Source organism: Mustela putorius, unplaced genomic scaffold (assembly GCF_011764305.1).
Source record: "Mustela putorius furo isolate JIRA1106 unplaced genomic scaffold, ASM1176430v1.1 tig00003834_pilon_pilon_pilon, whole genome shotgun sequence".
Lineage (NCBI taxonomy): Eukaryota > Metazoa > Chordata > Mammalia > Carnivora > Mustelidae > Mustela > Mustela putorius.
In genome coordinates, this window is record NW_025421987.1 from 128,667,744 (window position 1) to 128,811,922 (window position 144,179).

Genomic DNA, 144,179 nt, shown 5'->3' on the forward strand with positions numbered 1-144,179 from the left:
AGTACCAATCAAAGGACCAGACAACAAAAGGACAACTGCTCATGAGCCTATGTGGGACCCTTGCAGTTTGGAAGAGTAGGTGGTGTGCAGATTTTGATGAGGTGTAGGCTTGTGCCACTGAAATGTGAATTATTACTTGTGTTTGGGATCCCCGCTTTACTCATATTGCCATCGGTGGGACAGAGCCACATGCCTTATGAGAGTTTCTCACAGTCCCTGCTTTAAATTAGACTAGGACAGCTGAACTTGTGGGCTTACTGAAGAGGCACTTTTCCCAAGCACCGTCAGTCACTGCTCAGAGATTTAAATTTCACAAATGGAATCTGTGCCCTGTGAACTACTGCCATTTAAGTAGGATATTAATAATTTGTGCCCCTCCACTACCAAGAAGAGTTTTGAGAAATGACTGCTTATGTTGTAAATTTTAGAACATCCTGGGTCAATTCATCTTCTAAAGTTAACTGGTCAAAGCAGCTGCTGTTCACAACATCAAAGGTTAAGTTTTCATAATCCATAATAGACTGGCTCCAACGACAAGTTTCAAGCCTATCTGGTGATGCTTGATTCAGATCTTTTTCTTTCACAAATAGCAATCATTGCTGAATCAGTTCAAGTTAAATAGACTCCTTATGAAGACCAGACTGTCTGAAAAGTGATTTAAGGTTGAGACAGTCCTTGAAGACATACTGATTCTCTGCAAGTGCACTGCATTCTTACCACTAACAAATATCAGAATGTCAGGCATAGTAGAGGTCAACTAGCTCATGTGGATCAAATGTCACCAAGCCACCTGCCATGCTGGTCCCATATTGCATTGGGCTATCTTCTCCAAGACACAGCTTACACGATCATCGATGAATTCCATTAACTGTGTTGCTTCCCAGCACAGACTGTGTTAATTGGCAGGTGCCTTTATAGGTATGGATGGGTGGAAAGTAATGAAACTTGTCTCAGCAATTCTGTTTATTCATAAGTTGTAGAAACTAATCTTCTGAAAATGACTTGTAAGAGAAAATGTTGTATTACTATAGAAGGTAATTTTTTGTGATACTCATCCAGGCATTGCTCATCCAATACTATTGCCAGGTAGTTTAGAATAGAGCCTAACATTTAGCATGACTGGTCAAAAAATTTCCATGAGAAATCCATATAGTATTCTGCAAAACGTGTGCAAGGAAAGAATGGAAGAATTTCTTGGTATAAATTTATCTTGATAACAATTGATATATATTTAACCATCTTCGTAGAGAAAGGATGTAATTCTTGTTAAAACAGTAGTCTCAAGCAAATATTTAGAGTTAACAAAATTTGTCAGTGTGTATGAGGACTGTATTGCACAAGCCAAAACTTTCAGAAAAACTCAGACCCTTAAAAAAGGTCATTCAGAGGCTGGGTCAACTGGGACAGAGGGAAGCAGATGGTTGCTCAATCCTACCAGCTCTCCTTTGAAAAACAACCTTTTGTTTTCCCTTAATTATAAGTTTCTTTGCTTATAAAAATCTGGATGTGATTTCATCCTTTTATGTCATCCAGGCTGGATACATAGCAGGGTGAAAGTGGTGAGTACCCACTTGTAAAAATTTAGACAGGCTTGGGGTGGGATACAGGGATACCTCAGAAACATAAGCTTGTAGGAAACAGAGATATTCAGGGACATATGAGAAGAATGAAGGCTGAGGTAAAGGACAGGACTCTAGGGTAGAGGCTTCCAGGGTGACCAGATTTTGGCAGATGTTATTAGGAGAGTCCCAAACAGCAGAAGCAGTAGGTGGTCCTCTCAGTAGTGCTGAGCCCACTTGGAGATGAGTTCACTAATCAGATTAATGGACCCTGCTGAACCCGCATTGGGCCATCTCATTCCCCTCTGGAATGAGGATATGGTGGGCCTTCAGCAGCTTCAGGCCTTAGGTTAAGAAGACTGAAGATTAGCACCAGGCTTGTAGACAAGAGAAGGTGGGAAGCTGGCCCAACACCATGGGTATGAGAGCAAGGTTGATTCAGGGAGCACTCTGGTGGCCTGAGGACTCATCATAGAAAGTAATAAAATTGTGGCTCAGCAGGAGTCATTCCAACTCCACATATTGGGGCTGGGCTGCTGAGATGGAATTTGCTAAAAGGTATGTCACTGACTTGGTCTGCAACTTGAATGATTCAGGCTTTACATAAGAAGCCCAATTATGGCCCAGATGCACATAGGGATGTCTGGTGAAGCAAGGACAGCACAATATGCTAGCCCTCAGACTTCTCCCTGCCCTGCTCTGCTCCTGCATGCAACCTCAGACACACCCACCTCTTTGTTTTTCCTTTACAAGTTCAACAACTTCCCGCTTCAGGGCCTTTCTACTTGCAATCCCCTCTGCTTGACTACTTTTCTTCCGCACATCCTCTTGGCTCACTCATCTACTCTATTCTGGTTTCAGCTCAAATGAACTTAAGGAAGGTCTTTTTAGACCATTTTTACTAAAATTGCATGTTTCCTTTATCTAGCCTTTTACCCTGGATTTATTTTTTATAACACTTATAATTCCTTGATACTCTATCTTCAATTTATGATATACTGTCTCTCCACTATAATAAAAACAGTATGGAGATAGTACTAACTGTGCCGTCATATCTCCAATGTGTATAAACAGCTTCTGTACAGAGGAACTCAAGAGATATTTAATGAATGAATGAATGAATGAGCTGTACGTGTGTCTACCATATGGAATGACTGTCAACAGTGCTCACCACCAGCCCACATGTAGCATGGTCAACACAGTTAATGAAGTGAGACTGCCTAAAATTGTCGGTGGTCCTAAGAAAGGACTGCAGGGCTCCAGCAACCTGGTTGCTGAAGTGTTGTGAAGAGAGGCTTTCAGCTCACAGTGAATCTTCCCACTGCCTGGTTCTCTCCCCAGTAGGTTCTCCCCATCTCTTGTGGACAGTGGCAGCCCTGACTGACACCAACACCTCCACAGGAGATGGAGACTGCCAGCTTCCGGGCAAGTCACAACCTTGGAAGCAACCTGGGAACAGGAAACAAATCCCTCTAATTTGTATTCTCAGCAAGATTCAAGATGACATGGCACTGATGAAAAGGGAGAAATTTGAAATCAGATAGATTGCTTTCTGATGAAAACATGAATTCCCTAATTTAGAAAACCATCCTGGACAGCATGAATAACATAGTGGATAAGGCAGAAAAGAGACTCATTGATTTTGAAGGATGGTTTGATAAATTATCTGATTAGTTCAGAAATGAAAAAAGATTTCCTATAAGTGTAAAAAGATTGAGATCATGAGCAAAAGATAAGAGTCATGAAAAATTGATTCAGGAGGTGTTAGAAAAGCCATTTTCCAGAGCTGAAAAGACTAAAATCTTTAGATAAAAATTGGCTTACCAAGTATTGGAGAAATTAATAGAAAGAAAGAATACACACTTAGGAATCCCTTGGGAAAATTTTGTTTTAATTTAAGAATAAAGGGGAAAAATCTTACAAGCAACCATGGAGATAAAACGAACAAAATGATAGAATTCACAGCTCACCTTTTTCCTGAGACTCTAAAGATCGAAGGAAAAGGGGCAATATTATAGATGGCCATTGAACACATTTGAGGCAAGAAAAAGAGAGAAGATCCAAACAAAGTTTCAGGGGGAATACAACAGTTCACGTCTCTTCTTCATTCTGCTTTCCCCCAAAATAGCCCAGTGATCTTAGAAACAAATCACAACAGAGAACCCAGTATGAGGAAAACACAATATGAAAGAAACAAGGTGAGCAGTAATAGAGTTTAAAGTGAAATTATTCTCTAAATAATGAATTTAAACTACAAAAATGACTTTGAATTTAAATTGTTAAATTTTCAATATTATAAGGAAACAATGCTAATATAAAAATAATCATGAAAAGAAAGATATTGACAGGGGCATCTGGGTGGCTCAGTGGGTTAAGCCTCTGCCTTCAGCTCAGGTCATGATCTCAGGGTCCTGGGATTGAGTCCCCTCTCTCTCTGCCTGCCTCTCTGTCTACTTGTGATCTCTCTCTCTGTCAAATAAATAAAATCTTAAAAAGAAAAAGAAAGAGATTGCCAGTTAAACAATTAACTTGGGTTTAAAAACCAAGATTATACCAAAAAACCAAAAACCTTGGGAAGTTGGAGATAGACATGGGTGGGGAAAAAAAGAAAGTGTATTAGGTCACCCATTGTCTGTGCAAAGGGCCAGTAGGTCCTTTCTCATTCTTGACATTGATAAAAGAATACAGGATCAACTATTTTTTGAAATGTAAGGGTAACCATTAACCTAGGAAAAATAGAATTCATAATGTTCAAATCACTTGGGTAAACAAGAACAAACAAACAAGCCACTTGGCAAAAGATGGGAAATAAAGAAGCAAAATGCCTTAAAATTCCAAACAGTTTGCAGAAACTACAATGAAAGCAGTAAGACCACCTATGTCTATCGTGGAAACAAATCAAAACAAAGATCCCCAGATTGGATCTAAATGTGGATTATTCCTAAGAAACACATCTAAGACAATGACAGAGAAACTAAAATGAGTTAGTAAGTAAATAAATAAATAGACAAATAAATGAAGGTGCAAGAATACACCAGGGTATGACACACAAATAAAATCATCTGGTTAAAACACAAGGTAGGGGGATGCCTTGGTGGCTCAGTTGGTTAAGCATCTGTCTTCAGCTCATGTCATGATTTCAGGGTCCTGGGATCGAGTCCCACATTGGGCTCCTTGCTCAGCCAGTAGCCTGCTTCTCTCTTTGCCTGTTGCTCCTCTTGCTTGTGCTCATGCTCTCTCTCTCCCTGTCTCTCTCTCTCTCTCTCTCTCATTTTCTGACAAATAAATAAAATCTCTAAAATATTTTAAAGGGAAGAAAAGCTTGTTCCTTTTATTTTTCCTAAAGATTTTATTTATTTATTTATTTTAGAGGAAAAGGGAGAGAGCACACAATGGCAAGCAGGTAGAGGGGCAGAGAGGGAGAGAGTCCTCAAGCAGACTCTGCACTGTACTTGGAGCCCAACATGGGACTCAGTCTCAGGACCCCGAGATTATGACCTGAGCCAAAACCAAGAGTTGGCCACTTAACTGACTAAGCCATGCAGGCACCTTACCCCATAGTTCATTTTAGCAAAAGCATCACATTTATGTGGAAGAAATGTATTGATGAGCCACTGTCGTGGCGTTGGGAGCCCAAGGGCAAGTTTAGGTCCCAGAATGTGCTCACTAAACTCTTGTGTAGAACCCTGTAGAGGACTTACCTGTGATCCCCAGACACAGGTAGAGAGAGAAGGCAAGGAACCAGCAGGCTGCCAGTGGGCTGTGCTCTGCTCTGTTACCGTCTTCCTGTGCTCCAAGCAAGGTCAGTCCAGGTAGCCAAAAGTCCTGTTGAATGCTGGGTGCCCATGGGCTCTTTCTAGAAATGGGTAAAGGAGCTTGTTTTTATGTCTGAATGGATGAATGGTGAGATACTTAAAGCAAACTCCAGCTGTGAGGGAGACTATTAGCAGGGCCCCGGCATTTGCAGCAACACTGAGGAGGTCTTTGTTGTTCTACAGGGGTACAGGTGTAGAGGTCTGACTCAGATTTCCTAACAGCGGACTTACACCAGTGAATGCACTACCATGGAGATTTGGGGAACCCAAACACCAGACTACAGCAGAAGTTGAGGACTGAATGTAACAAACACAGGCACAAAGCTCAATCATGGCATTCATTCCCAGGGATGGCAGAGTAAAGAGCCACAGATGAAGAGTTTGGGTCCCTGGTAGCTGGGCTGCATACGGAGATCCCCATAAATGAGCGGCAATCAGGTTGGGCCTGTGCCCTCAGTTGAAGTAAATGTGCAGCACCGTGTCAGCGCTTGGCCCAGACCCCTTCAAATCCCTTTCTACCCCTTCTGGGTGCTCCTACCACTTCTATGTCTTCCCTGTGATTCCACTGCCTATAGCGAGAGCCTGCAGTGATTTCCTGAAGTTCCCTTCAGACTGGTAGAGCCCACCCAGTGCACTGGAAAGAAAGGCTAGGAGTTCCGGGGAACTTACTTCTCCATCATGGCCCATAGCCACTGGCTAACGGGTGCAAGAAGATTCAAGTCCATTCCCTTTCAGAGGTGTAACTGTACCTCAGAGCAAAACTTATACTCCAGAATTCCCCTCAGGATCAGGTTAAAAGTATCTTTCATGGGACCTTGCCTGAAATCTCCCTGTGTTTGTCTCCTGACCTTCTGGATATTGCATTGCCTCAACTCTCTTGTCAGATTCTCATCTCAGCATTTACTTCTGGGGAATCCAACTAAAACAGGTGTATCTGCCTCATGCAGATCTGGCTATTCCTACCAACCAACTTCCTCCCTTTGTTTTGGTTTCCTGACAGAAAGCAACCTCATGACTAGTAGACCCTTTTACAGGGAATGAAAGAGTTGGCCCATGAACACCAGCATTAGGATGTCTCTCACCTTAGTACTTTGCCCTCGGAGGATCTGTTAAAGACTGTCCTCATCCATTTTTTTGAAAACCTATAAAGCTACTATTGAAATTTTTAGCTCTTGGAGTCTCTCTTCATTGACACCAGGTTTCTCTTCTTTGAGACAGACAATTCTTTGTTTTGGGGAACTGTGCTATGCATTATAGGATGTTTAGTAGTATCCCTGGTCCTCTACCCACTAGATGACAATAGCATCCCCCTCTCCCCTCAAGCTATAATAACAAAAAATGTCTCAGACATCACCAAATATTACATGGGAGAAAAACTGCCTCTGGATGAGAACTATCCATCTACAAGGGCCCCTGGGGCTGTGGCTGGTGCTACCATCACACTCTTTGGAATGAGAACCCACTTTCCCCTCCTCTTTTGAGGTCAAATTTATTAATGGTGTGAGGTAGGGGTTTTTGCTTTGAAAACACAAGAGACTTCAAAGGCCTAGTCTCTGAGAGAGCACACCAAGCTGGTGTGCTCTATCTCTGACTTCAGTAGCTTTCTCATATATCCTAGACAAGGTTCAAAACCTTTGTAACTGATGCAGAAGGAGCATGCTCTGAATAGAGTCTCCACCATCATTTTCCATTTCTTTGGTAATAGGAAGAGTGATTTACCCTAGGTATTCCATATTGTTGAGGGCCTCCCATTAGGCTGGTGAAAATGGGCTTCTAAGTCTGTAGATAGATCCCCAAATGCACCCACTAGTTTTCTCCCTCAAGGAATGTAACTCCTCCTTGCTAAGGAAGCAGAATTAAGAACAGGATAGAACCTCTTTCATGAGCAAGATTTATAACATGACTGATAGAAAATGTGATCCAAGTCAGTGTAGCTATTTGTGATTTCCATTCCACATGAATCTGTTCAGAATGTTCTGTGTAGGGGTGCCTGAGTGGCTCAGTGGGTTAAGCCTCTGCCTTCAGCTCAGGTCATGATCTCAGGGTCCTGGGATCGAGCCCCATGTCAGGTTCTCCACTCCATGGGGAGCCTGCTTTCCCCCCGGCTCTGCCTGCCTCTCTGCCTACTTGTGATCTCTCTCTCTTTCTCTCCCTCTGTCAAATAAATAAATAAAATCTTAAAAAAAAAAAAAAAGACTGTTCTGTGTAATTCTCCTTGGCCATGAGGGGAATGTAAAAAGCACATGGAGTTTGCTGTTAATGGACTTATTATAGCTGTGTGACTTTGGAGAAGTTTCTTAACCTCTCTGAATCTCATTTTCTTTACCTAACAATGAGTACCTATTCATGAGCATGTTGGTGTTTTACTTTTTAATAAAATGAGATAAAATATGCAAGATCACCTGGTAAAATATGTATCACATAACTGTCAATCAACAGATGGCAATTACTCTGTCTTTTATAATGCTGGCCAAGTTCCTTCATTGATCTGAGCTTTGATTTTTTTCGTTTATAAAGTGAGAATGATAATACAAATTTCACTGGGGTCCTATGGAGATGAAGTAATAATTTAGATAAAAATCTTTTTAGAACTGTAGAGTTCCATAAAATATGATTATATCTACTACATAACCACTATGGATAACACTGGAGCTTATAACATGATGAGCACTGGCAGCTTGCCTGTAAGTTCTGGTGCCAGCAAAGGGTAGAGTTGTGCTCTTTGACCACCTCAGAGCACCTGCTTTTCTCACCTTAATACTAATGCAGGTATTTTCGAGTAAGTACTGGGCCTGAGTGAAGTTTCCAAAGTACCCCACCCTAAATCAAGGGGCCATCCTCTGGTTCAGAATCCTGAAGGGCTTAACTTTTCTGATGGGGAGAAAAGTCCTATAGTGTAAAATATCTTCCTTTGATACTCTGTAAGAGCTAACATTTTTAGAGTATTCACTCTGTGTCAGTCATTGTGTTTCACTAAAGATATTGTGTGAATTATCTTACATGATCTTCACATGATCCCCTAAAGTGAGCACTATTATCCTTAATTTATAGATGAGTTAATTGAGGCTCAGAGTAGTAGCTTAAGTGTGGGAGCTGGAATTCTAATCTAATAGTCTAACTCATACAACTGGCAGCCCTCTAATTTCAAATACTGGGAACACTGTCACTCTAGAGCTTAGATTAAGACTTTGTTGGTGGTGGGGTGGATACAGGGGGGACGACCTCTTTCCCTCAAAATAAAAAATAATATTCTATCAACCAGAGTTATCCCAAGTGAAACATGGCACCTTTAAGTATGAGGGACCCCCTACTATTACAGATATTCAAGAATAGTCTGAACAAATAGCCATCAGAGATATAGAAGGGAGAATTCTATTTGGCTAGGTTTTTTGTTTTTTTTTTTTTTAAAAGATTTAATTTATTTATTTGGCAGAGAGAGATCACAAGTAGGCAGAGAGGCAGGCAGAGAGAGAGGAGGAAGCAGGCTCCCTGCTGAGCAGAGAGCCTGATGTGGGACTCGATCCCAGGACCCTGAGAGCATGACCTGGGCTGAAGGCAGTGGCTTAACCCACTGAGCCACCCAGGCGCCCCTGGCTAGGGTTTTGATTATACAAGAATGTAAATGTGCCAGAAACATCAGGTTTGGGATTCTTGCAAAACACAAAATGTATGTGGCATACAGTCTGTATGGGAATGATATCATAAGTAGGAAGTCAGGTTCTCTTTCAAAAAGAATATGGGATTGATATAAGGGATCATGGGTACAATCAAATCTAATACCAAAAGATCCAAGATAGCTAAGGAAATGGATGGATTAAAGTAGAAAAAATGGGAGCTAAAATGAGCACCAAGAAATTAAAAAGAGCTAGATAAGTCTGAGCAGGCAAGGAGCATTGCCAACCCTAGAGATCAATTTAGATATGTAGGTCTACGTTTACTCTCCAAGGGTGGGCAGGAGTCAGATCCTACTCTGTATGTTAGGCCATGAAATCCAAGCTTCATCTTGCAGGCAAAAAGGAGCCACAGATGGGCTGTAGTTAGGTGGTTTCATGTTGATAAAGTTGGAGGGTGATCAGAGAAGGTCTGATCCTCTGGTCAGACAGTGATGCTTATGATATTGGTCACAGGACTTCTACCCGACATCTCATTGGCCAGTCCGGGCTTGTCATCCAACATGCCACTGATCTGCTTCTGTCAAGTTCATCCATAGGTTTCATCCTGAAAAACTACAGGTAATTTTCTATTTTCATACTACTTTACTTCTCAGCAGCATTTTACACAGTAGCACTCTCCTAAGTTGGCTTCCATGATAGCATGCTCTCCAGGATGCTTTATTTTTATTCTACAATATTTAAAACCCACAAAAAGCATAGAAAGTTTACACACCCATACACCTACTACCAAAATCAAGTAGATGTTTACATACTGCAATTATTAATCCAACTCTATTGCTTCTTGTATCTATATTTTTTCCTTCTGGATTCAATTTTCTTCATCCTAAAGTACATACTTCTTTCTGGTAGAATCCTCTCGATTATGGTCTAAATATGTTATTTTTGTCCCTTTCTTGAATGACATTTAGCTGACTGCAGATTTTAAATTAAGAGTGAATTTTCCCTTAATTATTTCTTTATATAATACCAATCCTCTATTACTGTTGAAGGTCTATTGTAGCAGTAAACCCTCCTCATGGACACTGTTTTAGAAAACAAGCAGCAAGATGACAGACCTAAAACTAAAAACAACTAGTTATAATATAATTAAATGTAATGGCTTAAACCCTCCCATTAAAGGCAGTGATTTTGTTTGGATAAAAAGATGAAGATACAACTAAATTCAGCTTAAAATAAGTGCATTTTAAATATGAAGATACAAACAGATTAAAAATAAAAGAAAGAAAAAATTATATCATGTTAACACTACCTCCCTATCTCCCCTCAGAAAAGATTGGAATGGCTATATTAAATGTTAGAAAAAATCAATTTCAGAACAAAGACTACTTCATAATGATAAAGGAGTCATTCATAAAGGTCATTCACAAACCTAAATGTTCATGAACCTTACAACAGAGCCTCAAATAGAATTTCAAGGATATAAATGATACAATTCACCATTATAGTTGGAGATCTTAATAACTAAATAATTGATATAACAAACAAATAGAAAATTAGTAAGATATAGGAGACTTGAACAACACTACCAATCAGCTTTACCTATTTGACACACTTATAGAACATTCCACTCAACAATGGAATACACTTTTTCAAGTACACACAGAAAATTTATAAGATGGACAATATTCTGGGGGCGTCCAGATGGCTCAGTGGGTTAAGCCTTTGTCTTCGGCTCAGGTCATGATCTCAGGGTCCTGGGATGGAGCCCTGCATTGGGCTCTGTGCTCAGCAGGGTGCCTGCTTTCCCCCACCTCTCTGCCTGCTTCTTGCCTACTTGTGATTTCTCTCTCTCTGGCAAATAAATAAAATAAAAAAAAAAAAGATGGACAATATTCTGGACCATAAAAGAAGTTTCATTAAATTTTAAGAGATCCAAAGCAGATGCAATATTTTCTGATCACATTAAAATTAAATTAGAAATCAATAACAGAAAGATATCTGGAAGATATCTTGGACGATATCTGGAAGATATCTTGGACGATATCTGGAAGATATCTTTGGAAACTAAGTAACACACATCTAAATAACCCATGGGTCAAAGAAGAAGCCAAAAGGGAAATTAGAAAGCATTTTAATTTAATGAAAATGAAAACAATAGCATACCAAAATTTGTGCAAGCCATTAAAGCCATACTTATAAATTTATACACTAAGTGCCTACGTTTGAAAAGAAGAAAGGTTTTAAATTATTGACTTAGCTTCCACATTAAGAAACTAGAAAAATGAGACAACTTGAGACCCAAAATAGGCAGAAGAAAAGATGGAGTGAAAAATCTATGAAGTAGAAAACACCAAAAAATGAAGAAGATCGATTAAACAATAATTAGTTTGAATTACCAATAGTAAGAATGAGGGAGCTGCCATCACTTCATGTTCTACAGTATTAAAACATAATAAATAAATATTATAATTCACTTTATGTTGAGAAGTTTGACAACTTAGATGAGATGAAAGGAACAAAGGATAAAACAACTAAAGCTTGCTCAGGAAGAAATACATATTAACAGCCCTAAATATATTTAAAAAATTAAGTTTATACTTGAAAACATTTCCCTAAAGGAAACTCCTAACCCAGAAGAATTCACTGGGAATTCTATCCCACATATAAGAACAGAATATTACCAATTCTATACAAACTCTTTCAGAAAATTGCAGAGAATGGAATACTTTGCAACTGACTCTACAAAGCCAGCCTTACTCTAAAGCCAAATGAGACAAAAACTTTCAAGAAAATTACAGACCAATATCCCTCATGAACATAGCAGCAAAAACCCTCAAAAGAATACTAACAAGATGAATCTAGCAACATATAAAAAAGATCATCCATCACAAACAAAAGATGTTTCTCCCACTTGTTTTGTCACCCAACACTGTTACTCAACATTTGAAAACCTTAAGGCTACTCCTACACCATACGTACCCTTGAACTTTATTTGTGAAAACCCACCAAGTCTTTCTATGACTTATTACCACCTTTCCTCTTCTTTCTTTGCAGTACTGTTCGGTTATTAGACTTGGACCCTTGGTGTTTGCTGAGGAATCTATCTTGTGTACACCCTTTGGTTTTTTCCAATTCTGGATATCTAAATTCAGAGCCCAAGACCAGTCCCAAATTCAGCCAGCCAGAGTCTCATCCATGTCCAGCCTATTTACAGACAAGAATAAGACCACCTTAATTTACAAATGCAGGGCTTTGATAAACAATATATATAAAACACCTAACACATGGAAGACACCCAAGGAACACCACTTTCCTTTTTCTCTTCTAGGGGAAAGGTCTGGATGAAATCTGAGTGAGGCGAGCTGCCTATTATGTTAGGCTTCCAGCTCTATGTTGCAAATCCAGATGTGGGAAGCCCATTGCTCTTCTTAAACATCCAGCTTGCTGGATAAAGTTGCAAAGTGCTGTTTGGGCTGTGCTGGAAGATGAGGACTATTTTTGGTGGAGAGTAATTTAATCTCATTACCACCAGCAGTCCATTTACGGCTGATGGTTCTGCCATAGATTTCAGACCCTATCAACAAGATAAGGTGCATCATTTCTGGGAGATGTATGATTGCCACTGCAAAATTATTTTTAGGAAGCTGTCTTTTTATTTTGTCCAGAACATTCACCTGAAAATAGCTCTGAACATTGTGGAGGCTGCACCTTGCAGAGTACTGAGCTAAAAGTTCAAGCCTAAAGATTTATGGAGAAGATTTTACCTCTAATTCCAGATTTTGTAATGATACAAAACATGTTGATAATAAATAGCAGCCATAAGAGTCTTGAGAATATGGTACAAATTCAATCCACTCCCTGCCTTTTATCCAGAAAGAATCTAAGTATCCTGTTCCTTGAGGCAGCGGCTATTTCTTCCCCTCTCTGCTAATAGTGGACTTTCAATTGTATTCCACTCACAGGTTGCTTTCCTTTTCTTCCTTGCTGACAGAATCCTAATTTTGTTCAGGCAGCAAATCATGAAAGCCAGTCTTGGCAATCCCAGTCCTTTTTGCCAGTCTAAGGGAGCCAGGAAGCCAGCATGGGAGCCAGGGTTGGCAAAGGAGATGGAAGGAGATGCTTCTAGAGACTTCTGCAAGAATACAGAAGAAGAGCAGTACATGAAGAAAACCCTCCCCTGCCACTTCCTCAGTCTTAATTTTGGAGCAGGATGGGGATTTGATGTTTGAGGGTGCAGCAGCTATCTTGACACCAAACCACAGCCTGGGGAAATGTGAGGCAGAGGGGAAGCATGGGTACTAGGCTTGGACTACCTTCCTTTGGATTTTTGATGGTTAAATAATAAAAGTCCTGGTGGCCTAAACCACTGCAGCCTGGGCTTTTACTATTTGTAGCTAAAACAATTCTGAGATGAACACCTACTGATTTTCCAATATGTGTTCTCTCCATCTTCCTTAGTATGTAAAACAACACCCCTCCCCCACCACTATCACCATTTTCTTCTGGGAATATGGTCACCTGGATTAATGCTCCATTTCCCAGTCTCCATTTTAACTAAGTATGCCCATGTGACCAATGAGATTTTAGCAGATTGTGTCAGATGAGAGCCATTGGAAATCATCCTTAAAAAGAATTGGTTCATAGTATTCCATTGTGTATATATACCACATCTTCTTTATCCACTCATCTGTTGATGGAACTAGAGCGTATCATGCTTAGGGAAATAAGTCAAGTAGAGAAAGACAACTATCATATGATCTCCCTGATATGAGGAAGTGGTGATGCAACATGGGGGCTTAAGTGGGTAGGAGAAGAATCAATGAAACAAGATGGGATTGGGAGGGAGACAAACCATAAGTGACTCTTAATCTCACAAAACAAACTGAGGGTTGCTGGGGGGAGGAGGGTTAGGAGAAGGGGGGTGGGGTTATGGACATTGGGGAGGGTATGTGCTTTGGTGAGTGCTGTGAAGTGTGTAAACCTGGCGATTCACAGACCTGTACCCCCGGGGATAAAAATATATGTTTATAAAAAATAAAAAATTTAAAAAAAAAGAAAAAAAGAAAAAAAAAGAATTGGTTCATATATTTTGCTCCTTTTGCTTCATCCCCATCTTCATGTAGGCACTTGGAATGAGAATGTGATGGTTGGAGCTTTAGCCAGCATCTTGATCTGTGAAGATGAAAGCCTTATCCTAGGGACAAAAAGTGGCAAGGTGAAAGAACCTATGTCTTTGAGGTGTTTGCAGGCAAGAACAGCCCTAGATTTGCCCACCTCCAGACTTTTGTACAAGAGACAAGTCAGTCTCTATCTCATTTAAGCTATTCTCTGTTCATGCAACTGAGTTTAATCCCAGGTGATAAACTAAATGGGCAGCTGCTGGGAATACCCCAGAGCCATTGTACTTCACACCCCAGAGTCTACAGCAGCCCTCTAGTTTCTAGAAGAGAAAGAAGGAATTAACAGTGAATGGCAATTACTCAACTCTTATATTGTAGCACAAAAGTAGCCATAGATAATATGTTAAACAAATGGGTATGGCTGTGTCTCAATAAAACTTTATTTACAGAAACAGTTAAGTTGGTTAGATTGGGCCTGTGGCCAGCTATTTTAGATGCCAACCATTGTGTTAGATACTCATTTGTTAAGCATCTACAATGTGCCTGACATTTGTCCAGATGTTTCAGAACACTGCCCATAATTATTTTGATCAGATTCTGAAAGTCTCATGCATGGGGACACTGATCACTAGAGATAGTAGCCACATAGCCACACTCACAGTCAGTAACAGTGCTAATAACAGTGCTGGGATGTGAACCCAGACCTGGTTTCTAAAATTCATGCCCACTTGAATATATTACTCTCATATTCTTTTCCATGAATGAAATTTCTCTTCTAGTAACTGTGCACTGTACCTGTGAGACTGCTAGTGGGCACACCTGACCACATTTCAGATGCTCCGCAAGGACCAGAACAGTGGGACACACCAGCGAAGCTCATGGAAAGAGACGCAAACATAAACATTGTCTCATTTAACACATTTCCTGCAGACAGAACAGTCAGCTTCAAGTTATGGGTGGGAGAGGAAGGGACAGACAATAGAAGGAAAAAAAGAGAGGCACGAGGCTCTGAGGAATTCCACAGCAGAATAGACTAATTATAGTGCCTCCTCCTGAGAACCCAGTAGGCAGGAAGTTGGAAATTCTAAACCTACCAACAGGGACCTACCATGTGCTGACCCCTATATTAAGGGCTTTCCTTCTGTGGTCTTATTGAATCCCCCCAAAAAGCCCCATGAAGTTGATACCAGGAACCTCCTTAATGGTACCAGAGGCTTAGAGAATTGAGTACATGGCACAAGGCCACCCAGCTTGTGAGCAAAGCTATGAATTAAGTGGGCATCGGTCTCAGTCCTAAGCCCATCCTGTCCCCAGCCCCATGGCTTTCCAGAGCCACTCTTGCAATGGAAGAGCAATAGGGGCTGCTCTGGGAGTGTCTTGTCCCTTTGGCCATACCACTCTGATCAGAGTGTGGGCAAGTCAAGTCCCCTGTTCTCTCTGCTCCTTTTTCTTTGGGCAGAGCAGCGAAATATGCAGAAATGGAGAGAGCAGTGGCTTCAGTGGGAAGGAGCATAAGGTTTAAAACCATGTGTCTAACCAACACACCGTCCTTACGCTCTCCTTCTTGTACTGACTGACTGCAAATCTTGATAGAGTCTGGCTGCCTGCAGACCCCAGAATACCTTCATGATGCCTCTGCAACTGCCTACCACAGTGGGATGGACCTGGGAGCAAACCCAACCACCTCTGTTCTACAGAAGTCTTGGTGAGCAGGGACAGTCCAATACGGCTAGCACCAGAGCCCTGAGGTAGGACAACTTTCTTCTTAGAAGGGCCCTAAGGGATGGGGAGCATTGTCCATGAGGACTAAGGGCTGGAAAGGCAGGGCAGAATTGGGTGAATGTAAGGGGTGGTGTGCCCAGTGTGGCATACATGGATCTTTGTGCCATTTCGGCCCCATCCCCACCCCTCCCTTCTCCATCCTTGACCTTACCTCCTGTAGCCTCCTAACTCTGCAAGAGCTCTCATCTCCTTGATTTTCTTTTCCTGGCTACAGCCTTGCATGTTCAAAGGCCCTTGAGCACTGCTCAACTCCCTCAAAGTTTCTAACTTCATCTAAACATTCACCTTAAATGTTCACTCTCTTTCTTCCAGATGTTAAACAGAGCTATCAGAACCAGGATGTCTTTGGGGATGCAGCAGCTGTTTCTTCAAGTTGCACATTATTTTTGATGGTCACTCATGTACTGCGACTGTGGGGTAAACACCTTTGGTCAGGAGACAGAGGTAGGACCGGGGAGGTTGGAAGTAACCAAGCTGGTGGGAGTTTGCCACGGTGTCTTAGAAACAGTTTGGTTTAAGCCCAGACAACCTGAGTTCAGTGCTGGGATCTGACTGCTTTGAAGTAGGGCATGTCACTCAACCTCGGTGTGCCTCAGTTTCTGCATCTGTAAAGAGTGATAATAATTTCAGGATTGTCAGTAGATTATAGGGAATATGGGGAAGGTGCTTTTCACACTGTAAATAGAATTACAAATGTAGTATGTGATTTCCTGTGCACAACACTTAGCAATTGGGTAATTAGAGTCCTATGTTTCTGTAGCAGTCAATGCTTTTGATGATGAACAGACCAAGGACTAGATTAGACAAGCCCAGGCAGCTGCTAGAGGCTGTGAGGGGCACAGGTTGTAGCAGCTTCTGTTCAAAGACGTCTCGTTTTACTAGGCTTTTGTGTTTTCAAGGAGAAGCGGTCAACTTTTTTTTTCTTTAAATTTCTCTCGATTCACCTAGGGATGCTAATTGGTGTATATTCTGTGTAATGGGAAAATATTAAGATTGTCAAGATGGCAGTAGGGAGAGAGGATGCAGAGAAAAAAGGAGGGAAAACTCACAGTTTATGGAAGTATGAGTACCCACGTCTTGGGTTGTTTTTTTGGTTTTAAACCTAATGAGCAAATAAGAGCCCACTTGAAGTGGTCCTCACCCCAGGATCTTTATGACCTGCTCTTGACTCAAACTGATTTCAGCTGCATGTACTTGTGAGTGTCTGGGAGTCCCTGTGCCCTTTGGCCTGAAAGGGTTGCAGAAGCCTCCAGAAGCCTCCTCCATGTCTGTCTGTGTCGACTATGTTTCTGGGTTTTTTTTTTCAGACTGTTTCCTTTTCACCTCTGTCCTCAGCTGTCTGGGTAGGCCTGACTCATAAGAAACCACAGCCAAGACACCTGGTGGTCTGAGTCATTGGCTATTGGAGCATCTCTTTCTTAAAAAAAAAAAATAAATAAATACAGGCAAAAGTAAGTGCCTAAGTAACTACTGCATTTTGCAGGACATTTCATCTAAGTAGTGCTTTCAATGGTTAGCTCTGGGAATTCCCCACATGTGTCAGATGACTTCTCATTGGCAACTGTGATATAAGCAAATCATTTTGTCTCCCAGCAACAGGCTTCCCTCCTCCCTCCCTTTTCCTTCTGCAAGTAGGTTTGGGTGGAGAAATGAGGACATGGTGTGCTGCCTGGTGCACATGGAGGACAGACCAGTAGACCCAGGAAGGTAGATGGAACAATTTCAAGGGGGAAAAGGAAGCACAGGGCATAGAACTCAGCCTGGAGATGGTCCTGGGCACAGGTGTGAACAGGCCAGGTGAGCTGCTGAGGGGAGACTTCCTAGGCAGGATCAGATGATTCTTTGCCTCCCTCTTTCATGGTCAAGTGACATGCTCCCTTAAGCAGCAGCTTTCCTTTACCCCTGGGACCCGCAGAGGCTGCACAGCTCCTCACAGACCCATCAAAGTACCTTGCAGGAGGAAGTACAGACAAAGGTATGGGTTGGAGATGGAGGAGAGCCATCCTTTTCTTAGGGCCCGTACACCCATAGGGGGCACTAATAACAGTGCCCTTCCATGCCAGTGTTATTGGAACTAGACTCATTAGTGTTCTTTTGATGATCCCTTGGTGGGAGGACACCCCCGTGGGCACAGTGGGGACCAGAAGATGCAGAAGGGAGGCAATATGCTTACAGACAATGGTTTTTGTACCTTGTGACATATCCCCTCAGCCCACTTATGAATTCAACTATAGTTCTGGTGGTAAGCTCAAATGTGGGCTCACTTGAAAATGTCCACCTCAAACATGAGATGAGCCTTCCTGTTTTTCTGCCTCAGAGCCATCTATATCTAAAGCTGGAGACCACTCAACCCTCACACAAGCACAGCATGGAAATGTGGGGAGGTAACACCCCAGGAGTCACCATCAACTAGTGGAGAAGGAGAGCCTCTCATCATTTGGTTGGAACATTCTGGAAGGAATTCTGTACACTTGCCAGATGTCCCAGAATTGAGACCCTGTTGCCCACAAACAACCCTGGTAATACACATAGAGCAGCTTTTCCTCAATCCTGGGCTTGCTCACCGCCTTTCCCTACACCCCTACTTCCTGGGATCTCCTCCCAAATAAACCAGTCCCGTCTCAGGCTCTGCTTCCAGGGGAGTCCAAACTAAGACAGAAATGGCATTAACATCTGAGGATTTGAAATGAAAGGTGCTTAAAGGTCTTGTATCAGCTTCTTGGGAATGCAATCTCTTACATTTTGGTATTGCCATTTATACCTAAACCAGAGAGGAGGAGAGTTCCAAAACCAGCTTTGAAACCCCTCTACACCACAGGAAATTGCTGTTGTCAAGTCAGGCTGTGAAAAAGACTTAGTGACACAGAAAGCTCAGAGGACCTAGTCAGGGGAATTGATGGGGTGACTCAATTTATCATGTGACAAGAAATTCTAGTTTTCCTCAGGAGAAAGCTGCTGGATATTATTATTTTTTCCTCAGTCATATGGTTCCATTTTTTAAAAAAATCCACAGTTCTAGAATGGTGAGTGGCTGAGAAAAGACTGGGGAGAGTAAAGTTGTAATGTGAACCTAAAAACGTTTATAAAAACTTTACATTCATAAAAGCACATTAAATTAAGAAAATAACAGTGGAATTTAAACCTTGAAAATTGAAAATAAAAGTTAATAGTCAATTAATTTTTCATGTCTTTAATTTCAAGATAATGTACTGAGATAATGGGCTGATGTACAAAAGAGAAAGATTATTTGGGGAAGAGGCATTCTTAAGATTCCTTTTATCTTCTGAGTCACTTTTGATCTTTATATACCCTATTGAAATTCTTTCTATTGCAGAAAGTAAATACATCACAGATGGAGAGAGACTCATGTATTTGGTAAGGTGTGGTAACTCCCACCCAAATATTTCTTTTCATTTTACTCTGTTCATTAAAGGGCCAGCTAACATGTTAAGTGTGTTTGTGTGTTAGAGACAGTATTCACATGTTTTGTGAGACATTTACAACACAACAGCTCTGAATATACGTGATATTGTCCAGTTCTTTGAACAAGAAAGCTGTTAGGCATGCACTATGATATGATTCAGTTTTAAAACTTTGAAAGGTTGGGGTGCCTGGGTGGCTCAGTGGGTTAAAGCCTCTGCCTTCAGCTCCGGTCATGATCCCGGGGTCCTGGGATCAAGCCCCGCATCTGGCTCTCTGCTCAGCAGGGAGACTGCTTCCTCCTCTCTCTCTGCCTATGGTGATCTCTGTCTGTCAAATAAATAAATAAAAATCTTAAAAAATTTTTTTTTCAATCAATTTTGTGTTTGAGAAAGTGGTATTTATTCTCAGGGAGAAAATAATTCTTTTCTTTAAGGAAATCCTTTAATGGCTCTTTGGTTATAAATAAGCTCCCTGGCTCTTGTCACAGCAAAAAGAGGGAAGTTACTTTGCTTAGATCGTTTAATATTAAGAGACTTTAAATTTTTCCCTGGTGAGTTCAAGTCAGAAGTTAGAGTGCCAGCAGTAGGATACACCCAAGGCAGGGATGGTCAGTTTTAAGTTGTTTTTTGTCTTGTGCAATAATTTCTCTTTGTTATTCTCAAACCTTCAGTGAATCCCATTACTCACAGAGCACTGTATTAGCAGGGAAATGAAGGAGGAGAAAGCAGCCACGTCAGCGTCTGGGCAAAGTAATGCCAAGAGAACACAATAGCCAGCAGAAGCAGAGAGTAGAGGGTCAGAAGTCAGTAAGACAAAGCTGGAAGCAGTTTAGAGTGAGAAGATGCATCTGTAATTCTCCACCTCTAGAAATATTCAGGAGGCAGCTGAATTTCTTACAGAGTGAGTCTGGATGAGGTTTCAGTTTTCCTTGTTTGTTTGCTTTTTCCTGGAGATAAGAAACAGAGACTTAGTGAGGTGATGAGAGTTACCAAGGGAACATGTGCCAGCTGATTCATTCCCCCCAAAAGGTAAAGAAATAGAGATTTTGTGGGATCTTACTGAGCTCACTCATCTTCTGCATCACCTTAGAGGCCATTAATTTGGGGCCATTTTTTTTTTTTTTATTTTTTATAAACATATATTTTTATCCCCAGGGGTACAGGTCTGTGAATCACCAGGTTTACACACTTCACAGCACTCACCAAAGCACATACCCTCCCCTATGTCCATAATCCCACCCCCTTCTCCCAAAACCCCTCCCCCCGGCAACCCTCAGTTTGTTTTGTGAGATTAAGAGTCACTTATGGTTTGTCTCCCTCCCAATCCCATCTTGTTTCATTTATTCTTCTTCTACCCACTTAAGCCTCCATGTTGCATCACCACTTCCTCATATCAGGGAGATCATATGATAGTTGTCTTTCTCTGCTTGACTTATTTCGCTAAGCATGATACGCTCTAGTTCCATCCATGTTGTCGCAAATGGCAAGATTTCATTTCTTTTGATGGCTGCATAGTATTCCATTGTGTATATATACCACATCTTCTTGATCCATTCATCTGTTGATGGACATCTAGGTTCTTTCCATAGTTTGGCTATTGTGGACATTGCTGCTATAAACATTCGGGTGCATGTGTCCCTTTGGATCACTGCATTTGTATTTTTAGGGTAAATACCCAATAGTGCAATTGCTGGGTCATAGGGCAGTTCTATTTTCAACATTTTGAGGAACCTCCATGCTGTTTTCCAGAGTGGCTGCACCAGCTTGCATTCCCACCAACAGTGTAGGAGGGTTCCCCTTTCTCCGCATCCTCGCCAGCATCTGTCATTTCCTGACTTGTTGATTTTAGCCATTCTGACTGGTGTGAGGTGATATCTCATTGTGGTTTTGATTTGTATTTCCCTGATGCCGAGTGATATGGAGCACTTTTTTCATGTGTCTGTTCGCCATCTGGATGTCTTCTTTGCAGAAATGTCTGTTCATGTCTTCTGCCCATTTCTTGATTGGATTATTTGTTCTTTGGGTGTTGAGTTTGCTAAGTTCTTTATAGATTCTGGACACTAGTCCTTTATCTGATATGTCGTTTGCAAATATCTTCTCCCATTCTGTCAGTTGTCTTTTGATTTTGTTAACTGTTTCCTTTGCTGTGCAAAAGCTTTTGATCTTGATGAAATCCCAGTAGTTCATTTTTTCCCTTGCTTCCCTTGCCTTTTGCGTTGTTCCTAGGAAGATATTGCTGCGGCAGAGGTCGAAGAGGTTGCTGCCCGTGTTCTCCTCAAGGATTTTGATGGATTCCTTTCGTACATTGAGGTCCTTCATCCATTTTGAGTCTATTTTTGTGTGTGGTGTAAGGAAATGGTCCAATTTCATTTTTCTGCATGTGGCTGTCCAATTTTCCCAGCACCATTTATTGAAAAGGCTGTCTTTTTTCCATTGGACATTCTTTCCTGCTTTGTCGAAGATTAGTTGACCATAGATTTGAGGGTCTATTTCTGGGCTCTCTATTCTGTTCCATTGATCTATGTGTCTGTTTTTGTGCCAGTACCATGTTGTCTTGATGATGACAGCTTTGTAATAGAGCTTGAAGTCCGGAATTGTGATGCCACCAACGTTGGCTTTCTTTTTCAATATCCCTTTGGCTATTCGAGGTCTTTTCTGGTTCCATATAAATTTTAGAATTATTTGTTCCATTTCTTTGAAAAAGATGGATGGTACTTTGATAGGAATTGCATTAAATGTGTAGATTGCTTTAGGTAGCATAGACATTTTCACAATATTTATTCTTCCAATCCAGGAGCATGGAACATTTTTCCATTTCTTTGTGTCTTCCTCAATTTCTTTCATGAGTACTTTATAGTTTTCTGAGTATAGATTCTGTGTCTCTTTGGTTAGGTTTATTCCTAGGTATCTTATGGTTTTGGATGCAATTGTAAATGGGATTGACTCCTTAATATCTCTTTCTTCTGTCTTGCTGTTGGTGTAGAGAAATGCAACTGATTTCTGTGCATTGATTTTATATCCTGACACTTTACTGAATTCCTGTATAAGTTCTAGCAGTTTTGGAGTGGAGTCTTTTGGGTTTTCCACATATAGTATCATATCATCTGTGAAGAGTGATAATTTGACTTCTTCTTTGCCGATTTGGATGCCTTTAATTTCCTTTTGTTGTCTGATTGCTGAGGCTAGGACCTCTAGTACGATGTTGAATAGCAGTGGTGATAATGGACATCCCTGCCGTGTTCCTGACCTTAGCGGAAAAGCTTTCAGTTTTTTCTCCATTGAGAATGATATTTGCGGTGGGTTTTTCATAGATGGCTTTGATGATATTGAGGTATGTGCCCTCTATCCCTACACTTTGAAGAGTTTTGATCAGGAAGGGATGTTGTACTTTGTCAAATGCTTTTTCAGCATCTATTGAGAGTATCATATGGTTCTTGTTCTTTCTTTTATTGATGTGTTGTATCACATTGACTGATTTGCGGATGTTGAACCAACCTTGCAGCCCTGGAATAAATCCCACTTGGTCGTGGTGAATAATCTTTTTAATGTACTGTTGAATCCTATTGGCTAGTATTTTGTTGAGTATTTTCGCATCTGTGTTCATCAAGGATATCGGTCTATAGCTCTCTTTTTTGGTGGGATCCTTGTCTGGTTTTGGGATCAAGGTGATGCTGGCCTCATAAAATGAGTTTGGAAGTTTTCCTTCCATTTCTATTTTTTTGGAACAGTTTCAGGAGAATAGGAATTAGTTCTTCTTTCAATGTTTGGTAGAATTCCCCCGGGAAGCCGTCTGGCCCTGGGCTTTTGTTTGTTTGGAGATTTTTAATGACTGTTTCAATCTCCTTACTGGTTATGGGTCTGTTCAGGCTTTCTATTTCTTCCTGGTTCAGTTGTGGTAGTTTATATGTTTCTAGGAATGCATCCATTTCTTCCAGATTGTCAAATTTATTGCCGTAGAGTTGCTCATAGTATGTTCTTATAATAGTTTGTATTTCTTTGGTGTTAGTTGTGATCTCTCCTCTTTCATTCATGATTTTATTTATTTGGGTCCTTTCTCTTTTCTTTTTGATAAGTCGGGCCAGGGGTTTATCAATTTTATTAATTCTTTCAAAGAACCAGCTCCTAGTTTCGTTGATTTGTTCTATTGTTTTTTTTGGTTTCTATTTCATTGATTTCTGCTCTGATCTTTATGATTTCTCTTCTCCTGCTGGGCTTAGGGTTTCTTTCTTGTTCTTTCTCCAGCTCCTTTAGGTGTAGGGTTAGGTTGTGTACCTGAGACCTTTCTTGTTTCTTGAGAAAGGCTTGTACCGCTATATATTTTCCTCTCAGGACTGCCTTTGTTGTGTCCCACAGATTTTGAACCGTTGTATTTTCATTATCATTTGTTTCCATGATTTTTTTCAATTCTTCTTTAATTTCCCGGTTGACCCATTCATTCTTTAGAAGGATACTGTTTAGTCTCCATGTATTTGGGTTCTTTCCAAACTTCCTTTTGTGGTTGAGTTCTAGCTTTAGAGCATTGTGGTCTGAAAATATGCAGGGAATGATCCCAATCTTTTCATACCGGTTGAGTCCTGATTTAGGACCGAGGATGTGATCTATTCTGGAGAATGTTCCATGTGCACTAGAGAAGAATGTGTATTCTGTTGCTTTGGGATGAAATATTCTGAATATATCTGTGATGTCCATCTGGTCCAGTGTGTCATTTAAGGCCTTTATTTCCTTGCTGATCTTTTGCTTGGATGACCTGTCCATTTCAGTGAGGGGAGTGTTAAAGTCCCCTACTATCATTGTATTATTGTTGATGTGTTTCTTTGATTTTGTTATTAATTGGTTTATATAGTTGGCTGCTCCCACATTGGGGGCATAGATATTTAAAATTGTTAAATCTTCTTGTTGGACAGACCCTTTGAGTATGATATAGTGTCCTTCCTCATCTCTTATTATAGTCTTTGGCTTAAAATCTAATTGATCTGATATAAGGATTGCCACTCCTGCTTTCTTCTGATGTCCATTAGCATGGTAAATTCTTTTCCACCCCCTCACTTTAAATCTGGAGGTGTCTTCGGGCTTCAAATGTGTTTCTTGGAGGCAACATATAGATGGGTTTTGTTTTTTTATCCATTCTGATACCCTGTGTCTTTTGACAGGGGCATTTAGCCCATTCACATTCAGGGTAACTATTGAGAGATATGAATTTAGTGCCATTGTATTGCCTGTAAGGTGACTGTTACTGTATATGGTCTCTGTTCCTTTCTGATCTACCACTTGTAGGCTCTCTCTTTGCTTAGAGGACCCCTTTCAATATTTCCTGTAGAGCTGGTTTGGTATTTGCAAATTCTTTCAGTTGCTGTTTGTCCTGGAAGCTTTTAATCTCTCCTTCTATTTTCAATGATAGCCTAGCTGGATATAGTATTCTTGGCTGCATGTTTTTTCTCGTTTAGTGCTCTGAAAATATCATGCCAGCTCTTTCTGGCCTGCCAGGTCTCTGTGGATAAGTCAGCTGCCAATCTAATATTTTTGCCATTGTATGTTACAGACTTCTTTTCCCGGGCTGCTTTCAGGATTTTCTCTTTGTCATTGAGACTTGTAAATTTTACTATTAGGTGACGGGGTGTGGGCCTATTCTTATTGATTTTGAGGGGCATTCTCTGAACCTCCTGAATTTTGATGCTCGTTCCCTTTGCCATATTGGGGAAATTCTCCCCAATAATTCTCTCCAGTATACCTTCTGCTCCCCTCTCACTTTCTTCTTCTTCTGGAATCCCAATTATTCTAATGTTGTTTCGTCTTATGGTGTCACTTATCTCTCGAATTCTCCCCTCGTGGTCCAATAGCTGTTTGTCCCTCTTTTGCTCAGCTTCTTTATTCTCTGTCATTTGGTCTTCTATATCACTAATTCTTTCTTCTGCCTCATTTATCCTAGCAGTGAGAGCCTCCATTTTTGATTGCACCTCATTAATAGCTTTTTTGATTTCACCTTGGTTAGATTTTAGTTCTTTTATTTCTCCAGAAAGGGCTTTTATATCTCTCGAGAGGGTTTCTCTAATATCTTCCATGCCTTTTTCGAGCCTGGCTAGAACCTTGAGAATTGTCATTCTGAACTCTAGATCTGACATATTACCGATGTCTGTATTGATTAGGTCCCTAGCCTTCGGTACTGCCTCTTGTTCTTTTTTTTGTGTTGAATTTTTACGTCTTGTCATTTTGTCCAGATAAGAGTAAATGAAGGGGCAAGTAAAATACTAAAAGGGTGGCAACAACCCCAGGAAAATATGCTTTAGCCAAATTAGAAGAGATCCAAAATCGTGAGTGGGGAGAAAGGGGATAAAAAGAGGTTCAAAAAGGAAGAAAGAAAGAAAAAAACAAAAAAAAAAAAAGAAAAGAAAAAGAAAAAAAAAAGAAAAGAAAAGAAAAGAATTTTTAAAAAAAGAAAACACCTACGAAAAATGTAAAATATATATATATATATATATATAGATAAACTAGTAAAAAATCGTTAAAAAAGAAAAAGGTAACAGTTAAAAAAAAAAAATTTTACCCGAAGGCGAGAAAAAAAAAAATGAAAAAGAAAAAATTAAATTAACTGCAAGACTAAAAAAAAAAATCACAGGAAAAAAGCCATGAGTTCCGTGCTTGGCTTTCTCCTCCTCTGGAATTCTGCTGCTCTCCTTGGTATTGAAACCGCACTCCTTGGTAGGTGAACTTGGTCTCGGCTGGATTTCTTGTTGATCTTCTGGGGGAGGGGCCTTTTGTAGTGATTCTCAAGTGTCTTTGCCCCAGGCGGAATTACACCGCCCTTACCCGGGGCCGGGGTGAGTAATCCGCTCGGGTTTGCTTTCAGGAGCTTTTGTTCCCTGAGCGCTTTCCGTAGAGTTCCAGAGGACGGGAATACAAATGGCGGCCTCCTGGTCTCCGGCCCGGAGGAGCCGAGAGCCCAGGGCCCCACTCCTCAGTGCGCCCTCAGAGAACAGCGCCCAGTTACTCCCGTCTGCCTGACCTCCGGCCGCGCTCCGAGCTCACCGAGCCTGCGTCCGGTTCAAGGTAACACCGAGCTGCGAGCTTACTGTCAGCTCTGTCTCTTATGCAGGCTTTCCCGTTCCAATACCCGCAAGCTCTGCGACACTCAGACACCCCCGATCCTTCTGTGACCCTGCGGGACCTGAGGCCACGCTGACCCTGCGTGGGCTTCGCCCCGGTTTAGCCTCTGGAGCGATGTCCCTCAGCGGAACAGACTTTTAAAAGTCCTGATTTTGTGCGCGGTTGCTCCGCCGCTTGCCGGGAGCCGGCCCCTCCCCCCGGGGTCTATCTTCCCGTCGCTTTGGATTCACTTCTCTGCCGGTCCTACCTTTCAGAAAGTGGTTGTTTTTCTGTTTCCAGAATTGCTGTTCTTCTTCTCTTCGATCTGCTGATGGATTTTCAGGTGTTTGCAATCTTTAGATAAGCTATCTAGCTGATCTCCGGCTAGCTGAAACAGTCTCAGCTTGCTACTTCTCCGCCATCTTCTCCCCCCCTACTTAGATCTTCTTGAATTTATTTCTGGTGTTTGGTATTTTTCTGTAAACAAGTCCCATGTATGTTTTGTTAGATGGACAACTGAGTATTTTCATTTTTTTAAAACTTAAATGGTATTGTTTTTAATTTTAGTTTCTATGTGTTTCTTACTAGCATATAGAAATGCACTTGATTTTTTAAAAAGGTTTTTAGAGATTTATGTTTTTAATTTAACTTTTTAAAAGATTTTATTTATTTGCCAGAGAGAAAGAGAGAGCACAAGCAGGGGAGTAGTAGGCCTAGGGAGAAGCAGGCTCCCCACTGAGCAAGGAGGTTGATGTGGGACTCTATCCCAGGACCAGAGCTGGGAGCATGACCTGAGCTGAAGGCAGATGCTTAACTGACTGAGCCACCCAGGCATCCCCAAATTTCTTTCTTTATTTATTTTAGAGAGCAAAAGACAGTGTGCTCATGAGTCAGGGGAGGGGCAAAAGGAGGGAATCTTTAAGCAGACTCCACACTGAACGTGCAGCCCTCCATAAGACTTGAACTCATGACCCAGGAGATCATGACGTGAGCTGAAACCAGGAGTCAGATCCCCAATCACAAACAGGGCAGAGGGAGAGGAAGAGGGAGAAGCAGGCTCCCTACTGAGAAGGGAGCCCCAGGTGGGGCTGGATCCCAAAACCCTGAGACTGTGATGTGAGCCAAAGGCAGATGCTTAACCGACTCAGTCACCTAGGTGCCCCTTTGTTGGGCATTTTAAAATCATGAACTTAATTTTCATAATTGTTATAACTGTTATGGGCTACTCAAATAATATACTTCGTATGGGATGAGACTGTACTTTTCAAGGAAATTGTTTTTTCATCAAATTGTCAAATTCATGTGTGTAGATGTGTTCATAGTGTTCTCTTGTTATTCTTTTATGTCTCCAGGTTCTACATTAATAGTCCTGTATTTCGTTCCTGTTACTAGTAATTTGCATCTTCCCCCTTTTTTTTCTATGATATTCTTGCTAGAGGTTTATCAGTTTTATTGATCTATTCAAAGAATCAGGTTCCTGTTTTATTGATTTTCTCTAATGTCTTTCTGCTTTTGATTTCATTAATTTCTGCTTTTATTTTTTTTAAAAGATTTTATTTATTTATTTGACAGATAGAGATCACAAGTAGGCAGAGAGGCAGGCAGAGAGAGAGGAAGGGAAGCAGGCTCTCCGCTGAGCAGAGAGCCCCATGTGGGTATTGATCCCAAGACCCTGGGATCATGACCTGAGCTGAAGGCAGAGGCTTAACCCACTGAGCCACCCAGGCGCCCCATGATTTCTGCTTTTAACTTTCTTTTTCCTTCCTTCTGCTACCTTTGGGTTTATTTGCTCTTTTTCATTTCTCCTGGTGGGGATGTAAATTACTGTTTTGAGATTTCTCTTATTTAATGTGAGCATTTACTGCTGTAAATTTCCCTCTCAGTGCAGCTTTAGCTGATAATTTTAATATGTTGTATTTTCATTTTCATTCAGTTCAATGTATTTTAACATTTTTCTTAATATTTACTTTTTGACCCCAAATTGAGGTATGGTCCCTTGAGGTCAGAAAATATAGTCTGTATTATATCTATTTTTAGGAATTTGTTGAGGTTTATTTTTCATTCCTGTGACTTATTTTATAACTGAAGTTTTGTACCTCTTAAACCCCTTCTCCTAGTTTGTTCTTCCCTCCACCACCCTCCTTTCTGGCAAACACCAGTTTGCTCTTTGTATTTATGAGTTTGTTTCTGGATTGTTTGTTTTGTTTTGTTTTTTAGATTCCACATATACATTAAATCATGTGGTATTTGTCTATCTCTATCTGATTTGTTATTTCCCTTAGCATAATCTCCTCTAGGTCTATCCACGCTGTTCCAAATGGGATTACCTTGGGTTTATATTTTTTTTTATGGATCACAGTATGATCTCTTTTGGTATGTTTTCTCTGAGCATAAAATGTGCGTTCTGCCATTGCTGGGTGAAGTGTTTCATGTGTGTCAATTAAATCCAGTTGGCTGATGGTGCTGTTGAGTTCTATATTCTTGCTGATTTTATGTATGGTTTTTAAGGGATGCTGAAGCCTCTGACTAAAACTATGGATTTGTCTATTTCCCTTTTCAGCTCTGTTGGTTTTTGCTTTACATATTTGGTTGCTCCGGTGTTTGAAGCATATACGTTTAGAATTGGTCTCTATTCTTGGTAGCTTGACTTATCATTATGTAATGTTCTTCTCTATCTATAATAATTATCTTTGCTTTTTTAAAGTCTACTTTTTCTGGTAAATTTATATAACAATTCCTGATTTGTTTTTTATTTTGAAAGATTTTATTTGTTTATTTGAGAAAGAAGGAAAGAGAGAGAGAGAGAGAGAGAGAGAGCTAAAGAACACAGGTAGGGCCGGGGCAGAGGGAGAAGCAGACTCTCTACTGAGCAGGGAGCCAGACATGGGGCTCAATCCCAGGACACTGAGATCATGACCTGAGCTCAGGCAGACATCTAGCAGATGAGCCACCCAGGCAACCCGCCATTTTCTTTTGATTAATGTTTGCATGGCATATCTTTTTCCATCTTTTCAACATATCTATACCATCATATTTGAAGTCAGTTTCTTATAGACAGTATATACATATATATTTTTTTAATTTTTAAATTTTTTTTACAAACATATAATGTATTATTAGCCCCAGGGGTACAGGTCTGCAATTCGCCAGGTTTACACACTTCACAGCACTCACATAGCACATACCCTCCCCAAAGTCTATAATCCCACCACTCTCTCCCTACCCCAGCAACCCTCAGTTTGTTTTGTGAGATTAAGAGTCTCTTATGGTTTGTCTTCATCCTGATCCCATCTTGTTTCATTTATTATTTTCCTACCCCCCAAACCCCCCACATTTCATCTCTACTTCCTCATATCAGGGAGATTGTATGATAGTTTAGACAGTATATATTAATTCAACACTTTTTTAAAAGATCTACTCCACCAAATTCTTTTAATTGTTGTGTATGTTCATTTAAATTTTTAAAAGATTTTATTTTCATTTATTTATTTACTTTAGAGAGAGAGAGAGAGAAGAGAAGTAGCAGAGGGGGAAGGAAAGGAGGGGGAAAGAATTTCAAGCAGATGCCACAGCCTGATGCAGGGCTTGATCTTATGACCCTGAGATCATGCCCTGAGATGAAATCAAGAATCAGAAGCTTAACTGACTGAGCCCCCAGGCATCCCTATTCATTTACATTAAAGTAACTATTAATATGTTAGGACTTAAGTCTACCATTTTATTTTTTTTCTGTTTATTCTGTTTTTCTTTTGCTCTGGTTTATTTTTCTTGCCATCCTGAGGGATAATTGAGCATTTCTTTAGCATTCCATTTTGACTTTTCTATAGTGTTTTTGAGTGTATCTCTCTGCATACTTTTTTGGACAATTGCTCTAGGTATTACATTATATATGCATAACTCACATTCTGCTGATGTTGACATTTTGCCGGTTCAAGTGAAGTGTATAAAACGTACTCCTCACTTCATGTCACATTACTCTCTCCCATTTGTATTATAATTTCCTTCAATATTTCATCTGTATATTTTGAGAACTACATTAGATGATGCTATAATTTTTGCTTCAACCATCAAACATAATTTAGAAAGCATAAGAAGAGAAAGGAAGCCTCTTTACCAATATTTTTTCCTTATTATGTTATTCCTTTCCTCCTGATGTTCCAAGATTTCTTCTTTTATTGTTTTCCTCCTTTTTATCGAACTACATTTAGCCATTTTGTTAGAGTAGGTCCACAGGTGACAAATTCTCTTATTAGCTTTCTCTCATCTGAGAATGTCTTGATTTCCCCTTTATTCCTAAAGGCTATTTCCTCTGAATATAAAATTCAGTGGTAGCAGTTCTTTTCTTTCAGCACTTGAAAAATATTGTGCCACTTTCTTCTGACCTCCATGGTTTCTGATGAGAAAGCCACTGTCATTTGAATTGTTTCCCCTCCAGGTAACACCTCATTTCTCTCTGGCTGCTTTCAAGATTTCTTAGTCTTTAGCTTTCAGAAATCTTGGCACAGATTTCTTTGGGTTTATCCCATTAGAGATTTGCTCAGTTTCTTAATTATATAGGTTTATGTCTTTTGCTAAAGTTGGGAAATTTTCAGTTGTTTCATTTTTCAAATACTTTTCCAGCTCCACTCTTTTTCTCCTCTCTTTTTGGGCTCTAACACTGCAAAAGCAAGAACTAGCTTTTTTCCTCATAGTACTACATGTCCCTGAGGCTTTATTCATTTTTTACTAGATTCCCTGGGTTTTCTGTATGAACGATCATGTCATTTGCAAATAAAATGGTTTTACTTCTTTTCTTTCAATATGGATACCTTTTATTTTTTTGTCCATATCTCATTGTCCTGAGTAGAACCTGCAGTACAAAGTTGAGGAATAATGGTAAGAACCACTTGTTCTTGATTTTAGGAGGAAAGCATTCAATCCTTCACTATTAAGTATGTGAGATATGGGTTTTTCATAGATGTCCTTTACCAGGTTAAGAAAGTTTCCTTCTATTCTTTTTTGAGTGTTTTTATCATGAAGGGGTATTGAATTCCTTCAGCTGCTTTTTCTGCATCTGCTGAGATCATCATGTGACTTTTGTCATCAGTCTATTTCTTCTCTATGGTTCAGATTCTTAATTTCTATTGTTTTACCTTTCAGTTTATTGATCCTTTTCTCTATCCTCTCTGTTCTCCTGTTGAACTTACCCACTGAGTTTTTATTCTGGTTATTGTATATTTTAGTTCTCAAATTTTCATTTGGCTCTTTTCTATATCTTCTCTTTGTTAGCTAAGATTTTCTGGGGTTGTTTTTTTTTTTAGATTTTCTAATTTTTAATTTGTTCAAGTATATTCATAATTTCTCACACATGTTTATATTGGCTGTTCTTAAATTTGTGTCAGATAATTCTAACATGTGTCATCTTGGTGTTGGTGTTGGTATTGCATTTGGTATTTGTATATCTTGTGTTGATATTTGTATTCAGTATTTGGTATAATAGTTATCCAAGTTGAGATCTTCCTGTTCCTGGTATGAGAGTTAATTTTCAGTTGAAACCTGGACATTTGGTGTACTGTAATAAGACTCTAGATCTCATTTAAATTATGTATTTTAGAAAGATTCTTCTCACTCTGCTCTCATGGGGAAAGGGGAATATCACTTCATTACTGCCGGTGGGGGTGGAAGTCAAAACAGGAGGAGGGAGGAATCTCTTTTTTGCTTCTGGTCAGGAGTAGGAGTTCGGTCTCAGCACTGGGCCTCTGCTGTTATCCTTAGGGGGACGGGGGTGGCACTTTGTTACTGTCCCCCATCATCTCCCACTGTGCAGGGGTGAACTCATTACTGCTGAGCCGGGGCAGAAGTCCTGACTCTCCACCAGGTTTTTTCTGACACTCCCCAGTGAGGAGGGGGAGGGGCACCTCATTATCGACCAGTGGAAGTGGAAATCTAGGCTTCTCGAATGATCTCCACTGACAGAGAGTGGGGGTGGGCAGTGTCTTTACCTCAGAGATGAAAGTCCCAACTCCCTAACTTCTGTGGCACCACTCTGTCAGGAGGGTTGAAGTGCCTTGTGACAGCCTGGTGAGGGTGGAAATCTAGACTTTCCACTTGGCCTTTGCTAGAAGAGGTGGGGTGATGCTACGGTGCTTTCTGTGATGTTTGACTGGAAGAAGACAGTTCTTGCCTAAAAGTTTTCTGTCTTTAAGACTGTCGCTTTCCTACTCCTTTGGCTGGAAAGAGCAGAATTTTCTTAGGGCTTCTTTTTGTCTGCAACCATTGACATTTCTGAGTTGCTGGCTTCTTTTGTCCCCAGTCTGGGATCTTTGAGGCCAAAGGATACCCAGGGAAACATCACCTTGTCTTTCCTTGAGGTTCCCCAGCCAGGGTCCACATTTCAGAGTCTCCTTATGTTTCTCTTATATGTCATGCCAGAGATTTTAGCTAGACTTAGTAGGAGGATTATAATAGAAAGCTCCATATTTCCAATGTTTCCAGAAACACCTCCCACTTGGATTTTAAAAACTGGCATAGCTAGTTCTCCTGGAACCCTCAAGTAAGCTGCTTCATGGTGCTGGTGTATTCATAGCATGATCAGTGCTTTGGGACGGGGACTTCAAGGGTCTCAGTTTTAATGGAACAATGTGAACAAGCTCGAAGAACTCCATTTACATCCTGTTGCATACTTCCAGTAATTTAATTGTTTGAGGGAGTCTGAAAAATTAGAACACATTTACTAAAAATTTAGGCTGGGTTAACCATTAGAAGTCACCACTGTTGTACAGTTGGTTAACAAAAGTTGATGAATAAGAAAAGAAGTTAAATCAAGATTCAATTCCATTTATCTAATAAACTTGAATATAAAAATGGCCCCAGAAAACAGGAGTCAAGATGGCGGAGAAGTAGCAAGCTGAGACTGCTTCAGCTAGCCGGAGATCAGCTAGATAGCTTATCTAAAGATTGCAAACACCTGAAAATCCATCAGCAGATCGAAGAGAAGAAGAACAGCAATTCTGGAAACAGAAAAACAACCACTTTCTGAAAGGTAGGACCGGCGGAGAAGTGAATCCAAAGCGACGGGAAGATAGACCCCGGGGGGAGGGGCCGGCTCCCGGCAAGCGGCGGAGCAACCGCGCACAAAATCAGGACTTTTAAAAGTCTGTTCCGCTGAGGGACATCGCTCCAGAGGCTAAACCGGGGCGAAGCCCACGCAGGGTCAGCGTGGCCTCAGGTCCCGCAGGGTCACAGAAGGATCGGGGGTGTCTGAGTGTCGCAGAGCTTGCGGGTATTGGAACGGGAAAGCCGGCTACAGAGACAGAGCTGACAGTAAGCTTGCAGCTCGGTGTTACCTTGAACCGGTCGCAGGCTCGGTGAGCTCGGAGCGCGGCCGGAGGTCAGGCAGACGGGAGTAACTGGGTGCTGTTCTCTGAGGGCGCACTGAGGAGTGGGGCCCTGGGCTCTCGGCTCCTCCGGGCCGGAGACCAGGAGGCCGCCATTTGTATTCCCGTCCTCTGGAACTCTACGGAAAGCGCTCAGGGAAGAAAAGCTCCTGAAAGCAAACCCGAGCGGATTACTCACCCCGGCCCCGGGTAAGGGCTGTGTAATTCCGCCTGGGGCAAAGACACTTGAGAATCACTACAACAGGCCCCTCCCCCAGAAGATCAACAAGAAATCCAGCCGAGACCAAGTTCACCTACCAAGGAGTGCGGTTTCAATACCAAGGAGAGCAGCAGAATTCCAGAGGAGGAGAAAGCCAAGCACGGAACTCATGGCTTTTTTCCTGTGATTTTTTTTTTTTAGTCTTGCAGTTAATTTAATTTTTTCTTTTTCATTTTTTTTTTTTTTTTTTTTTTTCTCGCCTTCGGGTAAAATTTTTTTTTTAACTGTTACCTTTTTCTTTTTTAACGATTTTTTACTAGTTTATCTAAATATATATATATATATATATATATATTTTACATTTTTCTTAGGTGTTTTTTTTTTTTAAAAAATTCTTTTTTTTTTTTTTTTTTTTTTTTTTTTTTTTTTTTTTTTTTTTTTTTTTTTTTTTTTTTTTTTCTTTCTTTCTTCCTTTTTGAACCTTTTTTTTTTATCCCCTTTCTCTTTCCCACTCACGATTTTGGATCTCTTCTAATTTGGCTAAAGCATATTTTCCTGGGGTTGTTGCCACCCTTTTAGTATTTTACTTGCCCCTTCATTTACTCTTATCTGGACAAAATGACAAGACGTAAAAATTCAACACAAAAAAAAGAACAAGAGGCAGTACCGAAGGCTAGGGACCTAATAATACATACAGACATCGGTAATATGTCAGATCTAGAGTTCAGAATGACAATTCTCAAGGTTCTAGCCGGGCTCGAAAAAGGCATGGAAGATATTAGAGAAACCATCTCGAGAGATATAAAAGCCCTTTCTGGAGAAATAAAAGAACTAAAATCTAACCAAGGTGAAATCAAAAAAGCTATTAATGAGGTGCAATCAAAAATGGAGGCTCTCACTGCTAGGATAAATGAGGCAGAAGAAAGAATTAGTGATATAGAAGACCAAATGACAGAGAATAAAGAAGCTGAGCAAAAGAGGGACAAACAGCTACTGGACCACGAGGGGAGAATTCGAGAGATAAGTGACACCATAAGACGAAACAACATTAGAATAATTGGGATTCCAGAAGAAGAAGAAAGTGAGAGGGGAGCAGAAGGTATACTGGAGAGAATTATTGGGGAGAATTTCCCCAATATGGCAAAGGGAACGAGCATCAAAATTCAGGAGGTTCAGAGAATGCCCCTCAAAATCAATAAGAATAGGCCCACACCCCCGTCACCTAATAGTAAAATTTACAAGTCTCAATGACAAAGAGAAAATCCTGAAAGCAGCCCGGGAAAAGAAGTCTGTAACATACAATGGCAAAAATATTAGATTGGCAGCTGACTTATCCACAGAGACCTGGCAGGCCAGAAAGAGCTGGCATGATATTTTCAGAGCACTAAACGAGAAAAACATGCAGCCAAGAATACTATATCCAGCTAGGCTATCATTGAAAATAGAAGGAGAGATTAAAAGCTTCCAGGACAAACAACAACTGAAAGAATTTGCAAATACCAAACCAGCTCTACAGGAAATATTGAAAGGGGTCCTCTAAGCAAAGAGAGAGCCTACAAGTGGTAGATCAGAAAGGAACAGAGACCATATACAGTAACAGTCACCTTACAGGCAATACAATGGCACTAAATTCATATCTCTCAATAGTTACCCTGAATGTGAATGGGCTAAATGCCCCTGTCAAAAGACACAGGGTATCAGAATGGATAAAAAAAAAAAACCCATCTATATGTTGCCTCCAAGAAACACATTTGAAGCCCGAAGACACCTCCAGATTTAAAGTGAGGGGGTGGAAAAGAATTTACCATGCTAATGGACATCAGAAGAAAGCAGGAGTGGCAATCCTTATATCAGATCAATTAGATTTTAAGCCAAAGACTATAATAAGAGATGAGGAAGGACACTATATCATACTCAAAGGGTCTGTCCAACAAGAAGATTTAACAATTTTAAATATCTATGCCCCCAATGTGGGAGCAGCCAACTATATAAACCAATTAATAACAAAATCAAAGAAACACATCAACAATAATACAATGATAGTAGGGGACTTTAACACTCCCCTCACTGAAATGGACAGGTCATCCAAGCAAAAGATCAGCAAGGAAATAAAGGCCTTAAATGACACACTGGACCAGATGGACATCACAGATATATTCAGAATATTTCATCCCAAAGCAACAGAATACACATTCTTCTCTAGTGCACATGGAACATTCTCCAGAATAGATCACATCCTCGGGTCCTAAATCAGGACTCAACCGGTATGAAAAGATTGGGATCATTCCCTGCATATTTTCAGACCACAATGCTCTAAAGCTAGAACTCAACCACAAAAGGAAGTTTGGAAAGAACCCAAATACATGGAGACTAAACAGTATCCTTCTAAAGAATGAATGGGTCAACCGGGAAATTAAAGAAGAATTGAAAAAAAATCATGGAAACAAATGATAATGAAAATACAACGGTTCAAAAATCTGTGGGACACAACAAAGGCAGTCCTGAGAGGAAAATATATAGCGGTACAAGCCTTTCTCAAGAAACAAGAAAGGTCTCAGGTACACAACCTAACCCTACACCTAAAGGAGCTGGAGAAAGAACAAGAAAGAAACCCTAAGCCCAGCAGGAGAAGAGAAATCATAAAGATCAGAGCAGAAATCAATGAAATAGAAACCAAAAAAACAATAGAACAAATCAACGAAACTAGGAGCTGGTTCTTTGAAAGAATTAATAAAATTGATAAACCCCTGGCCCGACTTATCAAAAAGAAAAGAGAAAGGACCCAAATAAATAAAATCATGAATGAAAGAGGAGAGATCACAACTAACACCAAAGAAATACAAACTATTATAAGAACATACTATGAGCAACTCTACGGCAATAAATTTGACAATCTGGAAGAAATGGATGCATTCCTAGAAACATATAACCTACCACAACTGAACCAGGAAGAAATAGAAAGCCTGAACAGACCCATAACCAGTAAGGAGATTGAAACAGTCATTAAAAATCTCCAAACAAACAAAAGCCCAGGGCCAGACGGCTTCCCGGGGGAATTCTACCAAACATTTAAAGAAGAACTAATTCCTATTCTCCTGAAACTGTTCCAAAAAATAGAAATGGAAGGAAAACTACCAAACTCATTTTATGAGGCCAGCATCACCTTGATCCCAAAACCAGACAAGGATCCCACCAAAAAAGAGAGCTATAGACCGATATCCTTGATGAACACAGATGCGAAAATACTCAACAAAATACTAGCCAATAGGATTCAACAGTACATTAAAAAGATTATTCACCACGACCAAGTGGGATTTATTCCAGGGCTGCAAGGTTGGTTCAACATCCGCAAATCAGTCAATGTGATACAACACATCAATAAAAGAAAGAACAAGAACCATATGATACTCTCAATAGATGCTGAAAAAGCATTTGACAAAGTACAACATCCCTTCCTGATCAAAACTCTTCAAAGTGTAGGGATAGAGGGCACATACCTCAATATCATCAAAGCCATCTATGAAAAACCCACCGCAAATATCATTCTCAATGGAGAAAAACTGAAAGCTTTTCCGCTAAGGTCAGGAACACGGCAGGGATGTCCATTATCACCACTGCTATTCAACATCGTACTAGAGGTCCTAGCCTCAGCAATCAGACAACAAAAGGAAATTAAAGGCATCCAAATCGGCAAAGAAGAAGTCAAATTATCACTCTTCGCAGATGATATGATACTATATGTGGAAAACCCAAAAGACTCCACTCCAAAACTGCTAGAACTTATACAGGAATTCAGTAAAGTGTCAGGATATAAAATCAATGCACAGAAATCAGTTGCATTTCTCTACACCAACAGCAAGACAGAAGAAAGAGATATTAAGGAGTCAATCCCATTTACAATTGCATCCAAAACCATAAGATACCTAGGAATAAACCTAACCAAAGAGACACAGAATCTATACTCAGAAAACTATAAAGTACTCATGAAAGAAATTGAGGAAGACACAAAGAAATGGAAAAATGTTCCATGCTCCTGGATTGGAAGAATAAATATTGTGAAAATGTCTATGCTACCTAAAGCAATCTACACATTTAATGCAATTCCTATCAAAGTACCATCCATCTTTTTCAAAGAAATGGAACAAATAATTCTAAAATTTATATGGAACCAGAAAAGACCTCGAATAGCCAAAGGGTTATTGAAAAAGAAAGCCAACGTTGGTGGCATCACAATTCCGGACTTCAAGCTCTATTACAAAGCTGTCATCATCAAGACAACATGGTACTGGCACAAAAACAGACACATAGATCAATGGAACAGAATAGAGAGCCCAGAAATAGACCCTCAAATCTATGGTCAACTAATCTTCGACAAAGCAGGAAAGAATGTCCAATGGAAAAAAGACAGCCTTTTCAATAAATGGTGCTGGGAAAATTGGACAGCCACATGCAGAAAAATGAAATTGGACCATTTCCTTACACCACACACAAAAATAGACTCAAAATGGATGAAGGACCTCAATGTACGAAAGGAATCCATCAAAATCCTTGAGGAGAACACGGGCAGCAACCTCTTCGACCTCTGCCGCAGCAATATCTTCCTAGGAACAACGCAAAAGGCAAGGGAAGCAAGGGAAAAAATGAACTACTGGGATTTCATCAAGATCAAAAGCTTTTGCACAGCAAAGGAAACAGTTAACAAAATCAAAAGACAACTGACAGAATGGGAGAAGATATTTGCAAACGACATATCAGATAAAGGACTAGTGTCCAGAATCTATAAAGAACTTAGCAAACTCAACACCCAAAGAACAAATAATCCAATCAAGAAATGGGCAGAAGACATGAACAGACATTTCTGCAAAGAAGACATCCAGATGGCGAACAGACACATGAAAAAGTGCTCCATATCACTCGGCATCAGGGAAATACAAATCAAAACCACAATGAGATATCACCTCACACCAGTCAGAATGGCTAAAATCAACAAGTCAGGAAATGACAGATGCTGGCGAGGATGCGGAGAAAGGGGAACCCTCCTACACTGTTGGTGGGAATGCAAGCTGGTGCAGCCACTCTGGAAAACAGCATGGAGGTTCCTCAAAATGTTGAAAATAGAACTGCCCTATGACCCAGCAATTGCACTATTGGGTATTTACCCTAAAGATACAAATGCAGTGATCCAAAGGGACACATGCACCCGAATGTTTATAGCAGCAATGTCCACAATAGCCAAACTATGGAAAGAACCTAGATGTCCATCAACAGATGAATGGATCAAGAAGATGTGGTATATATACACAATGGAATACTATGCAGCCATCAAAAGAAATGAAATCTTGCCATTTGCGACAACATGGATGGAACTAGAGCGTATCATGCTTAGCGAAATAAGTCAAGCAGAGAAAGACAACTATCATATGATCTCCCTGATATGAGGAGGTGGTGATGCAACATGGAGGCTTAAGTGGGTAGAAGAAGAATAAATGAAACAAGATGGGATTGGGAGGGAGACAAACCATAAGTGACTCTTAATCTCACAAAACAAACTGAGGGTTGCCGGGGGGAGGGGGTTTGGGAGAAGGGGGTGGGATTATGGACATTGGGGAGGGTATGTGCTTTGGTGAGTGCTGTGAAGTGTGTAAACCTGGTGATTCACAGACCTGTACCCCTGGGGATAAAAATATATGTTTATTAAAAAAAAAAAAATCTGTAAAAAAAAAAAAAAAAAAAAGAAGATCTAAGTAAATGAAAAGTCATAGTGTGTTCATTAATTGAGAGGTTCAGCAGAATAAAGATGCCAACATTCCCAAATTGGTATGCAGGCTTAACTACCAAATCCAAGTGAACCTTTTTTCTAGACATTGACAAAATTATTCTAAGCTTTATATGCAAAGGCAAAGGAACCAGACAGTTAAACCAATTTTTTTTCATGTGTTCTGACAAATTCTTTAAAAAAATTTTTTGTATTCAAATTCAACTCAATTAACATATAGTGTATTATTAGCTTCAGGGGTAGAATTTAGTGATTAATCCGTTGCATATAATACCCAGTGTTCTTTCATCAAGCGCCCTCTTTAATGCCTATCACCCAATTACCCCATCCTCTCACTGCCCCCACCCCCCGCCCTCCAGCAACCCTCAGGTTTAAAAAGGAAGAAAAAAGTGGGATGAATCACCCCATCCAGTTTTAAGGCTTATCATATAGGTATAGTTAAGTGCTCAAGACTGTGTGACATTGGTGAAATGATAGATATATGAATGGAATGAGCTAGAGAGGCCAGAAATAACACCATACAAGTAGAAGCAACAGATTTTGGACAAAGGGGCAAAAACAATTCAATGAACAAAAGACAGTCTTTCCAATAAATGGAGCTGTAACAATTGGGTATCCATAGACAAATAACCAAACCAAAACAACAAATATAAACCTTAGACTTAAACACTTCACTTTATGTAAAAATTAACTGAAAATCAATTATATATTTAAATGTAAATAAAATGTAAATCCATAAACTTTAAGAAGGTAATATAAGAAAAAGTCTTTAGGACCCAGCTATTGGTGAAGACTTCTCAGACATGACACCAATTAGTGCTCCATAAAAGAAAAAAAAACCCAACAAATTAGACTTTATCAAAATTAAAAATATTATAAAATATTCCATTAAGAAGAAAAGACAAGCGACCAAGTGGGAGAAAATATTTGCAACCACATAGCTGACATAAGACTCATAGCTAGAATACATGAAGAGTCCTCTCATGTCAACAGTAAAAAAAAAAAATCTTAATTAAATGGACGAAAGCAAGATACCTCTATGGCTCAGTGGGTTAAGAGTCTGCCTTCGGCTCAGTACATGATCCCAGGGTCCTGGGATCAAGTTCTGCCCCCATCAAACTCCTTGCTCCAGCAGGGAGCCTGCTCTCCCTCTGCCTGCTATTCCTCCTGTTTTTCTTCTCTCTTTCTGCCTGACAAATAAATAAAATAAATCTTAAAAAAATAAAATGGGCAAAAGACACAAGGTATTTCATCAAAGAGGCAAATCAACACAAGAAAAGTGTTCAACATCACTAACTGTTAGGGAAATGCATTTTAAGAACATGACGATTTATCACTACACAGAAATTGAGCTAGGTAAACCAAAAAATGGTGATAATACCAGATGTCAGCAAAGATGTGGAGACACTGGATCTCATACATAGCCCCTGGGAATGGAAAATGATACTGTCACTCGGGAAAATAGTTTGAAAGTGTCTTAAAAAACTAAACATGCACTTAGCAGAAATTGCACTTCCAGAGAAATGATAGCTTATGTCTACACAAAATCCTCTACAAGATAGTTCATAACATAGCTATTTATTTGTAATAGGTAAAAATGAGAAATAACCAAAATGCCCCTCAGTGAGGGAGCGGTTAACTCTGGTAAACAACCACCACAGACCCATCATCAATAAAAAGGGATAAAATATTAATACACACAGCAAGCAGGGCAAATCTCGAGAGCATTATGCAAATGGAAAAGGCCAACCTCAAAATATTATATATTGTATGACTCCATTTATGTATTATTCCCTAATGACAAAATTAGAGAGAGAGAAAACAGATTAGTGGTTTCCAGGGGTAAGGATGGTGGAAGGTATGGTGGGGGTGACTACACAGGGCAGTAGGATGGTGATCTTCGCAGGGAATGGAGCATTTCTGTATCTTGATTGTGGCTGTGCTTACAGAAATTTACATGGGTGATGAAAGGACATAAGACTATACATATACATTGTACCAATGTCAGTTTCCTGGTTTGGACATTGTACTACAATTATTAAGATGTAGCCCTTGGGGGAAACCGGTAAAGGGTACGCAGCACCTCTCCCTACTACCTCTGCAACTTCCTGTAAAACCATAATTATTTCATTAAAAAGTTTAAAAAACATCATTCAAACTTAAGTCTACAAGAAACCAAAAGGGTTGGTATTCTTAGCCTCTGTGCTTTGTTTGCAACATCTCTCCTTCATTGTGGATTGAAGTGTGGCGCCTTGCGCAAGTGTCAGGGACTCAAGATTAAATGGATGCTTTGTTTGTATTCCTAAGGCTCCAAGCAGCTTTGAAGTGTTTGGTCCCCAGTGGGGTCCGAAGTTCAGCATACACAATGCCACACCTGTCTGGACACCCAGGGGCAGACTGGATGACCTCTTGGGGACCCTCTTGTTGAGGAAATTCCTCATGTAGGAGAAGAACAATTTCCAGTAGAACAAGAAACAAGAAAAGTGAAGGCGTGACAGCAGCTTCTTTGAACAACATCTCCCAGTGGAAATAAGCTCTGCTTTCCAGCCTCTGGCCACATTCCACCTTCTACACTCGGAGAATTCTCTCATAGGTGCACCTGGTTCAGATAAGCTTCCCAGAGTTTCTCCAAGCCACACCTTGGTCTGTCACACCCTGTAAACTTGGGAGTTTTGTGGGGCTTTAGGTGAGTAAGTCATCTGTTGGCTGAGCCCTGCTGGCTACAGGGCACACTATACTTTAAACCCTTTAACTGAAAGGGAGAATAAATTAAGAATTGTGTACCTGGGGGGCGCCTGGGTGGCTCAGCTGTTGGGCATCTGCCTTCGGTTCAGGTCATGATCCCAGGGGTCCTGGGATCGAGCCCCGTATCAGGCTTCCTGCTAAGTGGTGAAGCCTCCCTCTCCCACTCCCCCGGCTTGTGTTTCCTCTCTCACTGTGTCTCTCTCTCCCTCTCTGTCAAATAAATAAATAAATCTTAAAAAAAAAATTGTGTACCTGGTGATCTTGCTGTCCACACTCAGTACCCATGCTGGCAGGCTACATGCTAGGCAATGGGATGCAGAAGTGGATAAGGCACTTACTGTCCTGCCTTCATGGAACTGGGTAGGGAAAACAGACAGTAAGCAAATAATCACAGAGAAATATGTAGCACCCCATGCCTTCCGGAAGTTACTGACAAGAGAGGGGTAGCAGAAAAATAAACCATGCAAGTTCCAAAGAGACTGGGAGAAGCTCCTCTGGAGGTGTCCCTTCAGTGGAGAGACCCGTGATGGACTCAGAAGAATGGAACTGTGCTCCAGGTGGAGAACCAATGTGTGACAAAGGGCAAGGAGGAGTTCGAAGCTCTGAAGAACTGGAAGTGGGCTGGTTTGGTTGGAGAAGTGGTTCCTGTGGATTGTGGTGAGACATGTTCATTGCAATGAACAGTGAAGACAACCTGCTACTCTGACGGTCAGTCTGGTAGCAAGTATCTGCTGAGACCCCACCGGCTGAGCTACACTTCTGGTAGGGTGCAGAATAAGGTTTGGGTCTGCTCTTAAGGAATTTCCAAGCCCTACAGGAGAAGGAAAATGGGCTTCAAGGACATGAGTTGTTTTCAATTTACAAAAGGGTGAGTTGGCATTGGCAGTCTGAAAATAACACCAAAAGGTCTGACCAGCCTCTGCAGCTGTTTTACATTACCGGGGTACAAAGGTCTGGCCTTGAATGTCTTATTTTTTTCTCTCCTAATATTCTTGCTTTAAAATGGGGGGGGGACCCAAAAACAACCAAAACAAGAAAAAAAAAAACCAACAACTTAAAAACAGTCTTATTTACTTTATCCAAGATTAAAGAGCTTGAACCGACTTGGACAGTCTAAATGGATTTTTAAGTGCTTTATGGCCAAGTACTCCTAATTGCTAAAATGCTAGACTGTGCTTCCATGACTCTGTGCAGGGCTTGTGTTGATCAGGTTTGCTTATTTACTCTCCTTGTCAGAGGTCAAAAGCTAAATATCAGATTAGAAGATTTTAATTTCTGAAACTGAGGATTGAAGCAAATTCTCCAGAATGTGTCATACTTAAATTTTCTTCCTTGGGTCAGCTAGTCCAAGGCCTAACATCTCTAAATCAACATTCAACCCATGAGAAACCAGTATGGCAGTGAAGGGCAGGAGAGGGAAAGATCATGGTCTCTGTGCTTTGGAAACGTGTAACCACCACAGAGAAGTATAGGGATGGGGCAAATTAGAAACTATAGCCTCTGCTTCGGCTTCCTATCACCCATCTTGGAAGCAGCCTGGGATGGCAGAGACCCAGATTGTGAATGCCAGTCCTCGTGTGGTGGGACTATGTGACTCTGGGTGGGACGCTTTACCTCTGTGAGTCTCAGGTGCCTCACTTGCCTCAATGCTCAGTTACCAACTCTAAATCCCAGCACTGAATGCTCAAGCACTTCGCAAGTTCTCAGGGTCAACAGAGTTCTTGTGAGAGTCCCTTCTCAAGAGAGATGGGTCCCAGATGGCTGGCTCTGTTGGAGGCTAGAATCACCCACCAGATGAGGCAGCCATTCACTCCGACCGTCCAGGCAATGAGTGATTCCTGAGCAATTTCACTGACAGATGATCCAGTGTTCTTTGTTCTCTGGAGAATAGAGCCAAAGCCCATTCTAGGAAACTGTAGGGGACACAAAGGGGCCAAAATTCAAACTAATAAGCAAGGATGATTTTTGTCAGGTAGGTGCAAGGGGTGTGTGTAGTGGGTGGGCAGTCCTTTTGGCCCTTCAGAGGGGATCACAGTCCAGCAAGAAAGCAGACTGCGACTCTAATCAGAATGTGGGGTATGGCGGGGGAGCAAGGCAAGTAGGAGACTCGTTCCAATAACTGGAATGGACAGGAGCTGGCTGAGGATACAGGATACAGTCTGAGCCAGGCCTTGAAGGATGAGTGAACCCAAGAGGATTTGAGAAGAGGGATGGGGGAGAGGACTTTAAGCTGAAGAAGCTGCATTTCCAGGTGTACAAGGTGTGCATACGGATGTTGTATCTGGGGCAGTAAGTTCCATCTGAACAAGCTGTTGAGTACCGTGGGTACCACCCTGAATGAAGTGGGGATTGAACAGCCTGTATTTAGTGTATAGGTGTTTGTTGGACGCTTTTTCATCATCAAGGTAACTCAGCAAAACTGACAGAACATATATTGGTATGGATCTCTTTTCATTTATTTTTTCATTTATTTAAAATGTGGCATGGGATGCTCTTTGAATCTTTGTGTTCAGATCAGCAGAAATCAGGAAAGTTGTCTTTAGTTATGAGTTCAGTTTTTGCCTTGGTTTTCCACCCCAGGGAAATTAAGATTCTTACCACGGATTTTAGTTCTGTATCCTGGATTGCTACTGTTCCTCTTAGCATTTTCATCTTTTCTCTTAATTCTGTGTTTTGAAAGCACTTGCCAAACACATCTTCCACATTATGGATGTGATTTTCTGCATTGTTGGCTCCTAGGGCTGGATTGGGGCTGGGGGCAAGGACCATGAAGGGATAGCAGAGCAGAAATTTTTTTTGTTTGTTTGGTAAGTAAGAATACTGAGATTTATACCAACTCCAACCTCAAAGGTCATTTCTGAACCTCACGAGACAACTTCTCAGGCTTGCTCTCCCGATAATTGATCTTATATTCCACAGTGCTTGATTTTGTCTTTCTGTCCCATTCCTCTAGTCTCCTCAGACCTGAAATCTGGCAGTGGGTTAATAATGACAACTCATAAATTAGTGGTTCTCAACCTTGACCACAAGCTATGTTTACCCTCATCTACCTAGGAAGATTAAAACATGTTGATGTTCATCCCCAACACAGACTTTGTTGGGGTGGGGCCTGAGCCAAGACTATGGAGAGATAGCGTACATGAAACCCAACCCCCTTCCATCCCAGTCACCATTCCCACCAGCAGCATTCCATGCGGGGACCATACCTCCCTACTCACACCAGCACTCCTGTCTCCACTTTTCCACACATCTGCTCTCAAGAAGTCTCCATCTCTCCAAGCAGAATATAATGAAGTAGGGACAACAATTGTTTTAATGACTATGTAGTCTGAGGACTGCATCCCAGTTTCCTGAGCACTTGTGTGGTTTTTAAAAAATTTTCATGTATTTATTTTAGAGAGAGAGAATGGCATGAGAATGGAGAAGTCAGAAGGAGAAGCAGACTTCCCACTGAGCAGGAAGCCCAATGGTGGACTCAATCCTGAGACTCCAGGATCATGACTTTAGCCAAAGACAGTTGCTTAACCAACTGAGCCACCCAGGCACCCAGCACTTGTGTGTGTTTTTTGTTTTGTTTTAATCAGAATCTCAATATGAGAAACACAAATGTGTTTGTTGATTGCATTTCTTGTTGTCTTTTAGTATAGCATTCTGTATTCACAAATGCTCCTCTTTTCTTGCAGATTTACTTGGTCAAAATTGAACAGTTCTGAGTGTGTCAGAGACTTAAAATCCATGCCAGAATCTAAGAGCAATCTAGAGAAGGTCATCATATTCATATTCGACAATGACCATCACCCCTCACAGAATGCCCTAGCTGAAGATTCATGTGAGAAAGATGATTTTACACATAATGATTATGTCTAGTTTCCCAAAATCTTTAGGCTTATAAAAGTTAGACCTTATGCACTCTTCTTACTTTTCAACTATATGGTATCACATTATTTTTGCTTCGTTTCTATTGACTTTTACTCACTCAGTTCAGAAAAGATTTACTGGTCACTAAATCATGCAGGGCACTGTGGGATACCTAGCAGATCAACAGATCTGCAACAAATCAGCAGATCACCTGCTAGTTGATACCTAGCAGTATCAACAATATCTCTGCTTCCAAGGGCTTCCAAATTTCTTTAAGAAGATACATATAGACACAAAGAACAAGTTAAATACACAGATACACTTACTCTACCAGGAGTATTTGGTATGCCTGTGCCCTGGGGAAGCCTGCCCCTCTCTGTGCCATGTCACAACTGTGAATTTTGGCTATGTGAGTATGGGAGGCCTGCAGCTATTGTGGTTAATTTTCTGGGGCTCTGGTCTCCCAGCCACAGTGCCATTCAGGTAGACACCTCTAGAGTAGATTACAGGTAAGGGAGTTGCAGCAGGGCATGCATCTTCAACATTTCTAATGAGGAAATGCTAATGTTTCTTTTCTTCCCCCTTCTTATTAAGAATGTGTGTCTATATTCCGAAGGTTCAATGAAGTCTATTCTAGAAGTCATTGAGCAATCTATTTCTTTTCATCTCCGTGGAGTGTTTGATGATAGAGCCCTCCCTGTCCTCTAGGAAGGGAGAAAATTATTTTTGTTTACTGATGATCTGAGATGTGGTCTTAATAGCTCTTCAAGGTCCACTGTGGAAGTAACAGATGCTGCTGCATATGTGGAGAATAGAGGGCAGAGGATGAACAAAGGAACAGAACTTTAGACATGGGCCTGATGGTGGACAGTTGTCCTCGAAGGAGGAGACCTTCTGGTAGGGAGTCCTTACCAGTCTCCTGCCAACACATCTGTCAACTCTCTGAGTTGAGCAATTTCTCTGATGCCATCTATAGCAACATTTTTCTAGATATGTCTCCTAAGGCAAAGGAAACAAAAGCAAAGATGAACTATTGGGACTGCATCAAAATAAAAAGCTTCTGCACAGCAAGGAAAACAATCAACAAAGCCAAAATACAACCTACTGAATGGGAGAATATGTTTGCAAATGACTTATCTGATAAAGGGTTAGTATCCAAAATATATAAAGAACTTATACAACTCAACACCAAAACCCCACAAATAATCCAATTAAAAAATGGGCAGAAGACATGAACAGACATTTCTCCAAAAAAGACATCCAGATGGCCAACAGAAACATGAAAAGATGTTCAACATCACTGATCATTATGGAAATGCAAATCAAAAATGCAATGAGATATCACCTCAAACTTGTCAGAATGGTTAAAATCAAAACCACAAGGGTTAGAGTGGTTCTGGAGAAAAATGAATACTTGTGCACTTTTGTTGGAATTGCAAACTGATGCAACCACTGGGGAAGACAGTATGAAGATTCCTCAAAAAACTAAAAAATGGACCTACTTTATGATCCAGTAATGACACTACTAGGTATTTAACAAAAATGAAAACAAAATTCTTAACAAAAATGAAAAATCTCTAAGTGATATTTTCTATGAATAAAGCCATTCTTGGACACCTGGGTGACTTAGTCAGTTAAGCATCTGACTCTTGATTTCAGCTCAAGTCATGATCTCAGTGTCATGAGATTGAGCCCCAAGTCTGGCTCTACTTCAGCACAGAGTCTGCTTGAGATTCTTTCTCTCCCTGTCCCTCTACCCCTCCCCTCTATGTGCTAGAGTGCTCTATCTCTCTCTCAAATAAATAAATAAATCTAAAAAAAAAAAAAAAGCCATTCTTGAGGACACTAGAAAACGTAATATTTGGCAGATTTTGTCAGAATCATCAGGTTATCCAACTGATCTACAGGGAAACTCTCTAGTGAACAATCCTGTACATGGATAATCAGACTTTTACTGTTTTATTTCTAAATATAAAGTCAGCAAATGATCACTAGACCTTGCCAGTTGCTACCACCCATTCTCCCTTCTTTGATAAGTAGGTTCTGTTTGGGTAGCCATGTACCTACACTTCCCTTCCCAGACTTCCTGCAGATAGAGTTGGTCATGTGGCACATGCTTAGTAAATGAGATATAACACCATATTTTCCTGCATGGGGTTTCTAAGAAAGATCTTTGAGAGTATACTAAACTATATCCACATTTTGCCGTTTAATTTTTCCTCTGTTCTAACTCTTTCTGGAATGTGGATGTGATGCCCAGGGATGAAGGAGACATCTTGCAGCCTAGTAAGGTAGGGCAAGCAGTTAGAAGGAGGCTGGATGCTTGATCATCTTATGGAGAAGTTACAAGCCCTTAGACTGTCTTGTGAGAGAATAATCCTTATTTAATTAAATGACCACAGGTGGCTTTCTGTTGCTTTCAGTCAAGCCCAATTCTAACTGACTCAACTTGAAGAAAGATACCAAATGAAACCAACAAATAAACAGGAATCTGGAGATCAAAAATAGTGCCAGGAATGGACAAAAACTCCAAAATAATTCAAATAATTATATTACCCCCAGAGGTGCATTCATTTACCAATATCTATAGGGTGCCTTTTAAAAGGCTACTATGAAAAACTGGATAAGAGATAAAATAAAATGTTATAGCTACAAAACAAGAATAGAACACTGTGAAAAGAGATGATAAGAAAAAATAGAATAAAAGATGAGACCTAAAGGATCAGTTTAAGACATTCAGCATCAAAATGATGAGTTCCAGAAAGAGAAAAAATCATTGAAGCTAAAATGTAAAAGAATACTTCAATGAAAATTCTCAAACATGTAAAGACCTGAGTTTCCTTATTTAAAGACTACATGAAGCAAAAGTGAAAAAAGAGCCTACCAAAAGCAAAACATGATTTTTCAGAGCTCTCAAACTCTTCCGGGAAACAAAGTCAGAGAGATTAAAAGTCAGACTGGCATGGGTCTTCTGAAGAGCAACTTTGGGTTTGAGATGTGGGAGGATCACCTTCACGAATCTGAGAGAAAGTAAATCGCCTAGGAGTCTATTGCAAGCCCAAGTCTTATTCAGGTATAAAGGAGAAAATAAATACATGGACTAAAAAACACCCTGCAAATCACACTTTCCTGGGAAACGGCTAATGGATGAGCACCAGCAAATTAAAGGAGTAAACCAAAGAAGAGGAAGGCATAGCATAGGGTCTGAGAAATGTGCTCCAATCCAGAAGAATCTCTGGCTGAAGAATTTGTAGCAGGTCACGGGAGCTGGATTAGAGAACATGGGCTCCAACAGAGAAAGCCAAACAAAGAGAATGAAGGGAACTGTTTACAGGAAGTTTATCTGATACGAAGGAGCACTACAAAAGAAAACACTGCTTGCCTTTTGGTAGATCAGATTCTGTGTTTGGGTAAGATACAGGTCCATAAAAACCAGGCAACCACTAATTTCAGAAAAATGAAAAAAAAATTGTGCAGGGAAAAAATAAAACCTTCTCCTTGCCACCCCAATGAGCATTATTTTTATAGCCACAATATGTAAATACTGACTGCTACCCAACAATACAAAAAATAATTCTATAAACGTTTTTGGAAGGATAGCTGGGAAGTGGGTTTTGGGGGCATCACAATGAAATTTTGGTTCATTTTAACAGGATATTAATAGATAAGTTCTAAAAACTGGGGAATTAGGACATAGGGATATGAAAATATTTAGAAACCTCCAGGCTAATATTGGGAGAAAGCAGTTCAAGATACTGGGAGCAGGCTTGAAGAAGGGTTGGGATTGTGGGGGGCTAGTCTTCTAAATCTTTTGTCACAATGTAATTGTGAGATGATTTGCCCGTGCTACACTTTCTTTTTTTTAAATTATTTTCATTAACATATAATGTATTATTTGCTTCTGAGGTACAGGTCTATGAATCATCAGTCTTACACAATTCACAGCACTCACCATAGCACATACCCTCCCCGATGTCCATAACCAGCCACCCCACCCTTCTCCCCTAACCCCCCAGAAACCCTCTGTTTTGTGAGATTAAGAGTCTTTTACTTTTTTGTCTCCCTCTTCCACTGCTTCAGATGATCCCATCCTCACCTGTTACTGGAATCTTGACTGCAGCTCCAAGTCTTACACAATCTGGCCAGCTTCCTGCAGGTGCTGCCTGAAAGTAGCTGGCCTAGGGCCCATGCGTATCTTCTTTCTTCCCCCTTGGGCTTCTCTGCGAAGCCCCAGGCAAGAGCCACCTCGCTTCTGATGGATGTTCAACCTGGAAATAGAATGGAATTAATACCCGCTGAGTCACATCTTTGACCAACTGCTGGTGGGGGGACGGATGCCGAGCTGCTGGAAGCATCCTTCCCTCTTTCTTCCCATGGGTGGACAGAGCAGAGACATATTCCTGCAGCCGTCCAGGTTACCCCCCTGATAGAAAAACTGGTCACCTGCGGTCATGGCCGAGATCTTTGAACTGCTCTCCTGCCTTCCCTGCCTCACTTCCTGTCACTTATCCCATCCCTGGGGTCAAATCCCCAGTTTGCCTTGGTCTCAGGCTTTCCTTTCCTGCAAACAGCAGTGAGGACAACACTGATTAAAAGCTCTTAAATAAAGCCCAAAAGAAACGAAAATGAATCAAATAGTTAATTTTTAAAAATATATCTATACAGAACATAATAATGTAACAAGGAAATGCAAAGTGTTAATTTGGGTTTTTGAAACCGAAGGTAAATACTTGAAAGGGAAAGCTGATGGTTTGGAATCTATAATTATGGGCAGTCTCAGCAAAATTCAAAGTTGAAGGGGGAAGGAAATAACAAGTAAAGAAATATTCTAATGTTTCCTTCATCATGGGAGCTGAGCTGATAAAATGTCTTGTGGAGACGGAGTGGCCATTATTTAATTTCATGTAGCACTGGAAGATAGAGGATTAAATATGATAATATTTACCCACCATCAGAATGGAACACAGTAACAGCTGTAGGTGAATGGTGGCAAGGGAGATAATATAGGAAAAAAAAAATTTTGGCCAGGCCATATGCAAGGAAAAAAGTAGATAAACCAGGACCAACAATTAATGAGTTAAAAAATATTAAAAAAAAAGAAAAGAACTAAAAATAAATATGTCCCATAAGCCAGTAATCATAAATGGTCTGAATTCTTCCTTTAAAAAAGTAGACCCTTGGGTTAAAAAAACAAAATGAAATTTTCATCTACATGCAGTTTCTAAGAAACATGTCTAAAAATAAATACTAATGAGGAAATGTTTATTTTAATACTCAATGCTATACCAGCAAAATGTGAAACATTGAAAAACAAGAAAGGTAATATTTCAATGTAAAGATAATTCAAGACCTGAACAATTAAGTGAAGAAAAGAATTATATTTTTCTTATTAAAGATACAATCCTTGAGGAAGACAAAACCAGCAAAGACTCTACAAGAATTTTTTTTTCTGCCCTAGAAAGCATGTTTAAAAATCAACACTTACTTGACTTCAAAGAGAACAGACTCTCTCCAATAAGGGGCTTCACTGGTCTCATTTTGGAACCACATTCCTACACCCCTCATAGAAGTCATTTTTGTCCCTTCCCATCTGGTCCTGGGAGGGTGCATGGATCAAGCCTCAGGATGGTAGTGAGCAGGGGCAGAGTTGGGGGTGGAGCAAAGGGAACTAGTGTTATCCAGTGCCTACCATGTGCTGACACACCTGTGTGCCCCCAACCTTTTCTCTATTTTCTCCTTCAGTTCTGAACACAGCCCTATAGAGCCATTGCCAGACATTTTGGGAGTGGTTGCTGGTTATTCTCACCATTCCTCATTCTCACCGTTCCCTGTTTGGACTCAGATCTCCATCAACAGGAGCAAGCAACGTCCCTGCTCTTTGTTGGAAGGATTTGCTGTATCCTCCGCCTCAGATTCAAGATCCCCTTCCCATCTCTGGGTTGCTTTTTATCACCCCCATTGTAAAATAGGAACTACCACACTGACCCACTTCCCAGAAGGGCTGTGAGATGTAAGGACTAATTACAAAGGCTAATAAAATATTTACAGAGCCTATGGCACACTTTGGATGTGCAAGGGCTTACTTAAAAACATTGACAGTGCTGGATAAACACTGCATGGAGCCTAGTGCCACTCTGGAGAAGAGTAAACAACTTGCCAGGGTAATTTCAAGCTCTATTAGATGCTTGCAGCAAATATCACTGTTATCTAAGAGGAGAGAAAATCTGCCACACAGGAAATCTTGACTGAAGGCCACAGCCCAGCCATGCAGAGCAATGTGGTTTGATTAAAATGAGCAGTGACCTTTTGTGCAAGCACTGGTATCTCTGGGCTTTTTCAGAATTTGAGAAGGTAGAACTGAGTCAGTGGTGGACAACCTCGAGTTCAAGCTCCAGGGTCTGGCCTGCTTGGTAAAGAAACCCCACCCACTCCAGGAATCTGAAGCAGAGGCGGCTCTGGGGTGACCAGGCCCCAGAAAGGGAGGACATCTTGGTGAAAAGTGTAGCTGCATTTTGGATCTTAGCAGAGGATGGTAGAAATAGCAAATAGCGTGGCCCATTTATGTAACAAAAAGAAAGCCATTGTATCAGGGGTGCAGACCGGAAGATAGAGCCCATGCCAGGAAGTTGGTGCAGGGGAATAGAGGTAAGAGAAAAAGCTGAAATGATACTGGGGGGACAGTGGGATCATCCTGAGATTGGCAACAGTGGGCAATTGCTATCATCTAGGGCCGGGGGAACGAAGGTGGTGGTGTTGCCGGAGCCCAGATGTGAGCTGCACCCACAAATAAGACGCAGTCACCACCAGAGACATGACTCAAAGCAGAAAAGGCAGGGCAGAAATCCTGGTATGTGGAGTAGGCATGGTGGATACTCTGGCACAGAGCAGAGCAGGGGAGGGCTCTGTGAGCCAAGGCCAGATTCCCAGCACAGAGCAGGGCAATGGAAGGTGGGACCAAGCAAGGTCAGCTAAGCCAGATAGAATGCTAGACTCCCACTGAAGAACAATGGGAAACATTCATTGGTCTTTAAGCCAGGAGTGACTTTCCCCATCAGGCACACTAGATAAACAGCAGATCAGGAGCAGACCTCTGGCCTCCCAACTGCCTGCCTAGCTCACGAGTTGTCACCTGGTGAGCCCCATGCCTGCAGCACCCACTCCTTATGAGAGCAAGTCTGTGGGCCAAGGGATAGGAGTCTGATCACTTAACACAAGTTGTAAACTCCCAAGGCTGGTGGCCTCTGGGAGCAGGTTGAGTGCTCTCTCTTTCTCTCTCTCTCTCGGAATTTGAGTTCTAGCTTTTTACTGCTTCAAAGACCTGGTGCCAGAGGCAATCTAGTTCTAACTGGTTAACCATATTCTCATACCATGTAGGCATAGGAATTCCAGCTCCTAAAAGTCACCTTCACTTCCACCACAAATTGCTCAGCTGACAATAGGGTCAGTGAATGGGGCAATGTGTTAAAAACATCAGAATATGTGGATCAGTTGGGTGATCCCGGGAAGCAATCTAGAAAGTTCCAGACAAGCTATCCTTTCATTTTTCCTCAGTAAGAACAGTGTTTGAAATTGTAAACTGCCTTATGAATCAAATAAGAAGAGGTAAGTTCATGGGGTGTTAATTTAATGGCTCACTTGGGCTTTGACTAATTTTGTTCTGTGACAGCATGATAATTTTAGAAACTTCAAACTGGGAAGTAAAAAGTAATTCATTCCCATTCACTCTGTGTCAACAGAAATGAACTGCTGGGAACTGAGTGTTCCTTTAGGTGGGCAGGGAGATGGGGTTCGGAAACTCTTAGAGCATCAGGGAGATAATTTACAGAAGGTTGTCTGATTTATTGGTGACAGGACTGGAGTCCTGAATCCAGGACTTGGGCCAGAGTTGTGCCTGGGACTTGGGGATACCTAGCTGTTAATAGTGTCCTCCCCTCACCCTCAAATTCTGTTCTGAAGCTCCTTTTCTTTCCAAAGAGCTTCACAAGGATATTTTTTTCTGCTTCCCCATCCCCCCTTGGACACAACACTGGTATTGTTTGTGGTGCTCCAAGAGTTTTGAGATCTGATTCTTAGTCAGGAGAAGCTCATGTGACTCAACCATTTTATCTGAAGGTAAAAAGAGGGAATGGATTTTCCAGTGCCTAGCACAGTGCCTGGTGCACAGGAAGAGATCAACGATGCCCCCTTCTTTCATGGTGGTGTTGTTCATCAGCCATTATGCTGGATAGTCTCTATTTGCTTTTCCCAGCAGGCAGATCCTAATGTCAGGGATCCCTGGCATCCCTGTTTCTGTTTCTGTTTCTCCCTTCTATGGGAGGCACTGGCTGATGTGGTGGCATGTGTGGGAATGCTGGGCTTCTCCTGCAAAGGCTAAAGCTCTTGTGCAGATTTCTTTCTCCCTTTGCCACCTCAGGATTCCATAGTTGCTAGACACAAGTACTTCACCTGCCCCCTTGGCTTCCCACCCTCTCCATATTCTCAGAAATAACCCTTTTTTACATTCTTGTTAACTACCCCATTTGAGTGTGCCCTCCTTTTTTTTTTTTTTTGACTGTTTAACCTAGTAATTGATTAAACTATATTTCAGGGGAGGAGCCAAGATGGCAGAGAAGTAGCAGGCTGAGGCTACATCAGGTAGCAGGAGATCAGCTAGAGAGCTTATCTAAACATTGCAAACACCTACAAATACAACAGGAGATCGAAGAGAAGAAGAACAGCAATTCTAGAAACAGAAAATCAATGACTTTCTGAAAGGGAGGACTGGTGGAGAAGTGAATCCAAAGCAACGGGAAGATAGACCGCCGGGGGGAAGGTCCAGCAAGTGGCGGAGCAACGGAGCACAAAATCGGGACTTTTAAAAGCCTGTTCTGCTGAGGGATGTTGCTCCAGAGGCTAAACTGGGGTGAAGCCCACATGGGGTCAGGGTGGCCCCAGGTCCCTTAAGGCCACAGAAGGATCGGGGGTGTCTGAGTGTTGCAGAGCTTGCAGGTATTAGAATGGGGAAGCTGGCTACAGAGACAGAGCCGAGGAGTGAGCTCTCAGCTCAGGGTTACCTTGAACTGGTTGCAGCCTGGGTGAGCTCGGAGCGCGGCTCGATGCCAGGGAGACGGGAGTTATTGGGTGCTATTCTCTGAGGGCTCAGTGAGGAGTGGGGCCCTGAGCTCCCGGCTCCTCTGGGCCGGAGACTGGGAGGCTGCTATATTCATTCCCATCCTCTGGAACTCTACGGAAAGCGGTCAGGGAACAAAAGCTCCCAAAAGCGAACCCGAGCAGATTACTCAGCCCGGCCCCTGGTAAGGGCAATGCAAAGACACTTGAAAATCACTACAACAGGCCCCAGAAGATCAACAAGAAATCCAGCCAGGACCAAGTTCACCTACCAAGGAGTGCAGGTTCAATACCAAGGAGAGCAGCAGAATTCCAGAGGAGGAGAAAGCAAAGCATAGAACTGATGGCTTTCTCCCCATGATTCATTAGCTTTGCAGTTAATTTAATTTTTTTTTAAATTTTTTTCTTCAGCTAATTTTTTTAACTTTTATCCTTTTATTTTTTTAACTATGTAATATATATATATTTTCTTTTTTATATTTTTTCTTTATTCATTTTCATTTTTTAAACCTCTTTTCATCCCCTTTCTCCACCTCACAATTTAGGGTCTCTTCTGATTTGATTAAAGCGTATTTTCCTGGGGTCTTTGCCACCCTTTTAGTATTTTACTTGCTCCTTCATATCTTATCTGGACAAAATGACAAGGCAGAAAAATTCACCATTAAAAATAGAACAAAAGGTAGTACCAAAGACTAGGGACCTAATCAATACAGACATTGGTAATATGTCAGATCTAGAGTTCAGAATGACGAGTCTCAAAGTTCTAGCCAGGCTCGAAAAAGGCACAGAAGATATTAGAGAAACCCCCTTGGGAGATATAAAAGCCATTTCTGGAGAAATAAAAGAACTAAAATCTAACCAAGTTGAAATAAAAAAAGCTATTAATGAGGTGCAATAAAAAATGGAGGCTCTTATTGCTACGATAAATGAGGCAGAAGAAAGAATTAGTGATATAGAAGACCAAATGACAGAGAATAAAGAAGCTGAGCAAGGGACAAACAGTTACTGGACCACAAGGAGAGAATTCAAGAGATAAGTGACACCATAAGATGAAACAACATTAGAATAATTGGGATTCCAGAAGAAGAAGAAATAGAGGGGGGAGCAGAAAATATATTGGAGAGAATTATTGGAGAGAATTTCCCTAATATGGCAAAGGGAACAAGCATCAAAATCCTGGAGGAGCAGAGAACCCCCCTCAAAATCAACAAGAATAAGTCCACAACCTGTCACCTAATAGTAAAATTTACAAGTCTTAGTGACAAAGAGAAAATCCTGAAAGCAGCCCAGGAAAAGAAGTCTGTAACATACAATGGTAAAAATATTAGATTGGCAGCTGACTTATCCACAGAGACCTGGCAAGCCAGAAAAAACTGGCATGATATTTTCAGAGCACTAAACGAGAAAAACAGGCAGCCAAGAATACTATATCCAGCTGGGCTATCATTGAAAATAGAAGGAGAGATAAAAAGCTTCCAGGACAAACAAAAGCTGAAAGAATTTGCAAACACCAAACCAGCTCTACAGGAAATATTGAAAGGGGTCCTCTAAGCAAAGAGAGAGCCTAAAAGTAGTAGATCAGAAAGGAACAGAAACAATATAAACTAACAGTCACCTTACAGGCAATACCATGGCACTAAATTCATATCTCTCAATAGTTACCCTGAATGTTAATGGGATAAATCCCCCAATCAAAATACACAGGATATCAGAATGGATAAAAAACAAAACCCATCTATATATTGCCTACAAGAAACTCATTTCAGACCCGAAGACACTTCCAGATTATAAAGTGAGGGAGTGGAAAAGAATTTACCATGCTAATGGACATCAGAAGAAAGCAGGAGTGGCAATCCTTATATCAGATCAAATAGATTTTAAGCCAAAGACTATAATAAGAGACAAGGAAGGACACTATATCATGCTCAAAGGATCTGTCCAACAAGAAGATCTAACAATTTTAAATATCTATGCCCCTAACATGGGAGCAGCCAACTATATAAACCAATTAATAACAAAATCAAAGAAACACATCAATAATAATACAATAATAGTAGGGGACTTTAACACTCCCCTCACTGAAATGGACAGATCATCCAAGCAAAAGATCAACAAGAAAATAAAGGCCTTAAATGACACGCTGGACCAGATGGACATCACAGATATATTCAGAACATTTCATCACAAAGAAACAGAATACACATTCTTCTCTAGTGCACATGGAACATTCTGCAGAATAGATCACATCCTGGGTCCTAAATCAGGTCTCAACTGGTATCAAAAGATTGGGATCATTCCCTTCAGACCACAATGCTCTGAAGCTAGAACTCAATCACCAAAGGAAATTTGGAAAGAACCCAAATACATGGGAGACTAAACAGCATCCTTCTAAAGAATGAATGGGTCAACCAGGAATTTAAAGAAGAATTGAAAAAATTCATGGAAACAAATGATAATGAAAACACAATGGTTCAAAATCTTTGGGACACAGCAAAGGCACTCCTGAGGGGAAAATGTATAGCGGTACAAGCCTTTCTCGAGAAACAAGAAAGGTCTCAAGTATACAGCCTAACCCTACACCTAAAGGAGCTGGAGAAAGAACAAGAAAGAAACCCTAAACCCAGCAGGAGAAGAGAAATCATAAAGATCAGAGCAGAAATCAATGAAATAGAAACCAAAAAAAACAATAGAACAAATCTACAAAACTATGAGCTGGTTCTTTGAAATAATTAATAAGATTGATAACCCCCTAGCCAGACTTATCAAAAAGAAAAGAGAAAGGACCCAAATAAACAAAATAATAAATGAAAGAGGAGAGATCACAACTAACACCAAAGAAATACAAACAATTATAAGAACATAATATAAGCAACTCTACACCAAAAAATTTGACAATCTGGAAGAAATGGATGCATTTCTAGAGACATATAAACTACCACAACTGAACCAGGAAGAAATAGAAAACCTGAACAGACCCATAACCAGTAAGGAGATTGAAACAGTCATCAAAAATCTCCAAACAAACAAAAGCCCAGGGTCAGACCGCTTCTTAGGGGAATTTTATCAAACATTTAAAGAAGAACTAATTCCTGTTCTCCTGTAACTGTTCTAAAAAATAGAAATGGAAGGAAAACTTCCAAACTCATTTTATGAGGCCAGCATCACCTTGATCCCAAAACCAGACAAGGATCCTATCAAAAAAGAGAACTACAGACCATTATCCTTGATGAACACAGATGCAAAAATTCTCACCAAAATACTAGCCAATAGGATTCAACAGTACATTAAAAGGATTATTCACCATGACCAAGTGGGATTTATTCCAGGGCTGGTTCAACATCTGCAAATCAATCAATGTGATACAATACATTAATAAAAGAAAGAACAAAAACCATATAATTTTTTCAATAGATGCTGAAAAAGCATTTGACAAAGTACAGCATTGCTTCCTGATCAAAACTCTTCAAAGTGTAGGGATAGAGGGCACATACCTCAATATTATCAGAGCCATCTATGAAAAACCCACTGCAAATATCATTCTCAATGGAGAAAAACTGAAAGCTTTTCCACTAAGGGCAGGAACATGTCAGGGATGTCCATTATCACCACTGCTATTCAACATAGTACTAGAAGTCTTAGCCTCAGCAATCAGACAACAAAAAGAAATTAAAGGAATCCAAATCGGCAAAGAAGTCAAACTATCACTCTTCGCAGATGATATGATACTATATGTGGAAAACCCAAAAGACTCCACTCCAAAACTGCTAGAACTTATACAGGAATTCAGTAAAGTGTGAGGATATAAAATCAATGCACAGAAATCAGTTGCATTTCTCTACACCAACAAGGTAGAAGAAAAATAAATTAAGGAGTCAATCCCCTTTACAATTGCACCCAAATCTATAAGATACCTAGGAATAAACCTAACCAAAGAGACACAGAATCTATACTCAGAAAACTATAAAGTACTCATGAGAGAAATTGAGGAAGACACAAAGAAATGGAAAAAGGTTCCATGCTCCTGGATTGGAAGAACAAATATTGTGAAAATGTCTATGCTACCTAAAGCAATCTACATATTTAATGCAATTCCTGTCAAAATACCATCCATTTTTTTTCAAAGAAATGAAACAAATAACCCTAAAATTTATATGGAACCAGAAAAGACCTCGAATAGCCAAAGGGATATTGAAAAAGAAAGCCAACCAAAGTTGGTGGCATCACAATTCCGGACTTCAAGCTCTATTACAAAGCTGTCATCATCAAGACAGCATGGTATTGGCACAAAAACAGACACATAGATCAAAGGAACACAATAGAGAGTCGAGAAATAGACCCTCGACTCTATGGTCAACTAATTTTTTACAAAGCAGGGAAGAATGTCCAATGGAAAAAAGACAGCCTCTTCAATAAATGGTGTTGGGAAAATTGGACAGCCACATGCAGAAAAATGAAATTGGACCATTTCTTTACACCACACATGAAAATAGACTCAAAATGGATGAAGGACCTCAATGTGTGAAAGGAATCCATCGAAATCCTTGAGGAGAACACAGGCAGCATCCTCTTCGATCTCAGCTGCAGCAACATCTTCCTAGGAACATCGCCAAAGGCAAGGGAAGCAAGGACAAAAATGAACTATTGGAATTTCATCAAGATCAAAAGCTTTTGCAGAGCAAAGGAAACAGTTAACAAAACCAAAAGACAACTGACAGAATGGGAGAAGATATTTGCAAACGACATATCAGATAAAGGGCTAGTGTCCAAAATCTATAAAGAACTAACAAACTCAACACCCAAAGAACAAATAATCCAATCAAGAAATGGGCAGAAGACATGAACAGACATTTCTGTAAAGAAGACATCCAGATGGCCAACAGACACGTGATAAAGTACTCTACATCACTCGGCATCAGGGAAATACAAATCAAAACCACAATGAGATATCACCTCACACCAGTCAGAATGGCTAAAATTAGCAAGTCAGGAAATGACAGATGCTGGCGAGGATGTGGAGAAAGGGGAACCCTCCTACACTGTTGATGGGAATGCAAGCTGGTGCAACCACTGTGGAAAACAGCTTGGAGGTTCCTCTAAATGATGAAAATGGAACTACCCTACGACCCAGCAATTGTACCACTGGGGATTTGCCCTAAAGATACAAACGTAGTGATCCGAAGGGGCACGTGCACCCGAATGTTTATAGCAGCACTGTCTACAATAGCCAAACTATGGAAAGAACCTAGATGTCCATCAACAGATGAATGGATAAAGAAGATGTGGTGTATATATACACACTGGAATACTATGCAGCCATCAAAAGAAATGAAATCTTGCCATTTGCGACGATGTGGATGGAACTAAAGGGTATCATGCTTAGCGAAATAAGTCAAGCAGAGAAAGACAACTATCATATGATCTCCCTGATATGAGGAGGTGGTGATGCAACATGGGGGTAGGTGAAGAATGAATGAAGAATGAATGAGCCAAGATGGGATTGGGAGGGAGACAAACCATAAGTGACTCTTAATCTCACAAAATAAACTGAGGGTTGCTGGAGAAAGGGTGTTTGGGAGAGGGGGTTGGGGTTATGGACATTGGGGAGGGTATGTGCTATGGTGAGTGCTGTGAAGTATGTAAACCTGGTGATTCACAGACATGTACCCCTGGGTTTAAAAATACATTATATATTTATAAAAAATTTTTTAAAAATCTAAAAAAACAAACAAAAAAACTATATTTTATAGGAAAAACCCAGTTTGCAAATTCCCAGGGTCTTTGGTGGCCGCTTTGCCTGGCTGTGGTCTGCTCACATCCATGTCTTTGCTATTTCATCTTTTCAAATTCCTCATCAGAGAGGTTATAGGAGAGGAAGTTGGGAGAGTTTACATCAAGGAGTGTGATTAGACATCTGACTTATGGCCTATGGTACACATTTTCTAGAACATGGCCAACAAAGGATATTCTATCCCACTGTGGCCACAAGTACGGCTCATATACAAATGCTGAGCTCAAGAGTCTCATACATCTCTCCTGTAGCCAGAGAGTATGAAGACAAGTGATAGAACCAGACCATTTACTATGATTTCTGGGAAACTGAGCATTGGATACAAGCACCCAGAGACATGTCGGGCACTTCATTGACACTTGACACCTGTTTGTAAACTAAGAAATGAATTCTGACATATATCCACATTCCCTCTGGAGGGGGCATATGGGGCATATAGTTTCTGATGAAACCATCAGTTTCTTAAGTGTAAAATGTGCCCCGTGTGTGTCCACTCCTATGTATCCAGCCATTCTCTGTAGAATGCAATCCTTAGACCTTTGGTGGCCATTGACAGGAGCATCCAGCTGGGTCTCTGGTCTTCAGCTGTCCTTTCTAAGGGAATATACCATGCATTCTTGGGGTTGGCATTCCACTGCAAACCTCAATTCCAGCTTCTGAATTGACTAAAAGACAAAAGGATGAGAGGACTCAAAATCTGCAGCTACCTCTAGAGCTCTTTCCTGAAGAATGTTGACCAGGAGTTGTCCCCAGGATGACTCTTATTGCAGTAAGAGCCTTTCCCTTGGAGGATGTGTTTCATAATGCTATTTGAGTGTTAGGGAATTACTGAGGAAAGAAGATTTGCTTTAGGTGAAGGATCTTTGGTAATGATGAACTAGCATGTTTTCTGGAGCCAACAGTCTGCAGGAAGCTGCTCAGAAAGTGCATTTGTGCCCTATGCTAATGGAGTTGCTGGTAGAGAAAGAAGAAGGTCCTGGGCCCTTGAGCAAAAGTGGATGTGATCTTTTGCCCTGTGACAATTTTCAGACAAACACTTATAACTACTACAAATTATCCTCATCATCACAATTCCAGCAGATAAATGGGACTTTACCAATGAGTACCTGAAATCTCGCCTGGACTGCCTACCTCATTCAACTGAAGCAGCCATTTCTATGGGTGCTTAGGAACAGGTCTACGAATTTCGGCAGAACAAGCAGGTAAACCAGGGGCCCTAGAAAGCTGAATTTACCCTTGGCCATTTTCCTCTGCTTGCTAGAATCAGCACCAGGACCTTCTAGTTAGGTTGGCACACTTCACTCTGACCAGCTTGATTGGTCTAGAGTCCTATTGTGACAGCGGTTGTTTGTGATGTTCTAGACTTCCTTTTCAGAAGAATGTTGTCTTAGGGTTCTCCAAAGAAACAGAACCAATAGAATATACATGTGGAGTGGGAGGGAAGGAGAGAGGAGAGGTTTATTTTAAGGAATTGTCTCACACAATTATGGGGGCTAGCAAGTCCAAATTTTGTAGGCTATACTGGCAGCCTGCCAATTCAGGCAAGAGTTAATGTTACAGTGTTGAATTCAAAGGCTGGGAACAGGCAATATTTCTATATTGTGCAGTCTTAAGGGGAATGCCTTCTTTCTCAGGGAAACTTAGTCTTCCCTTGTAAGGTCTACAAATAACTGGATAAGCCCACCTACATTAGGGAGGATAGTGTACTTTACTTCAAGTCTACTGATTTAGGGGGTCCTAAGTGGTTCCGTTGGTTACGTTTATGACTCTTGATTTTGGCTCAGGTTGTGATCTCAAGGTTGTGAGATTGAGCCCTGCATTAAACTTTATGCTTGAGATTCTCTTCCTATGTCTATCATCGCCACTCTCTCTCTCTAAAAATAAATAAATCTTTTTAGAAAGATCTATTGATTTAAGTGTTACTCTTTACTCAAAAATCAAATGATTGTTAATGTTAATCACATCTTAAAAAATACCTTCACAGCAACATCTAGACGGGTATTTTACCATACAACTGGGCACCATAGCCCAGCCAAGCTGTTGCATAATATGAACCATATTATCTGACACAAATCTCCCCAAATAGGTGTACGTTCCAACAGATATGTGCCCTTTACAGAGAACAGTCATTCTGAAGAGAGTTGGCAGAAGGAGATATACATGAGCAAATAAGGAGAAATGTGTATGTTCTAGCATGATCTGGATCTTAGTGCCCCATTTTTTCTATTAATCAAAGTCACAGCTCATTGGAACTGTTAAGTGGATGAGTTTCTTGCATGCTAAAACTGGCAGTGCCCCCTGAAGCTCTAGTATCCCTTCTCATTTTGTCCTTGCTCTGCACTCCTGTCCCACATCCCAGAGAGGAGCAGCATAGCAGCTGGGCTGTGTTCCCTAACAGTTGAGGTCACCGTGTGTTAAATCTGGGGCTCACATGTATTATTTTATTTTATTTTTAATTTTTTGGTCCTTCAATCAATGCTCTCTATTAAAATATAATCATATTCTTATTTTACAGATTCATATTAGGCTTTCAATTAAATTAAAGGTGGCCTTTCTTCTCTTCCATCCATGACGAAGAGCAGAGACCCTCTTCCCATGCATATATACACCATAATGTTAAATAAATCACGTTTTCTTTCCCGGGTTATCTTTAACTTTTCTATTTAGAACCAACATATGCAAAATAATTCAGGTTGGCCCACTGCATTCATCTAGGATCTAAATAAATGAACACTGCTTTTTCTGACATTTTTAATGAAGCAGGAAGGCTCTAAATAAAGTCCCATCACATAGGGCAACTGAGAGCATCCAGGTGCCTTAAATCTGGGGCTCACATATATTATTTTATTTTATTTTTTATTTTTTGGTCCTTCAATCAATGCTATTTTATAAAATGTAATTCATATTATTATATTACAGATTCATATTCACTTTTCAATTAAAACAAAGGCCTTGATTCAAAAATGTTAACAAAAGCAGATAGTAGACATTTATACATTGACTCTAATTTGAATAGATTATAGTAGTTTTTGCTTTATAAGATAATATCACAATGTATAATATTAAAATTTAAAGTATTCAATTATGTTATTGTCAAATGCCATCATTTTTTCAATGACAAGCTTCCCTGCATTTTCTTACATTATCTAATTATATGTAAACAGATAACCTAGGTTGAAGTTAAAAATTTTAACTCTTTGCTGATCACTTACCTACAAAATGATGGCAGTTGCTCTTTGTGAAGCAGCAATAGCTATCTATTCAAACCAGGAATTGTGTTGTTTTTAAACAAAATTTATATTAAAATGTACTGGGTGTGGTGAAAAAATAATGAATACTGTTTTTCTGAAAATAAATAAATTAATTTAAAAAAATGTAACAAAAGTACAGAGAATTTCACAGAGCCTGTATGTAACTTGATGAATGTTGATTTTTATTTTAATATTTAATTTTAAGTGACTTCGGGTTGGCAAGTTATTCTAGTGCATTTTTCTGAAACACCAATAGAGTTAGACTATATTTTGCTTATTCAAAAATATAGAATTAGGAGTCTCGAAAATTTCTTTATTTTATGTTACTTGTGCGCCTTAACTTTCAGTTGCTGGGAATTAGAAAATCCTAAAGGACACCCGTCAGCTGCCTAAGATCCCTTACCCTGGACAGTTATGCATCTAAGAAGTGACCTTTTATTGTTTCTCAATTGTTACATGTTTTTTTTTTTTTTCCATTTCTTATAGCGGCTAGCATTAATCTAATGTATAGGTCAAGCCACGGAGTTCTGATTTTACTCTAAAAATTTTATTTTGAATTCTGTTTTGCTCTAAGTGTAGTAGAAAGCCGCTGAAGGATTTTTAAGCAAGGAGATGATATGACCTGATTTTCACCATGATTACTCTGCCTGAACAAATGAGGAGGTCTAAAATTCTATACTAAAGAAGGCAAGAAATGATGATGGCTAAGATTAGCAGTTGCAGTCAAGAGAGAGAAATTTGGGTGTGTGGGATCACCAGGACTCAATGATGGTGGGTGGGAGAGAGAAGGAGAGAGAGATGTTGAACGTCTGTTCTGACTGGAGCATGTGGGTGCTCTGCCGGTGAACTCTGGGAAGAGTCCTGACTGGGATGGGGACAGGGAAGTTCAGAGTGGGTAGAGCAGAAGCAGGGACACTTATTAGCACACCATCTTTGACCATGTTAGTCTTTACTGTGGAGCAAATCTTCATGAGATCCTGTAGTGACATTAGTAGATCAAGTCTATGGTCTGCATGGCATAGGGCATCTTTCCATTCTAAGTAGCAAACTCATTACACCTTTCATTCACTTGTTCATTTAGTCACTCAATTGGGCACTGGGCTGGGGACAAGTCTTGCTCTTGAGGAACTCAGAGTTTTCACATTCTCAGTCTTCAATTATTTATGTAAATCTATCACATGGAATCAGTAGCCAGAAAAAGGTGGCCAAAGAATCTGACAATGATAAAAAAAATTGTTTCTGATACAGAGAGGGTGGTGTGAGGGCCAAAATTGGAAAGAGCAGATCTGAAAGCAGAGAGGGGAAGAAAGGCTGGTTTCCCTTAGAAATTTACAGGGTTTCCACTTATGCAACTTTATGCTATGCTTAAAATATGGGAGAGAGAAATCAAAGCCCAGATGAACAGGGAACCTCCTTCCCAACACACACACAAATATTATAACCAGAACAGCCTTTGACTCAAGGTCCATTCACTCTTCCCTGCACTCCATCATGATGCTTCCTTAGAGTGGGAAAAGTGCTGTTTACAAACTAGGTCAGAGAAAAACAGTAGAATGTGGGGATTGGAAGAGGCTGCAGCAGCAGAGGGACAGAGGGACACCTCTTCACCTGAACAGGTGTTCAAGGCTGACTAACTGTCTAAGATCCTACTGGGTAAGATCCCAGTGACTGGAAGGGATTTGGTTGAGTTCCCAGGACTGAGCCAGAAGGTCACAGCAGGCTGTGTCCTATGGAGCCTGATGGCCAAATTCTGTTTCCAAGTCAGAGAGGAGCGTGTTGGGCTGGAAACAAGGACATGCTGACAAGGTCAAAAGACAAACAGGCAGTAGACGAGTGGTGTGTGGAAGACACATCTGGTTCCCAGATCGCAGGGCCTATGTGGATGTATTATTGGGCCTGTTTAGATATAGTCAGAAGCAATGTCAGAGCTCAGGAGAGATTAGAAAGCTAATTCTGGCATGTCTGTGGTCATGTGTGTGCAAGCGTGTGTTTGTGTGTGTGTGCCCATGAGCATGTGTACATGCTAACACACACACACACATACATGCCCAGGGTGTGTTCAATGCTAGGGTGGGATCGAGGATGGGTAGAATGAAAACAGGGGACTATTGGAAACAGAAAGCAGATATACCACTAAGCTCGCCTGGGAAAGCACTTGTTTCTGCCCCAGCTGGCTCTGCTTCACTAAGTCTTTCTGTTTTGTTCCCAAGATTCATCACATGCAGTTCTTTCTTGCACTAGTCTTACAACTAAGGAGGTATACGGAAGACTTGGGGCTGCTTCCAGCTTTCCCCAAGATAGAAAGGGCCCCTTAAACCTTTGCTAGAAAGAATCAGTGGCAAAAACAGATACTGTGCTAATATCAAACACTTGGATTCTCTTTGTGAAAGGTGGTCTGTTAAATACAAATATGCTTTAATGTTTCCACCTTCTGTAAGACTTTTCATGAATTTATGATTATATATCAGAAAAGTTCTGCTTATATATTCAGTGCCTTGATTTTCAGATTGGAAAAGGGGGGTCTCAGCCCATAATGGATTCCTTAAGGATTATATGCAATTTAACCCAAAGTGCTATGATGTGCCAACCACTTAAAAAATATTCTTTTAATCCTCTAACAACCCCACCAAGTAGGAACTATTATCATCAGATGAGGCCACTGAGGCTCAGTGAGGTCAGATAACTTGCCCAAGGTCACACAACAAGGTGTGGCGCAGGCAGGATCTGAATCCAGGCCACTGGGCTCTAGGGGCCTTGCTCCTAACTGTGCATCTTCTTCCAAGAGCAGGAAGGGCCTCTGCTCTACCTCCTTGTGCTGAATGATTACCAGGCTGTCTTCTGCATTAAATGGGGAGCTCAAAAGCCGAAGCTGTTTCTCATTTCTCCTCATTCCTCCAGCTGGAGGGCACAGGGGCTGGATGGCACATGAAGAAAGTCCACTGAGGCTTATTACCTGCCTGTCATTGGACCTGGGAAGGCCTGCCAAGATGATTTGACACATTCCCTTGCTCCTGGCATCATTGTCTTGGATTCTACACATAGCAACCTTACCCATTCCTCCTCATCCCCATGATGGCTTTTTCTCCATGGTCTAGTCACTTCTACACAAGCTCCCCTGGCAGACCAAGCTCTGGTACATGACCATGGGCATCTGTCCCTTCTGTGCAGGGCCAACAGGAAATGTGCCACATCACTGAACAGTAAACAATTCTGAACTTCAGCCACATTTTATCTGGGCCGGACACCAAAGCAGTCTGTGGTTTCTTGTCACCTCCACAACAAAATTCTCTCTAGTTAAAACAATGATTTATCAAGTGAGCCTGTTGCTGGGTCCACTGTGTTCCTTTTCTTTTGGGGGCTCAATGGGTAAAATCCATTGGTGAGGCAGAATGGCAGATTAGACTTACAGTTTTGGACATAGACACTTCCCTGAAAGAAGCATTCCATGCTGCTTGGGTTTTCTCCAGAATATAGCCCTGAGGCCTAATCTGAATAAGAAAAATAGATCATCTTTTTTATTTCATTAATAAACTTGGAAGAGAAGAGAATTTCATGGTAAGGTCCTAATCACATTTTCAAAATGGCGGACCTTAACCAGCTGAACAGCTGACAGAAAGGAGGAAAAGAGTGAGTGACATTTTTTGACCTCATACTTTGTGCAGACTTTTGCATATGTTTCTTTAAAAGTCATAATAATTTTACGAAGTAATTGTTGCAAGGCACAGTCGGGGGAAGACTGAGATTTGGAGGTTATGTGACCTGCCCAAGGTCACATGGCTAATCGGTCACAGAACTTGAATTTGAACCCAGGTGTGTGTGACCCCAAAATTCATGGTGCTCGTACCACACAGAGCTACCACAGACCTTTACTGAGCCACCTACAAAGAAGGATTTTTCTAGATCGCTGCAATAGATGTCTCTAACCTTTAAAAACAGCACAAGCTTATAAAGAAAATTCTCCTCTTCTGAACACTTCACATTTGTTCCAAGATTTATATGGTAAATAGCATAGTGGTATATCATGTTTTTGAAATATTATATTTTTGAAAAGCTATCCTGACCTGACTTAACAAAAATAAACTGTACTGAGTAAAGGTGAAGAAAGGTAAATGTTCAAACAGTTCCATCCCATGTTTCAGAATTTTTCTTTCTGATCAAAGCTAACAAGCAATGTAGTCAAACAAAGAGACAAAGTTAACTATTAACTTTGGGGTGAAAAGTCAATGTACATTCTTTGTACTACCCTGCCCACACTCCAGCAAATATTAACATATATGGGCAAGAACACTTTCCTGTGACTATACAAGTATGTTGTATACACTTGAGAAACACCTGCAGTGAAGGCGTTGTTCAGGGCTAGGCCCTTCTGTTACAGAGGCCTGGAAAAAGGACCTGCTTAAGGTCACTTGGCCACTTACAACTAGGAGCACAGAGGAGAGTGGACCCTGGCATTCCCACCCTTGTGTGATGGTTGGATAGGTCCATCTTGGTTGCACAGAATGCAGTACACAAAATGACTGCTTCCACTTTTAAAAGAATGATGAGTTCATCATCCTTCTAGATCTAACATCATGCCTGAAATGAAAACCAAATTTTCACAGACCCCTCTGACCTTTCGCCTCCAGTAGTATAATCTGGGTGCCAAATGGTAGATGACCATTGATGTCATTACTTTCTAGGCTTGAGTTTGCAGATGGGTTTTCTACAAGCAGCATGGTGTAGTAGAAAAGGCATGGGGGCACCTGGGTGGCTCAATTGGTTAAGTGTCTGTCTTCAGCTCAGGTCATGATCTCAGGGTCCTGGAATCGAGCCCCACATTGGGATCCCTACTCAGTGGGGAGTCTGCTTCTCTCTCTGCCTGCAGCTCCCCTTGCTCATGCTCTCTCATTCTTGCTCTCTCTCTCTCTCTAATAAATAAATAAATAAATAAAATATTTAAAAAGAAAAGAAAAAGCATGGATTTGTCATCAGTCTGAGCTGAGCCTACAACTTAGCTCTGCCAGCAGGCAGATGAGCAACAGGGTATGTGGCCTCCCCTGCTGGATCTCAGCTTTCTTACTGATAGAATGGAAACAATATTGTGTAATAATCCCCATGTGTTGAATACTGCCCCCTCCGTAATTCACTTCCATTCAGAACCTCAGAATGTGATCTTACTTAGAAATAGGGTCTATGAAAGGCAATTAGTTAACAATCAGGACAAGATCATACTGGATTAAGTTGGACCCTAAGTCCAATAACTGATATTCTGATAAGAGGAGAAGACACAGAGAGACAAAGGTGAAGCCCAGGAGGCAGAGGTTGGTGTTATGTTGTCACAAGCAAAGAAACTCCAGGAGCCACAAGAAGCTCAAAGGGTCAAGGATGGATCATCCCCTAGAACCTGTGGAGGGATCACAGCCCTGCCAACTCCTTGGTTTTGGACTTCTGGCCTCCAAAACCATAAGAGAATAGAATTCCATTATTTGATACCACCAAGTTTGTGATCATTTGTTATGGCAGCTGAAGAAAGCTAATACACTATGCAGAGAAGTCAACAGAGTGCTTATCACATAGAAAATAATTGAAAAATGTCAATAACAGTTATTAGGCACACATCATAGTGTTCAACCAGCAATTTGAGTACTCTGCAGTAGGTGACAGAAGTGTCACAATCCCAAAGTCTAAGTGAGCAAGACTAGAAACACTGCTTTGATTTTTTTAAAGATTATTTATTTATTTATTTGAGAGAGAGAGAGAGAGAGTGCGTGCATGAGTGGGGTGGGGTAGGGCAGAGGGAGAGGGAGAAGCAGACTTCTTACTGAGCAGGGAGTCCGATGCAGAACTCGATCCCAGGACCCTGAGAACATGGCCTGAGCTGAAGGCAGAAGCTTAACTTTCTGAGCCACCCAGGCCTCCTTCGAATCACTGATTTGATTGATTGAGAATCTTCATGTTTTTCTATCCTTTTTTTACCAAACCACTTAAAATAGAAATAATTTTATTTTTGAAACAAGTAAATTTAACCATACAACATAATACTAAACTTTGAAGGAACCCATGACAATGGAAAATTCTAAAGAAATAGATATCTGGGTTCTGTAGCTTAAGCTACCTGGTTTTATTTCTGGTTTTAATTCAGGTTTCCTTATAAAATATCTTTCTTGCCCTGAGAAAAGATAGGATAGTGGATAATACAAGTCAGGGGACTGCCTTCATTAAATGGTTAGAGGAGGAAGAGTCAGGAAAAATCAGAAAAGCAACAAGTAGAAAGATCGTGTTTGAGAAGTTGAGTAGAGCATTTCTAGAAAAGGCCAATAAACAGGCTGCACAGTACAGGGAGGATAAACACAACAAGAGCCATGAAATACAACCACCAATGGTAAATCACAGCCCACCTGGCAGTGTTAGAAAAAGCTGGAATATGTTTCAGAGGCCTCAAAGCCTTAAAGCCTAGAATTTCCCCGGAGTCCAGAGCTTACACTCTGTTTAAAAAAAATCAATGCCATCAATATCAAGTAGGCTTCAGGGTCTGGGGCCCTCAGGGTGATGATATTAGAACTGAGGACCCACCCAATATGAATGAGATAATGGCTGCAGCAGACCTTCTGGGGGAGAGGGGAGTTACCTTGTTCAATAACCCCACCTACTCCCCTGGTCACCTCCCTAACCCTGCCTGTGGAAATGGGCCATGTCTCTACCCGTCTTCACCTTCTTCTGCCCTTATTCTTCAGAGGTCCACATGTAGATGTTTTACCCAAGCTGAATGAATCAGAGTCTCTATCCTGGGAATTTGAAATCTGGAACATACACAAATATGGACTGGCAGTCTTTCATGCAGAGTCACATTAATGGGAGACACTTAGAGAGATAGCCCTGAAACTCCAGACTTACGCTGCTATGTCCTCCACGCAGCTCTGATTCCAGTCTTCATGGAGCTAGGACTTTCCCTGGTTTCTTAGATTCCATGAGCCACTTTAGCATTCTTCCAGTAAGTTCTTTTTTTTTTTTTTAAGATTTTATTTATTTATTTGGCAGACAGAGAGATCACAAGTAGGCAGAGAGAAAGGCAGAGAGGGGGATGCAGGCTCCCCACAGAGCAGAGAGCCCAATGTGGGGCTCGATCCCAGAACCCTGGGATCATGACCTAAGCCGAAGGCAGAGGCTTTAACCCACTAAGCCACCCAGGCGCCCCTCTTCCAGTAAGTTCTTATAATTAACTAATGACTTCATACCACAGGCTCATACCACAGCCTGCAGGTCACACCCAAGGTATGAGTTGTATGGATGGCCTCTCATCACCAGGCAAAGGTTGTACGTGGAGGGAGTGTTGGCAAATAAGCCAGTAAGGAAGTGGGGAGGGTGGGAGTATCTTAGCAGCTGGCCCAGAATTTCAGGTAACACATTAGTGAACATTAATAGTAAAATGAATAGGGTAACATTATCTTAGTAGCTGGAACCAAACTTCTCTTACTTAGAGAACTATCTTTGTTGTTAAAAAACAAAACGAAGTTTTCATAAGGACACGGGGAAAATTTAAAAGCCCGTTGATGTTCAGAGTCTCTGCTAGATAGGTTTGCTGAGGGCAGCGAGCATAACAGAAGGAGAATATTTTTGAGTTCCCACACATTCTTCAAGTTATTTATGGTGGCAAACCATGGGAGGAGGAGACAGAAGGAAGCAATAAGGGGTTTGAATTCTGTGTGAAATGGGGTGAGACCCCCTTCTTGAGATCTGGTCTCCCCAGTCCTTAGTGAAATTCACCAAATACACATAGGCTGGATGTGAACCATTGTTTGTTGTTGGAACGAAACTGAACTTGTGTTTCTCATTGGGATTGACGTGTTATAAAATATCCCATGAAGTTGGAGCATGTGAGGCAGTGGACCTAGAAGCACAGACACTCCCAAGAATTAGAAGTCTGGGAGAGGGTTCTAGGCTCTTTGTGGAGGTAGAATTGGCGTGGAGGAGATAGGAATATCATTTCAAAGTGATTTCCTCAGCCCTCCATGTGTAAAGAGGATCTCGGATGCCAGCTGGGATTCAGGTAACAATGATACCTCTGAGTGAGTGAGTGTTAATCTCATTCCCTGGAGCATGTGGAGCTATTCCTTTGGCTTCCCAGTACCTCATGTACCCTTTTCTGAGAAGAACGTGATGCAGAAATAAAAACCTTACCAAAACAGTGTGTGTGCCTCAAAGCAAAGAAAAGGTAAAACCCTGCACAAATATTTCTCTCAGTGGAAAAAGCAAATGTGATTGAGTGGAATCAGGATGGGAATTTCCTGGCTCTTTCCTCAGCATTTGGTGATAAGCTGGTGAAATGGCTTCTTGTGAACTGCAAGAACAAGCATTGAGATGAAAACCTTTGCCTCTGGCTAGAGGAAAGTGGCTGCTGGAAACTCCTGGAGATGCCTCTAGTGGCCAGTTCACAGCTATCAAGCATAGCTACAGAACACAGTGCTGGGCAGGCTCAGACTCACTTGAGCTGACAGCGTCTTGCCATAGTATAGGCCCTTCCACTTTCTGCCCTAAGGCTTCTGCCAGGCCAGGCTCACTCTCTCTCTGCTTGTGCTTGAGTGTACAGTGAGTCCTGCAGGGGCAACCCCCAATGAGGGGTAAGCTTGTGCCTAAAAGCCTGACTGGATAAATGTCCATCCTTTGGATGGATAGCTCCAGGAGAAATTTTTTATGACTCCTTGGAGGTCCCACTGGAACTGAGCCCAGTTGTGCACAGTGGTGCCTCATTTCTCAATGCCCTTTCTTAGCTCTTCCCTTTCCCCAATCTCAGTCTCCCACTCTCTCCCTTCTGCCTCCTGGGGTCACCTCCCAAATATATATTCTTAAGTTCTTATCTCAGACCCCACTTTCAGAGAAACTCCAGCTAAGATAAAAACATGAAGTCATTTTGATAAGATAGGAAGGAGACAAGTGGATTTTGTTCTGATATCAGAAGAACAATGAAGGTGTCAAATGTTCTGATGTCAAATGAGATTGCCAGTCAGATGTCCCAGAAACCCTAAAAATAGGAGGCCCCAACTTCAGAAGTCCACATTTATCAACAGAGAACTCATACACTCTGAGCTCATGTCAACCCTCTCAGGCACCTGAATGTTTACCCTGTAATTGCTGCCCACCAGTGGGTAGACTTGTTCCTTTGTTTTAGATGGCAAGTGGAACCCTCTCATTCCACTTGTGGCCAACGTTTTGCCCATGAGAAATGCAGTGAGAAGTAAAGGTGTAAGTAATTTTGAAGGGTTTTAAAATGATATAGAGCTCTTAGAATGCAACTGGGAGAAGCCAGCTATCATGTAAGATCTCCAGCTAGTCTGAGACTGCTATGGTGTGGAGAAGCCTAAGCTAGCCTTATGGAAAGATGCTGAGTAGACCCCACTCTTCCAGTTGTCCTAGCTGAGTCTCTGAGCATGTGACTAAGCCATCTTGGATGTAGGATGTAAGCCATGTTGGATGTAGGCCCAGTCAAGTCTTCAGATGACTTCAACTATAGCCACCATGTGATTACAACTGCATGAAAGAGCCCAAGTGAGCACTGCCCAGCTGGTTCCAGCCAATCTGCCCAGTAATGAGAGGTAATGATAAATTATGGCTTCGAGCCACATAAAAAGTGAGTTAATGTTCTTGTTTTGGTTTCGGTTTTGGTCTCTGACTGCCATGAGAACATGCCTTGGCTAGCCTACTGGAGAATGAAAGATAGTTGGTACAAAAGCAAGTTGCACCAGCCAAGATCATTCTGATCAGCCAACAGCCAGTTATCTGTGCAAATGTGGAAGATAGAAAAAGTATCAAATGGAATTTTGAACATGTCCAAAGCATCTCCAAGTTAGAATGTTGAAAGTGTCAGCTGGCTCTTAACTAGCTGTTTATGATAACCTACTGCAAGAAGAAATGGACTCTCTCAAAAGCTTGCAGGCCAACTTTAGAGGGAATATACCAATACTTGATTTGAAAAATAAAAATCTTTTTCATCTCTAGCCTCTTGAGCAAGGAAAAGATCAAATTAAGACATGGCATCAAGGTAATATGAAATCATGGATGCAGTTATGAGATGCTGAAAGAATTAAGATAGTTTCTGATAAGTCCACTCAACTAGACGTGAGGGCTTCCAGGAATTTTAAAGGCATTGGCTTACAGCAAATTACATACCCAAAATAGCAATGATTAAGTCTATAGAGACTCATCTTGAAAAAGATTATGGATATGACCTTGTTTATTCTGATTACTTTGTAAATGAAATAGCACCTGCACACAATATATATTTGTTCAGTGGATGAGTGAATTAATGAATGAACTTGAAGGGAAAAAATTCTAGTATAAACAATACATCTGCTCAGAATCATTCATTCATTCATTTGTTCATTATGCAAATCCATATTGTTTGCCTAATCTGTACCAGACACCATTCAATTTGTTGGGGACACAGCAGGGCACAAAGCTCCTGTCCTCTTGGCACTTACATTCTAAGTAGAAGAAACAGACATACATGTAAACAGTAAAAAATGAAACTTCATAAAGTGGCGAGTGGTATGAAGAAAACAAAGAAAGTGAAGGGGCAAGAAATTGACCAGGTTAGGAAGGTGGTGGTTTGTATTACATAGGCTGGTTAGGAAAGTCCTCTCTGAGGAGGTGACATTTGAGCAGAGCCCTGAATGATGACAGGAGGGAGCTAGGTTCTCAGGAAGGGGAATCAGGAGGGTCATGGAGAATTTACAGATACAGGCAATGGCAGGTCTAAATGCTGAAGTGGGTCCAAGGATGAGTCTTATAGTTTATCTGTTGCAGGGGTAAAGTCAATTCTGGATTATCTATTTTCCAGAAGTTGATGAGGACCGTCCTATTGTTTGAATACTTTGCAATACGTTTCAATACAGTCAGCTTTCCTTTGGTAAGTGATGGTGGCTTCTGGATGTAGAAGAGGAGGAGTCTGGAATAAGGGAGAAATTTATGGGGTAGGGGAACTGAGAAGGATGTTGTGTGTATTTAGGTTTATAATTCCCATATGAGTAGCGGGAGGGTTTTAGCTGGAGGGCTTTTAGATTACACACTTGGTTTGGGATTACTCAAGTTTTAACCTCCTTCCACTAAAGCAAACATTTAAGAGTGGCTGGTTCACATCTTCAGGGATCTGGTCTAAAAGAAGCACCCAGCAGGACTGGCTATGCTTCCCACTTTAAAGATGGGGAACCAAATGCTTCTTTTTAAAAAATTTTTTAATTTAAATTCAATTTATTTTCAGGGGTAAAATTTATAGTGATTCATTAGTTGCATATAACACCCAGTGCTCATTCCATCAAGTGCCCTCATTAACACCCATCACCCAGTTACCACTCCCTCCACCCACCACCCCTCCAGCAACCCTATTTGTTCCGTATAGTTAAGAGTCCCTATGGTTTGTCTCCCTGTCTGTTTTCATCATATTGTATTTTTTCCTTCCCTTCCCCTATGTTCATCTGTTTTGTTTCTTATTCCACATTTGAGTGAAATCATATGGTATTTTTCTTTCTTTGACTTATTTCTCTTAGCACAATACACTCTAGTTCCAGCTATATTGTTGCAAATGGCAAGATTCCATTCTTTTTGATGACTGAGTAATATTCCATTGTATATACAGCATCTTCATTACCCATTCATCTGTCGATGGACATCTAGGCTCATTCCATAGTTCAACTATTGTGGGCATTGCAGCTATAAACATTGGGGAGCCTGTGCCTCTTCAAATCAGTATGTTTGTATCCTTTGGATGAATTTCTAGAAATGCAATTTCTGGGTTGTAGGGTAATTCTATTTTTAACCTTTTGAGGAACCTCCATACTGTTTCCCATGGTGACTTTGCCAGTTTGCATTCCCACAACAGTGTGGTGTGTGTGTAGGGAAGGTGGGTAGTGGATGTTTCAATTAGCATCCTGAGAATAACAAGAGATGTTAGATATAGAATTCAGCCATTGGAGAATCTACTCCGTATGAAAGCCAACCTCCAGGATGGCCCCATTAATATTAATGCCCTCATGTGGCACCTTCTTACTGAATCAGGTCTGGCCTATACGACCAGGAGATTATGGGGAAAGTGATACAGTGTGGCTTTTGAAGATAGGTCACAACATGTATTGCAGCTTCTGCTTTGGGATCATTCACTCTAGGGTAAGCCAGACCCCATCATGTGAGGACTCTTATTCAATCCTGTAGGGAGGCCCTGATGTTAGGGTAGCCAGATTTAACAAATAAAAATATAATTTGGAAGGTGCTTGGGTGAGCCAGTTGGTTAAGCATCTGCCTTCAGTTCAGATCGCAATCCTAGAATCCTGAGATCAAGCCCCATGTTGAGCTCTCTGATCAGCGGGAAGCCTGCTTCTCCCTCTCACTCTGCCTGCCTCTCTCTCTGTCAAATAGATAAATAAAAATCTTAAATATATATTTGTGACATAGTTATACTAAAATTTGTCTTTATTTATTTGAAATTAAAATTTAATGGAGTATCCTGTATTTACCTGGCACCCTACCTGATGGAAATGAATGAAGACTCTCTGGACATCAACAGCCACCCTCCAACTGGCAGCCATGTGAGTGAATCACATGTGATTGAGTGATAAGATCACTCAATCACATATGTTTGATCTTAGATTGATCACATGATCAATCACATGTGAGTGATCTTAGAAGTGGATCCTCCAACCCCAGTCAAGCCTGTGGCTTTTGTAGTCAAGGCTGGAATCTTGACGGCAACTTCTTGAGAGACCTCCAAGTCAGAACCACTCAGCTAAGCCACTCCCAAATTCCTGGTCCACAGAGACTTTAGGAGGAGGGGGACACAAACATTTAGTTGTGGCAGAGCCCTTCCTCAGTGCCAGGGTTAGTCTGTAAAGATGACTAAGGCCGAGTTTCTGGCCTTGAGTTGCTCAGAGTCAGGTGGGGAAGGCAAACACGATTTGTTTATACTATACCATGATAAAGGTACAACAAACAGCCTGCAAGACAGGGTGACTCATTCTGTCAGGGTTATCAGGGAGGTTATCAAAAGACATGAGTGTTGGGGTCAATCATTCAGGAAGTCCTAGATGGGAGAAGGGTGAGGAAACCAGATGTTCCTTCTAGGCAGAGAAAACAGGGAACTATAGGAAGTTACTTTCAGGGAAATAGTGAGGGTATGAACAGGAGCTCCAAAATTGAGGCTGCAATAGGAGGCAGCCCCAGACAGAGTCCAATACTGTTCCTGGAGGGAGAGCAGAGTGGGTAGTCTGTTAGGAGACTGTTGTCCCGGACCAGTACAAGACAGTGGTGTTTTGGGTTTGTGTGGTAACCCTGGGATGGAGAGGAGACATGATAGAACTGACAGGGCTTGTTTGTCTGGTACCTGGTAAGAGCAGCTGCTCAACGGAATTGTTTGTTGAGTGAGTAACTGATGGGTATGTGGGGGCTGACTCAAACAGGACTGTCTGTGTCTTGATTTGGGGGACTATGGCTGGCTATTCCTTAAAATAGGAATTAGAGGTGGATTTTTGCATCATGCATGTGGGACTGTAAACCAAGAAGTTCAAGTAACTGTAATCCTGAGGTTGGAAACCTCTCTTCTATCCAGAAAGCATAATGTGTGACTCTGGCAGTGACCCCAGATGTTTTCCAGGGAATGTGACTGGGATGGTGCATAGGAGCTCTGCAAAGCTTCACCTTCCGAGGGAGGGACAAAACGATGTTTTTTCAGTTCAAATGCTGGGCAGAAAGCCTCCAGATGTCATTAGAGGGCTCAGGGACTTGGTGAGAGAAGGGACAGGGACACTGAGGTTGAATCCACAGTTCTTATCATAGTTGCTTCATTCCTCCTGAGTGTGATTGGTTGTAAGAAGTACATTTCTTTTTCAAAGGGCCAGGTGTGTACGTGTGCATGTGTGAGCACGCAGTTTTGCGTAGAGCAGGGTTTGACACAGAGCGTAACGGGATCTTTGCTTGAGAAGTCTGGTGATGGATTCCGTGCAGAGTGAACCAAGACACAACAGAGAATGAGACAGAGATTTCATGGAGCTATCCTCCAAACAAAAGGAAACTAACACTTATTAGACATTTCCGAGGAGGGTGCCTGGCTGGCTCGTCAGAAGAGTATGCAACTCTTGATCGCTAGGTTGTGAATTTGAGCCCCACGTTGAGGGTAGAGAGTACTAAAAAAAAAAAATAAAAATAATAAATGTAAACAAACAAATAAATAAATAAATAAAATGTGGGAATTAAAAAAAAAACAAAAAACATGTCTTGGAGCTATCCATACATGATCTCATTTAATCTTCATAGTAATTCCCAAGTTAAAGGTGAGTATCTCCATTTCTCAAGGTTACATAAGGTAGAAATGATTGAACCGAAATCTGCAAACCTAGGGTTCCAACTCCATGGTCTCAATGTTGTCATGATTTCCTCAATCTTTTTTTGCTTTTGAAGGTTTTAGAAGTCCCTCCCCTCCTCTTCCATCTGCAGCTAGAGATCTAGGTCTAGGAAGGCCATCTCTTTATGCCTCTGAGCTAACATGGTTGGTCAGGCTGGATCACAAGGGAAGCCAGATGGTTGGAGGGAGGCCCAAGCTGGAGAATTTTAATGCATAAGTCCCTTCCTTTCCCCTCATCAAGGACTCAGGGCAACAGCCTCCTAGAGGTTAGCACCTGGCTTATGGAGATTCTCATGTGTTGGACAACATTGCCTCAGAGTTCAAGAGTTAAAATAACCAGCATTTATTAACCCATTATTATTTGCTAGGTTTTGACAAACAAGAACATCATCCTGCTAGCTTCAAGGTTGTTACCTTTGATCCCTCTATTTGACGAGTCAGGCAACAAGACTGAAAGAGGTGGAATATGCTGTCTCAGAGCCTGCACTGGAACGTACAGCAGCCTGAACCCAGCACCCCAGCTGTTAAGCACTGAGCTCAGCAGCCCCAGAGGGGAAGAGAAATGGGCCATTCTTTCTGGGGCAGAATGATCCCTCCTCGATTCTTTTCTTGGTTTTTCCCAGAAAGGAGCAGACCCAGTGCCCACAAGCAGTGGTGCCAAGTGCTTACAGAGAAACAGCTCCCTGTGAGCACCGGGCTGTGTAACCTCCTGTGGGCCTGGGCTCCTCCTTCTCTGAGCAGTATGGTGGGGTGGGGGGTGACCTCTGCTGGCTGGAAGCTTCTGCAGGGTAGAAGTGGGGGTGGGCAGGAGTACCATGCCTTCCCTCCACCTACCCTTCATGCCAGCTGCCCTGCATCTTTGGGGTACCGGGGGGCTCCTTTGCACATTGGCAGTCATATGGTCCACTGCCATTCCCTTTTCTTCAGATGCATTCACTGAGCTTTGACAGGAGGTGAGAAATCTCAGGGGCCCGGAATGGTGACCAGCTTTCCTAAGGTCACAGAGCATGACCAACAATAATGCCTGGGAGTTTTATACCTCCCTTTCCTGTTTCCAGGTGAACCAATAGCCCTCTCTGTCTTTTTTCTACGGGAGACCATTCACTCCAAGCCACACGGTGCCTTGTTCCCTGGAACAAAACCTCACCCCCTAAATAGCCCTCCTTGTTACCCTGCCCTGTCCTCAAGCTGCTGCAGATTATAAGGCCTAGCAAGTGTTTCTGCTGGGGAATTTTCTAGCCCTTGAGACTGCTGTCCTGACCCTCCTGAAGTTAAGACCCTCTCCCTACCACTTGCACCTGGCCTGGAGTGCATGGTCGCTTCTGCTAGGAAAATGGCTGTGGCTCAGGAGTCTGGGAGTCTGCTCGAGTTTCCCTCCAAGGACACCAGCCTGGCTCCAGCCAAGGGCGGGAACAAAGGCCCAGGTCCACTCTCATTCCACACAAGCCTGAGCCTCAGTGTGAAGCATTAAAAGCCTGAGTCTTTGATGGATTGGAACAGTTCCTCTGTAATCCCAGTCTCTTGGCGCTATTTTTACAATCCTTGCTTCGGATCTCTTCGAGGCCAAGGCTCTCCTGGGAGGTTGCTGAGTCAGAGAGTCCCCAAGGGAATCCAGGGGGAGGCTTGCCAGACAAAGTCACCAGTGAGGCCCTTCCTAATGGGCCCTGTGGTCAACCAGGCCTCCTCTACGCTTCCTGGAGATATGGGGGTTTGTGGGGGGGGGGGCAGCCCTGGGACCTCCCGGGGCCACAATCAAAGACCCTTCAGTGACCCTAGATTCAGCTAACTCTACATGTTGGGGCCTGGAGGGTCTCTTGAGGACCCCAAGCAGCTGGTGTAAAGCCTGGCTTTGACAGGTGAAGCCACTGAGGCCGGGACAGAGCCCAGGTCTCCGCTGGCCAGAGAGACCCTTCCTGCCTCACAGCACCCTGTGCAGGAGGCTCATGGTGGTTCCATACCATCTCCTTCTTCTTTCTCTCAGCTCCAATTTCCCTTGTTTTGTTTTGTTTTGTTTGTTTGTTTGTTTTGGTTTTTTTTTTTTTAATGGTTTTTGTAGAGATTGATGTGGAGTCAAACTCTGTTGGCTACGTTTAGTTTGTGTTTTATTCATGTGGAAAGCTGCCCTGGCTGTGTATTCTGGAGAATTCTGGGCTTGGTCCTGGTAGCAGCTACGTTCTGGACTTCCGAAGGAGTAGGGCCTTGTCCCTCGCACACCAGCATGCAGTAGTGAGTAGGCCTCAGGGTGTTGGCTGAATTTTCTTTGAGGCTCAGCCTCAAAGGTTCATGGGACTAAACCAGGGAGAAGGGATTTAGGATGGTCTCAGAGCAGGGGAGTCCCCAGGCTATGGGGCAGCCATCCCCTCCCATCCCAGAGAACATCATCACTTCTGCCTGCTGTAAGGGGAAGGTTTAAGAGAAGCGAGCCATCAGGTTGGCGTGAACAGCTCACAGATCACAACAGGAAATACATTACATGGTTGGGAACAAATGCTGTGGAAATTTTCTTCACAGAAAAGGGAGGGAGAATGTTACATCCTGCCAGACATTTGTACCAAATGGTTAGATGTGGAAATAATTAGCTAATTTATTTTTCTTTCAAGTTTCAAGTTTTGTATTTGTTTCTTTTCCATTTATTTTAGTGCAATTCTCTTTAGTATAATGGCATGGTATGTATATATAAATGTGTCTGCAAGCCTGCAGACTAGAAGGAGATCCTCACCTCAGTGATTTTTCTTTCATTCTGCAACCAGCAGGCAGCGGAGTGTCCGACCGAGTCTTGTGATTGTTTGGCTTCCCTCCAGAATCTCGTCACAGCCCTCCCTGCCAAGGGAATATGATCCTCATGCTTGGTGGGGGGACCTTTCTCAGACACTTTCTATGCCATTTTCAGCCAAACATATTGAATTTGCACTATTTTTTGCACAATTGCTGTTTCAGTTAGCATCTTCACAAATGGGGTGTGGGGGGAAAAAAGGTTGTTAACTAATTTATTTGTTTATTTTAATTTAACTTACTTATTTCTCTTTTGGTTTGGGTTCTACTGAAAACAGAGCCTGACAACGACCTGTGGAAGGGTGCCTGCAGTTTTTTGCAGGTGATTCCAGGAAATAACATAAGGAAATGGGGGGAGTGAGATAATAGGAAGAAGAAAAGCTAGTAAGTAGTGAGTTCTTTTTTTTTTTAAGATTTTTTTTTATTTATTTGAGAGAAAGAACAAGTGAAGGAAGGACTCAGAGGAAGAGAGAGAAGCAGGCTCCCCACTGAGTAGAGAGCAAGGGCATGATCCTAGGACCCTGAGATCATGACTCGAGCCAAAGGCAGATGCTTAACTGTCAGAACCACAAAGGTACCTCAGTGGTGAGCTCTTAAAGCAAATAAAAGCTGGTTATTTCCATGGGCACCTGAGCACAATTTGGGGGGGAGAGGGAAGGGGTCCCTAAGGAATAGTGTAAAATACACCTCAAAAGAGTCCTCTTAGCCAATAGGAAGCTGAGGCATTTTTGTACTTTCTATCCTCCTTCGATAGAGGGTTTCTCCTGAGGATATCAATCCCCCAACCTTTTGCCTTTTGGGTGGTGCTTGTGTGGACTGAGTAAGCCCTGGTTGCTTTGGAGAAGCTCCGAGGCAAAAAACAAAACAAAACAAAAAAACAACAACCAAAAAAAACAAGTTCAGTGAGTAGGGTTGCTGTTGCACACAAGTATTAGTCCACTGTAGCTACAAGCTAAAGTTGAATAGTGTGAACACAGCTGCTGCAATTCTTCTTATTCAAAAGAAAAATAAAATGGATTTTTGGTGGTGTACAAAAATACCTATAATTCAAAGCATAAAAGATGTGAAGAATTTGGGCAATGATGGGAGGAGAAACAGAACACATTTTCCCTCAGGTGTTCTTAGCAGCCAATGTGAGGAAGGAAACTGATCAGTTATACAATGTCTATGAGTCAAGAAAATCTCAAGCAAAGTGGGTCTTCCTCCACGGACCTTGGAGGAAAGGGAGGGCACACAAAGGTGATGCTGACACCCCAGTGGTGAATGCAGTGGCCTATCTTCTCACTGTATAGTCTAATGGATGAAGAGTCTGCTCTCAAAACAACAAAGAGTATGATATTCTGGGGGCACATTGTTTGGAAAGGATTCTTTCAATTGAGTGACAGGAGCCCAGCTTAAAATTAACCTTAATAGCTAGTGGCATTTGTTGACTTGTGAGCTTTGAAAGTTAGGAGTGGACTGACTTCAGGCAAAGCTGGATCCAGGTGCTCACATTTTCATCATAACTCAGTCTCTGTCTATCAGTTCCTTGGTCTCACTTTCCCTAGTATGGCTTCATTTTCCAGATATTCTCTTTCTGTGGACGGCAAGTTGGTCCTTGGCACTTCCAAGCTTACACGGCCCTTGAGAAGCTCACTCCCCCAGCATCCATATATGAACTCTTGCTAAAGGATTCCAATTGACACTGCTTGAGGCCCAGGCGAGCCCTTTGAACATTTAATAGCCATAAGAGGACTATGATTAGCCTGGCCCTGGGCATGCGTCCTCCTCTGCAGCTGGAAGACAGGCAGGTTTTCGTGATCCTTAGACCCCTCCATCACAATCATGCAGGATGGCAAAAATAAAACTGAGCAGGCCAATGCAGCAAATCTGTGGTACCCATTATAACTTCTCAGAGTCCAGGTTGACTTCCATATTCTAGGGTAAAGAACCATGATATGGTTCTCACCATGCATCATGAGGGGAGATGGTTTTTGAAATGGTCCAGGTGATAGAATAACAAACCTCCTGCTTGCTTATGAAAATGGATGAAATCCCTATCTATTAAGAAGAGGGGTGTAGCAGAGCCATTGGTGCCCCATGTGTAGCCCCTTGATGTTACCATTCCCATCCTTGTTGATAATCCCTGCAATTACTCTGAGGGCTGCCTCTCACCACAGGATTGTGTTTGATGTGTTCATAGGTGGTATAGGTAGTTAATGTCCCCAGGAACAAAAATCAACAAATTGGTAGTTGAAAAATAAATGCCCCATCTCAACAACACCAAAACATGGTCTACACTATCTCTGGGGGACCCTAGTGGATAGAGCCACAGTTGGTTATAGCTGTAATCAATGCTTCCCACATTGGCTTGCTTCCCTTCCCCCTCATCTGATCACCCCAAACTGTGCTTCCTGGGATAACCTCCTACATAAACTATTTGTATTAAAATCCTTGTTTCCAAATCTGCTTCCAGAGGAACCCAACATCAGCATGGGTACTCTTATTTATTCCTCTCATTGCCAGGATCATTAAGAGGTCAAGATGATCCTTCTTAGATTTGGAAATGGCCAGCAGGAGCAGATTCCTGAAGGAGGGAAAGATGGATCACCTTTAGCAAACATACCTCCCATTACAGCTCGAGGTCTTTTTCTGCTCCATGTCCAATTATAGCAGCAAGACTTATTGCTCAGCTTTAAACTGCTATCGGTTATTTTAGAGACAGCACAGCCAAAGAAAGAGTGGAAGCCAGCCCTCAGCAAAGGTTTGCAACCTGGATTCCTAGCCGACAGACCACATCGGCACTCTGTTCCTGAAGGCACTGGGAACGGCGGGTTTGTAATAATTTCCAATGGAGTCCAGACAGGTTACATTACGAGAATGAAGATAACTCCCTTACCTGAAATATATGGATTTATTTCGAGGCATACCTCTGTCTGGTTGAAGTAGGACCTTCATTTAAATGTAAATGTGGGTTTTCAATGTGCTCCTAGAGGAAGGAAAATACTGAAGCTGTTGACATCCAGGACCCTGGGGGAAGGTGCTCTGGGTGGCTCCTGACTTCAGGGGGAGAAGGGGCACAATGGGCAAAAGGTAGAAAAGATCAATAAAAAAGCAATGCAAAGGGAGCAGAGAAACTGAGGACTGGACAACAAGATGAGTTACTGTGGGACAGAGAGGTTGTAGGAGCCTAAGGGGGTTCCCAGGCAGACTAGAATAGCATTGTCTGGTAGAAGGTCCTGTGGTGACAATATTCTCTGTGTTGTTCTGCTCACAAGTGGCTGTGGAGTGCTTAAAATGTGTCATTGATGAACTGAAGTTTTCATGTTATTTAATTATAATTAATTTAAATTGGAACAGCTATAGATGCATAGAGGCCATATTGCACAGCAGAGGACTAGAAGCTTATATAGTTCAGGGAAGGCTTGAAAACAGATTGTTATCCACTCTGAGATAACAGCCCTTGTGATTCTCCATGTAGATGGAAGGGGGCAGATCAGAATTACTTGGAAGGCATTTTCAAACAACACACATGCACTGTTACTCTGATAAGTACCCCATCTCACCACGGGAGGAAGGGCCCGGCACAATTCTGTGGTGAGCTACCATTATCTAAGACAGTCTGTGTCCCTCAAGGTGTGAGAGCAGGAGAAAAAAAAAAAAAAAAAAGGTTGAGAACTCCTAGCCTACTGGGCCAGAAAAATAGATGTTTTCCTACCTGGAAAACTTGTTGTCCGGGTAGGACAGTTGTCCCCCTGGGACCAGGAAGAAGTAATCTTATTTAGAGCTGATCTTGGTCTGCAGGATTCTTAATGATCAATTTCAGTTTTTCTGTAAGACAGATGTGAAGCTGTATGTATTCATCCCATTTACATTGAAGTCCTACTATGTGCTTAGCTCTGTGTTGGCCACATGGCTTATAATGGAAGGGGTGGTGAGGTAGGGAAGCTAGCTCTCTGGCTCTGGCCACACATTCATGAAAGTTTTCAAAATGACATGATTGAATATTATTTACAAATCAAGGAATTCTTCTGGGAATGCACCATCAATTTTGTGTTTATTTCCATGAGTTAACATAATCTGGTAAATATAAACACTGAGGTTTTATCAAAATATTTGTGAACCTCAACTGGATATTTCTTCTTATCTTGGCCAGACTAGGGTGATCGTGGGGGGACTCACTCATATACCTGTGGTCAGCTGGTGGGTTGCTTGGGGCTGACTTTGCTCATCTTGGCTGTTCTCCCTTATATGTCTGGTACCTATGCTGGGAGAGCTGGGTTGACTCTACCTCATGTTGTCTTTCATCCTCCATTTGGCTAGTCTGTACTTGTTCCCATGGCAGAAGCCAAGGGCCCCAGGGAGCAAGCAGAAGCATACAAGGTCTCTTGAAGTCTAGGTTTGAAACTCCCACATATTATTTCTGCCACATTGTGTTAGTCAAAGAAAGTCATTTGGCCAGCTCAGCTTTTAAGAGTGGGGGAGTAATTCCACTTCTTGATTGGAAGAGCAACTAAACCACCCCTGAAAGGGGCGTGGATATGAAGAGGGGAAAAATTGTAGACTTTCTATGCAAGAGTTTATATGAAAGTCTCAGTGGAGCTTATTGAAATGAGAGTTTAAGGTGCTCTGGGGGAGTGGTAATATTTGAAGTTTTCATAAGAAGTTTGCATTCAGAAGAGAGACACATACCTTTGTGCAGAAATGTACATTTTAACTGGGAAGGAAAGCAAGCACATGTGACAAACACATTGTCATTGACCCTACCCTCACTAAGGGAGCACACATGGGAGGTTTTCTTGATAGAAGGGAGGGTTTAAGCTAATCCAGCTTTGCATATCTTCCTGTCTCCTTTTTGAGCACTGGTACAAATTTAGATTTTTGCAAGACAGCTGGCTCTGGTTTAGGTTTTCCTAGACAACTTTGGAATAGAAAGAAATTGATAATATATTTGGAAACTAAAGTCTCCTGAGGTTCTAGAGACTTAGCTTTTGTTAATTTCCTCTTGTTTTAATGACTTTTTCATTGCTCCCATTTGCATCATCATATCTATGTGTTTTTGTTTTTTATTAAATTTTCAGCTCATCAGTGCTCCTTTTTTGTGTATTGATAGGATATACATAAATAAGTTAAAGTAATATTAAGAAAGTTGAGTAGGTATGGTAGAGTAACATAATGGTGGCTACTAAGTTGGAAAGAAGGGCTTATGTTTAATTCAATTAGAAATAGAGAGCTAGGTGTACATAGTAGAAGTGACCCACAGTCAGTGACTTTGATACCCAACACACGGTAGCCCACTGTGACATCCAGTTGCCTTCTCCACTGTGGAGGGGTGATCCCTTGCTCAGTTGGCTCACAGGCACTGTCTCTTCAATTTTTTTTTTTTTTTTTTTTTTTTTTTTTTTTTAATTTTTTATTTTTTATAAACATATATTTTTATCCCCAGGGGTACAGGTCTGTGAATCACCAGGTTTACACACTTCACAGCACTCACCAAATCACATACCCTCCCCAATGTCCATAATCCCACCCCCTTCTCCCAAACCCCCTCCCCCCGGCAACCCTCAGTTTGTTGTGAGATTAAGAGTCACTTATGGTTTGTCTCCCTCCCAATCCCATCTTGTTTCATTTATTCTTCTACCCACTTAAGCCTCCATGTTGCATCACCACTTCCTCATATCAGGGAGATCATATGATAGTTGTCTTTCTCTGCTTGACTTATTTCGCTAAGCATGATACGCTCTAGTTCCATCCATGTTGTTGCAAATGGCAAGATTTCATTTCTTTTGATGGCTGCATAGTATTCCATTGTGTATATATACCACATCTTCTTGATCCATTCATCTGTTGATGGACATCTAGGTTCTTTCCATAGTTTGGCTATTGTGGACATTGCTGCTATAAACATTCGGGTGCATGTGTCCCTTTGGATCACTACATTTGTATCTTTAGGGTAAATACCCAATAGTGCAATTGCTGGGTCATAGGGCAGTTCTATTTTCAACATTTTGAGGAACCTCCATGCTGTTTTCCAGAGTGGCTGCACCAGCTTCAATTTCTTATAGAGGAAAGCGAGAAGTTCTCCTTAGAGTGATGCACCTTAAAGAAAGAGAAGGGAATGGCCCTAGCTGATCTCTGGGCTTTGAATGACATCAACTCTACCCAGATTACTGGGGAAATAGTGGAACCATTTCCTCAGCAAGTTTTAAGGGAATTTGTTTAGACAGATTCAGGAAATACAATTTGATAACTCAGGATTTATCTCATCCTCCACTGTCAAATTGGAATCTTTCCTAGAGCGAGAAACACAGTCAAGAACTGCAGTGTGAGTTGAAATGTATAACTGCACAGGAAGGAATCATGGTTGACAGGGAGCAGGTGCTCTGAGACTGGAGAAAGAAAACAGAAGGCAAAGGGACCCCTTCTCAGTCCCTCTCACATTGTGTTTGGGGTCTGAGCTTACACTGGGTGAGGGAGACTCTCTCTGATATATTCTATGAAAGCATTTTGTTTTTATATCACTGGACCCTTACTTTTAGGTGGGACCCAGCAATAGTAGCATTGTCTGGAAGCTTGTTAGAAGTGCAGACCTTACACCCCATCTTATACCTGCTGAATCAGAATTTACCTTTTAATGAGATGCTCTGGTGATGAGCACACACGTTAAAGTCTGAGAAGCACTGGTCTAAAGAAATCTCTTTGATAATTAGAGACAGAGCCTATTCTAGAATGGGGTTGGCATTGACTTGGGTTTGAAGAATGGCATTGTCAATCACTAGCTCCGTAACCTTGAATATCTTTCTTTGTTCTGGACACTGAAGCAGGCAGGATGCCTTAGCAAGCAAAAAACTAACCCTTCTATTCAAGGAACTTATAATCATGAAGTAAATGGATCATTGGAAGTCATTGCAATAAATTTCATGATAAGAACAAAAATCAAATGCTATGGGAACACAGATAAAAGTTATGTAGCCCATTCTTAAAGGCAGAGATTTAATTTTTCAGTTAAGGAGTATAATAGGGGGTGGCAAGGAGTCATGCCATTTAGCAGTGATTGAAACAGAAGCCACATTGACTGTTGAGGAACAAATGGGAGGTGAGGAAGTGGAAAGCATTTGTAGTCAAGCCTTTTTAAATGTTTGCTCTGAGGATTAGCTAGAGAGAATATGGGTTGTGGGAAGATTATTTTGTTTCACAGAGAAGAAATCTGATGAAAAAGAACCAGGTGGAATGGAGAAGAGATAAGTCAGGGAGGAGATCCCAGAGACTGGAAGAAGAGAGACCCAGAGCCAGAAGTTGGGACTGGTCTCAGGCAGGAGAGGAGTTCCTTCCTTTCAACTAGAAGGAGGGAGAAGAAGGTTAAGAGTGGATGCAGGTATGTTTGTAATTTCAGTAGCAGGAAGTCAAAGGAGAGTCCTTCTCAGATGCATTCCATCTTCTATAAGGAAGAGCAAGTAAGAATATTTGCCAAGAGGGAAGAGGTTTGAGGAGAGTAGAAAGAATTGAAACAGACACTGTGAAAAAGAGACAAGGGCTGTTTTAGGGCACACCAAGGTCCCTCTGGGTCCCTCTGATGATGGAGAACTTGCTGTGCCACCAGTATGAGTAGTGGAATGATTTTCTTTAAAAGTGATTGGCAGCGTAAGTATAGGCCAAGACATTAATACTGGTATAAAGGTTTCTTCTTTTTTTTCCCCCTCAGGTGTGTGAGGCAAAAACAATGATATAGGAGTTGAGGATTTTGGCGGAAAAATCATAGACCATGGCATGAGAGAAATCGGTTATTCTCTTCCCTCCCACATTCCTTCTGGTGGGCATATTGGACTTCATGGGCTGACTTGGCCTCCCAATTGAAATCTGAAGGCCTAACACTCAGTCTGACTCAGAATGTGACTATATTTTGAGATAGGGCCTTTAAAGAGGTAATTAAGTTAAGATGGGGCCACTAGGGTGGGCCCTAATTTAATATGGCAGGTATCCTTATAAGAAGATTAGGACAAACAAACAAACAAAAAGAAGATTAGGATGTAGACGGGACCCCCTGGGTGGCTCAGTCAGTTAAGCATCTGCCTTCAGCTCAGGTCATGATTCCATCCTGGGATCGAGCCCCATGTCAGGCTCCCTGCTTGGTGTGGAGTCTGCTTCTCTCTCTCCTTCTGCTGCTCCCCTGGCTTGTGCTCTCTCTCTCTTTCTCTCTGTCAAATAAGTAAAAATCTTTAAAAAAAGAAGAATAAGATTAGGACACAGACAACACAGACCACGTTAGGACAAAGCAAGAAGGAGGCCATCTGCAAGCCAAGGAAAGAAGCCTCAGAGGAAACCAAACCTGCCAACACTTAGATCAGACTTCCAGCCTCCAGAACTGAAAAAATCAATTTCTGTTGTTTAAGCCACCCAGTCTGTGGTACTTTGTTGTGGCGGTCCAAGTAGACTGATTTCTAGTGGGTGTGTGTTGTGGGATACCTTGGATCATGTAGTCTTACCTTCCTGACTGAACTGTCGGTGGGAGGCAAAGGGGGGCATCTGACTCAACTAATGCCTGGCTGCAGGCCAACTGTCAGGCCATGGCATGCAAGCTGAGTAATCAGAACCTCTACTTTGGGGATTTTATCCAAAAGACATGGACACTGGGGATCCCAATAGACCTAGGGCTGGAATGGCTATTTGGGGGCCATGAACAAGTTGATGAGATGGTAAAAGAAGGTGATCTGCAGACAGAGGAGAAAACAGGTAGGTAGAAAGAAGAAGTGAGAAAACTGTACCTAAGATATGGAGAGAACAGCTCCAGCTCCTAAATCCCCATGGGGCTAGCTTAGTTTCCCATCTTTGGATTCAATAGGACTTCTCCATAACTTTATAATAACCTTCCCTGGAATGAGTATCCACTCCTTAGCTAGACGGAGAGGCAAGAGATGATTTACAGCAAGAAAGTGGAGAAATCAGGGACCTGAAGTTCCTGATGAGGTTGAGGAACAGGAGGAGTGGGTTAACTCAGTGACATGTTCTTTCTATCAAACCTGCCAGCTCTGAGCATCTGTTAATGCACCTTGGCCCATTATCAATCCGATGTGCAATTCCTTACAAAGGTAGCATTTTTTTTTTACAGGACAAATCTTGTATTCTAAAAGAGGCTAATCGGAGAGATATTTTGGAATAAAGAGGTCTCTGGCCTCAAAATCAGGCCAAGACCACAATCCTCCCTTTTTTTGTTTTTGTTTTTTGTTTTTGTTTATGTAGCATTCATGTTATCTGAATTTCCTGGGACCAATAAGCTATTTTCTAGGGAATCTCTCTGGGTCCTCACAGTAACCATAGATAGAGAGCAATCCTACTCAGGTGTTGCTTACATGAAAAGGGCCGCAGCATTACCAGGGGCAACCCAGCTGTACGGCTCCTGTTAAATGCATAGGAGGGCATGGTGGTTGGTCATACCCTAAGGTTGGGTCCTCAGTGTGATGTGCCATCCCCAGACCCATGACACTGGTGCCTGTGTCAGTTTCTTTCATGTATTAATACCTTGTGCTTTATGTTTTATAGCAGTTAAAGACAACTTTGCTGGGTAACCAGATTACAAGCACCTTGAAGACAAGACATCTCTCACTGTCCCTGTGGCTCCTTTGGTGAGATCATAGGACTTTGCTTGGAGCATGTGCTCCATAAATATTTGTTGGCATAAAATGAAATACCCCCATTCCCCACCATTGGCCAGAGAATATATATATGGCTGTCTGACTCCTTACTGGGAACATGACAGTTGTTAGGACGTCATTCTCTTTTCCTTAGTTTGTTCCCTAACCTCTGTTTAATGCATTCCTCTCAGGTTTGGAAGTGATAGTGGCACCCGCAATTTGTTTATCTGCTCTGAAACATGAAGGTACTTTGTGGTTATCAGGCAGTAACTTTGCCATTGTTTTTCTCGGAAATAGTGACAAGAAGTCAGTGATTAACTCTCACTGCTGCCCCAGTATTTCATGATCGATGGTGTGGCTGTTTTTCCTGTCACTATCAAATGTTGCTTGGCATTTCGCTGTGGGAATTATGGGAGCAGGAGGGTGATGAGGGGCACATCTGAGGCTACCTGGATCTATCAATCTGGTTTTCTAGTAGGAAAAGGTTCAGGTTTCATGTTCAGTGAGAGACTACTTCCCCCATGGCCCCTGCCATGTTCAAGTGGCTTCTAAATGCCGGTATGGAATTGAGGGAAGGCAGAGTGAGCCACAGAGGCATACCGTAATAGGATGTTGGCTGATTGGTGACACCGAATTTCTGCTTGGGAAAAAGATTAGCTATAGAAAATGCAATTACCTTTGGGTCCCCTAGTTCTGCAAATTTCTACAAAAACTGGGCTGGTTTGTCTTCATGATAACTATGAAGAAAAGTTTTGCTAGCAAAACAAATAGATGAAACAAAATTGCAGGTAGCATGTCCAGACATCTTAGGGAATCATTTGTCAAGCTCTTTAGCAAAGACTATCTAGAAATAAACAATCAGTTGGAATATTTACTTATTAAAGCAGTTGTTATTCGACTTTCTTTTTTTCTTTTCTTTTCTTTTTTTTTTAGACAGGAAAATTTGTTAAGTCTTAGATGAAGCAGAAGAAAGAGGAGTTCTTTGAGGTGAAGGCAGGCCATGGGACCCTGCAAGCTCAGATGTCTTCTTCCATCCTATCCCTCTTTCATAGCCAGGGTTGGCCCCTCAAGCACCTCTGCAGAGACCTGGGATGCCAGGGAGGCCACTTTAAAAGCCAGCAATTCAAAAGGTAAGACCTATACTTGGAACTGTTTGATAAGCAGTTAGAGGCACTGTGCATACTTTTCAGAAACAAGATTGTGTCTGAACAAAGCATTCTCTAACCACGGCTTTTCTTTCACCAGAGACTTGTTCTCATTCAAATATCTTTTGCAATTAGCCTAAACAATCGTTTGGAGTTCTTCAAATATAACAGGTACGGAGAAGGGGTGGGAAACAGAATAACATGCTGGGCTGCAGGTGATCGCGGGTTCTTGGAAAAGCAGCAAAGTGAGGGATGGTGTTGTCCGGGTCTGTTGTACATGACAGGAAAGGAGGCAGGAAGAGAACAGGGCACAGAGTTAAGAGAATGGTTATTCCCAGGAGACAATGTGGAGACTTATTCAAATGCACTTGGCCCACTGGGAGTATGGGGCAATGTCACCAGGAAAGGCAGCTTCCAGCATGGATATGCCATATGCCTCCTGGAGGCTGTCCAAATTATACGGTCCCAGGGCCAGGGATGGAAATCCATCAGGGAAGTGCCTAGGCCAAGGAGCTATAGCTCAGCAAACCCCATGCTTGGATTAGCCACCTAAGCCCAAGTACTGGGCAGCAAAGCCCAGGGTCCTGGCTAACAAATTAGAAAGGCCAGCAGCATTACCAAGCATCTGTCTATGGTCAAAATCCCTATACCCTCCGAAGATGGCTGACCCTTCCATCCTCACAACGCCACGTGGCCACCATAATTTTCCACTGATCTATCCTGGAAGATTGGTGGTTTAAGTGGCCAAGGATGCTTAAGTGTTTATACTGTTCAACCAATTCTCTAATCCTCTCTGTGTTGGTGTGTCCACTCATTAAGAGCAGGGCATATGCTGTATTCCTTCTGTTTTTCCAGGAAATGTTATACTGGATATTCAATGTGTTTGAGGATGATTGGAAGCGAGTCTGATAAGTAGATAGAGAGAACAACTTAATGATCTCAGTCTTTAGATCGTGATCAGCCTATGGGCCACCTTCAGTACGAACTTGCCCAGCTGCCACCTGTACTGACAACCACCATCCACCTCAACATTTAAGCTCATTATGCTGCTTTGAACTACCCCGCGCTCACCACAAAGTAAGGCAGCAGCAAGTTTTCAAGATTCTTTCTCTGAAAAGCTGCATCTCTCCATCACTTTCTTTTCATTTATTTGGAAACATATTCCAGAAATTTCTGATGTACAACAAATCGAGAGAATAATATGCTGAAATCTCATGGACACATTACTCAGACATCAACACTTATCAGCATTTTGCTAATCTTGTTTCAAATATATCCAATTTTTTTGCTAAGGTGGCTCAAAGCAATACACACACACCCGCACAGAGATAAACACTTTTGTTTTTTAAAGTATCCTTAGTGTATTATCACCAACCCAGAGTATCTAATATCCTGTCTTCGTTCAAATTTTCCAGAGTCTCTCCAAAAACTTTTACAATTGGTTTGATAAAATCAGGATCCAAAATGGACCCACACATGGTTTTTTTAAATATATTTCCTAAATTTCCTTTAATCTATAATAGTTTCTCCTCTCCAGTGTTTTCGAAGTCATTTGCACATTCAAGGAATATATCCTTTGTCCCATAGAATTTCCCATTTTCCGGACTTCTCCCTCATAGTGTTGTTTAGCATGTTCTTCTATCTCCTGAGTTTCCTGCATAGCAGTAGTTATATCCAAATGCTTGATTAAAGCCAGGTTTAACTCTTTCTGCCAAGAATCCTTCTTAGGGAGTATTTTATACTTCTAATTGCATCACATGAGGAAACACATAATGCTCATGGCAACTTCTTAGTGCCCATCCTTATTAAACGCATGCTATTATTTGTTTTATAAAGATTTTTTTTAAAGATTTTATTCATTTATTTGACAGAAAGAGAGAGCACAAGCAGAGGGTGTAGCAGGCAGAGGGAGAAGCAGGCTGAGCAGGAAGCCCGATCCCAGGACCCTAGAACTATGACTTGAGCTGAAGGCAGACATTTAACCAACTGAACCACCCAGGCATGCCTAAAGATTTTATTTTTAAGTAATCTCTACACCAGATGCGGCGCTCCAACCCACATCCTGGAGATCAAGAGGTGCATGCTTTACTGACTTAGCCAGCCAGGTGCCCCTCATTTTTCTTAAACTTAGTATCCTTTTCTTGAATTACAGTTTGATCCCACTGTTAAGGTCTTACCACTGGCTGTACATATTAGCCCGGATCATCAGGAACCACAGAGCACACCCAAGAGGTGAACTCTCTGGAAATCAGCCGGTGTAACAGAGGAGACTATTCCTGAAGTTTCATTTATTGTTCACATTTATCATTATTCCTTGCTGTTGATTTTTAACCCCTCACACAATGATGAAGTTCTGCTTGGAAGGGAATGGTGCATGGCATCGAACCAGGGGCTTGTATTACACACTCATTCTCAGAGCCCCGGGGAATCAGTCATGGTCTTAATAACAAAGCAATCACGGTCACAGATGTAAGCTATTGATAGCAATAAATAATTTGTAACTTTACATGCATCAGTTAACAAAAAGTCCCATTAACATCTAAACAAGCTTGCATAAGTTAACAATAATTACTATCTGCGATAATACTTTGTTATTGTCCTGGAGCTCACAACTTTAGTTTTAGGAACTAGATCCCAAAATGTCCTTCATCCTGCAAAGACTTTTGTTGGTGTCTCCAGAAATTCAGGCAGATATTTGAGGGCTATGGTATCTTAAAGCATAATGTTTCTGCAACCACAAACAACAAGGCAACTGTGAAATTAACCCAGGATCTGCCTGTATTCTTTCTTTCGTACCTAGGAACCAGGGAGGTCATTTTCATTTGTTAGGGAAAGGCAACCGGCCACTCAAATTAAATGGATGCAATTCTCACCACTGGGGCTTAGAATCCACACGTAGCCTCAAATAGTTTATTGTGCAGATGTGGAGACATGATCTGTTTACAAGGAGATAGGTGAACTTTTGAGTTCTACGAAAATTTCCTTGGGAATCTGGGGCCACCAAAGGAAAGGGTCTGTCAGCGCTGGAAGGAAATATTTGACAATCACACCCAGATTAGATTATCTTTGCAGAATAAACTGATGGTGTTTATTGTACTTGTAGAGTCCTACCTAATTTGGACCCTGCCCGAACTTTGCTGTGGTTGAATGCATTCTCAGGTCTGCATTGGGAGGTCGAATCCAGAGCAAAATTCTGGAGGAGAGCCAAGCTATCACAATCAGCTGATTAATCCCCAAGAGGGTTTTCAGGGCCCTTCTCCAGGTCTGGGACCAAGCTACCTTTGAGTCTCTGTTTTTCCACTATCACAGGGAAAACAGCAGCCAACTTTAGAGGGAAAAAAATGATTGGAAAAGCAAAGTGAGAGTATCTACTAGCACATTACTCATAATTCTGTGAGCCTTGCGACTCCCGTCCATCATGGAGAAAAGTTTTATTTACCTTTCCATGATAGGAAAATACTCACCCCCGTGACTTCGCCAGCTCTCCACCTTCCATGCTGCATCGAACCGCCCTGGCAGGAAGTTGCGAGGGAAGGCAGCCATGCACAGTGAACAAATGTCTTTGTGAGAGAGGAAGGCTGTCCTGGGCAGTGGCTAACAGGCCTGCTCAGTGGAATTTTTCTCCCTTTTTAACCAGACTGAGTCTTGCTCCTTTCTGGCAGGCAGTCAGGCCTACTCTTCCAAGTACGCAGGAAAGTTCTGTTTTGACAAGCACACACATTCTTTTTTCAGAAAGCCACAGAGGCGAACGCCTTTGTTGTAGACAGACCAACTCCCTTCCAGTACAGAAGGTGAAACCCTTTCATGAGCCACATAATGGGAGCAGCCGTGGCACGGGCCCACTCAGTCCCCGAAAAGTACATAACTTCCATTATGTGGCTTCCACATACGGAATGTACTTCCCCTCTCGAATCCAAACGCTGGCAGGGCTGTTTGTCCGGCGCTGGGACTGGCAGGGAGCAGGGGTTGGCAGGAGTCATGAGGCATTTTTCTGTGGGCTTTGGTTTCCTGGCCAGTTGAACCTAGTCCAATTATTGTCCCAAGATTCTGCCAGATAAAACAAGGGGAGAGCTTTTCTAATGCCTAGTGACTAAAAGATGGAGGAGAGGAGGCACATGCTGAATGGGGGGTGGGGCTTTCAAGTTCCAGCAAGGGCCATGGCTCAGGAGACCCCTCCCCAGGCAAGGCCTCTGACTCTGCCCTGTGGAATGTGTGCGGTGGCCTCCAGAGACCTTGCCCTTCAGGCAAATGCCTGGCACTCCGGCCTTTCTCACCCTGGCATGGGGCTTCAATCTTAGCACCCTTTGTGATGCAAAGTCAAATTCCCTGGAACATGAGGTTAGCATTTTCAGCAAACTAATCCCTGGTGTTTAGTATTCTGGGCAGAGTGGGCCATGTCCACGAGTGTTCTAGAAAGTTGCTACCTTGAGATGGCATCACGAAGACTAGTAAGATGGGTTCCTGGGTGGCTCAGTCAGTTGAGTGGCTGCCTTTGGTTCAGGTCATGCTCGGATCAAGCCCCTGCATTAGGCTCCCTACTCAGCAGGGAGTCTGCTTCTCCCTCTGCCCCTCCCCCCACTCATTCTCTCTCTCTCTCTCTCTCTCTCTCTCTCTCCTCTCTCTCCCTCTAATAAATAAGTAAAAAATCTTTGAAAAAAAGTGCTGAAAGATACTGTCTGCTTCCAAAGTACCTCCCTGACCTGACCACCCACTGTGTTTGAACTTCCTACAATTAGTGACTAACTGGGAGTCACTAAAGGATCACCTCCAGAAAGTTCTATTTAAAATGCACATATTTAAAAATAAAGTGTACATATTAAACTAATTGTGCCCTAATTAAAATATAATTATAAAATATATGAAGGCTTACCTCTCCTGGAGTTCTAGTGGCTACTCCCTATCCCTCCTTCCTAAGGAATGCTGCAACTTTTTGAGAGGGGAGGCTAAGGACAAGTGTCTGCTCTGGGACCTCCTCTTCTCCTATTGTCCAGTTCCATGTTCATCTCACTTCCTTCAACAGTCCATGAAGAGCTTCCTTCCACATTGGTCTAAATAAACCCACATTGGATTGCCCATTTTCTAGTGTCCGAGCTGAGGTGCTAAATGCAGAAGTTGTTCGATATCTTGTATTCAAAGTATAGAGACCTTCTGTCTTGGTTACAATTCAGCAATTCTATTTCTGCTGCTCTGTTCTTTTGGCATCTCAGTGCGATTGCATAGATCTGTGAAATATTGAAAACTCAGAAGGAGCTCACATCCCCTGAAATATAAGGACTCTGTCATATTGCATCTTGGAAAAGTATCTTTGAAGGCCTCTTATCAAGTGCCTGTGCTCAGCCCTGCAGAGGTGGGGTGGTATGAGAGGGTGAGACCTCCTTGATGATGGGTAGGACAAGGGGTGTCATCCAGCTGCTGGTTGCCAAACAGAGTGTGATGACCCAAGACCATTTCCCCTGTGGTCACTTTAGGTCTCCCACTATGGAATGCCCCTCTGGCTCTGGCAGTTGTCCTCTGACCACAAAATATGGCTTTGCCAATGCTTGATGTTTAATTATCTCAATGTAATTAAGTCTAGGTCACTCATATTGTCTTGCTTTCTCCCAGTTTGTTCAAATCCAACCTGAAAAGGATTGGAGACCCAGGGCTTAAGATCAATTCAGGGAGAAAAAATTCAGGCTTTAAAGCTATTCTTACTGCTAGATTAATGTGAAATTAATTAATTAATTAATAAAACAAAGACACTATATATTGGAAATCTTTAGGTTATCCATTGTATTTTGCCCTTATTTTTTTTTTAACAGTTTTTTTTTTTAAGATTTTATTTATTTATTTGACAGACGGAGATCACAAGTAGGCAGAGAGGCAGGCAGAGAGAGAGGAAGGGAAGCAGGCTTCCCGCTGAGCAGAGAGCCTTTTGTGGGGCTTGATTCCAGGATCCTGGGATCATGACCTGAGCGGAAGGCAGAGGCATTAACCCACTGAGCCACCCAGGCGCCCCGCTCTTATTGTTTTAAATGAAGAATGGGTAGGGAAGGGAGAACGATGGGGCAGGGGAGCAGAGGAAAGGGACAAGAAGGAAAACAGTGCCAGGTTAAGGCCAGAGCTGCTGGAACTCGGGGTCTGGAGGAAGCAGAGTTGGGTGTCTCCTACACTGGCCAGAGTATAGCCAACACTTCTGAGTCCTGGTGGACCACACTGGCAGCTCCAGCCAGTTTCACCCCCGAGACCAGGCTGAAGATACTGCTGGGGAGTGATCAATTTCAAGGCATGGTCACAAGTCCCAGACACAGAAGCACAGACCAAGATGGCAGATAGAGAAAAGGAGTGGGAATAAGACAAGAAGGATCTTGGCAATGGAAATTCTGGAAAGTTTCTGGGAAGCCCCACTTCATCATTTGTTAGCTAGCATGTGGATGGTAAGACGGTGGAACAGACAAGTTAGAAGAAGGGAAAAAACAACCATATTCTCTTCAAGATGTGCACAGACAAGGGTTTTGGGTAATGCTTAAAGAATGAATTAACATTTGTAGACTACTATTTTTAGCCCTTTGCACCTTTACATGTGTGTTTGTGCCACTGTCTTCTGTAGCACTAACATGACTAAGTGGCCCAGACCCATCCCTGAGCCAGATAAAGATAGCAGCTGTGAATGTGACAGGAAATCACCCACTGGCCCACATGCTACATCTGGGGTGCCCATGCTGGGAGCCAAAGGGCTAGTCCCCAACCGGACTCTGTCTTGCTCCTAGAGGCATTTATTTCATTCACTCATTTAGTATTCATTCCTTTATTCAGTAAATGATTATGAAACAATTACTCTACACCTTGCACCATGCTAGGCTTGAGCTATACAGTCATGAACAAGACAGAATTGGTCTCTATCCTCATAGACTTTAGAGTCTGGCAGAGCTTTCAGATAGTAAGGAGGCAAACAAACATAATCTATACGTACATATTCACATGTATTTATGAAAGACTACAATGGCACTGCTCTGTTTTTATTACAATCATTTGGTGGCATTCATCTGAGGCTGTATGTGCTTGAATCCATGGATTCAAATTCAAAGATTCACGGAGAAACCCTCACTATCAGGTGCTGATCACGGGGTGACATATCCCTGGATTGGTACCACTCCAATCTCGCTCTCATCTCCCTGCACAGTATTATTCCTATAAAGAAACAAACAAATACAAGGGCACTTTTAGAAAAGTATGCCCAAATACCATAGTTTCCCACCTCCCCAAAATTAACTCATTTCTTGGTTCTGATGCCTTTTTCTTATGGTTCATAATTCCTTACTTTTGTATCAGTTACCGTGGTTACCATAAGGCTGCATAACAGGTAGTCTCAAAGTCCTAAATAATAAGCATCTATTTAGTTTATGGGTCCATTTGCTGATAATTTAGGCTGAACTGGCCAAGCAGCTCTGGTTTCAGAATTCACTTACGTATCTGGTAATTGTCTGAATATGGGCCATCTTGGCTGGAATGACTGATGATTCAGCTTTGCTCCCATGTTCATGTCCCATCTTCTACAGACTAGTTGGGGCATGTTGTCATTGTGGTGACAGAAGGCAAGAACAGAAATGCAAATGGAAACATGTAAGTGCTCTTTCAAGGATCTGCTTGAGTGTCATCTACTAACATCCCATTGGATAGAGCAAGTCCTGTGGTGGATGCAGAGAGAGTAGGAGGTTATCAGAAGGGGTGCAGAACTAAAGTCATTGATGTGATCACTCTACCACACTTACCATCTTTTATTTTTTATTTATTTATTTATTTATTGCTTTCTGGGTGAATTAAGACAGCTCGTCCATCATTAAGAAGTTTGCTTGATGTAATATTAGAACATCACTGACAATTTTTGTCTTTACATTTTTAAAATGTAAAACAATAAAATTTACTTTTTTGGTGTATTTAGTTCTGTGATTTTTAATGATTGCAGTGACTTGTGTAATCATAAATAAGATACAGAACAGTTCTATCACCTCCCAGAATTTCCTCAGGTCACTATTTTGAGAGCTCATATCTGGATGCAACTTCTCAAACAAAACTGGTAGATTTGTATGAAGAAAATTAAAGCTTTAGCCACACCTCTTGGGTATTTGTAGCCAAACTTTGAGGTGTCACTGAGGAAAATAAAGTAGTTAAAAGAGTTAGCCATCAGATGTAATGCTTGTGAAAACTTTGGTAATAAAATTTAAAAAGCTTCAAGCCAGAAGTATCTGAACTTGAAGAGACCCCTACCTCACCATTATACAAAAATCTAAATTCATGATAGATTGGAGTGAATTTTCAAAGTGGGAAGAGAACAGAGAAAGAGAGAGAGAGAGAAAACAAGAACCCATACCTCGTGCTTAGTCTAGTGCTTTTTCTCTTGCTCAAAGCTTCTCTCGTTTGCCCCTCACCTCCGCTACAAGGTTTATCTTTACTCTTTGACTTCATTTTTCTACCATCTCTGGCTCTGTGACAATGGACTGGTCTGTCAGTGCTCTGTTGTCTTAATTCTACTTGTAGAAGCTGAAAGCATTGTTTTTCCCCGAGAAAGCCTGTTCGGTGCTAATGCATTTGAGGTGCTCCCCCTCGGTTCACAGAGGGAGCAAGGTTTTAGTTCCTAGAAAGTTTAATACACAGTTTGATCTTTGCTGCTCTACTGGACCCCTGAGTTCCCTTTCCTTATCTTATAGCTCTCCCAGCTGCCAGGGAATTTGATCTGGATTTGTCTTATCAGTCCTAGGGCAACAAGCAGGTGATGAATGAGGGGCTGGGGAGGCAGCTGTCTCTTCTTCGAGGCCACTGGCATTTTTGAAAGGGACTGTGTGAATGTGGCAGTTGCTGGAAATGGAGGTAAAACTCACTCCCATGCTTCTTAGTCTAAGGTCTGTAGTAATCTCTTCATCCTCCAACTAATTTAGAGGTGACTCTTTCTTCTTAAGGGTCCTTGGCATTCATGGGGCTTTGAAGTGGCCTGGTCATTGCGGCTCTCTTTCCAGAGACAGAATTTCCCTGGCATGACCTTGATTGATCTTGTAACATTAGCTCACACTTACAGATTGTGTTCAGAGTCTCGAACTGAGTGTGAAATGGTGTCACAGGTTATTCAATCTTACAAAAGAGAAGCCCTGCTGGTACCATGATGGTGCTGTCCCAGGTAACCTAGGTCTTGAGCTTCAGATATGAGATAAAGAATCAAAGTGAAGCTGTTGAGTCATGACATCTGACCCACTTAAACCGGTGATGCTCTTTTCAAGAATCTGTTATGTCCTTTGAGAGGAACCACCTGTGAGTTGTACCTCTTCTTTTTTTTTTTTTTTTTTTTTTTGAGTTGTACCTCTTCTGCCCTTTATTTCTGCTGGAACAAAAATGTAAGCAGGGAAGATGGAATCTAGATTAGTGGACATCCAGACCCAGCTGGACAAAGCCCTGTGATGATGAAGCTACGGGGCTGAGTCTGTAAGCCCCTGTTGCTACCATGTCCTAAATAGAAATGTACCCAGCCCATCTGACTGACACTTCAGCATTCCTGTGCCTTGGGGTATGATGTCACAAAACACGTCAACCTTCATTTAGGGGAGTCATTTCAAGGTTTCCCATCTCGGCTCTCCAGCTCACTTTCCCTCTGCTCCTGTCACGACGATGTCAGCACCCAAATTAGTGCAAGGTCCCAACCCAACAAGCATCAACTGGATTGCCAGCCCAGTGAATGACCCACCCTTGGGACCTGCTGTTATAGCCTTGCCTCAGCTGTCACCTTCCTGTGGCCTTCCACTTTTCCTCGGTGTGAAGAGCTGCCAAAAACAGCAGTCTGCTTCTCCCCGAGGAAGAAGCAGCTGTGTGCAAGGTAAGGTAAACACAGGGCCTAAGAAAGTTTTTCCCTCCCCCCACTCCATTTACATTGTGTCTTATCCTCACTCCAAGCTAAGGACCTCTAAATCCAGCCACAGTACGAATCCAGGAATGGCAGGAAAATGTTCAGCCCAGTAACCACATCCTTTGCAGTACCACAGCCTGCAACAGTGAAGGACATGAAGTTAAATAGAAATGGAATTTGAATGACAAAGTGACATCATGTCCATCTCCCTAATGATGGGACAAGTTGGTCTTCCATCACTGGAAAAGCAAAACTGCCAGGCCTAGATCCGTATTTAAAAGCTATTTTGCATGGTTTTAAGTCGCCAGCTCAGCTCAATATCTAAAACAAAGAGAATGAATTATGGAACAGGACGAAGGGAGCTTGTTAATTTTCCCACTGATGCACTGTGAAATGAAAGCTTTATTCTAAGAATGGTATATCCTCAGGGCTCTCTCTGGAGAGACGCTGACAAATCCAAATGTCCTTACTGTTTCCTTTACCCCCTGCTTTATGGCTTTTCTATACACATTTACAAAATATGTATATTTCATGGTATGTCTTTATCAATAGGATTCAGCGAATTCAAGTCTGTGATTCTCTCTAGGGCTTCTTTGACAATAAAGAGTGCTCGGTGATGTTATTCACACACACACACACACACACACACACACACTTGATTGTGCACAGCCTGTCTATATATATTATAGAAACATCCTTGCAGCCTGCTAGCTATTGTCCATATTAGTGAGCTATATAGCCCATCTCCAATTGGAACCCAATGAAATAATCATGATAATTTTGCCTTCGCGTATCACCTTTCATCAGGGAGGATGAAAGGGCTTCACAAACTCTGGATTCCTCTTTGATCTAGGGCTACTATCTGGTGTACCAATCTCCACTGTGTATTCTGCCCTCGCCCCACAGATGGGCCTCCCATTGACAGTAATTGAACCTCCACATGCAGAGCACCAGCCTGGCCAGAGAGCCTCCTGTCAGCCAGGAGGGGGAGGGCTCCTTCCAGACGGGCTGCTGTTGCTATTCCACATTTGCAACAGGGCACGGATTATAAACAGGGGGAAGTAGGGAAGGAATTCTCAAGCTGCAGCTTTAGCTTTGAGACAGAGGTGCTTAGTGGCAGGTGGAGGAGCATTCTAGGCAGTGGTGAAACAAATATTCAGAAAGTAGGTGTTGCCTAAGGCTCTGCTCTTAGCTTCTCATCCACACCCAGGACTTAAGCTATTAGCTCTATGGGAAGGACTCCAAAATATATATCCCAGGCTCAGACTCTCCCTTGGATCTACCCAGGCATCTCCAGCTGTCTCCTGGGCATTTCCATCCACATATTTCACTGGAACATCAAACTCGACTTCTACCAGATATACCATACGATTCTTTCTCCTTCATTCTCAAATAGCTCCCTTCCCTGACTTTCCTATGTGTGGTGGCTAGAGTCACAGCCATGAGTAAGTTAGTTGAGATCTGTGTTCTCTTGGAGCTTGCATTTGCAAAGGGGGAGAGTGTAATAATGAGGCAATAAAGATAACAGGTGGTTATGGGTCAGGTGGTAATGGTAATGGTAATTTAGGGGTGTAGACTCATTGGACAGAGTGACCAACACTGGCTTCTCTAGAGAGATGATGAGGGAGAAAACAGTCCATGTGAAGGGCAGAGCAAACACTGAGACACCAAGGCAGCAATGAGATCTGGCCATCCATGGAGCCGAAGAGATGCTGGGCTTCTGGAGCATGAAAGAGGGCGAGCAAGAGGAGATGAGCCCGGAGAGGTGGGTAGGGACCAGATGAGGCAAGGTTTGCAGAGTTTGGGTGCAGGGGTGCAGTTTGGACTTTCATCCAAATGCCACTCAAAGTCAGGGGGAGAGTTTTTAGCAGGTGCTGTGGGAGCTGATGCCCATCACTGGCAACAGTCCACTGTGGCTGTGAGTCATTTTGACTGCTTTCTGTATACAACCCTCTTGCTTTCCACATAAGCAGTGTCTAGCAGAGAGTGAGGGCAAAGTTTTGGTCATTCTCCAAGTCCTTGCATTTGCCCTCCAGGGTCCCGGACAGAGTCTTCTGTGTTCAAGAACACTGGCAGCCAAAGGGAAAACAAAGCATCCCTTTTGTGATCACTGGGAAAGCACCAGATACCCCTAAAGCTGTGAACATGGCTTAGGCTTGCAGACCAAAGCCTAGCTTTCTCATATTCTGAGAATCTAAATCTTGGTGTCCACCTGCTCAGGCGTGCCTTTTGGGGGGAGGGGCTAAGAGATGAGTGGTCAGATGGAGATGGTTTGTTGAAGCTCCTCTCAGTTGCTGTGAGTTTCGGCTGCTAAAGGGTCACAGCTGCTTCTCCAGAGAATTGCCTGTAGAGGTTATACACCTCCTCCACCAAGGGCAGCAGGCAGCTTTGACTGGCCGGCATAGGGGTGCAAAAGGCCAGCCCCTTACCTCTGGTGAGACCAGCCTGTTGTACAATTCATGCTCTTGACTTTCCCATGGATCAGGTCAAGCCCAAGCAGTCTCCAGCTGAGACCTCATCCTTGCTCTGTCCTCTTCTCCATCTGGATTCCCTCCCTCATTCTCCTTCCCCTGAGAGAATACCCTCAGCAAACCATGTGCACTCCAACATCTTTTAAGGCTCTGCTTGTGGGGAAGGTAACCTATGACAAATGGAGATACAGCCAGACTTTATAAGGAGGCCTGACTCAAACCCACTGTGAAATTTTTCATTCACTTTCCTCTTTTGGATTCATTCATTTATTCAACAAATACGTTGAAGCATGTTTCCTACACTCTGGCACACAAGTAGACGGCTGAGCACCATCCATGCCCTCAGAAAGCTTACTAACTTGGAGAAAGGCACTTATTAGACCAGTACAAGCATCCACTTGGGTATATTATGTGTTCTTCCTCATTGTAATAGGATTGTTTGCCTCCAAGGTCATATTTCCTAGACAATGGAGGAGTGCAAGTGCCAGGAAGGAGCATGGCCACAAGAACCTTTCTTCTGCTTGGGTTGCTGCTAGGACACAGATGGCATTTCTAATCTCACCGTGTCCCCTGAGATGGAGCCTGCCAGTGAACCCATGCAGTTAAAGGATTGAGAACTCTGCAGGGAGCTCCTTGGTCAGGGTTACACCTCCTTCTGCTAATTATTCTTTTCTTTTGAACTTGCTATTCTTCAGCCTCTTGGGAGAGTCTTGGCTCCTGGGGGATAATGCTGCCTCCTAGAAGAATCTAGTCAGGATTCTAACCACCAGCCCCACAAAATCCTAAAGGGCTTTGGGCCACCCCTTGCTAATGTGAGCTGCGGGCCACTCTGCAGCTCTCATGACTGAAGGTGAAAGTCCCAGCCAACATTGAGCTTACACAGAGGTTGGGTTCTTTCTAGAGGGTCACATTGGTGCGAGAAGTCCTAGAGCTCCAGCTGGCACTATTCATCCTCCATGCCTCAGTTTCCCACCTGGAGAAGGAAGAGGAGAATGGCAGGCTGAGGCTTGTTCAAAACACTCCGAAGGTACAGTCTAGGGAAGATCTGCTGGAATGGCATCCAGACTCCAGAATCCTCTATTAGTGCTTGCTAGTGGAGGGCAAAAGTTGGGGACAGAGCCAGCACTTGGTATATTGCCTCCAAGGCCATATTTCCTAGACAATGGAGGAGTAATGTAATCAGTACATGTGTGTGCACCTCTTGCAGTTACACAGGGCTTCCAACTTGGAAGGTCTGTAGGCTTGATTTAATGCCCTACTCTTGCTATCTCAAATTTCTTAATAATTCTCAAACAATGATCTCTGCCTTTTCATCTTGTCTTGGGCCCCACAAATTATGTAGCCAGTCTTGATTGGGGTCCCACATCAAGAGTTGTTTGGGGTTGCCTGCCAAGAGGTAGAGGGAAAGGTAGACTTTTCCTGGGCTATCTTTCATCTTGGGACGTTGGTGAATCCTACCGGTTCTGCAGCAGATTTTTCCAGTTAGGCAGTGTCTCAGAGAGGGTATATTCACAGTACAAAGCTATCAGACTGTACAAAGGCCAGCATGGTAGACAATTCTGGACCCTGCAAGGGGAAGAATAGAGGAGAAGAAGAGCAAAGAAAAATCCTCCTTGGCTGAGAGCAGAACCAGATCTGTCCTCTCAAATCCCAGCAGATGTTTGGAGCTGTTTTTCTCAGGGAGCTTGTGTGGGCTCCAAGGAGGTTTCCTGCTGATTCTTTAATGGGCATTCCCCTTATCCAGACAGATGTCTCTCTGTTCCAGGAGTTGGTTGGACTCTTTCCACAACCCCCAGAAATCTAGCCTTCCCATCAACTCCTGGGGCCTCTGTAGAGATGAATTCAGGGAAACCCAACCCCCCTCCCCTCTTCTGGAGAGCACACCTGGATCCAGCTCTGCCCCTTCAACCCTGCAGTCATGGACCCCTTTGTCTCTGTCCACATTGCAGGAAGACACTGATCTCTCCTTCCACACTTCTAATGCAGCTTACCCTGTTACAGCTTTCTGATAGTCTGATGAAAACCCCCTCCCTAAATCTGAGGCCAAAGTAGCACCCCATACCATTTCCCCAAGGTGAAGTGAGAAATCCCTTGGCATAACAATTATTTTCTCAGTAAGTAAATACATAAATAACACACACCCTTTCAAAATTCTCCCTCCCTCTCCTCTATCACTACTATTTTTGTATATTTTGTGTACAAAGTATGGTCGAGCAGCTAAGAGAAGATTCAGGAGTCATGAAACCTGTTCTTGACAATTTCCTTTGTAATTTTTACATGAAGGATCTGGCTTTGGAATTTCACACTATTGTGTCTCATTGTCTCAGTGGAAACTTCAATATTAACACCTTGTTATAGGTACAAAACCCTGGATTAAGTGCACAAATTTAATAACATATTATTTACCCAGCTCTGTCAAATTTATGAAGCATCTCACATAACTGGCCCCATTTGGTTCTCCTGACAGCTCTGTGGTAGATATTACTGTGTTCTCACTTTATGGATAAATCTTTTGAGATTCTGTTGGCTGTGTGCTTGCCCCTGTAACTCAGCTCATAAATGAGATGGCCACAGAGGAGACTCCCGCCCAGGTCTCATCACTCCCAACTGCTTGCTCTACCTTGGTATCTCTGCCAAGGAGACAAACATGGCTGCTGTTGACTATGACATAGGTCAGCCTCTAGTTAGCCCTCTGTGAGGTGTGGAGGTAATTAGTACAAAAACACATTGCAAGCTATAAAACAGGACCAAAAGAATGTGTTACTATTTCTGTGGTTATTACTTTTAGCTCCTGGGTCATCTGGGTTGACTCTTCAGGGTGCCCAAGTTCATAATCACCTGCTACGGTCATCCCACTGCTGGACTTTGGATAACCCTGAACACCGTCTACCCTTCTCTTTACCTTATATGTCCTCATTGCTTTGGGTATCTTGAGGGTCAGTTATACCCTTCCTGCCCAAATGAAGTTTACTTTTCCTGCCTCCCTATTCTTCAGGCCTCTACTTATTCTCTCACTAAACTATGTTACCTTCACAAAGGTGAAAAGGTGACACAAGCCCTCAAATGCCATTTTGGTGACCGGTCATCATCCTTTCAGTGGCTGTTCAGAGACCGTATCTCCTGACCTGGCCAAATCCCACCCTTGTCATTCAATCCCAGAGTATCTGACTGGACATTCTGATAAGATGGGCAAGGAGACAGAAGCATGGGATCAAGAAATGGTTGTGGGGCAAGATCTTACATCTTCAGAATCTTCTACCAGGTGAACATCTACACAAAAGACCACCCTGGCCTTGAGTAGGGGCAGCTTTGCCCTTCCTGAGGACATTATGAATAGTCTAGAACTTTATCAAAGGGAAGAGAAACTCAAGTTAAGGGAACATTGGCTAAAACATTAGTATATGCTGTATTTTGTACATGCTAAGCACTTTTGTGCAGAATTTTTTTAAAGATTTATTTATTTTGAGAGAGGAAGAGAGAGAGAGAAAGAGAATGAGTGGGACGAGCAGAGAGAGAGGGAAAGAGAATTTCAGGCCGACTCCAAGTTGACTACAGAGCCAAGGCGAGGCTCAAGTCTCCATCTCATGACACTGAGATCATGATATAAGCCAAAACCAAGAGTCAGACATTTAAACAAATGTGCTACCCAGGCACCCCTGTGCATTATTTTTTATACTAACATATGTTCATAGATCTATGAACCCATGAATAAATATTTCTCATTCAACAAATTAAGAAATTATGCTGTAGGAAGGTAAAGTAACTAACCCAAGTTCCAACCCAGATCTTTCTAAGTTTGAAGATCAAGCTATTAATCATTATGTTGTGTGTGATCTGACCCCTTGGGGACTGTGGAAAGGAATATTGCAGATGTGTCAATGTGGGTAAAGCCATAAGAAAGAATAAAGCACATTTGTTCCAAAGTTCTATCCATGAATATGCCATGAAAACTTGTATGATTCCTCTAGATTCTTTTCTTTTTAAAAAAAATTATTTATTTATTTGAAAGAGAGAGAGAGTGTGTTGATGAGGAGCAGCAGAGGGAGAGGGAGAGAGAATCTGAAGCAGACTCCCCACTGAGCATAGAGCCTGACATGGGGCTTGATCCCAAGATGCCAGATCATGACCTGAGCCAAAATCACAAGTTGGATGCTTAACTAACTGAGTCACATAGGTGCCCCCCTCTAGTCTTTTCTTCCAGAGTGTCCTGAGCAGTCTGCCTTGGATCATAAAGTAAATAATGGCTCTTCATGTGAAGTTTTGCAAGTGAAACATCTTTACAAAAACTCTGGGTGTGTTGCAGAAACATGGTTCTCCAAAAATATGCATTCCTTTAAAATTTCATTCAGAGGGGCAGTCATGAGGCCTGCTCTCCCCATGACCAAATCCACCACATTAAAGCAAATGAAAACCTAACTCAGAGGATTAATATATATTAGCCTTTCTATAACCTTCTATATTACAAAAGTGCTTTGCCCTGCTGTTGTTGGTCTATATAAACTAAGTGTTTCAGTCAGCCAAACCACCAGGAAGAAAGATCTCCCCAGGCTTTGATGGAATTAAGTCATCCATTTTTTTGGCCATTGATAAAGTTTTCATATGAAATTAAAACAAGAGTGCCTACCCTTCCCAACTATGTAAGAAAATAATTGGTTGGCATTTGTTCTCCTTTCTGCAGAGAAAGCATCATTCCCTCCAATTCAGTTGCAAGGTGGCATGTTTGAGAGCTTTGTCCCAAAATGAAAGGTGACCAAAGGAGTAGGTCTTTAGCTTGGGTTATCCCAGTAATAGATCCTGAAATAAGAATTCAAATATAAATGGCTTATTTGGGAGGGGATCCCAGGAAACCAGGCAGGGGAGTGATGAACTGAAAGGGATAAAATATCCATTATCAAACAAGTTACAATTTAGGAGACTAGAGGTTAATCCTGCCTGGGTCCTTTGCGAGTCAATAAAGAGCATGTGTCTTTGGCTGGAGGAGTGAGGAACTGGAGTATTTACACACCATCTCCCATTGCACACTATTTAAGAGCTGCTAAATAAGGAATTCTCCAATGATTCTAGCTTCAGGCAAATTGTCCCCAGGTGCTAGCCCTGAGAAGATGGGCCAACATGCATGGAAGTGGTAAATGCCAAAGCAGGCTTCCTTGTGGGGAAGCAGTGAAGAAGAAGAAGAGAAAAGAGCAGAGGGAGAGCTGACTCATTAGTCACAACATCTGGGACCCACAAAAATAATTTAATTACAGTTTCTTTTAAGATCAGAAGAAAGAAAGGACATAATAATAATGAACATATAATAATCAATCCAGCCTGGATTATACTTAACACTTGTCTTTATACCAGCACAGTCATAAACATAATTTTTAAACATTTTTAATGAAAGAAGGGACCTATAAAGACCCAAAAAAGTCATACTGAATCCCTGAGGAGAAACTTTGGTTATTTGTTTATTTATTTCTGCTTGTTGGCATATTCTTCCATTTTAGATGTCCATTTAGATGATAGTCCATTCATTCACCTACAATTGACACACTTGTCCAAACCATTACCTTGTCCAAAGCCTCTGAATTTGTTTTTGAGAAGCCAGTCTGCCCTACATACCCTTGACCAAGAGGTGGGCACCTAACATAAATCAGACAGTCACTCTTTGGAATTTGAGTCCTGAAAAGAATAATATAAAAACTACATTATTTCCCACTCTACAGATCCCTGGAGTGCCCTAGCTCCTGTCCTTCATAAAACCTGGTTCTTCAGCTATTCCATCCATTCTACAATGTATAGGGTGTATGTGTGGTGTATACGAGATGCACAACTATACATGTATATATACATATGTATAAGAAAAGCATACCATGTTCATAGATTAGAACACTCAATATGTAAAGCCATCCATTCTTGCTGAATTGATACCCCAAACAAAATATGAATAGTTTTTTCTTTCTGTAAAAATTAATGTTCTTTCTAGAATTTCTATTGAAGTGTAAAGAGCAGAGAATAACCAAGACTCTCTTTAAGACGTAGCATAAAGTAAGATGATTCGCTCTACCATCCAACAAGAATTACTAGTATAAAGCTCTAGTAACTGAGATACAATTAACTAAGGTAAAAATCTAGACAAATATAAGAATGATACAGAAGAGAGCCAAGATACACATCTATATGTGTAGAGATACTTGATTTATGACAGAGGTAGCTTTGCAGAAAATTTGAATAAATGGTGCTGGGACAATGAGATAGAAATATATAAATACTGAATCTCTACTTCATACTATAAACAAAAAAATCAGTACCAAGTGGTTTTTAAATCTAAATATGAAAGGCAAAACAGCAAGTTCTTTAAAAGATAACATATGAAAATATCTTCATTATCTTTGAGGAAGGAAATAATACAGAAACATATAGTAATTAATGAAATAGAAAAGTATTAAGATGATAGACTTATGTTAAGTGTTCTTATAAAAAAAAAAGGAAGGAGGAAACCTTTAGAGGTAATTTTTGAGTTTACAGCAGTGTTTATGTTGACAATTTAATGGGTATATACTAATCTTCTCAAGTTTTAAAACTGAAAATCAGGTTGTGGAAAATCTTTGCCTTCCCGGCTCCCTGACCAACCCCTCTTTTGTGAACTTTGCACATTTCTTGGGTTAAACAAGACATAAGAAACACTGATAGGATATTTTAAAAGATTACTAAATTGGACTCAAAATTAAGAACATCGGTTTGTAAAAATTGCCTTTAAGAGCATGAAATTACCTTTAGAGCATGAAAACACAAGCCATTAAGTGGGAGAAAATATTTGGAAGGCATATAACTGACAGATGACTTGTGTGTTGAATATAAAGATTACAAATCAGAAAAAAAAAAGCATACAACCCAATGAAAAAAGTAGACAAGGGTCTTGAACAGATAACTTAGAGAAGAGGATGTCCAAATGGTGGTTAATATATGAAAAGCTGATTAATTTCATTGTACTGAGGGCAGTGTAAATTGCAACCACAATGAAATACTAATGAATATCTCTGATAAGGGAGACCAAGGGTCTTTGAGGTAAAGAGGAAATGTGCTTTTTATTATATACCCTTTTGCATTGAGTTTATGTTTTCCTTGTATTTCTGTAAATTAAAAGAAAGAAATAAAATTACTTTTAAATTAGAGAAGGAAAACAATAAAGCAAAGAACAGAAGTGACAAAACAGACCCTATGTTTTTGTTGTGGATGGGTGACAGGCATTAGCTGCTTGATGTTCTTAAGCTCTGGCTACTACACAAAAATAAATTAATGACTGAGAAATCAATTGATGGAGCAGTCCAACAGGTAATTCAGGCTCCCAGACCACTTTTCTTTCCTAATAGAAGACTGGTTTAATAAGGAAATCTGGTTTACTGTAGATCCCAAAGGGTCATATTGGGCTGAGATGATATCTCACTGACTTGAAATAAAACTCCTTTGAAATAGATTTGTGTTTTAGCTGAAATACTAATTTTTCTATATTGATAGTCCATTTATTCACCTACAATTGACTGTGCCTACCATGTGCCAGACATTTTTCTAGATAATGAGAATATAAAAATGAATGAAGTAAACACATTCTCTGCCCTCTCGAAGCCAACATCCTAGGAGAAACAGAAAATAAACAAATACACAGAATGAGGCCGGAGATAATATATGCTATGAAGAAAAGTAGAGTTAGAAGAGTTGAGGGTGGTGTTATTTCAAATAGGGTGTCCACGGAAAGCTTCTCTTAGGAGACGGTATTTCAGCAGACAGTGGAATGGAATGAGAGAGGGTATCACACATCCTAATCAAAGGGAAGAGCAAGTGCAAGTAGCCTGAGGTGGTTTGCAAATTAATGGACTCTATTTGGGTTATTGTTGTTTCATGGGATTGGGTGTTATTTTCCTGTGCTGTTTCCTTTAAAAAGGTAAAGTTACAAGTGAGTTTAATGTCTGTGGTTTGTCTGGATGCGCTCCTCCAGACAAGCCTGTGCGTGCTAGGCTGGAAGCAGGTGTTGTCAGCAACTGGCTATGAAAGCACAGATTGTCTCTCTTGGTGTCATGGCCATGCTACTCATACCCCAGAAAGGCTGGCTAATGAAGTGTTTTCTTCTGGTATAAAATGAATATCTGAGGATTTTCAGACTAACTCCATAAACTGTCTAACAAAAAGGGTATCGCTAGACACTATCACAAGCTGGAGGTCTTGAGGTCCCTCCCACTTCCCTTCTGGGTGTTCGAAGGGCACATTCTGAGCTTCTTGGCCCCATCCAGGACCCCTTGCTAGCTCTTATTCCTACAGTCTTCCTTTGGGTTCTAACCTACACTCTTGTTTCTTTATACAAAAGCCCTATTTTCCTTTCTTTCATAATTAACTTTGGCTCTTAAAACCCAGAGCTCAAACATTTAGTAACCAAAAAACTGGTTCCCCTTTCCTTGAGGGCAGGGCGGGCTTGCCCTTAAACTCTGCCAGCTAGTGAGGAGACAATCACATTCTGTCCTGGTAGGTGGAAAGTGCCCTCCTTTCCCAAAGTGGATTTTGTCCCACTAATGGGACAAAGGAAAGGGAGGAGGAACAGTTGTCAACAAGCAAAACCAGGTTGAATGGTCTGTTTCTGCTACATTTGCTCCTGCCAGTAATCTGTTTGTGCATCCCAGTGTCCCTAGGACTGACTTCCTTTCATTAGGCAGACACGCCACCTACCACTGTGGGAGTGACTCTCTGGCTTCTCTGGGTGTATGCATTGGCCTGCCTCTAGGTGAATTGCTCACCTCCTTTGTGCTTTGTTTCCAAGGGTGTGATTCCAATACTGTTCTGTGTTTTGTCCACCTCTGGGCCATCCTGTGTGTGCTGTGAGGTTCAAACAACATCATGTCGCCATAAAATGAAATTACAGGGAAGTCTTTGCCTCCCTTGCTCCCTGACCCACCTTCTCTGTAGCTGCCCATCTTCCAGGTCATGCTTGATTTTCCTGCTTCAACCCCTGGGGAGCCCATCATCAGACCCACCTGCTAAGAAAATGCTCCTCAACTCCTCTCTTATGAAATGAGTCACCTATACTTGAACTTTGCCTATATGGGGACAGTTTTCCCATCATCTCACTTAGGAAAAAATAACCAGGTTATTTCTAATCTGAGCCACCTTAGTGTTCCCTCCTCCACTTTTTCCCCATATTCATTGGAAGGTAAGTCTTACAATAGAGATACTTTTCAGTAGCGACCATTCCATTCCTTAGCATACTGTCCTCCATTCTGTACCTCAGTTGGTCCCCTTCTTGAAGCTTCTGGCACCCTATTGTGACACCATAATTTAGTCAGGTCCTTGCTGTGCTGAGCTAACTGGTACTCTTCCTGGAACTTGGCTCTTAGGTCCTTGATCTACCAGCTCACCTTCTTTGCTTATCCTCAATCAAAGACAGTTGGTAACATGGCATCTTTTCTATAGGATTAGACATGTTGTAAAAGCACTACACAAAGTATCTATTGCTTCTTCTGCTCAGGAGAAGGTGTTCCTATCTGTGTACAGAGTGAGAGGAGGGTGGGGCAGGCAATGAAAATGATGACTCTCCATCCTGAGGGCAGAGAAATAGCTACCGTCCAATGATGTTCCTAATCCAGTTTATGACCAGGGCAGTGGGGCTCAATATAGAGAATTCATCCGAACCCTTAAGGATCTGGTAAGATTCGGACTTCAGGGAAACATTGAAGACATACTGAGACATAAAGATTAAGTAACATGACCAAAATTTTACACTGAGTTAAACTCTGTATTATACTGTTTCCATTTAATTCTTTGACATATTTATTTTATATTCTGAATTTGATATACCCTTTTATCATCTGAAGTCCCTAGGAGTCTAAATCTCCTGTTGGTTGATTCTCCTGATTCTGGCTCATGGCATTTTTGTTTCAGTATGTGTTTTGTAATTTGAAATTGTAAGCTAATGTTGGGTGGGCTCTATATGTGGGTAGACAAGTTGAGTGGGAGGAATCTCTCCCAAAGGGTTTTAGTTTTGCTTCTATCCAGATGCCCCAAAGATATTGCCTACCAAGGACCACTTTTTATTAATTTCTCAGTTTGGAGTATCCTGGGATAAGTTTAAATGTGAAACCCATATGACACCACCCTGGACTGCAAATGTCCAAAGAATTATCTTTTTCCATTCAGAGGAAGATTGAAAGAGATTCTAACTTGTCAATCACTTTTCTTTGATAGTGAATAGGCTTTTCTTAGTTCGTTATTTGTATCAGAGTTCTCCAGAGAGACAGAATCATCAGGATGTGTGGGGGGGGGGGGGGGGGGGGGGGGAGATTGATTTTAAAGGATTGTCTCATGAGATTGTTGAGATTTGGTAAGTCCCAAATCTGCAGGGTAGGCCAGCATGCTGGAGACCCAGGGAAGAGTTGCAGTTTGAGTCCAAAGGTGGTCTGCTGGCAGAATTTCTTCTTGCTCAAGGAGGTAAAGCTTTGTTCTTAAGAACTTCACCTGATCAGATGAGGCCCACCCAAACTATGGAAGAAAATCTGCTTGCTACTCAATCACCACTGATTTAATAATCTCATCGGAAAAAACCACATTCACAGAAATATACAGAGTAATATTTAACCAATTATCAGGGCATCATGGCTCAGCCAAGTTGACATAAAATTAACCAGCAAATTATTTAATAAGAATGGGGCATTTGAGTATCCTCATGTTGTGCAAGGGTCTTAGTTCCCACTTTCTGCCTCCGTCTCTTACCCCACATGGAATTAGTCTATTTTTAGGCCCGGGTTTCTGAGTTCCATTTAGGATGACCTAATTCTCAAAACCTGAATTTTCATTTGGAAGTCTATTATTGCTCTCATTAAATTACTCTTCTCACCTGATGTTCTTGAGAAAACCAGCTCTTTAATGATGCGTAGGGACTGTGGTAGTATATTCTCTTGGCCCACAGATTTCAGACCGAGTGATTTGGTAATGGATTTTAGCATCTGCAATTCACACAGTCTTCACTTGATATATTAAAGGAAATTAAAGTTAAAAATGTTGTCAGCTTAGAGAGCAATTATGATCTGAGCCCATTGATTTAGGCATCATGTGAGCTCTGGCTTTATAAAAACATGGCTAGAGATTATTCTAGAACCTACTGCGGACTACAAGTACCCTTATCATTGAAAAGGACTCAATGAAGTCCTTTTCAATGTATTTGTATTTGTACAAATACAAATACAATTCCTTGTAATTGTATTTATACTAATGGTGATAATAGAACTAACATTTATGAAGCACTTACTATATATGCCAGGCACTGTGCTTAGTTTTTTACATGCTATTTCCTTTGAAACCCATGGAACCAGGACCTGCAAGAAGTAGGTATTGTCATTCCCATTTTATAAATGGAAAACAACCAAAGCTTAGAGAGTTTGCCTTAATAGCTAGGTTTGTATTGCAATAATGCTGTATAATGAACAATCCCAAAATCTCAGTGGATGTCAACAGTTAGCATTTATCTGTTATTCATGAGTCTGTAGGACAGCTGCACCTCAGGTAGGCTCAGTTCCAGGCTCCAGGCTTCGAGTTAACTATCCTGTTATCTCAGGACCTCACTTGCAGCCCCAACAGCTTTGTGGAGAAGGTTTTTCCTATGGTGAAGGGTAGAGACTCCAACATGGAGGAAAAAATGGTATATGATGCCTTTTAAGGCCTCAGCTCCAAATTGGCACTCTGTTCCCTCTGCTCACATTTCACTGGCAAGGCAAATCCCACATCTAGGCTCAGAGTCAATGGAAAGGGGAAGTAACCTGCACGACATGGAGAACAAGAATAGAAGAATCATATACAAATAATACTACCTACCAGGTCTGTCACTAAATGACTACCATATAGTCCTCTCTCAGGATGTTTTTGAAAGAATGAATGAACATTTTTATTGATCCTGCTAGTGTTGTAGGGCACATCAATCAAGTTTAGACATACTCTTTGCCCTTTATTCACTTACACTCATCAACGCATTCCCTAGGGCCCAGTCCATTGTAGATGCTCAGGAAATATGTGTTGCATGAATGAATAAGACAACCAAGTAAGAAGTCCATGAGCCTCATGTAAGATGTTTGATATTCCTAAAAGACCTTTGTTTGAGAACTCGGCACAGACATTCTCAACTCTGGATCCAAGTCACCACTTCAGAGAGCCTATAGCAAGACACCTATTGAGTCATGCAAAACTATCCCTGGGGCCCAGGAAATAATGTGGCCTCCTGGGCACTGCCTTATGGTGAGGACATAGGACAACAGGGCTCTCTGTATATCTCCATATACGGGAAGGCAGTTCAGCTGGAAGGTGAGGCATGAATTGCTTTGAGCTAGTGTAAAAGGGACTTGAAGCTCAAACATGGTGATTAATTTATTCACTTCTACTCATACAAGCTACATGTGAAAGGGTAAAAATAATGAATATATCAGCTTAGTGTGGGGGTAGGAAGTGATGATAGAGTGAGTCATGACACAGGACTCATTCACAGAACATGTCTTAAAGCAACAAATGGGGAAGGGGACACTTCTTCCACCAGCACCAAGATTAGATAGAGGATGCCCCCTTTCCACTAAAGACTAGGACACTTATCAATCCATTTGTCTATAATAATGCAAAGGCCAGGTGGCATTTCTGAGCTCCTTGCAGTCCTATTTAGAAAATTAGAGGTGAGGTGAACCTGGATGGCTTAGTCAGTTGAGCATCCAACTCTTGATTTCAACTCAGGTCTTAATCACAGGGTCATGAGTTCAAGCCCAGTGTTTGAATACACACTGGGAAGGAAGCCTACTTAAAAAAAAAATTAGAGGTAAGTCCCCACTCCAACATTTGCACTGATAAGCACAGCACCAAAAAGGTCAAAGATAGCAAGAAATGTAGATACAGAATCAACAAAGATATCTACTGAAAATCCTGGGATAAGAAGTTTGAGGAAAAGAGACTGTAGAATTCTCTTCAGTTAGTATACCAAAAATCAGGATACAGGAAGTGACCAGCCCAGGATCAACCAACTCAGGCCACAAAGAAGGATCCAAAACTTATATATGTATAAGAAGGGAGAAGAAGAGGGGCATGGGTGGCTCATTGGGTTAAGCCTCTGCCTTTGGCTCAGGTCATGATCTCAGGGTCCCGGGATCAAGCCCCGCATCAGGCTCTCTGCTTAGCAGGGAGCCTGTTTCCCCCTCTCTTTCTGGCTGCCTCTCTGCCTACTTATGATCTCTCTAGCTCTGTCAAATAAATAAATAAAATCTTAAAAAAAAAAAAAAGAAGGGAAGAGAAGAGAAATAGCCCAGAGGTTTTTCCCTTCTCTGTCTGCCGATTGCTTCCCAGGTGGCTATTGGAGGACAGATGGGGAGTTGACACCTAATTCACCACAGGTGATGTGTGTTACTTATAGTTTCACCCACATTATGCTGATCATTTGCCTATTTGGCCTTAGATTTAGTCTCTGTCCTTCTTCTCTTCTGCTTTATGTGGCATCAAACCCCTAAAAACTACATGTCCCAGGTTTCCCTGTCCACTAGCCTCCTGTTAGGTTCACCAATGGGAAGACCCCAATGAGAACCTGAGAGCATGTGTGACCATACCTCTCAATGGTTCTAGCTCCCACCAGGCCGCTTCTCCCATGTTTCCAATGCCAAGGTTCAGCTCCACCCAGGCCACTTTGTCTCCTACACTCCAGTAACACCATCTCTGCCCTTTGTCCCTCTAGCCCTAAGAGTGGTCAGATCTATCTAATCTTCAATTTGTACCTCTATCTCTTTTTTAGTTCTTCCAACACCTCTTTAACTAGGTTCCCTTTTAAAATTCCCTCAGTTTAACTATTTGGCTTGGGTTCTGCTTTCTGGACTTCCATGGTTATGGTTATATTTCTTAGAGCCAAACTGAGCATGCATAGAGAGGCCCAAGGTGAGTTACAGAGAAAGGCACAACCCTCAAGAGCCTGGAAGGAAGCACCTCACCATCCAGTCCAGTTGGGCAGGTTATGCCAGCTGTTCTCACAGAGTATGGTGCTTGGTGCTAATGGAAAGCTGCTTACTCTCTGTCCAAGTTAAGGCAGCAATTCGCGGCTGGCTAGCATTTGCTGTTGCCCAGAGCAAGGGAGGGTCCTATAAATATTTCTGGCTGACAACCCCAGCCCAAAGCTCTAGGTCTTTGGGGGCTGGGCTGAAGAAACCCAGCTCTCACCAGCCTTTAACTCTCTGAGCCGCTAGTTTCCACTCTGCAAATTAGGGAACCATGATTAAGTTCATAGGTGGAGTGTCTACGTGAAAAGCTGCGAATGCCACACATCTACATGATATTTAGCTCATGATGGGTACTCAATTAGTCTCTAGCCTTCACACACTTCTATCACATTTTCTCCCATAGGAAGCACTACCCTCTTCCCCTGGGAGTGAACTGCTAGAGTCTGTGCCAGGTAAGCCTCCCTAGGAGCTCCTGGGCTGCTGCAGCACCAACTGTATTTTCTTAGCACCTACCTGATGTGCATGGTCTTATCACAAACTAACAAGCAGTGCTTTCATCTGTTGCTTACTCCTTGGCTATGTATGTGCCCTCTCCCTACCCTGTGGCACTATGCCACTCACCCATGGACAACTACCCTTGTCCCTACCCAATCTGACACCTGAGTGTTCGAGCCCATTCCCGGGCTGAAAAAAACCAGCCCATCTTAACATCTTGAGCTGGGACAATAGTTAACATTCCCATTATTCTCCCAATGAAAGAAAAGAATTTCTGCTCTCCTCTAAATTTGTGCAAGTTGGTGTGAGTTTCAAACTGAGTTGGCTGAATACAGATTTCAAAATCTTTCATCTTTTATCTCAAGTCCAACCCTCAAAGTCCAGTTGAAAAGTCCACATGACATGGTTTGCTTTTCATGACAGAAGGATGTCTTGGAGATATTTGCCTATTGGAGAGAAACGCTCTGAGATCCCAGGAGTTAAACGCTGCCAGCACAGCCAGTCCTCCACTCCTATGTAGCCTTATCCTCCTCTGCCCTTTAACAGTTGATTATATGGAAAGTGGGGGAAGAGAGGAAGATAATACGTTCATCTTTTTGAAATCAGCCTTATTTTGGCTATGAGAACCAAAGACTATGAACATCAGAGCAAGTCCATATTCCAAGCCTTCAATGAACCATGTCCTTTGAACATGAAAGTCCCAACTTCGGCTCCCCAAGGCATGGAATCACTTAAGCAATGGTCACTAGGCCCAGGTCCAGCTGTGAATAAAGGCAGAGATTTCAAGGCTCAAATCTTTATGAGAATGGGACATTAACTGTACCATATATTTCCAAAAATACACTGAAGACTGAAATTGGGAGGAGACCTAGAGGCTTTGGTTTTCTTCCAGATACCATCTGGGGTTGTGTTGAGAGAGCTCTGGCCTCCCATCCTTGTTGTCCACAGTAGAATTTACTGGACAATGTCAGTCTAATAAAAAAAAGAACCCCACCCCTGAGATCTTTTTGCCACTATTTCTCAATTTTTTAAAAAAGTGTTTTGGAAACAAGTGTTTTAGAAGGCTTTATGCATCTACTCAACTGCCTTTGGTTTCCTTTCCTTTCCATCTGGATGAAATAGGCTCCAGGTACAATTTACAGAAGAACAAGACCCATCTGCCTTCTTGCTCCTTCAGTCTTTCCAACATAACTGGAGCTACCATTATCAACTCTAGACAATCCTTTCTGGGTCCTAAGATAGTGGGGTGCTAGGCCAGGTGTTCTGTTCTGTCCACACGAGACTTGTGCTGGTCTTCTATTCATTCCTTGGACCAGGGCATCCCTTTGAGGGTTTTTTTGTTTGTTTGTTTGTTTGTTTGTTTGTTTTTGTTTTGTTTTGTTTTTTTGCTTTGCGTTGCTTTATTTTTGTTTTTGTTCTTTTGTGATTTTTCTTTTCTTTTTTTTTTTTGGAACCAGGCTAGTATTTTATATTCCACTTCTAGCATATTGGCTTTGGCTTTCCTTCTCCCACCTGCCTCAACTCCTACAGGGACTGTCTGATTCTTACCCACCATGGACCACCTTTCTGACACCATCCTACCTTCCCAAATTTCCCCCGTTTGGCCTTTGCCAATATAGCTTGCTATTCTTTCACCCTCTGCTGGGGCACTGTCCTTTTACCTCCTATCCAGGTTCTGTGTTGCATCTTTAGGGACCCTTGTGAATATATTTCTTGTGCCTACAATGTCTCAACAGTCTGCCTTGCCGGCCCCTGAGATCTGATTAGGTAAGAGGCTCTGATTGAGCCTTTATGAATCCACCACAACTAGATATTCTGGATTAAGAAATTCAGATATGGACTGGAATGTTGGCCACTTTTTGATGAAGTTATGATCCTGGGTTGACTGGAAATATCATGGTTACAGAGGACCTAGCAACACCTTTGATCTTCAGAGTGCACTCCATCCAAATCATTTCCTCTTACTTTTCTTATCTGTGAAATAGAGTTAAAGAAAGGAAAAGAGTTAAAGAAAGTGAATCCCTAAAGACCTTCCAACTTCAAATCCTTTGACTCCTGTACACTTTTGTCTGAGTAGTTCTGCTTTGCGTGAGGCACAAGGTCCTTGTGAAACCTATCAGTTTTTGGGTACACTGACATCTTATACTTGGCCTTCATCTAAAATTCGATCACTTCATCATCATCTTTTCCCAAGGCCATTTTATTTTGTGTTGATTTGTTTAGAGTCTCATCAAATCAATTCAACAAATGCTTATTACATGTTGGCACAAAGGAAGAATGACTTTGAGAATGAGATGAAAAACTGACATGCATGTATTTTCCTCCTTAAAGGAGATGAACCACCAAATCTGCCATAACTGCCCCAAAGCAGCCAGAGCTCCCAGATACTCCTATGGCTTCTCCACCTGTCATAAACCCAGGGCTGGTAACTTTATGAACCTCCTCAGGTGTTGATTTCCTCTCCTTACACATGAAGAAAATAAAATCAACCTAGACCTTGGGAAAGAACTTAAGACCAAAGTCCTCAGATAAGTAACTCAGAGCTTACCCAGTCAAGAAACCCACCTTGTTTGAGCCCTAAAATAACTCTGTACAACAAATATGTATGTTCTTATTCCCATTTTTCAGATGAGAATATTGAGGCTCAGAAGGATTACATGACTTGACCAAGTCTTTTTCCTGATCTTTGATCTGTCCTCTCTCTTTCATATATATATAATCTCTTTTATTTGAGAACATATGCCTGCTCAGCCATGGATTGAGGCTTGCCTTGCAGTGATGACCAAAGAGCCTCTTCAGACAGTTTTACAGATCATTTTCAGGCAGCTATGGAGAGGAAAATAAACACCATCTTATGGTTCTGGGTAGAGCAGCAAGCAAGATATGGTATTATATCTGGTCATGGAGCCTGGAGCCCAAGATCCAATCCTCCTGGTGGTATGACAGATGATTTCATAAATCCAAAAATATTTTCACTCAGTTTCTCATAAGCTGCAGTTGTCTAAAGCCTCCAGAAGCATTTATGAGGTGGGGAGAGGGGTAGCAACAATGGTGCTTATTACTGCTTTGCTTTAAACAGAATTACAAAATGAGACTGTTAATTCGTCTGCTTTGCCAGCAGCTCTACCAGCACCTGTGGATGGATTAATAAGGTTTTCCTTTCCTCTCCTCTCTTTTTTAATAGGAGAGTCATTCTTGGGGTGAACCAGATGCTGCAGTTACTCGGCAGTGGAAAAAAAAAAAAAAGAGGGAACGAGTCATATATCTAATTACTAAGGCAGCCCTACATGTGATGTTTCTAACCAGAGGGTCTAATCGGGGTCAGGGGAGAAAAGTCCACAGGCATTCACAGACCCACCCATGCCCTGCTCCTCCAAGAGGACACTGAGGAGAGCTTCCTACATGGACATGACAGGGCTGAGCCTTTAAGAGCTGGAGGGACAGAATGATCCTCCCCAACATGGCAGTCAGCTGACTGGAAGAGACTCCATGGTCTTAGCATGTCAGAGGAGGGAGGACCCCTGCCCTGCTCCAGTACTCCAGTCATAATGAGAGGAAATCAGAGAGCAGAGTGGGGCATGGCCAGGGACGGGGGGGACACAGCCTTGAGTGGCTGGCTAATCATGCCTTCCCTCCCAAGACAAGCCCACCAAGCAGCACAGACTTCCAGAGCCTCTCCACCTGCTGTGGGTCTGAGGAGGAGGGGCATTCCAAAGACACCTGTGTCCCTTCTGTGCTAGGGACACAGGCAGGGGGAAAAGGAATGCAGGAAGAGACAGGGAAGGCTGCACTGAACATAGAAAACACTCAGCTGGTCTACACAGCCTCTATTCTGAGAAAGAGACAGCTATCCAGGCTGACTCTTAGATAACCAGGAAATCCAAGGGGAACTAGGACAGTGTTTAGCTCGCTGATAGAAGCAGCATGCTGTGAGACCTGTCAGGCATGGGTATGTGTGTGTGCGTGAGTATGCATGCACCGGCGTGTGTGTGTGTGTGTGTGCGCACACGCACGTGTGATGTGTGCACCTTCACAAAGGCAGACAGACTGTCCCAGGATGCAGAGATGGAAACTGCAGGTGAATGCACAGGGCCTTGAGTTCTTTGCTGGAATCTTTGCTGCCATAGTTAGAAGGGGCCATAATGTGTGTGGGGAACTTTTGCAAGTTGTTTTTAACATTTCCTTAGAAACCATTATAGCAACTGGTCGCCTTTTGCTAAAGGAGTTTTATAGAGAGGCTGTGAGACCCTGCTGCTGGGATCGGTCCTGCTGTCCACCATCACCCTCAGCAGGCCTCCTTTTACCACCACCTGTTAACCTGGTTACGTGAGGAGGTTGTGCCTGCAGCTTTTTTGCTTGTGTTTGGTTTTCCTGAATAGGTTTATATTTCAGTTAGTTCTCCCTGGCCTTTCTCTAAAACATGTCACTGCTTCTCTGATGTTTTTGTCCCCAGACTGACTTTTGGCTTTAGCAAAATTAGGATACGAAAAAATAAAATATGAAAACTGGAAACCTCCTTACTTCCAACATTAAGAATCTCACAGTTGGGGCGCCTGGGTGGCTCAGTGGGTTAAAGCCTCTGCTTTTGGCTCAGGTCATGCTCTCAGGGTCCTGGGATCAAGCCCCGCATCAGGCTCTCTGCTCAGCAGGGAGCCTGCTTCCTCCTCTCTCTCTCTGCCTGCCTCTCTGCCTACTTGTGATCTCTGTCAAATAATTAAATAAAATCTTAAAAAAAAAAAAAGAATCTCAGAGTTATACATAAAAGGCCAGGTCTTTGGTGATAATTAGATCAGAAAGACTGCAGAGTTCGGAGATGGACAGTCTTCCAGTTAAATCCTGTCTTTGCTATTTACTTCCTGGCTACTTTGGGCAAGTTTGTCAACTTCTCTGCATCTCAGTCTCCTCATCTGTAGAGCAGAGATGATTATGCATCCTTCATAGGTTGTCTGGGAATTAAATCAGTCCATTATGTACAATAAGCAGCACATACTAACTGTTCAACAAAGGCTGCTTCCTTCCCCAGCTGTCTCCTTGTCTTCTCTGTCCCTGTCAGCAGCTGTCATTCCCAGACACAGTTCACATGGCCACAATCCATCTTCGTGGAAAGCCTGACATGGGGGTTTCCTCTAGGGAAACATGAAGGGAGGGTGGTCAGGAGATATAAGCATCTGTTAATCAGAGCATTTTAACAGATTTCTTTTGAACAGAGGGCATCCCTCTCATATACCATGTGGGGCTTTTCATTCGCTGTGGAGAAGCAATAAAGTTTCGGAATCAGGCAGGCCTGGGACCGTGTGCCAGCTCAGCCATGTCACAGTTGGCTGTGTGACATCTGGCAGATCACATAACTTTCAAAGTCTCCATTTCCTCATCTGTGAATTGGGGCAGGGGTTGGGGCTGGCCTCACCAAGTTGGTTGTTAATGTTTATTGAATGAAAAAATAGTTATTAAGCATAGTTTGGGTCATTGGCTACTACACAACACACTATCCCACAATTTAGTGACTTACAGTGACAGTTTGTGATGTCACAACCCTGCCATCATGCCTGTGCTCAGCGGGTGGTTCTTCTGCTCCATGTGGTGTCTGTTGGGCTGGAACATCCAAGATGGTTTCTTGGCACCACGCCATGTCCCTCCTCACTCATTACGTCTATCACGTAAATGGCAGTGCAGAGGTCCTATTTGCCAAGGGATTAACACAAATTAATACAAAGAAACATGGGAACAGGTGGTTCTTGCAATGCAGAGCAGAATGTAGAACTCATTTTAAAGGAGACTTATGACCAAAGATGTGTCAGGGTAACTACAGAAATATCCATTTGGGTGAGAAATTTCTGCTATAGTAAGGAATGATTTTTTGTGTCTATCATTTTGTCAGCCATTAGACAGTGATGGATGGGGAGGAGGATTTTGCTGCAGCAAGTTGGAGGTGCAGAGATCATGGATATTTTCATTAATTGGACTTCAGAGCAAATGGTGCAGGCAAAACTTTCATTAAACGCCAGGTCAGATCTGCTTTTGTGAAAAAAATCTGTTTTTTTTTTTTCCAGCCACCCTCCCCCTAAGGTTGACAAAGTTGTATAAAGTTCTTTTAAATGAGAACAGAATAAAGGATAAAGCAACGAAAGGAGTGATTCGTGTGCTCAAAGCCCAAAGATGATGCAACTGAGAAAAATTTCATTAATTTTAAAGAAATTGAGAAAACAGAGCTGCTGGATGAAATTACCAGGTTTCGCTCCCACATTTTTCACCAGTATATTTAATTGCAGGAGGAAAACAAGATGATATAAAATCTTGCCTTTTGAGGTTAGGCAAGATTTAAAGTTTGTAGTGAGAGAGAAGAGATTGTGTCTGATACATGCTCCGTGTTTGGGCCCTGAGTAGAAATAAATGTGTCAGGTGACACAGCTGGGGGTCAGGGTCCAGTTGTGAAGCAGGCAACCTTCTCTTGGACCTCTTTCTCCCTCTTTTAATCACCAATTTTGCTTCTGCAAGGTTTCATCTCCTGTATCACAACAATTATATTAGAAGACCAAAAAAAAAATTTTTTTTATTGGCTAGTCAAAGAATTTCTTGGGGGTGGGGAATCATCTTTTGTGGAAAATACCTTGATAGTTTGCTAGAAGATGGAAGAGCACACCTTGCGGGTACAGACTAGGACAAGTAAATTAGCACAGGATGACTCAAGCGTTCTGTATGGGAAGCAATCTGGAGCTGGGAAATAGGGACCCAGCATAGAAGAGAGGTTAAAATGCTGAGCCCCTTGGCCAGGAGCTGGCATCTATGATGGAAAAAATGGCCTATAGACTTTTTTTTCCAACAGTTTAATGCTGTAAGAGCAGTTTCCAAACTTCCCTGGTTCACAGCACCCTTAGTGTTTGTGATTTTTTTTTTTTTCATGGCGTCCCCTAGGCCAAAGGAAATACTTAATGGTTCTTTTATTAAGTGGTAAGCTCAAATAGTTTAATATGTCCTAACAACTTAGCAGCAGTTTGAAAGAAAAAAAAATTAAGATTTTATTTATTTTTATTTGACAGAGAAAGAGTGTGCGAGAGCACAAGTAGGGCAGAGGGAGAGGAAGAAGCAAACTCCCAGCAGGGGCCCAGTGGTGGGGCTCCATCCCAGGATCCCAGGATCATGACCTGAGCCAAAGGCAGACGCTTAACCAACTGAGCCACCCAGATGCCTGAAAGAAAATTTAAACTAAAAATTATTTTATTTTCTTATTAAGTAACCACAATGATTTACCAATCAGATGAGTATCTCTTGGGCGTGTGTGTCTCTCAACTTTGGAATTGAATTAGATGCTTCCACCCTCATTTCCTGTTCCATGTTGACTTTATACAGTTAAAGTACTTCTTTTAATCTCAGCAACCTTGATCATCCAAGATCCACAAAGATATCATTGAAAGGAATGTAGCGCAATCTGCTGTTGAAACAGTGAAATACTTTGAGCCGGGAACTTGTGCGGTGCCTGCTGACATGCGTGCCTGCTGACAGAAATTGACTATCACTTTGTTTCCTTTGAAAATGTAAAATATCTTACAGCGCAGCTGTGAGTTTGCTGGAGCACGCTGGGTGCCTTGGTACACAGTTTGGGAACCATGGTACTATAGTGTTCAGTTGAAGGTACCAGTGCTGACTGCTGTGCTGTCCTGTGCCTCCCAACTTTCAGCAAGTTCTAATATACCTGAAAGGAACTTGTGTGAGTGTAGGTAAGTGGATGAGTGTCATAGATGACTCACTCAGTGAGGCAGGCTGGGGACAGCAGACATGAGTGGGAAGAAGAGCCGAGAACAGAACTAGTTCAACAGAGGCTTGGCTCTGTGTGAGGGTTGGCCCTGCTAATGTGACCTCTGGGGACATGTAGAAATCTCAGGGTGGCATTTCACTTTCCACAAGATCTGGAATGGAACTTGACCAAATCTCTGGACAAAATGATGCCAGTTGGCATTTTTAGAGAGTGAAACACCTATTATCTCAGTTGTTGGCAAGGTTTGTAGAGTTTTTAATGTAAGTCACCACTGTTGCTTAGCCTAAATTTTATTTATTTATTACAGAGAGGGAGTGCATGAGTGGGGGGAGGAGCAGAGGGAGAAGGAGAAGCAGACTCACCACTAAGCAAGAAGTCTGATGCAGGGCTCAATCCCAGGACTCCGGGATCATGACCTGAGCTCAAGGCAGACATTTAACTAACTGAACGACCCAAGCACCCCTACAGAATATCTTTTCATGACAAAGAGGTTAAGGTAGAGGCCAACCTTGAAGCTTGCCATTTTACATTAATCATGTGGTAGTGGCATGCCTGACTAGTAATTTGCCCTTCTCTTGCCAAATCCATTATGGTAACTCACTTCCCTTATCCTGTATGTCCTGTCCATGTGTTGAAAGATAATAACAATTAGCCCATGTTTAGTGACCCGCTAAGTCCATACACCCAATTCCCAGGTCAGTGTCAGATCCAGATAAGAAATTGGTAAACTTTTTCTGTAAAGAGCTGAAGAGTAAATATTTTAGGCTTTGCAGGCCATGTAATTTCTGTTGCAGCTACTCAACTCCACTGCAAACAGCAGGAAAGCAACCGCAAATGATATTTAATGGAATGAGCATGGCTGTGTTCCAATGGAACTTTATTTGCAAAAATAAGCAGTGGGACAGATTTGGCCCCATGGGCTCGTGTCTGCAAACCTCTGGTCCAGGTAGTGACAATCTGTTAAAAAAAAAAAATAGTGTGTGTGATATCTTTGGTAGAGACTCTGATGAAATACATAGCTGGGATGGGTTTGCCAAACTCAAGGGTAAGGGCATTGTTCTCCACAAAACTACCATATCTGCTCAAGATTCAGACACCAGCTGCAAGTTTGGAGATCCTCAGGGCCACCCTCACTTCTGACCAGGTGACAAATTTGAGGGTCTCTACAGATTCCCTCCTCTTTGATCATTTTCTCAAGTTATGCATGGAACTCAAGAAAGTGCTGTATTTACAATTACGGTTTTATTACAGAAAAAGGATTTAAATTAGAATATACCAAAGGAAGAGACACACATGGCAGGGTGCAAATGCAAAGCTTTCATCATCTTCTCTCCTGGAATCCTAGACTGCATTCCTCTTCCTGGCTATGATATGTGACCGTACTCACGTGAGTCCGTACAACCCAGCCTCAGAGTCCAGAGCTTTCCCTGGGGCTCCATTACTATGGACCACACACTGAGGCTGAGCTTTCCTCCCCAGCTCCTCCTGAAGGTCAATCTAAAACCTTTGATTTCCAGTTCTTCCAGAGTTCAGAAGTGATATGGCATGGTCCAGAGCCCCCATGATAAATCACATTATGAGACTGTCAGTGGTCAAAGCGCATAGGCAAACAGTGACTTTCCTATCAGGCAAGACATTCTAAGGAACTTAGATCAGCTTCCAGAAGCCAAGAGCAAAGGCCAGAATTTGTTTTGAGTAAAGATAATTCTTCACTATACAATATAGAACAGCTTGAAAATATCTTAAGTTTTCCGTTTATTCATTTGTTTCTTCATTCATTTGAACAGCCTTCTAGATGGTCTCCCTGCTTCCATCTTCCCCCAAGTTATTGTGATCCCCTCAAAACCTAAGTCAGATCACATCACTTCTCTGATCAGGACCCTCAGGGGTTCCTCTCCCAGACAAAAGCCAGAGTCCTATAATGGTGTACAAGGCTCCAGTGATCTGGTTCCCTTCCCAACTGCCCCCATCACCCTCTCTGCCCCTCTACTTGACTCCCATTGCACTGGCCTCTTTATTGCTCTTTACACACACCAGGCCTGTTCCTTTGTGTTGGCTGCTTTCCCTGCCTAGAATGCAAGTCTCCTCCAGATATCCAGATGGCCATCCCCTTCCTTCCTTCAAATCTTTGCTGTAATGTTACTTTTCCAGTGAGGTTTATTGTTTTAGTCTGTTTGGGCTGCTGTAACTAATGATCATCCATTGGGTGCCTTATAAAGCAAACACTTAGGGGCACCTAGGTGGCTCAGAGTGGATTAAGCCTCTGCCTTTGGCTCAAGTCATGATCTCAGGGTCCTGGTATCGAGCCTCTCTGCCTGCCTACTTGTTATCTCTCTCTCTCTCTCTCTGTGTCAAATAAATAGAATCTTTAAAAAAATTATTTTTCATAGTTCTAGAGGCTGGGAAGTCCAAAAGCAAGGTATCAACAGGTCCAGTGTTTGGTGAGAGCCTGTGTCCTGGTTTGCAGATGGCTGTCCTCCTGTGTCCTCAACATGGTGGGGAGAAAGAGATCTTGTATCTCTTCCTTTCTTATAATCCCATCATGGGGGCTCCACCTTCATGACCTAAATACCTCCAAAGGCTCCGCCCCTGATGCCCTCACATTGGGGCTTAGGATTTTAACCTATGAATGGGGGAACACAAACATTCATTCTAGTTTATAACACCTATGCTAGTCACATCATTGAAATTGATCCATTTTATTCTCCTCTATTTTTTAATTATTTTTTATTGTGGTAAAAAATGCATAGCAAAAAATTTGCCTTTGTAACTATTTCTAGGTGTACAGTTCAGAACTCTTAGGTGTGTTCACAGAATTGCGCAACCAACCTACAGAACATTTTCATCTTCTAAACCTGAAATTCTGTACGCATGAAAGAACAACCTTCTATTTCCTTCTCCTCCTAGCCCCTGGCAACCACCATTTTCTTTCTGTCTTTATGAATTTGACTATTTTAGATATCTCATACAAGTAGAATCCTATAGTATTTTTTGATATATGACTGCCTTATTTCATTTAACGTAATCTCTTCAAGTCTTAACCAGGTTGTGCCATGAGTTAGAATTTCCTTCACTTTTAAGGCTGAATAATATCACATTGTATGTACCACATTTTGTTTACCCAACCATCCACTGATAGACACTCAGGTTGCTTCCACCTCTTGGTTATTGTGAATAATACTGCTGTGAATGTGGATTTGTACTCTTCTTTATTTTTTCCTTCATTGCATTTATTCCTTGATACAATATTATAAAATTTGTTTATTTACTGTATTTACCATGTACTGTCTGTTTCCCCCTCATTAGAATGGAAACTTCATGAGGAAAGGGGATTTTGTCTTATTTATTTTGTGATGTATTACAAGCGGAACAGGGTCTGCACACACTAGACACTCACTAAACAGTGCGATTAAGAAAATTAGCAACCAGCACCTGCCATGTAGCAATGTAGCAGGCCCCCTGCTGGGTCTTAAGGAAGCACCAGCAAATAAGACATGGAATTTACAGTTCCGCAGCTGAGTTAAATAAAATTAGTTGTTAGGTTCAAATGTGTTAAAACAAGCTTACCTACAAGAATGATATTATTTGGGCAGCTCACTTTTTCCTCCACATGGCTCCTTCTCTGCCTCCCTATGTCTGTTACATACGTATCCTAATGACTAGAATAAGTTATTTCTATCTGTTCATTTAAGTTCGACTTGATGTGGAGATACTTGAATAATTTAAATTGTGATCAAATAATAATTCTATTTTTATGTTTTCCCTACTGGAACATTTCCACCCATCAATCTGGCTTAATTGAAGGCTATATTGCACATTTGTCCTAAACACTCTTCATTTAATGTTAACAACCACATAAAGAAAAGCTTCACATGTTTTTTTCATCACACCTCCATAGAATATTTTGGAATATCTTTTCAAGGGAATTGTCTGATTTCCAAAGCCTTGATGATAGCTTTTTTTTTTTTTTTTTTTTAACCAGTGTTTTTACTTGAACAAAATTACAGCGTTCTTTAACACAAGCATGCCCCCTCCTGGGTTCGGGTCCTGGGAGAAATTCTGTTCTAATTTTTTAGGCTTATATGGTCAGTGTGTTTGATTCTCCCTTCTGCTTCTGCCTGATTTGATTTTTCTTTAATTCATTTTTATTTTTATTTTTTATTTTTTTATAAACATGTATTTTTATCCCCAGGGGTACAGGTCTGTGAATCGCCAAGTTTACACACTTCACAGCACTCACCAAAGCACATACCCTCCCCAATGTCCATAACCCCACCCCCTCTTCTCCCAACCCCCCTCCCCCCAGCAACCCTCAGTTTGTTTTGTAAGATTAAGAGTCACTTATGGTTTGTCTCCTTCCCAATCTTTATTATTTTTTAATTCCATTATAATTAATGTAGAGTGTTATATTAGTTTCAGGTATTCAATGTAGAGATTCAATAATTCTGTACACCACTCAGTGCTCATCATCATGAGTGTGCTCTATAATCCTCACCACTTGTTTCACTCATCTCCCCACCCATGTCCCCTCTGGTAACCTCCAGAGTTTATTCTCTGTAGTGAAGAGTCTGTTTTTTCATTTATCTCTTTTTTCTTTGTTGTTTTGTTTCTTAAATTCCACATATGAGTGAAATCATATACTATTTATCTTACTCTGACTTGTTTCACTTAATATTATCCCTCCTAGTTCCATCCACATTGTTGCCAACGGCAAGGCCACATTCTTTTTAATGGCTGAATAATACTCCTTTATAGAGAGATGATAGATATATAGATAAAGATATAATGTATATCACATCTTTATCCAATCATCTATCAATGGACATGGCTTCCATATCTTGGCTAATGTCAATAAAGCTTCAATATACATAGGTGTGCACATATCCATTTGCTGTTTTTATATTGTTTGTGTAAATATTCGTTACTGGAATTACTGGATCATAGGGTAGCTCTATTTTTAATTTTTTTGAGGAAGATCCGCACTGTTTTCCACAGTCTTCCTGATCTGGTACTAAAATAACTCTTTTTACTCCTTTGTCTCAGTAAATAAAAGTATTTCTTTAGTTATTTTTTCTATGAAACAAAGTAATACATAATTTCCCCAGAAGACACAATAACATAAAGGGCACACAGGACACTAATTGTTGCAACTGTTATTAAAACTGTGGTGAATATGATCTAGATTTGTGCCATCCAAATCAGTAGCCACTATTCCCACTTAGCTACTAAACACATGAAATGTGGCTAGCCAGAATTGAGATGTGTTGTAACGAAAATATACATTAGATGTTAAAGATTCAACACACACATACAGATATAAAATACCTCAATAATGCTTATATTGATTACATGTTGCAATTATGGTGAATATATTGGGTCAAGTAAAACATATTGTCAGTTATGTTAACGTCTTTTTGCCTTTTGTGAATATATTGGGTCAAATAAAACATATTGTCAGTTATGTTAACGTCTTTTTGCCTTTTGTAATGTGACTACTAGAAAATATAAAATTACATATGGGACTTCCATTATATTTCTGCTGGAGAGTGTCGTTTGGATGATCATTTTCTCTCTATATATACATATTGTAAGAGCAAGAGCATGGTGTGTTTTATTTCATAATACACATTCTTCACTTATTAATATATTGTTGGCATATTTCCATATCCAGAGACATATTTCTTCAAAATTATATATAATAGCCAGTGTTCCATTGTAAAAATGAGCTGCAATTTCTTCAACCAATATCTTCTTGTTGAACAGTAGACTGTTTCCAGTGCTCAATATTACAAAAAGCATTGTAATAAATATCCTTGAACTCACAGTTCTACCTATGTGAGTGACTATTTTATTAGACTACATTTCCAAAAGTGAAATTGCTAAACCAAAACAGATGCACATTTTTAGGACTCTTGTTACAGACTAAAAACAATCAAGTCACTCTCTAAATATACGGTGCTAATTTGAACTCCATCAATAGGCATACCTTGTTTCAATACCCTATAGCTTTTTTTGTTAACCGATTTTTACAGTTTAAAGAAAAATCTCATTGTTGTCCTTTTACTACTTCTAAGTAAAATGAAAGTTTCTCACATTTTTTTAGTTTGCAATTTATCTTTTGTACAATAACTGTTCATGTCCCTAGTCCATTTGCCTTTGAAGAATTTGTATTTTGTCCTTGATTTACAAGGATTTTTTTATAGATTAATTATATTAATTCTTGGTCACACGTGTTTCATATTTTTTCTTTGTTTATTTGCCTTTAATCTTTTATGTTACTTTTTGATGTTCAGGGGTTTTAATCATTACATAATTTTCTTTTAAGATAACTGCCCTTGAGCTTATGTTAAGGAATTCCTTTAATACTTTAAAATTACGTTGTTATTCAAGTGTAACATATTCTGGTATAGCCTTGGTGAAATTTTTTACATTTATTCCCTTATACCATATGGAATCTATTTTCTTATAGAAATTACAAGGCCTTTCTTTTTGAAATATTTCAGATTTATTAACAATCTGTCCTTTCTTTGTTTAAAAGTAGCTAATGGGGAAGGTCATTACATTCTAGGTCAAGTCCATGGAAATTTGGAGAAGAAGGAAAAAAAAGAGGCATGTACTTGGATCTAGAATACAGGTGGGCAATGATAAGGGTAAATCAGAAAGACCAGCAAGAAGGACACAGACTGCCAGCCTTCTGTACTTTCCCAGACATGGTGACCTCACTTGGGCTTATGATTTTAACCTGTTCAGAATCAAGTGCCATTTTAAAAATCTGAGTAACATTAAGGTATTTTGCCCAAGAAAAATATGCAAATATATCCTACTATGCATAATTGCATGAGGTTCAAAGACCACCTATAGTCCATCCAGTAGACCTATTGAGGTACAAAGACCTCAACATGAAGATCCTCTTCCCTTGTGGAAAAGAACATCAAAGACCCAGAGGCAAGGCATACTCCAGCCAAAAGCAGGTACAGAAGCTACTCCTTTCTTTATGCAGTCACATGAGGATACTTGCCAGTCTTCAGACTTGGATAACACTTCTCAGTCTCTTGTTCCTCAGTCTCTGTTCCTACTAACATGTTGTCTAACATGTTATTTCCTGCAGCAGTGGATATTACTGGCTACTTCTCCAGCATCCTTTCTGCACGCTGGAATTCTGACCAGTGCCCTGAGTTTTGTTATCCACTTTCCCTCTGCAGGACCTGGACCCACCTCACCCAGCACCAAGGGTGGGTCCTGGTTAATTCAAACCAACCAGGACACTATCTCCTTTGACTTCAGCCCACTGGTCCAGGAGTGGACATGTAACCTAAACCATTCACCTAGTGGGAATTGAGGTCACTTGATTAGGCAGAAGTTGGGACAGAAACACTCTCTCCCACTGGACACAAAAGCAGAAGTTAAGGCACCACAGCTGTTGTCAGCCATCAACCTCAACCAGCCAGCCCTAGAACAAAGACAACACTGTGGACAACAGTGTGGAGAGAAGAGGAAATTCCTTAGTGTGATGTTGAGCCATCTGATCCATCAACCTGAGGGCTGCTCTGATTTGGGACTTCCATTACTTAGGTCAATAAATTGTTTAAGTTATTTTGAGTTTTGCTTTCTGTTCTGTGAACATAAGATTCCTAATCAATACATCCTGGCTTGGGAACCTGGCTTAGACACTACCTTCTTCCCGTCTTTTACAGTCAAGCCAGCTAGAAGAGATGCCTGCTCCTCCCTCTCATAGCGTGCCAACAGCCCTCACTAGATTGTACATAACTTGTAGGTTAGGAACCATAGCTTGAGATCTTTTGTGTCTTCATAACACCTAGCTGTTAGCTGGTGTTCAATGACTTTTTGAAATCTACACTAAGATTTCCTCACTCCATGGCTATGTCTGTGCCTTCTTTTACCACGAAGATAAAGTTTTTTGTTTTTTAAAGAGCTCAAAGAAAGATTACAAGAATCTCCCTGATGCCCTTAGGACCTGTGAGTTGCAAGGCTGTGCATCTCAACCCTCACCATACTTTTTCAGTCACCTGGGGAGTCTTTTAAAATACAGATTTGTTTTCTTTTGGCTGGCTCAAGATGGTGGAGTGACCTCACATATTTACCCCTAGATGACAGAGAAGTGGTTAGAAGATGATATGCTACTAAAGGAGTGAAAATGGTGGAGGAAACCAGAGACCCTGGTGAATCTCTGGGCAGAGTGGAATGATTTCAAAGAATAAACCAGAACAGGGAGCATTACAGTCAGAGGACACAGGAAGAGGAGCTTGGGGAAATTGCTGGCTTCTGGTTGATAGGTAAAAGCGTGGGAAGAGCAACACGTCCCACACTGAAATGACTCCTGCGTCTAGGGTGTCAGAGCTTGACCATAGGAGAGGAATTCCAAATAAAGAATAGAATGCCTAGACAGCTGATGAAAAGGCTATACCTTTGGGCTGGGGCCTTTCTGTCCTAAACAATTGAGGAGCATCAAGTGATCACCTAGTCCCTGGCATCCCTCCTGAACTGAAGCTGGCTGGGCAATCCATCTGGTGCACTTACACAGAATTAACAGGCAGCCTATGAAGAAAATGGACCTTCAAGAAGGTGAAGAAAATCTCAGCGACTTACCCATATTAATTGCCATAGTTATTCTTTGATATATAAGATGGAACAACCAAGATTTACTAGCTGTTGAAGTAAACAAGCAGAACAAAGAAGACAGGCCAATATGAACAGAGAATAGTGGTCCTAGGGGAGCTGAAATAAGTTTTAGAGGAGAGAACTTTAAAGAAATATAATTTCTCCCCAGAGAAAGTTGAGTCGCTACTGCATCCTTTAAAACAGGACATGTATCTATAAAAAAATAAGAAAGTGTTCATAAATTTTATATATCTATACATATAAAATTTTATACATAATTATTTTATATTTGTAACAATTATATGCATATGTATGTATATATAATATAAACTCAGTTTGCTTCACTAGAATGTAAGCCCTAGAAGTGCGAGGACTTTTCCTATTTTTTTGTTGTTGCTGTATTCCCAGTGCCTAGAATTGGACAAAAATAGATAAAATAAGATAAAAATATAATCAACCCAAATCCAAAGTAATAGAAGTGAAAAGAATAGATACTATAGATTAACTAAAATTCTTGCCTTTCAAAGTAGAGAGTCAACAGGTATTTTTTTAAAGTCGATAAATCAAGAAAAATATTATGGGACTTCCAAGTCAAGATGATATATTAACCACATGAATATATTTTTTCTTGGTCTCAAAACCCTAATGAAAAAGCAGTAATGGGGCTTTTTGAAAGATACAGTGTATGAGAACAAAGAGAAAGAGTAAACCATGGTGTCAGGAAAGTTTTGCAAACTCTAGAGCTTGAATGAAGACTAACTCTCTTCATTCATTCAGACTAACTATCTGACCTAGGCCACCTGAATCCCAGGCTGGCAAGAAGGAAAGTGATGGAGCTGAAGATGCAGGAGATGGGGTGCAAAGGGTGTATGTCTTGATAAGGGAAAGGTAAGACAAAAGAGGTTGGACCTGCATCTTCTGAAGAGGGAGGACAATAGACACCAAAAAGATGAAAAGTGAAGATACTGATATAGATATAGATATAAATGAAGTTCGCTGATGGATCGATCTGGTCTACTTACACAGAGCTTCATTACACACACACACACATACACACACATACATACACATGTATACAAGTATATGTATATAAGTGCATACATTATGTATGTGTATATATGCACACATGTAGATATAGATACCGGTATCGATATAGACATCTTTAGATATATTTAGGATTGGCCACTTGTGATATGGTATATAAAATATATATACCAATGGCATATAAAATATAACTCAGTAATATGGAGGTAATTACCCAAAGAATTATTTAAAAGTGGTTGCCTCTGGAGTGTAGGATTATGATGGAGGGGGCTGGACAAATCACAAAACTATTTTTACACCTTTAAGATCTATTGGAACTTTTATCTCCAAGTGTGTTCAGTAAATATCTATAGCTACATATATAAACAGATAGATGTGTTACAAAGATGGGCACGATAATTGCCCTCCTTATATCCATGCCTCTGGGTCATACCCCTCTGGGTTTATCTCTGGGTTAGGCTACTTGTGACGGTCAATGAGACAGTAGAAAATGTGATACAAATGTGATAAATGCTTGGAAAGGGAATGTGCCTCAGAGCTTACCCTCTCTTGCTGCTCTTGGGACCCCTGACATTGCCACCATATGAAAAAGCCCGGACTAGCCTGCTGATCGGCAAGAGACCAAGTGGAACAGCAGAGACTACCATAGATCAGCAAGTCTAAGTCAGCTTGGCAGCTGACGACCAAGGCTTGTGCCCAGAAAGACCAGCAGAAGAGCCAACCAGCTGAAGCCAGTCCAAATTCCCTTCAGAATCATGAACTAAATAAAGTTCATATTAAACCTTTAAATTTGGGGCAATATATTATACATCAAGTCCTAACTGATAGATATAGATACAGATAAGGAAAATAAATTTAAAAATTTAAGTATATATACTAGGACATCTGGAGCCACACCCAGATTTATGAGAGCATGCTAGAGAGTGAATCCTCAGAATTCATAGTTGAAAATCTCCACAACAACTCTAACACAACCTGGACAAGTATTTGTAGTCCATTGCTACACAGCAAAGATCAAAGGTTTGGAGGTCTGAATTCCAAGCCAGATGCTTCTACTTACTAACTGTGGAATCTTGGGCCAGTTTAACTTCTCTGAGCTTTCATTTTCTTCTCAGGAAGATAAAGGAGAGTCATTTTGGCAATTAAATAGGCTGGTATATGGAAAGTGTCCAGCATCATACATGGAATTTCTTCCCCTTCCTCCTCCACAAACCCTAATGGGCCCTCACAGAGGAAGACAATTCAGTGTATAATTCTAGAAAGCCTGCAGGTGGTTTGGCTATAATATTGGATTCGTATTGTCCTTTCTGTCTTTAATAAAGCACAGGACAGAGGTTGATGGAAAGCAACCCTCAGAAGGGTTTTATTTTTCTTATTTGTCAGGGTGGCTTTAATAAAAACTGTTACAGTGTGAAATGAGAAACTTCCAGGAAAGAACAAACAAGCCAGAAGAAGAAGAAGAAAATAGGGCTATAAGCAGATTCACAAATTTGAGCCAGTGATTTGGAAAATCTCAAATACAGGACCACAGGTTTCCAACGAGGAGGGAAGAAATCTTAGAGACAGAGCCAATAACATGACAGCAACCTCCCAATGTCAAATCTCCCTTTGTTGGAATCTGTAGAATGAATTGGGACAGCTGGAAGCAAGCTCTGTGGCTTCCAGGAAACCATGTCTCCTCTGTGGGCTTAGTTTTCCTATTTGTAAAATGACAGGCTTGTATTAATTGACCTCTGAATTCCCTTTCAACACTTATCATTCCATTAATTTATAACCAGATCTTTTTCTCCCCCTTGCCTAATTGTATTGTACTTTCAACCCTCCACTTGGAAAGGAACCTAGGCAACCATCAGAAAACAAACAGCTGTCTCTAGGTGTGGACCTGATGCCTAATCTTGATTCGACGTCTCTCCATTCTCCAAAAAGACTAAAAGCACCTTAGTGGCCTATCATCTGGGTCCATGTTTCTTATCACTTTATTCATCTTGTAGTACCTCACTATCCAAAGAACTATATGCATCGTCTCAGTTTCCCCCCGGTGGCCAGCACACGGGAGGACAAAAATAAAACGGCTTGGTGACACCAAGAAACAAAACAAAACAAAGAACAAATGATGGAATAGTTATAAGGATTGAACAAATGTAATGATCGGCCACTCTTGTTTATAAATTGCCCATTGCTTCCGCATCAGCCAGAACACAGGCACGAACTCAGAATGTTTGCTTTTATTTTATTATAAACTGCATCATCTGTTCACGTCAGAAAGAGAATATATACTCTGTGGGCTCCTAGTGACCAGAGCCGCAGGCTTTAGCTCCAGCTTTTGTAACTCAAACTTATGTCCCTGAGTTTGGGACCCTGCCTGAGACAGTGGTTTCCACAGCCCTTCCAGGAGGAGTTATCATGCAAGAAAATAGGGACTGAATGTAGTCAGACAAGCTTTACCTGTTCTGGACTCAGAAAATCTAGCTGAAGCAATTGACTCTAATAATACTTGAAATCTGAAACTATTTAGAATATTTTAAAAACCCAATCAAGGAGATTGATGGCATTTTTTTAGAAGTTAGAGTCAACATTGTAATATGAAGATCTGATGATCTTTCCTACTGTGATCTTAAAAATCACTCATGGAAAATACAGGCACTGGCTGCATACTCGAACCTCCAGAGTCAGAGTGACTCTCTACCCCTGGAAGAGCCAGTACATTATCATCCAGGCCAGCAACAGCCAAGCTTTGCAGGAAAAAAGCAGGGGATGCTACCACATATTGATGACTTTCACCTTGCTTCTCCAAGTGTCGTCTGCAAGCCAGTGGCGCCAGCAACACCTGAAAGCCTGTTAGAAATACAGATGCTCAGGCCAGACAACCCCAGACCTACAGAATCAGAATCTGCATCCTAACAAGATGATTCATTCAGGCACATGCTACAGTGTGCAGAGCACTTCAGCAGAGCATCTCCCTTGTTTGGGTGAGATTCTCCCTTACTGTGAGAGGCTGTAGAAACTGGTCCCAGATTCCTCTCTCCTCTGTTTGCATGTCCCTTTGCTCCCCCATCAAGAGGCAGACTGTTTTTTCCCACCCCTTTGAATTGGAGTCTTTTTTCCACCCCTTTGAATCGGGATGTTTTGTGTCCTGCTTTGAACAACAGATTGTGCAATAGAATTGATGATGTTGGAGGTCCAAGTCTGGGCCTCGGTGGCCTTGCAGCTTCTTCTTTCACTCTCCTGGAACCCCAAGAACACTGTATGAAGGAGCCCAAGCTAGCTGGCCGGAAGATGAAGAAGGTACACTTTGGAGTGTGAGGTCCAGCCAACAGCCATACCGGTAGCCAGTCACGTGAATGAGTCATGTGAGATTAGCCAGTCCTGGAGGAGCTGCCTGATACAGCAGCCATGTGAGTGTCCTCTGAAAGACCAGTGGAAGAACAGCCTTGCTGAGACAAGCCCAAATTGTCGACCTTCAGAATTATGAGGGAAAAATGGTATTACACCATCAAATTATGTGGGTGGTTTCTTATGCACCAATAGATAAATAATATACTTGTGAAATCTTTAATGAGGGCCACATAGGCTTCAAGAAAACAAACAAGTCCATCTCCATCACGGTAGGTGATGTGAAAGTAAGGGTTGGGCGAGTTTATTTCTAGGGTAGCCCCCTTGTTGCTAGGCCCCCAGATGATGGAGTGACAGAGCTATTCATGCTGGGTGGTTGACACAAGCTCTGTGACCAGTGAACACCCTTCCCAGATCCCAGGAGGGATGCTGTGAAGAAACAAAAGCCATGATCAAAATTTAAGTTTATGCAGAGACTCTGGTCTGCCTCTGGCTACTCCATCCCCTGTGCCTTAATGACTCCTGATAGTTTCTCCTCATATCTAGCTACCACCCAAGCCAATGGTCCATGAATCTCTGGTGAACAGTGTTGAACTGAATGGACTCTAAGCTTTGGAGTCTCGTGAACTGAGTTTCAATCCTGGCCCCACCACCTACTAGCTAGGTGATTAGGCCAATTACCTAACTTGCCTGAGATTTAGTTTTCTCATCTATCAGTTGAGATTAAGAATCTCTATTCAGATTATTAGGATTACATATAAGAAAGATGATGGCACATAATGAATGAATGAATGCTCTGTGAACATATTCCACATAAATATTCCACATAAATGCTAGGGGCATGAGAGCTATAAAGTCCCTGACATGTCTAATTATGAAAAAGAGACAAACCCACCAGCGTTCCCCTTCCCAATCCCTGCCCACCCTTGGAGAGTACCAGACTTCTAAATGGCTGGACACTCCAACTACCGTCTGGTCTGTTTATCTGCTGCAGGCTTGGCAGGGGGATGCCGGGTGATCAGCATTCATCTCTGGGTCACCAGGTCAAGTGGGTACTAATCAGGAAAAATGTTTGGCTATTAAATGCTCCATTGAGTCCTTTAAATATCACCTGATGTGTCATAAATTTGGATTAGCCGTAGAAAATCAATCTTCTCCATATGCAAATGAGAGATGAAATGAGATTCTCCTTGTGAGCCATTGCTGTCCCCCAGCACACCAGTTGTTTCAATTTTATTTAACTGGCCTAAATTTCTTTTCCATTTTGCTTCACTGTGCGGCTTGAAGCTCATTATCCCCTAGACCATTTACGGTCAGAGAGTTTTGATGGTGGAGACAGCCTTCAGAAGACTTTTGCTGGTGTCTGTTGGCTTTGTTTCCTCACCTCCCCTTTGTGGACTTAGCTGCCACTGGGATTGAGCCTGGCTGAGCTGGACTTTGCCCTGAGACCCTTGACCCAAAACTGATGTCAGTCTTGATAATGATGTATGTGGTGCACATATATGTGTGCCTGTGCATGTAAATACATATTCTAAGAGTACATTCAGGAAGTTGAAGGCTCCATTAAAATATAAAACACTGTATTTATCTCTTCCTGATTTAAACTCTTCCTGATTCCAGGAAGCTTTGGCAGACTTCTCCAAGCTGGATTGAATTTTTGGGTTTGCAAGAGCAGAAAGCAGGCAAGTTTTACCACTCCCCAAACTGCTCTGTTCCAGCCCATAACATCATTGTAAAATATAATGCAGGGAGGGAAATGGAGCAAAAGCCCTGGCAACTTCCCAAGGGAATAAAATGCCTGCTTTGCGTCCCAGCAGCCGCTGGCTACCCAGAAACTTATTAATGTTCTGCTTTTGTGTTCAGCAAGCTTAAGATAGGATGCGACTAATTAGCCTGCCTGGGAACCAACTGGTGTGGATTGGAATGAGTTGGAATGGAATGATTAATGATAATAAACTCTCTATACTACTTCATAATTTGCTACAAACTTGCAATAAATTGTCTCACTTAATGTTCTCAACAATCATGTGGGGTTGGTAGTATTATTATCCCATTTTACAATATGGTACAGAGAGGTGCCATTAACATAGAAAAAACGTTTAAAATGTTCACGCCTTGGGACCAGTAATTCTGCTAGGAATTACCTTCTGGAAATAATAAGAAATCCAACAATAAAGATATTTATTGATAGATATGTACAAGGAAGTTACTGATAATAGTAATAAACTGAAAACCAGCTGCATGTTCAAATACAAGGAATCACTTGGATAAATGACAGCAACTCAGTATAAGGATATGCTTCATCTCTAAACACTAGATTCTTGAATATAACTTAAAAAAATAAGTTTACTGTAAATCTTCAATTTTAGAAAGGCAGATTGCCTCTTCTAAGTGCAGTGTTATCCCAATTATGTTGCTTCCGTGTGTAGATGGATAAGAAGATAGAAGAAATATCCTCAAATATTAGTAATGGTTATATCTGTTCCACGAGACTAATATTGATTTACCCCCTTTTCCCTATTCTCTATATGCATACTTCTCTGGAATATACAACTTTCATAATCAGAAAGTGATGTATAATAATAAATAAAACAATGGTGATACACGAAATTATTTTTTCACGTTCGTTTGTTCATGAGGAGCTAGTGAAAAACTAGAAAACTAAAACAAATGAATGACTTGAAGTGCTTTTGAAGGTCAGAGCCAACATATGCCAAATATAGTTATTTTATCAAAACCATTTTGCTCATTTCTAACTAATTTATCTTTAACAAGATAAACAAGATTTCACAAGGGTCTGGTAATGATCCATCTGTAAAGGCACTGGACGGTTGGTTCATCCCTGCAATTTTCTATACTTATCTTACTTATCCTTCACAGAGAGCTGTCAGTGTTTGGGAAAATGGTTCTGTGAAACTTGGTAAATTGCTAGGTAAAATATTTCCTCGGATCATGGCGTAAAACTCCCCGAGTTATTAGATCTCAGATGGAAGAGGTCAGATAATGTCTCTGGAGATGGTTCCTATTAGGGGAGCTTTGGGTGCTGTAAAGTATGAGGCAGGGGCGGAGGGAAATGGCAGGTTGCAACTACAGAATTCTAAACAGATATTTCGAAGGAATTTCCAAACAAGAGGCAAAGCCCCTGCTTCGATAAGAATGGAGGGAAGCAAATTGATTCTGCAAGGGAAAAGTCTGCTCTTCGTGAGGAGACTTCTAATGGTACCCAAATTCCATTTCTTACCCTTTTTTTGTTGTTAAAATACATGGAAAGCTATAATCTTAGCATTTTTGATTTGGGGGCATTTAAATATTGATGTAAGGATTTTTTTTTCAAAATTCTTAAACTCATTTGGAATGTGGTGATACACTTTTTACATATAATTCTGTAATTCACCTGGAATGTACTTTCCCTTTTTGACATAATATCTTTAATCCGCTGAGAGTGAATCTTAGTGATTTTATTAATAACCATCCCATTACCATTTATCAGTGCTTGTTATCCGCTCTGAATTGTGCTAGAGCCTTTCTCAAAGGCTGGCATACATCACTTGCTGTGGACCCCACAACACTCTGCGGATCTGGGAACAGCCTCACAGAGGCTGAGCGGGAAGACAGCCAACAACCTAGACCTTCTGACTCCCAAATCTAAAACACTCTGCTATGATGCCACCTGCATCACAGACCAAATTGTCACATGGGGCATGGTCCCTTCGTGCGATCCGTTTGGCTTCATTGCTCTTCTTGTCCAGTGCTGCATCTTACCACTTAAATACTTTGATAGGACAAGTTCCCCTGCTGAGTCTACCTAATCAAAATTAATCTTGACTATTCTCACCCATACATCCTCCCCCCAAATTTTTAAATAATTTTTTGTTTTAATTGTCCAAGTAACACATGTTTATTACTGAATGCTTAGGAAATGCACATAAGAAAGAAAAGAAAAGGGAAAAGAAAAATTAAAATCACTTATAAACCTAACCACCCAGAGATGATTACTGTGATAAAAACTTTCATGTACATCTTGTTTATTTATGATCTGTCTCTCTTCATTAGAATATAATCTCCATGAAGCAGGGATTTTGTCTCTTTTGATCGTTGTTGCATCCCTCGGATCTATGCAGTGGATGACATGGTCTGCTGCCCAGATCTCAAGTTCAAGGCTGAGATTCTCATCTGCCAAATTGCTCAGAGTGCTGGCTCACAGATCAGCCCTTCTTTAAGAATAACCTTCAGCCAAAGG

At 41.5% G+C, this 144,179-nt stretch overlaps 1 long non-coding RNA gene across 1 annotated transcript; it reads right to left on the bottom strand.

Annotated features, from left to right (window-relative positions):
* Positions 1–5,266: 5,266 nt before the first annotated feature.
* Positions 5,267–62,564, bottom strand: LOC101689307. The gene is made up of 3 exons (XR_199567.3): positions 62,477–62,564; positions 50,443–50,614; positions 5,267–5,415 (listed from the first exon to the last, which is right to left on the bottom strand). It is a non-coding gene; the product is annotated as an uncharacterized LOC101689307 (long non-coding RNA).
* Positions 62,565–144,179: the final 81,615 nt, after the last annotated feature.